General features: G+C 42.6%; 1 protein-coding gene across 4 annotated transcripts; it reads right to left on the bottom strand.

The window, feature by feature from the left end:
* Nucleotides 1–55742: 55742 nt before the first annotated feature.
* Nucleotides 55743–87460, bottom strand: LOC147462121 (uncharacterized). Of its 4 annotated transcripts, none has more exons than XM_086509548.1 (4): nt 86047–87460; nt 85905–85966; nt 56989–57029; nt 55743–56948 (listed from the first exon to the last, which is right to left on the bottom strand). In XM_086509548.1, the coding sequence occupies exons 1-4, from the start codon at nt 86944–86946 to the stop codon at nt 55909–55911; spliced, it is 2043 nt and encodes a 680-aa protein (XP_086365674.1). In that variant the 5' UTR covers nt 86947–87460; the 3' UTR covers nt 55743–55908. The 4 variants fall into 4 exon arrangements, with proteins under 4 accessions (XP_086365674.1, XP_086365676.1, XP_086365675.1 ...); XM_086509550.1 differs by having other exon boundaries at nt 55743–56921; nt 86047–87459; XM_086509549.1 differs by having other exon boundaries at nt 85905–85954; nt 86047–87459.
* Nucleotides 87461–144179: the final 56719 nt, after the last annotated feature.

Below are 144179 nucleotides of genomic sequence, written 5' to 3'. Positions count from 1 at the left end.
TCATAATGCCACCCCAATGTGCAATACAAATTTCCCACCAACTAAGCCATGAATCCATGTATGGAATGTTACGGTCTATGCAATGACCGTTACACCACCATTGGCGTATCAGACGAGCCTCTGCTGTTGTAGCCTCTTTTGTTGGTGCTTGCCTCCACTTCTCACACATTTCTTTGTGTGTGTGTTGAGAAGATTGCACCACATACTTCATTGTGTGTTGATTCAAGCTTTGCTTCCAATGGAAAAGACAAGAACGCTCTCGGCCGCTCATTGTATTGGTCTTGTCACCACCATTGAAAACAATTTGAACTGCATTCCAATTTGCTTGAGCTTCATCAGCCATGTAGCCAAAGAAATTTGCTTTGTCACACCCACATGATATCATTACATCATTAAGGCACTCCCAAAACAAACATTGCGTTGCCATGTCTTCTTGTTTTATTTCACAAGTTGCAATAGTCAAAAGGTCCTGCATGCTGCAAACAAATTGTTTTAGAGAGAGTAAATGGAAAGCCACAAAGCTCTTAAGATAGGCCATGTACCTTGGATCATAGACATGACAGGCCATAGTCACCCAATCGTTAACACGTCTGGTGTGATCAAATTGGATCCACGCACGTCGAAGATCACCATCCCGGTCTTGTCTCATTCGGTTGACTAGGTCCACACCGGATGCCAGACCAATTGTGGACATTTTGAAGACATAACATTTCTCCCCCTCCATACCTTGACCAGGAAACCGGCTTCCATGGAAAAAGTCATATGTGCAGTCTCGCTTCAGTTTTAGGAGTGCATCAATGCCAAAAGATTCTTTGTCAACCCCTCTACGTAAAATAGATACTGACCTCCGAAACTTGCCAATGTTAAAAGTGTTGAGATTAAAAATTAATTTAGCATAGAGTTTTGCATCGAAAGAAGAATCTACGAAATGCTCATACCAGTTATCTTGCACCAACGTGCCCAACTCCTCAGCGATTGCAAATAGCTGTTGCTCGCCTAAAATACCTTCATTGGTGTTGTTGCGAAGAAGTGTTGTACTTATAATTTCTTTTGCCAAACACATTTGAACCTTCCTGGCTTCTGCGTGTGGGTCAACAGTCAAAATCCTTTGCACCATCAGCTTGGTGTTGTCCGTTAGTTTTTTGGATGTGCCGCTGCGCACATCGTGTCGATGTGTGCCGCGATGAATCATGACTCTAGTGGCAGTCTCATCGGATGGCATGACATAGTATACTACACAATCACATGTTGCAATACAAAAACCAATTGCCTTACAAAAATGGCATGTAAGGCTCTTATCTCCAATCTTACAATATTCGCCAGGTCCAGTTGCTTTTTGTATGTACTGGTTGAAATGACTTGTATTGGGAATATGGTAATTAACCAAGCGGACACATTGTTCATTCATGCACTTGAGAGATCCTATGCAATGACTAAGACGCACTACACCTGCAAATACAATATTGGATGTAGTAGGCTTCGACCACAAATGAGGATCATACTTATGCTCCATCGCATCCACATGGTGCAACTTTCCCATGGTAGGTGGAAATTCTAGAACGAGATCGCCATTGTAAGACCTTGGAATCTCTGTAACTTGTTCCACTACTTTGATTATCGCTTTGTAGTGACTAAGGGGGACCACCCTCGCGGCCTAAGTATTCCTCAATGACCAATAGCGTACCACAAGTACCGTGAGGGAAAGGTGAAAAGACCCCGCCGTATGCCGGGAGTGCAATAGAAAACCTGAAATCCGATGCAAACTATCAGTCGGAAGAGCAAAGCGTTGAAAACAAAAGCAAAGCCACTAATGTTTAATGGAACGCATACGCGAAGCTAAGAAAGCGCTGTAGCCAGGCAAAGCCACTAATGTTTGCCTTGAGCGAACCCTTGAGCGAAGCTTCGCGTTGTCGGCTCTTGCTTGACGCACTTTCCACTTTAACGGCGTACCTTTTGCATAATGGGTCAGCGAGTAAATGGGAACAGCGGCTTAAGCCATTAGGTGTAGGCGTAATGAGGTTGAATCTTCGACGTTGTTTCTATTTGACCCAATTCGATTAGTTTTACTTCAGGGTCTCCCGGGTTAGACTTTGCCACCTTTTTAACATACTCTGCTTCATTGCGCGGAAGACAAAGTTGAGCCTTGGCTGCGTTGTCGAACCTCCCAAACCCCTTGAGATACCGTTGCCGGTTTCAGATAATTATGGTGAGGTTCAGAAAATACCACAACATTGAGTTTATCATGCTCGACCTCTAAATAATATGGGTAAAAATAATCTAGTGTTCCATATGTATAGATCGTGTCATAATTTAATTTGTTTTTTCTTTTCCGCTCAATTATAGAGAACAAAAAACAAGCAAAAGTCTTTGATGGCAACTAATAGGAAGATTCTAAGGAGAATTAAAATCCAATTTCATATGACTTCGTGGTGAACATGATCTGCCAAGGTCTCTTCCATTCCCGTGTGAATATACCAAAATAACAAAAAATTCAATGAAATCATAATAAAAACATTGGTTATGAGAAAGAGAAAAACTAAAGAGGCTGCAGTACTTCTTTAGGTAAGCCAATAATGAAATGATTTTTCACTTGCCCCATCATATTTCACTTCCTGTCTACCATCGTTATTGGCCTTAACGCCATCATTATGAACCTCGTAACCATTGTTTGTGGCCTTGACACCATCGTTGTTGACAACGTACCTTGTTAGGATATCGTATAGAAAAGATGCTAGCGAACTTTTCGTGGTTGGTCTTTTGTTTAGTTTTTTTTCTTTTAGCTCTCGATACGCCGGTGCTTTATTATATGTTAGTAAATCAAAGAGTTCTTTCTCTCTTTTAGCCCTATGTTCACGCTCAATTTGTAGTTCTTTAAAGGGTGCCTCGTCGGTAATCGATGATACGTCAAAGACGGACAGATCGCGGGTTCGGGGTCTTTTTGCCATGCATAGCTTGTACTTTATCTAAGAATAGTCGATGCTAACGTATGCTACGAAGATTAGTTAACCAAGCAAGTTCGAATCCTGCTGTATGATACTAAGAAATTCAATAAAGAGAAAGATTCAAAGTGCAAGGCAAGCGAAGCGCAAGGCTTCCCCCTGTGAAAGGGAAGCCTGAGCATAGCGATCATCTTTATAGCGTTGTAAAAAGAAGAGTGGGAGAGGTACACTGTAGCAATAAGCCATGATTCGGCTTTGAAGTTGATACTTGTTTTCACGTACGAAGCCATGAAAAGACGTTGTTTCAACGGTTTGTTTTCATAACCCTACATAAGTAGTGACCCAGCTTGAGCTAAAGACTAAGGAAAAAACAAAGTGCAAGGCACATTTCAAAAGAAACTTAGTTTCAACTAATAAATCTAAGAACTAAAGTGTTTTTGGTTTTATCTTTTCTTTTTGGTTTTCTTTGGTTTCCTCGCTTTCGGATTCAGAGAAGCCTGAGCGTAGCAATCGCTACTTATTACCTTAGGTTTTTGTTCTTTTTCATGGAAAAAAGGCAAGGAAAGGAAAGGAAAAAAGCAAGCAAAGGGCAGGGAAGCCTGAGCGATCGCTACCCATTGAAGGAAGCCGCTAGTGCTGCGGAGCTAAGAATCTTGCGAGTGCCAGAGGAAGCGCCGCTTGAAGAAAGAGTAGAGGCTATACTCAAAATTTAAACGTTTGCAGAAACGTCGCCAAGAAGACGCTGAGGACCCGCAGCTCCTTCCTGCCTTCTTTCTTCGACATTATTTGCAAAAAATCTCGCAAAGCAAAACTCCTCTCATTTAACCTACCTATACGAGCTTCTTTTTGAAAATATCCCCAACCAATCACAACTACCAGAAGTTTTTGGGCAACAAACACAGGCAGAAGCACTGGAATGCTGTCACTAAAACAAACCAAACAAATAAAAGTAATCTATACATGGTCATTCCAGGCCCACGCGTGTTAAGGATAATGGTTTTAAAATTAATGAAGCCTAAAATAGAGAAAACACCTAATAGGTAGGGACTGAAAATGGCTAAATCAACAGCTCCTCCAGAATAACTGGTTATACTACTCAAAGGGGGATAGCACATGTGTTAAATAGCCTCATCAGCGTTATGTTCACTCAATACTATACGCCATATGTTTCCGTATGGATTAGACTGTACCTTATTCTATTGGAACTGAGAAAAAGGCCTGGGTAAAGAGAAAGCCCAAGCTAAACCAAAAAGTTTAGCAAGACTTACAGGTAACGACTGCCCCGCTGTCTCCAACATGGACTCAGTGAAATTGAATTCTCTGTGAAGATGCGGAGTACTAACGGCTAGACGCAAAGCATACGCGTACAAAATCAGCGACCACTCCGGCCTCAAAGCGTACAAAATCAGGTAAAATATCTTATTTGTTCCATCCTTTGCCTTGCAGGGAATCGGTGGTTCACGTTGTAATGGATGGTAAAACTTCGATTTATCGTGGTTCGGTCTTGGATTTGACCCGTTAGAGTCTGTCTTCGGTTTGCTACTTTAGTTTCGCAACGCGCCATCTTTCATTTGTCGATGCCTCTGGCTAACCTTGCTAGAGGCACAAAAGACTTAAGCTGGAAATGCAATCATCACACGAGGCGCAGTCGTTACCTGTAAGTCTTGCTAAACTTTAGTTTGATGCCTAAGCTCTATAGCTTGAAGCCTTTTATTAAGCTAAAAAGAAAAAAAGCCTTACCTTACCTTACCTTACCTTACTTGGCAACTAAACTATAACTATTAGGTACATTAGCAAACCCGGTCTCAGAATCTATTGCGATCATATAAGAATCCCTAAGATCTTAGGGGGCATGGGAATTGCAATTTTATCAACGTCTTATGGACTCATTACAGATCGGGAAGCTAGGCGAAGAAAAACTGGGGGGGGGGAAATTCTACGCCATATTTGGTAATTGAAAGGGAGAAACAAGGACAAAAGTTACTTATTTTCACCAGTTACGTCTTCAATGAAAAGAATTTTTTTGGAGAAACCTGTAATGTAAATAGGAGGTTTACTTATTCCAAATGATGAAGAAACAGAATCTCATTGACATGGAAGGTACAGTTACAGAATCTTTACCCAATGCCACGTTTTGAGCGTGTTCGGATAATGGATGTCAAGTTTTGACTCATATATCGGGGAGGATGCGACGCAGTTATATAAGAATACTACCAGGAGATAGGGTAAGAGCTGAAATGAGTCCCTATGATCTTACCAAGGGACGCATCATATACCGCCTTAGAAGTAGGCATACAAACAATAGTCAGTAGATTTCGGTATCAGTTTAGATTTTCGGCAGTTAACCAAACCACTTCTCTTGCCAAATTTCCTATACCACTCCGGCCTCAAAGCGTACAAAATCAGGTAAAATATCTTATTTGTTCCATCCTTTGCCTTGCAGGGAATCGGTGGTTCACGTTGTAATGGATGGTAAAACTTCGATTTATCGTGGTTCGGTCTTGGATTTGACCCGTTAGAGTCTGTCTTCGGTTTGCTACTTTAGTTTCGCAACGCGCCATCTTTCATTTGTCGATGCCTCTGGCCATCTTCCTCCTTCCGTTGAGTGTAAATCCGCTACGCCTCCTTTTTTCCCCAGTTCTCGTTATTCGTTTCGCAACGATTCGAAGGCTGGCGTAAGGCTAACAAATCGGGTGTAGAGCGTACTTTTTGAATAAAAATAAGGTTTTTAGGTTTCGCCCCCTGAAGACAATACTTAATCCTCAGACCATTTTGTCCCTGATATATTTATTATCTGATGGTTAAATCGTTAATTTTAATGGCCTTTAATAGTTCACTATTAAAGTAAAGTCGTATAAGCCCTGGTCCATCTTGGCGGTCCAGCTTACGGTTGTTAGCCTAGGCTAATGACTTACCAAGAGATCCAAAAAATTGATTCACATTGCCATGAATATCGGCCGGGTAGCAAAAGCTAGGCAATTGTTTGGTTACTTTGGCGGCAAAAGAAAAAGAGCAGGCAACATTATTTCCAAACCTTAGGTGTGAATCAACACGTTAAGGTAACGCTACTACACTGCGTTTCCGCAGCACTAGCGGCTTTCCTTTCATTCTCACTTGCCTTTGCATTAACAGCTTTGTCAATGTGCCCTTCTTCTCGGCCTGTAAGAGCTTTTGTCTTGTACTCCTTTTGAAGCTGTTTAAGGGCAAAACTCGAGGAGGGGTACACAGATCTATTAACTCCTTCGGACTGAATTGCATCTTTGACGGACAATCAACAATGGAAATAGGATTCATGCTAGGTGAGCCGGCATACTGTGTTTGATGAGATACGTTGACTTTGTATTTACGTGAAAGCTGCTCATCCAATACATAGATGAATTCACCCAAATTGTTGAGAGTCCTCTCAAGAGGCAAATTCATTTCAATATCACCTACTTCGATAACAGCATCTAAAGTTGTAAATTGCATTGGAGAAATTAATTCTAAAAGAAATGATTCAGATATTATGAATTTACCATTGTAAAAAGGATAAGAAAACTCTTTACCCAAGAAATATAAAGAGCAAGCCATAATAATATGCTAAACAAATAATTAAGCACAAGATCACATTGTATAAGCTAAAACAAATTGATTATATACTCACGTCTAATAAGTATCCGTTATAAATTTAAATTTAATATTATTTTATTAAATTAAAATATTAATAGTAAAAAATGAAAATTTAAAAAAAATTACAAAATATTTGTTTGTGACTGTGTGTGTGATCACAGGCTGGAGCGTTTTGCGTGGACGAAAGCAAGGCACTAACGCAAGATGGTCCTTTTGTTGTTGCATTCGCCTAGAAAGAGGCAGGCGTAGAAGAGAAGGGTTCGTAATTCCACCAAAATCAGTAGAGTTACAACCCACCTAAAAAAGTTTGTTGAAGTCATGTTAACCGTTGCTAATGTGAATGTCCTCTTGATTCAGTACACAGTGTAAGCTTTGTTTTATCTCTACGAAATTTGAGAAAATGATTCTCTATAGTAGGTGTCCCCAATTTTAATTAGGTATGCTAGACAAAGTTAGGCAGCTTTATTTATGAAATCCATCTACTAGTTGGAAAACTTGAGGGGGCGGGATGAGACGGGGGCGGACGGAGGCCGTAGGTTGGGTTTGGCGGGGGGGGGGGGGCGTGGGCGCAGGAGCGGAGGCGGGCGGGGGTCGCAGGTTGGGTTTGGGGGGGGGGGGGGGGAGCCGTGGGCGCAGGAGCGGAGACGGGGGCGGGGCCGCAGGTTGGGTTTGGGGGGGGGGGGGGGGGGGGGGGGGGGGGGGCGTGGACGCAGGAGCGGAGGCGGGGGCAGGATGAGGGGGGGAGGGGGAGGAGCGGACTCGCCCATGGTCAGCGCGTTGGCCATGGGCGCGTGGGCGCCGATGGGCGCCTCTGCCTCTGGCCACGCGTTGGCCAGAGGCAAAGGCGCCCGCAGGCCCACGCGCGTCCACGTGGACACGCAACGCAAGTGGCCGTTGCATGTCCACGTGGTCTGGACACGTGTACCGTCGCCAACCGACGGTACATGTGGCTCACCATGTGGTCACGTGCCCTGCCACGGAGGCAATAACGTGGCCACATGTACTGCCATGTGGCCACGTTACTGCCTCCGTGGCAGTGCGGGTGACCACGTGGCGAGCCACGTGTACCGTCGGTTGGCGACGGTACACGTGGCCAGACCACGTGGACACGCAACGGCCACCTGTGTTGCGTGTCCACGTGGCTAGCCACGTGTGTGTGTCCACACACACACACCAACTTAAATGCGCGCACACACACGCTGGCGTGCGTGTGTGCACCACACACACACGCCTCAGTGCAACGTGTGTGTGTGTGGCACACACACATGTGCGCCTGCGTGCAACGTGTGTGTGTGTGCGCACACACACGTACACACGCATGTGCACGCGCACACACACACACACTGCATATACACACTGTACACACACACACACGCACACACACACACGCACGCACACACACACACACACACGCGCACGCGCACGCGCACACACGCTGCACATACACATACACATACACACACACACACACACACACGCTGCACGTACACACAAAAGCACACGCGCGGACATGGCAAAACACACACACAGAGACACATTCCTTTTCTCACACACACAGTCATAATTTTTTTTTAATTAAAATTAAAAGCTTTATAAAGTGACCTTCTCTTCTTCATTTTTCTTCTTCTCTATTCTCTTGTGCTACACAGATCTCTCTCTCTCTCTCTCTCAAGTTCACATCTCAAACTTCCAACTTACAAATTCTCATAAATCATCCTATATCTATTTCTTATACATTATCCTTCTTTCTTGCAACCATGAGAACAAGAAACCAAACAAAAAATACTGGTGCAATTGATGAGGTGGATGTTACTACCTCACAAGAAGTCCCTCCGTTAGGCACACAGGATACCCAACAATCTCAGGCATTCGGTTCTTTGGATCGTATTGTATCCATTGTAACTGGAGTGGCTGGGACATCACAATCAAGGGCCGAACCCACTCATCTTGTGGAAACAGGTACCTCTATTGAGAATGTCAAAGACGAAGTGTTTGGAAATGTTGTCGACAAATACATTTCTTTGGGTTGGGTGGATTCTCAGAGAGTACCATACGATGGGAAACTTCCACGATTGCCTCTTTGTCGACTTCTCTCAAACCCTGCCATCCGCACGCATGATGACCATGTGACCGATTTGCAAATGTCTATTGTAAACAAAAGCTACCAACCAACGATGGCAAGATTTATTGTTAGTGAACGAATTCTTGGGGAGGATCACAAACAATTTACTCGCCGTGGTCACGCTGCGAGGGATCTTGTAATGTCATATGATTTGGACGAAGAGCTTCGCCAAATCCCGGAGCTTAGTCACATGGTCGAGAGGTACTTTGTGGTTTGGAATGGTAATCACCGATTGGAGGCATGGATGCGGTGGATGAACGAGAATGACATTCCAATTGAGAAAGCGCCAAAGGTGGAGTGCGTTCTAGTTGACTTTCAGCCACATGAGGCAGCGGAGTTTCTATTGGTTTTGGGTATGATCAATAGGTGAGCCCTTTGTTTTTTTGCTAATTTAAATGCATCTTACTTGTAAACTATATAAATTACAATCTATTGTTAAACAGGGCCACGAGGGTTTCAGTGCCTCATACGACTGCTCATGATATTTTCATGATGAGAAAGCTAGGGTTGGCGGACCCTACATCACTTTTGCAAAAATTCCCCGAAAGAGCGCGTTTGGCAGCCGAAAGGGCTTTGAATTTTAGAGGTCCAAATAAGTCTAAGTGGCTAAAATTGCCAATGGCTGTCCTTGCGCAACTACTTTGGAAGGTATACTTCAAACCAATTGTATATGAGAATATGTTTTGATTGCGAAATTTTATTAATTGTATTTTGATTGAATCTTTTAAAAATAATAGGAAGAGTTCGATCATATGTTTAGTAGTAAAACGGAAGGGCTGCCATCAAAAGGGAGTTTTGACTATGAGTTGGCACCTGACGCTTACGAGGAAAGCATCAATCTAGCGCTTTCTCAAACGGAGCAATACTTTACGCGCAAAGGGCTAGAGATAGCCACCATTGCAAATCCAGAAAATGGCAGCGATTTCTTCCAAAAATGTATTTCATTTACTGGTTGGGGCGAGAAGACCACAAAAATGACACCCTCGAGAGTGGCAGAGGTAGCGCCCGCACGCATTAGCCCAACAGAGTAAGTAATAGTCGTTTAAATCATTGGATATATTTCTTTTTTTATTATGTAACAATAAAAAATAAGTCTCGCGTTTCCTTTGATAGGAAGTGCCGATTGCTTGATTTGCTCCAAGCCGGTGATGCATCCTTGAAGGAGAAGGGCATCGGTTTGACGGAGAAGGCCTGGATCCAGTGGCTTCGATATCACGTGTACTGGTGGCAGTTGGAAAGGTTAGATTTCTCAAACATTTGCACCAACTAGCAGTTTGTTATGTAACTTGTGACTTATTATTTGTTGCTGCAGGAGAGTGCTTGAGATGGCCGAGAAAATGGAAGCTGAGAATCATGATGTTGCTATCCAACATGAGAAGGCTGAAGGTAGGCATGGTTGCACGCTTGCCCACACATTATTGACATACAGACGCAAGCACTTTGAGAAGGCCTTCAAGAAGTGGAGTGCTCGGATCAAATCCACACATGAACCCGAAGAGCAACCCCATTTTGCTTGTACGGCACGACGCTTGTTGTACATGTTCGACATCTTTAATTGACAAATTAAGACTGTAGTAGGATACACTAATCTTGTTCTATGCAAATGAAAACTTTTTGGTCTGTCTTGTAGATGGTGGAGAGATTCTCTTGTCTTTCCCATTCCCGAGCACCCTAGTGATGCATGGTGCAGGTCGGAGAGAGAGGAGACGGGCTTATATCTTGACGAGTGGATAGATGACTTGTGGCCAAAGGGAGCGTGGCTCAAGTGTCCTTGGTGGCTGGACTACCCGGACAAGGAGTACCCACCCGAAGAGGAAGAGCTATACATAGGTATGCCTCTATGTAGTTTTTACCTTTGCCATGAAGCAATAGAATATGGGCTCAATAACTCTTCTTCTTTTAATTAATAGTGGAGCATAGTGTGTCACGAAAGAAAGCAGTTGTGATAGAGGATGCTCTATCTCCAAACACATCAAAGAAACCAGAGAGGAAGAAACAGACCTCAAGGAAAGACTCGCAAGCACAACAAGATGACGAGCAACGTGGGAAGAGAAAGAAGAGGGTTGTAGTTTCTAGCGACAGTGAGAGCGAGCAAGTGGTTGTGGAGTATTCTGTAGAAGTCAGCGATAGTGCTCATAGCCTTGGTGCTATGAGTCACAACGTACCAACACTATCCTTCACTCCCAGACAAGTGGGGGGAATCCAGGAGTCCCCTCCATGTTCACCATCACATGGTAGGGCTGCAGAGGACTTATCAGACATGGCCAGAGTTGTGGGAGATAACCATCCAGGTACGTGAAAATGCTTAATGTTGTGTTGTTCTCTTTAGCATTGCTTGAAAGATATATTTGATCTTATGTTGCTATATACAGATATGCATGTAGAGCCACGCCACCTTGCAGTGCATGCTCGTGCCAAAGAGTTGGCAAAAGCTATTCCAGATGTGTTGTGCAATGACAGGTAAGCCACGCTTATTTACAATCATAGTTATGTGCACACTTATAGTGCTAACAAAAACTGCATGCAGTTCTATGCAGTCACTACGTAGATTCTTGGGCTCTCTATCAGGCACAGGGCAGATGAACCCCAGCTTGAGATTGGGTGGTGTACGTTTGGTGTACATGGCCTTTCCCTTACACACTAGGCCACATGCAGCTAGCACGGGTGGGGTTCCTATATGGAACCAATGGGATAGTGACCTTGTGGATGCTGCATTCCTTCTGGCATCCGAGTTTCTTTTGGTGGATGGCATGATTGTGGCCACATGTCGTGCAGAACATCTTTCCATCGTCACTTCGAAGGCAGAGGGAGTTGGTTTCCAGCTGTTGAGGATATTGTACTTACGGCTACCGGGGGCTAGTTGTACGACTGTTCAGGACTATTTAGAGGGGGTATGTTGTTTTTTTGTTTTGATAATGAATAGTAACTTCGATGTTTGTGGGTCAAAAAATAATGTTTTGCTTGCTCCCCGCAGGTTGGTACTTTGTTGCTAGCCATGTTTTCACCCCCTAGAACTGGTGGGTGTCGGCTTCCGAGGTACGATCGAGCGGATGGAGAGATTGCAGCAAATGTACGTGGCTTCTCTGCAGATAACGACATGTTGTGGGAGAAGCTACCAGGATCAGATTCCACACAGTGGACGCTTGATCGTAGGGGCCGGCCTTTTTGTAGAGGTGTTGAGAGGAGTCCAGCGTTTGCTAGGTGGTAGAACTTTTTTGTTAGCTGTTTTTATTGTTCCTATAAAATTATAGGTATAATAAATCTTAAGGTAACTTTTTTTGTGTAGATGGCTACTAGGTACCTTCACAGACATGGAAGATGTTGTGTTGGATTGTTTTGCAGGAGTCGGGACATTGGCAACACAATGTTTACTACTACGTAGACATTGCATCAGTTGTGAGAAGGATTGGGCAGTTTTCAGTGCATGTTTGGAGCCAGCTCAGCGCCTACCTTCCGATTTAGGCTCGACATTGATGTTTCATAGGAGTGTCAGAGCTCAGGTAACTGAGCAACCACAGCAGGTGTCCGAGCAGCTTCATCCGCTTGACCCACCGTTCCCGACACCACTCGGCAGTCAGGGCAGGGCAGTAGCAGCACCATATCCCACTTTCACAGCCCCATTTTTGGCATGGCGTGCAACTGGACCGTCTCCCAGTGCATTCATTGCCTCCACATCTGAGGCCCCACCTGGGGTTGATCCATTGCCTCTTTCACTACCTGCAGCCCCCCCCACATATAGTTCACACCCTTTGCCATTTGGAGTAGTTCCCCCACCATTTGGTGCACTGCCCCCGTTGGCACGACCTTTGTTTCCTCCCAGAGGATATGGCCCCCCACCGCCCTTCTTTCCTCCACGTCACCCATGATGTATCAACCCCCATATGTATTTACTTTGGATGCAATGGAACTCATAGATTTGGGGTTTTCTATTTGAAATAGACTGTAATTGTGTGTAAGGAACTTTCTCTTATTAATAGTGTATTGAATGATTCCAAGGTGTTTTTTGTTTGAATGTAAGTTGGTCGTGAAATGACAATCAAATTTTAGTTGGAGAGAGAGAGAGAGAGAGAGAGAGAGAGAGAGAGAGAGGAAACAAAAGAGAGAGAGAGAGAGAGAGAGAGAGAGAGAGAGAGAGAGAGAGAGAGAGAGAGAGAGAGAGAGAGAGAGAGAGAGATGGGTAGATTGTCCCTTCTTTTGGGAATCCGCTCGCCCGATTCTTAAAAAGCACTTGCCAGAAATTGCTCGCCCAGAAATCGCGTCCTTTAACCCATAATTGGCATTTGAAAGAATTTAATGAGGTGCGATATAATCTGCACTTTTCAAACACTTTCTGTAAACATGATAGATGTTCTTTCCAAGAAGAATAAACACAAAGGTCATCTAAGAAGGCTTCGTAAAACTCCTTCAAATATTCCCTAAAAGTAGTGTTTATCAATCTTTGGAAGGTACAGGGGCTCCAAAAGCCATAACACGAAATGCGAACACTCCAAATTTGGTTATAAAAGCAATTTTAGCTTGGTCCTCTAGTGTAGTTGTGATGTGATTGTATTTAGAGTACCCATCTAAACAGCTATAAGCTTCCTTCCCTGCAACTCTTTCAAGAACATGTTCCGAATATGGCAAGGGGTAATGGTATCTCAAGGTGGCGGCATTGACCTTCTTGAGATCCGTGCACACTCTGAGTTTCCCATTCTTTTTTGGCACAATAACTATTAGAGACACCCATTCTAAGTGCTCAATAGGGTATATGAATCCACATTTGACAAGCTTTTCAATCTCTTCTTGAACAATCTTTGCATACTTAGGACTCATTGGGTAGGGTCGTTGCTCATTTGGTTTAGCCATGCTATTCATGGGAATTGTGTGTTGCACCATGAAAGGTGGAACACCTTTCATATCATGATATGTCAAAGAAAATATATCCTTAAATTCCTTGAGAAGCTTTTTAACTACATATCCTCAGTCTCTGTTAGATCTTGGGCAATGAAAACAGGTTTGCACTCCTCACTTGGGTCTGCTAACTCTATTTCCTTAACTATCGTTGGACCATCATAGACTGCATTACTTCCCTCAATAGGTATTCTCTAGGCCTTTGTATACACAATCTTATGCTCCTCTGTGGTGTAGGATTTAAAATGCTCAGGTGCAGGATGTAAATATGTGGGGTTTTGTTGTTCCGTGGACTGTGATTTCTCTTCCGCTTCCTCTTGTTGTTGAGCTAGCTCTTGATTTTGTCATCTCCTTATAGTACAGCTCAGCTTTGGCTTCTCTGTAGCTTCTAGTTGTGCGATGTCGATGGGTTGTGGACTACACCACATGACGCTTTGAAGGTATTCACCCAATTATCTACCAACTTTCAATGAGCATCACATGCCCCATATAATTAAGCCATTCTGCGATAGATTTCTTTTCATTTATCAATATCATCACCTCTTATATCTCTTACTCCTCTTATTTAATTTTTTATTACGACCTTCCTCTAGTGAAGAGTCACTAGATGAATTGCTACTTGTGTCTTCTCCACTTTCGGATAGATTGTCAATTAGGGCACTATTGGGCTCCGTATGGTTCATTTTCATATTTGCATCAAGATTTAACTCAAATTTTTTGTCCTCACAGTCAATTTTAATTGATGATTTTGACTCCAAATCGTGTGAACTATAGTCTTTTGAAATGCTACTGGTTCCAATGTCAACCAAGCCTTCTTATGGTAGGTTATCAGAAGCTATATGCATTGCTCCTATCATATTAAAGGTACAAGTTGTGGCATTTCATCCCCCTTAGGTGTTACCCAAGTCATCCCCTTATTTTGCCAAGTTTCTATGGTTGTTGCTAGGTGGACGCAATCCACATTGTCAGACTCAGTCATTCCATGTAGAACATCCATATAAGGGGGAATCTTTCCCAACATTAGTGTCCTTTTTACACGTGTAACAATACTGCAATGGGGCCGAGTGAATTGTGGTGTCAGATCTATGATCAATTATAAATATGTTTCCTAGAGGATGTGCTTGACCAGTTACAAGATCAACTTGAATGACAGAGTCTTGGAACTGCAAGTAGAATGGTTTAGTCATGCACCATTTTTGCTTCCCTCATGAAAGGACTTCCTAAGATCATCTTAGATGACATAATGTGCTTGGAAAAATCCATAACAATGAAGGTATGCCTTACTTTGTGTCCAAAGGCCTTAATCTTGAGATCTTCTAGCATTCCAATAGGTTTAACAATAGTCCCATTGGCCATCTTTACCACTATGTTTGTAGTCCCAAGGTGAGGTCTTCCCATAGATTGCCATCAATTTTTTGTAACAATGCTAACCCTAGTGCCACCATCAAGGATTCTCTTCACAGTTAATCCCTTGGTAGTAATTGGTATGGTCGCATTGGATTGATCGCCTTCAAAGTATTATCCCAACTTGTTAACATGTAAACATCAGAGTTCTCATTAGATTGGGTTGTGGATCTAAATGTTCCTCCCAATAGGTTTAACAGTAGTCCCATTGGCCATCTTTACCACTATGTTTGTAGTCCCAAGCTGAGGTCTTCCCATAGATTCCCATCAATTTTTTGTAACAATGCTAACCCTAGTGCCGCCATCAAGGATTCTCTTCATAGTTAATCCCTTGGTAGTAATTGGTATGGTTGCATTGGATTCATTGCCTTCCCAACTTGTTAACATGTATTTCAACAACAGAGTTCTCATCTAGGTTGGGTTGTGGATCTAAATGTTCCTCCTCTATTGGAACCTCCCTAGCTCCATCCATCTGTGAAAATTGTGGTAGCCCGACTTCCATTTCTCCATTGAGGAAAGCTCAAAGAGCTAAGAATAGCTCGGGTCTCCATATAGTTTAGACATGATGGTGGTTCTAACTTCTGAAGCCATGAAATCCATCAATTTGGCAATATTTAACGACACTTTTTGGGCTTCAGTCCCTTGACATGGAGAAGATGGGATCTCCATTTCTTTGATAAGATCATGTAATCCCTCTGTAGACATTCTCTCCAACAAGAAGGGAGTCACCCACTTCCCAATGACTTAAAGTCACTTTCTTCTTGGATGACACTAGGTATGGCTAGTGGTCTATGGTATTTGTGAGGTTGATTTCATATAGGGAACACTGTGTCTATAATATGGATCTGCCTAGGTGATGGCTCTAGATCCCTTTGGGTCTCTTCTACCAAACTCATTAATTGCTCGACTTGCTCGATCTCCTCTGTAGGGTTAGGGTAAGTTCCTATCTTCTTCTTGGGTCTTGGCCATTGTGGCTCATGACAATCTTCCTTGTTTGTTTCTTTCCTAGTGGTTGTTTTAGTCTCCATGGTCTCACCTGAATAAGAATCCTCTTCATCGTCATTCATATACATGGGGTCGTCACCAGTCCCTAAGATGGTCTTTGAACTTGGGTCTAGTTCGTTGCTTTTTGCGCTCTCTTCCTTCGTGTTTCCTTCTTTTTTTGAGATTGGGCAATTGATGCTGTGTCTCTTCCTTCAAAAATATAATTTTGGTTTTGGAGCATCAATCGTGTGAGTAAATTTACTAGTACCACAAGTGTACTTAGTGATGGCTCCTCAATAACCTCAATTAAGTTCAATAGCATGATCTTTGGCGCATTTGGATTATAAGGACATTGGGCAATCAAATGATCTATGCCACATCGACTACACATGAGTGTTGGCATTGTAGTTGTACTCTGTTGATTGGTTTGCATTAGTGTGGCATTCTTTTGTAGTCGAATAGGACACTCGGAAACACAATGTGGACCCCCACACTCATAGCATTGAAGAGGTGGTCTCTTGGCAGTGAAATTGATATTTTGGTCACTTGCCACAAGAGCAACTACTTGATAGATAGGTGTGACTTGTCCCCAATAGTCATCCATGTAGTATTGTGGACTTTCTTTGAGTGCATCAATCCCATAGGCAGTATTAGGGTCTAGCTCATCCTCGAAATCTACACAAGCAATAGATGACTCACAACCCACTTGATTCATAAAAGTGATTCTTGGATGTGGGGGTTGCGGTCGTAACACAGGAGGTGGTAATGGTGTGTTGTTTGAACAACATATTGGGCCCTAGGGACATGTGTTGTGATGACTGTTCAAGAGGTGGGGCCGGCATCAATGCAGGCAATCAAGGTATGTCCCTCCATGCTAAGTTTTGTCTATTGGACATTCCGCATTTAAATACTATGCAATCCTTGCCTTGATGACCATACCTCCCACATGCATTCCAATTCCCATTAAATTTTACTCTAAATGTAGGGCATTAACTGGTACTATGTGAACCAAAGCAAATTGAGCACCATTGTTGCTCCGTTCTTAGATATATATGATTGTTTTGTGGAGCACGATTGTCTCTAAGACTTTCTTGAATGGCTTTGGTGAGATCGGATCACGTCATCTCAGATATCTTTGGCTCTTTATCAATAGGCTTTATGGTCATTGGCTCATGCCCCGATGCTTGTGAGCTGGTAGATTTAGGCTCAACAGACACTCTTTCTCCTTGAATCATTAAATTGTCCTCCAATTGGATGGCATTGGTGGTAACTGCTTCCCAAGTGGTGCTAATACCTCTAATGACTAGGCCATTGTAGATATCCTGATGTCGTAGTCCCCTAATGAATCTATCAAGCAATTGGTTATTATTGAAGTGCTCATGTGGATTACAACGAGAATTCAAATGCTTCAAGCGACTAATAAAGTCTCTCACGGACTCTCCTTCCTCTCGTTAGGCTTTTTGGAGCTGAGAAGCTACGTCCCAAAGCCCTCCCTCTCGTATGTACTCTTTCAAGGACAGTCTCCTAAGAGTAGGGTGAATTGTTTTCTCTTCCACCCTTAGGATTCTATACCAATCCCCAAACTTCCCATTCAAGGTCAGGCTTAAAGCATTACTCTTATGCAGGTCATTGTGTTCTCCTAGGGAATCACATAATTGTTCAAATACTCTGGGAAGGAGTTTTTGCAGTAACTAGACACAGAATCTTGTAATGAAGATGAGATGGTGAGTTATGGTTGAGGATTTTCTACACCAAATGAGGATGATGTAAGAGAGTGATGCTATGCTGGTTGATTTGACCTTGGATACACGTCTCCCCTAAATTTTTGTGTGAGCTTCGCTATTTGTGTTGCCTTACTTCTAGGATCTCTATCAGGTGTGTTACACATATTTTTAGCAATAGATCGACCAATAGCTTGAGCAAATGTTTCCAAGTCACCCAAGTGGGCAGGTATAATGGGGACATGCGCTCTCGATACTGCATGTGGAATAGGAGTTGGCATTGGGTTTGGCATATAGGCAGCCCTTGGGTTCCAAGTTTGGTATGGTGTTGCACCTTGCAGCAACCCAACCTTCATATGTGTGTCCCTAGGCATATCAGACGTGGGATGTGACATGCCAATGCTAGCCGGTATGGTCTCATTGAAATAAGGGCTTGGATATTGTGGTCGTGGAGCATAAGAAGTTGAAACAATGGGAGGGGTAGGAGCTACATGAGCACGAAGGCCTATAGGTGCAAATAATAGATACACACTTGTAGGTACTGTTGTAAGCATTGGGCCACCATGTAGCGGTGCTTTACTAATAAATGAGGTCCATGGCGTGTTTTTTGTCATGCCCATCATTGGGGTAGGCATGGTAGCCGTGGTGTCTTCAAGAGAAAGACGAGCTAAACTTGGAAAGGTAAAGCTATCGCTCGCGGGATCAGATTGTACTGAGACCTCTAGGGAAACAACATACGAAGGATCCATCGGGCTTAGCAAGGGACTCTCCATTTGTGATAAAGTTGGTTTCGTGGCCTTCCCTATATCCAAGAATCTCATGAGACCCATTGAAGGCATATATGGAGCCCCTTGTTCTGCCTCTCTAGCCAATAACCCTATGGATGACATCACAAACTCTTTGTTGTTGCTCCTCTATGCTAGTAGCACCCGATGTGGATTGTAGGACATCTAACCAACACACATGATAGGTGTGACCTGTGTATAGGTCGGTTAAAGTCTCCATTTGTAGTTCATGCTCCCAGTTTTAATTTAGAAATGCTCCATATCGGATTGACGTGCTAGGGGTGTCCTTTGAACTAGATGCAATGTGGCTCTCTATGGGTTGGCCCTTAGTGGTTGCTAATTCAGGAGCACTCGATTGCTCGTCTAGCATGGATGTTGACATAGAGGCCTTTGCCTTTAGCTCTCTCCATTGCTCTACCTTGCGTTCTCTAGTTGCAATGATATATCACTCAACCTCTTGCACTTCGGCAAGGTTTCTACCATCAAGTAATATAACCTCGGAGGGGAATAGCTTTGAAGAGTCAGGGAGTGCAGTGAATGGAGTATTCACATGCACACTCTTGGGGAGCATGGGGTCTACATTGAGCATGAATTGTGAGTTTACTTCTCCATCCCTTCATTTACATTGCTAGCTCCATGTTCGGAGCGAGTGGCTCTACTAAAAGTCTCTTTGAAGTGGTTAAACACACTAGGCCCGGACCGTGGGCCCATGATATGCATTTCTTGGATTTAACTATCGGGATTGGATGTCGGGTAACCCTCCATGATGTCGTAGTGAGATGAAGAGTCACTAGATGCAATATGTGGGTCATGAGTGGTACTATCTTGGGTTCCCGTTGAGGGCCTAGAGCCTAATGTGGAGGAATAATGGGTGCTCTTGTAAACAGAGATACTCTCTATGTGATCATTCTCTAGCACACAACCAGAGCGTAGGTGCATGTGACCTCAACACCCTAGAAGTGTTGGTAAGTACGCTGAATGTCGCTCCCCTAGTTCTTTGGGTGTTTTGCAACCCAAATTTACTCTCAATTTTTTGTTTTTTTAAATCATTTTTCTAACCAATCTATGGAATATGGCGTGTGATAGCTCAAAACGAGCATCTTAAGTAGAGGAACGTGCTGATGGGGGCTTTTCACAAGCCAAGCTCCCATACCCCTCTTCTCTCATCCCCACCCCATGAAAACCCCCTCTTATGGAGGGAGTGATAAAAGGCATTGGAAAAAGTAAGAAAAAAATAAAGTATGATTATGTAAATATATAAGAAAGGTAAAATAGGCCACCTCATGTCTACGGGGTAGCCCATCCCCACCTTGCCTCCTTTTTCTTCACTGTTGCCCCGCCGGGTGTCCCTTTTCCTCTCCTCCACTCAAAAGGTCAACCCCCTCTCTCTTCCCCTTGTCCTTTCTCCTTTCTCTCTCCCCTCAAGCTACCCCACCTCTCACCAATAATGCGTTATAACTCACCAATAATGCACCCTAACTCACATGCAACTTACCCTATCTTCCAAAATAGTATACCCCACCCCCTCTTTCTCTCTCCTATCATATCCCATGACCCAAATACCCCCCTCTCTCTCTAAAGGGCGCCATGTCTCTTGTCTTTTAGCTAAATAACCTCCCCCACACTCACACACACTCAGTTTCACTGAAAAAGGTGCCCACAGACCCATCCCCACCCGGTGGTTACCTGATTTTTATTGTGTTCACACACATCTGCACACAGATTCACCTCTGAACACACTCCCCTCTCTCCCCTCTTGTAATTACTTTATTCTCCATGTCACCTCTCACTTTTTTTCATCAACCCATCTCTCTCTCTTAGTCTCTCTCTCATGAGACTGTTGTTCTGGCACATATACACACAGCCAGACAAGTGGGGCCCACAGCCACATGGCCTATGTAGATAATGATTTCTTCATTTCTAAATTCTAGAATTCCTCCCCCCTCCTCCCCTATATAAAGAGGGGTCACCATCACACTAAATACACACACAACATCACCAAAGAACACACTATGCACTGTGTGTGCCTAGTGCACACACACACACACCCACACCATCACCATCACCGCAATCACCATGCTTGTCTTGAGCATGACCTCTACACCCTTGGCTATGGAAGATGAAGGGCAACTAAATGAAGGATGATGGCCATAACCCTCGTGCGAGTCTTCGCCATCAACTCCCACCTATCCGCCATGTGCTCTACCACTCTCTCCCTTCTCATTCCCCTACCCTATGCTCCCCATTTCATTGCCTTCTTCTCTAAATAAAGCTTGAGGTTTTGTGAGTATGTTTTCTTGCAATGTTTGGCCCATGTGAGGTGTGCGGAATCGCCACCTAGTTTTGTGTTTGGAGTGAGCTTGTGTATGTGTGAAGGGTGTGCGGATTCGCCATCCTTTTGTGGTGCCTAAGTACTAAGCCGCTATACCCCCTCCCTCACTCTCTCTCTCTCTCTCTCTCTCTCTCTCTCTTGATCTCATTCCCTTTCCTCTTCATCATTACTCCCAAGCATCCATCTCTCTTGGATGAAAACTTTGTTATGGTGGTGTGTTGTTTGCGTCCTAGCCGCTGAAGCTAGGTGGTGCCCCTGTTTGCTTTACCATGACAGGCTCGAGGCGCGCCATTCGGTCCCCGGTGTTTTAGAGGTCGTCAGGGTTCGGGGTTCGCTTTGCTCCCGTCATTTGGTGCCCCCACGGAGGATCTTTTCATGAAACCCTTCAGTTTACAAGACTGAAACCCCTAAACTATTGTGAATGGATGAATGGCTAGCAGGATTTGCTAATTGGACGACAGAAGAAGAAGAGCTCCAAGCACAACTAGACGAACTCCGCATCTCCATCGAAGCTCGAGTGCCAGGCGTAACGGTAATCGATTTGTAGTGGGAGAGTCAACCAACACGCCAAACCCAGTGGATATACATAGGCCAAGTGCCAAGAAGAAGAAGGAGAAGGTCGAAACCATGTCCGCAACCTACAACCAACCCACAACAACAAAATGGAAGGAGCTCTACACAATAGAGAATCAACACTATTCTACTTTGAGAATCGGGTAACTGAAGTCACCGAGGTAATTATCACAATCAGTTTTCAAGTCGCACTTGATGCTGCAGCACAGATAACGGAATCATTGGCTCACACTCTCACTAGAGAAACTAGGGATCTACTGAGTTTGTTTCAGGAAAGAACACCACCCCCTCCCACAAGCTTGGACAGTGACTAAGCACCTCTAAGCTTCACATGAATCAGTACAACCTACCTCAAGACAGATCACACATACCAACACGTGTACGCTCAATCAAGGTAATACTGGATTTGAAGGCTCACTACTAGCACGTCATTGACACCATGCTGGGTGGGGAGCGATTTTTTGAGGTTCTGGCATCAGATTAACCATTTGTCTTACCTTTGGTACAAGGCAATGTACCGTTTGAAGTTTTAATCTATGTCCTAGTATAAGAGGGTATACACGCCTCCTTGTAAAGAAGAAAAAAACTTTTGCAAGTTAAGCAGTGTGTCTTTCTAGCTCTCTCTTAGTAATCATGGCAAGTGTAGCATTTCCAACATTTAAAGGAAAGAAGGGGGAGGATTTGGTAACAGACTTCCTAGATGACTTTGAAGTAGCATGTGTAGTGAGCAACAAAGATACGGATGAATCTCGGGTAAGAATCTTTAAGCATCTCATGAAGCTAGAAGCTAGATCATGGTACAATGCACTTCCACAAGCAACCAAGGATGACTAGGACCCTTAAAAACCGCTTTTAAGAGGCGCTTTGGGGGAGGTACCACTTCAGAAAAGTTGTGGGACAAGTTGAGAGAATTGAAGCAGGAGGGTCTTTTAGAATATGCCACCTATGAGTCCAAATTTTTGGATTTGTGGGAACGGTGGGTTGAGTCACTGGCAAGGGGGGAAGCTGCACCCGATTTCCTAAAAAAAGATGGGTTCACGCATGGCTTATGGCCGCTTCTCAAGGAGAAGGTGAAAGGTAGATTCCCGGCTACGTACGAGTTAGCCATTGAGATTACTCGCCTTAAGGACAAGAAGCTGCGAATGAAAGCCAAAGAAACCGAGTCAACAGAAGCAGGAACATCGCGTCGACCAGCAACTACGACAACCACCATACCACCACCACCGGCTCTTGGGGTAAGAGATGACCAACAAGATATGTTGGCCCATATTACTGACCAACTGCACAATTTGTCTGTCCACTTAATACAGCAAGGGAGGAGTCAAGAAAGAGATCAAGACCCTGGAAGAGCACGACGACAAAATAAGGAGTATCATTGCTACAACTACGGAGAAGACGGTCACGGTATGTACTACTGTCCCAAACCACGACAAAACTATAATAGAGGAGGTAGGAGGAACCAATTGTCACCCCCTAGAGAAAGAACACCCCCACCCCGAGCACCACCCCCACGACCACAAATTCTACGTCCACCCCAGACACCACTACAAGCATCCATTCCACCTCTTCCACCAGCCCCACCACCTGATCGCCCTGCAAACATCATAAGGCTAAAAGAGAAAGGAAAAGCCGTAGTAGTGGATCCACCCAGAGCAAAGGAGAGGGACAAGGGTAAGGAGAAGGTAACCTTTTTAGAACCACTTGAAGCCATGACTGTGAAAAGAGCTGGGAGGGAGAAAGCTACACAATCAGATGATGAGAGAAGCATGAGAGGAGAAACTAGCAAGAGGCCATCCAGGCCACGACGGAAATTGGGCATCACTGACTTCCAGCTAGGGGAAATTTCAAAGCCCTATGATCTAACATTGGATGTGGCAGAGCAAGGACCGAAGATTACATGGCCACAGCTGCTACATCTTGTACCTAAAGTAAGGCGACAATGGTCTAAAATGGTAAGTACGAGACTCTCCAAAACAAAGGTAGCCAGAGCAATTTCGGGATGCAACATGGATGACATCCTTCCAATTGTCGACGTAAACATAAAAGGAAAGAGGGTTGGAAACACCTACATTGATGGAGGTGCACAAATCTGTGTAATGAGCGAAGCTATGATGCTTCGATTAGGGCTCGAGGTTGACAAGCCTTCTCCATGCAAGGCAAAGATGGCAAACAACGCAAAAGTAAAGTGTGTGGGTGTGGTAAGTGCCGTGAAAATCAAAGCTTTCAACACTGAGGTAGAGGTAGATGTTTTTGTAATGCCTACTAAGGGGGAGGGCTATCCACTAATTTTGGGAAGGCCATGGTTGATGGCCATGAAGGAAAAACAAGACTGGGGTACTGGCCTTCTACGCATGACCAGTAAGAAAGGGGAGACAATCTACTACGACATGAGGATTGGCAAGCAGAAGCAAATAAATCTGGAAACATCGGCAAATGAAACCACTAGCGAATCTTCCAGTTCTGAGGAGGAGACCACATCCACCGATGAAAGTGACAGTTCCATTGATGTGATGGGTATCATTATGAAGGATCCACAAAGGGTAAGCACAAATGGTGATCCATCACCAAAAGGGCAACCCAATGAAGAGGAGAGCAAATCACCTGGCCTAGGAGGAAGTAGGTTGAAGGGTATGTTGTTTATGGAATTAACACCTGAGGAGAAAGATAGTTTTTGGCAAATGTTGATGGGATTTCCTAACCTGTTCATTGACAACTATGAAAGAATCACAGGCATTACAGTGGTGGAACATCATATTAAGCTGAGGGAAGGTGTAAAACCAGTTGTGTAAAAGCTACGACGACTGGGGGTCATACAAGAAAAGGCACTCTTGGCCGAGGTAAGGAAACTGCTGGAGGCGGGATTCATCTATCCTGTAGAAAACTCAGAATGGGTGTCACCCGTAGTGGTGACACCTAAAAAGAATGGTAAGTGGAGGGTTTGTGTTGACTACAAACCACTAAATGCAGCTACAAAGAGAGACCACTTTCCTCTCCCTTTCTTGGATGAAATTCTGAATGAAGTAGCGGGTTTTGAATGCTATACCGTATGTGATGGTTATTCAGGATACTTTCAAATACGCATAGCCTTGGAAGATCAGCTAAAAACGACTTTTATCATGCCATGGGGTTGTTTTGCATACAGGGTTATGCCATTTGGTCTCACAAATGCACCTGCCACATTCCAAAGATATGTCACATATGTTTTTCAACCGTTCTTTGGAACATCCATAAGAGTGTTCATTGATGATTTTTGTATATATAGCTCCCGTATTTCACATTTAGAAAAGGTAACTGAAGGTTTGGCTAGGTTGCAGAGCCTAGGTGGGCAATTAAATGTGGATAAATGTCACATTGGGGAGAGTAAAGTCATTCTACTAGGCCATGAAATTTCAGCAAGAGGTATCAACGCCGACCCAAGTAAGGTGTCCGCACTCATAGCCCTACCTTTACCAACGACCGCACGTCAACTGGTCTCTTTTCTACAGAAGGTGAGGTATTTAAGTAGATTCATACATCTACTATCACAACTTGTTCTACCACTGCAACAACTCACTCAAAGATCAACTTTCACTTGGGACGAGGAAAGCGAACATCACTACAACAAGGTAAAGGAGGTCTTAGCCACTCTGCCATCTATCTCACCACCTAAGTGGGATGAAAAATTCTATGTCACCTCAAGTGTTGGTGATGACTCATTGGGGGCTGTGCTACTCCAAAAGGATACGACGACATCTTTCATGAGGCCAATCTACTTCTCTAGTCGAATGATGACAGCAGGAGAGAAAGGTTTCACCCATGTGGAACACTTAGTCCTAGCTCTTAGATTTGCAACTACAAAGTTTAGGTCATATTTGCTGCCTAAGCAATTTGTGATTCTAACCACGGATGAAATATTTCCCTATGTTGTACAACACATGGATGTGTCTGCTAGAATTACTAAATGGCTAGTTCGTCTGCAAGAGTTTGACTACACGGTACAGGTAGAAAGCACGACAAGGGCAAGTTTGGGGGGACTCATGACCTACCAAGTCTTTGAAGGGAAGGAGAAGCAATCTAAGGAAGGAGAAGTCCGATTACCTCCAGTACCACCGATGGTAGAAGGAGCATACTCTCTCTACTTTGATGGAGCCTACAAGCGAGCGTCCGACAAAGCAGCTGCAGGCATAGTGGTCTTTGATGACAAAGGGACAAAGGTATTTTCGTTGGGCCAATTGTTAGATTCACATTCTAACAATGAAGCTGAGTATGCAGCACTAACCAAGGGTCTACAATGGTGCGTCTCACAAGGTGTACAACGTCTTAATGTATTTGGGGATGCTCTACTTCTGGTAAGGCAAGTAAATGGAGCATGGACATGCAAGAATCCTAGTTTAAGGACTCACTTAAGTGGTGTAAAAACCTTGTTGGGTAAGTTTGAAGAAGTTCAAATACACCATATCCCAAGGGCTCAAAACCAAGAAGCAGATGCCCTAGCAAGTGAAAGACTACAAGAAGTGGTGGTTGGAGCAATAAAACTAAAGCTCCCTCTATTTCAAGGCAGTGATGCCTTGCCTGACATCATGCATTTTTTGGAAACAGGGGAATGCCCATCAGATTTAACAAAGGGACAGAAGCAATGGCTGAAGCAGAAGGCCACAAGGTATCGACTCATCAATGATGGTTTGTATTGTAAGGGTAAGGACCAAATACTCAGGAAGGTCCCTCTCTCTCACGAAATCACGGGATTAATTGCTAGCTGTCACGACGGGGATTGTGGTGGTCACTTTGCCCTAGATATAACAAGTAGGAAAATCTTGCAGGCAGGCTTCATATGGCCTAGCCTCAACCGTGATGTACACCATTGGTGCAAAACGTGTAAGTTGTGTCAAAAGGCCGGCACTAGGTCACTTATGCCTGAACCACAGACACCTATTCTCTCATATGGCCCATTTGAAAAATGGGGTATCGATGCCATTGGGCCATTACCTAGGGCCAACTCAGGAAAATTCTACATTATCATGGGGGTCGACTACATGACTAGATGGGCAGAGGCTACATCCACCACTAGAATCACAGCGGTAGAGGTAGCTAAATTTATCTATGAGCACATATGCTGTAGGTTTGGCACACCTTTAGAGATCATCTCTGATAGAGGGCCAGGTTTCAGAGCAGACTTGGTAGGAGAATTAATGCAGAAACTGGGCATTACAAGGAGGCACTCTTCACCATATTACCCTCAATGTAATGGCCTAGTTGAAAAGGTAAATGGAATGGTTTCTAAAATTATTACCAAGCGGGTAAAAAATCATCCCGGAGACTGGGATAAGTATCTACTACCAGCTTTTTGGGCCTACAGAACTTCATTTCGTACATCCTTGGGATTCACACCGTATCATCTAACATGCATTTGAGAGATCACATCATCAACTTGGAAAGACTGCAGCTGGACAGAGAAGAAGCAATAAATTATTATGCAGCACAAGCAGAGCATAGACGGCTTAGCTTTAACCAGCATCTCCGGAAAAAAGAATTGAAGAAAGGAATGTTGGTGCTCCGCTACGACAATCGCTTCGACACGCGCAAGGATAAGAAACTCCTGCTCCGATGGGAAGGCCCTTTCATCATCAGGAAAAAGTATGCCAATGGAAGCTACCAGCTTATGGAGGCTGATGGAAAGCTTCATGAAACCAGGGTAAATGGTTGGTGACTTAAACCTTATTTTTTTCCGATTTGACCAGGCTCCACCAATTGACATTCCAGATGAGGACACACCATCAGCCGCCACCTCCGACGATAATGATCAAACAGATGAGCTAGAGACATGAATGCCTCTAGCCAAAAGGGGAGGGCTAATGATGGGGGCTTTTCACAAGCCAAGCTCCCATACCCCTCTTCTCTCGTCCCCACCCCATGAAAACCCCGTCTTATGGAGGGAGTGATAAAAGGCATTGGAAAAAGTAAGAAAAAAATAAAGTATGATTATGTAAATATATAAGAAAGGTAAAATAGGCCACCTCATGCTTGCGGGGTAGCCCATCCCCACCTTGCCTCCTTTTTCTTCACTGTTGCCCCGCCGGGTGTCCCTTTTCCTCTCCTCCACTCAAAAGGTCAACCCCCTCTCTCTTCCCCTTGTCCTTTCTCCTTTCTCTCTCCCCTCAAGCTACCCCACCTCTCACCAATAATGCATTATAACTCACCAATAATGCACCCTAACTCACATGCAACTTACCCTATCTTCCAAAATAGTATACCCCACCCCCTCTTTCTCTCTCCTATCATATCCCATGACCCAAATACCCCCCTCTCTCTCTAAAGGGCGCCATGTCTCTTGTCTTGTAGCTAAATAACCACCCCCACACTCACACACAGTCAGTTTCACTGAAAAAGGTGCCCACAGACCCATCCCCACCCGGTGGTTACCTGATTTTTCTTGTGTTCACACACATCTGCACACAGATTCACCTCTGAACACACTCCCCTCTCTCCCCTCTTGTAATTACTTTATTCTCCATGTCACCTCTCACTTTTTTTCATCAACCCATCTCTCTCTCTTAGTCTCTCTCTCATGAGACTGTTGTTCTGGCACATATACACACAGCCAGACAAGTGGGGCCCACAGCCACATGGCCTATGTAGATAATGATTTCTTCATTTCTAAATTCTAGAATTCCTCCCCCCTCCTCCCCTATATAAAGAGGGGTCACCATCACACTAAATACACACACAACATCACCAAAGAACACACTATGCACTGTATGTGCCTAGTGCACACACACACACCCACACCATCACCATCACCGCAATCACCATGCTTGTCTTGAGCATGACCTCTACACCCTTGGCTATGGAAGATGAAGGGCAACTAAATGAAGGATGATGGCCATAACCCTCGTGCGAGTCTTCGCCATCAACTCCCACCTATCCGCCATGTGCTCTACCACTCTCTCCCTTCTCATTCCCCTACCCTATGCTCCCCATTTCATCGCCTTATTCTCTAAATAAAGCTTGAGGTTTTGTGAGTATATTTTCTTGCAATGTTTTGCCCATGTGAGGTGTGTGGAATCGCCACCTAGTCTTGTGTTTGGAGTGAGCTTGTGTATGTGTGAAGGGTGTGCGGATTCGCCATCCTTTTGTGGTGCCTAAGTACTAAGCCGCTATACCCCCTCCCTCACTCTCTCTCTCTCTCTCTCTCTCTCTCTCTCTATCTCTCTCTCTCTCTCTCTCTCACTTGATCTCATTCCCTTTCCTCTTCATCATTACTCCCAAGCATCCATCTCTCTTGGATGAAAACTTTGTTATGGTGGTGTGTTGTTTGCGTCCTAGCCGCTGAAGCTAGGTGGTGCCCCTATTTGCTTTACCATGACAGGCTCGAGGCGCGCCATTCGGTCCCCGGTGTTTTAGAGGCCGTCGGGGCTTGCTTTGCTCCCGTCAGTGCCATAATTTACAGCCCCCGATTCGGTTAGTTAAAGCCCTCAGAATCCTTAAAACATTCTTTTTCTGGTTGGAAAGAAGTCTAAAATTAGTAAGTTCAAGGGTGTAAGTGTGAAGGGAAGGGTGGAGGATTTGAAGTACTTGTCCCACATACCCTCCCTTTACCTTGAGGGGGTAGTCTTTATATATAGAGTAGTGTCTATACTATATCATAGGACTGAGGCTTGGGCCTGGGCTTGGGCTTGGGGAATGATCCTGATCCCTTCCTTTAAATATAAGAAAATTTTTCGTGCATCTTTTTTGTAATTAAAATTTTAATAAATTTTTATAACTTTTTTGTGGATACGGTTGTGCTGCGTGGGCGTCAAGCTCATCTGCACAGAGCCTGTCTAAAATGCCCACTTGCAGTACAACACACTTCAACTACAATACACTAACTAACACTAACTCAACACACATACTAACTAACGAATCACATTGCACACTGACAGAATTAACAACCTGCTCACTGTCTACTGCACATTATAGAACTACAATAACTAAGAGACCTGCTAAAACCTACACATTGAAAAGCTTAACAATATTCTAATCCAAACTCATAAAAAACCAAAAATAGATGAAAAGAATGGCTTCAAGAGGCAGCACAGAGTGCTCCTCAAGCTTAGTGCAAGGCATTCCCCAACAGCGGCGCCAAAAATGTACGCTTTTACCGCACGTGTCAGAGGTTAGGAACTTGCTGAACACTGTGTGCGAGCCATGAATGCTGCAAGCAAACAATTAGACTATCCTAGTAATCTCAAAGGGGCAACGGTGTGTCACTCACCGCTCAATGCTTTGCCTTTGTGAAGGATTCCGTGCCGCAAAGAAGAGGGAGCCGCCGCCGCTGCGCTCAATCGCCTCACTGCCGCCGATGCCGTCGCAATGCTCGATCACATACACATGCACGTACTCTCTCTCTCTCTCTCTCTCTCTATCAAGCGCATGCACACGGGCACACTCACACTCGTTAGCACACAATGGAGAAGAAGGTAGAGGTAGAGCAAGAGCACTTCTTTAGCATGCATTTCAAGAATGAGGATTTTAGGTCAAAATATGAATCTGACCCATTCACATGTGGACGCCCTCAATGGCCGATCATAGCAAAAATACTCTAAAAATAAGATAAGTGGTGTGCCTCTCATCGACGATCACCTATGCACCTATAGGACTGACAAGACTGATCCATGACTCAAATAAAGTGATAAGGCATCCGTCAAAGGTGATAGGGTGTCCGTAAGTGTAGGGTGTCCATAAGTGGTTGATAAGTGAACATCTTTTGATGTGGAGAAAAGAGAAACCTAGAATAAAGAAATCTCACATACTTTAAAGTCAATGTCGGTTGTAAAGATTCAATTTTCTAGCACCCATTTAAGCCAAATTGAGATTATACATGTGAAGAAAGAAACCAAAGGGACAATAATGCCTTAATACAAGAGCAAGCCTTACTGTACTCAACCCATTCATGCTTCATTATGTGGAATCTTCATAGATTTGGAATAAAGCTTCTCTAATGGCACACGGACCAATCAAAAGTTCCATGTTAGCAAGTCAGAGTTGAAATCTAGTGCTCATGAAACATAGCCAAGTTGTCTATGCTAACCACATAACTATGACAAGCTGGTTGATGGTAGTGTTATGCCTTCGCTATAAAAAAATTAGATTCCCGTCCTCCCCAACCACTCCCACCTATGAATCACCGTGGCTCTGCCTCAAGGCTTGTTGTCGATGATGATGTTGCTGCCACCTACTGCCTGCATGCACTCGACAACTATGAGGCTTGCATCTTCTGTGTCTCTAGCCAACCGGACCTACCACTTGCCCCTCGTCCCCTCTCCTTCATTTCCTTTGCATTTTTCTCAATCCTACTCTTGGGATCTTGCTAGATTCTTATTGAAAATGTGAGTTCCAAATTTAGTACTACATATTAGGCTCAAAGTCATTCTTAATACCTCTTTTAACTTTATGTCCACCTTCAAATTTGTTATATAGCTATCACCATTTTGAAATCTAAAGTTAGCAAGGAACAAATTAAGGATGACAAAGCTAAAAGTGAAAGGATCCAAATTTTCAAGAACAAGTTGTTTGGATGTTTCCTACCATCAAAAGGGTCAAAGTTGCCATAGTGAAGTTGTTCATGAGAGTCAAGATGTAGGTATTCCAAAGACAACAAGTGCTATGATGTTAGATCCAAGGCTTTTGGTTATATCTACTCTGTGTAAATAGTCTGTGTGTATATAGTGTCCTCTAAACGTTTTACCTTTTAGCGCATTTTTAGTTGAAGCTACAGAGTTGAACATGGTATGCCATGTTGCTCATGCTAGACTTTACTTTGCATAAGAGTCAAGATGTATGTATTTCAAAGCCAAGAAGTGCTTTGATGTTCATCTAATGCTTTTGGTTATATCTTCTTTGCGATATCTCCTCTATGTAAATAGTCTGTGTGCACGTAGTGTTTGCTTTATCGATTTTAAGACTTCGGTGTTTTTAGCTCAATCTTGAGAGTTGAGCATAGTATGTCAAGTTTCTTGTGCTAGATGAGATGAACATAAGATTCTAATTGTCAATCTAGAAATTGAACAAAGATGATGGATTACTCTCATGTAGGTGTGTAATGCAATAAAGAGTGGAGAGATTTCTACAAAATTGACCCTCTAGCGGCTTTGGCAACTCTTATGCTGCTTAAGTGTGATACAAGTACTAAAAATATTCTTAGGGAACCAATTATCGTACCTATTTCTGGCACATCATATACTATTCTCATTAAGTATCTCCTAGTTATAATAGGGTGTCTTACTAGGCCTCATTTGATAGATTAGTTCAAGTTGTCGTATGAGCACCATGTGTGTGTTGGTTCCCATACAATTTGAAGGGTTGTCTATGTGTCTTACTTAGAGCTCATCAAATTGACACATTGTTGTGTTGGTGAAGTTTGGTAGATTAGATCAAGTTTGATTGTGAGGACCATGTGTCTTTGTATGTATCCCTAGGCACATTGTCATGGTTCCTTTTGTATCCTAGACAAGTAGAGATTGCCAAATTGATATATTATTGTGTTGGTAAACATGTGTGTTGCTATTTTAAAATAATACTTATACAAAAAAGAACACATTGCTCAAAAGACAACTGGCTTTAGACACTTTGGAAGATGATTTTCACAAACACTATTATTCTTTGGATAATTTTTGTACAATATAGTTAGAATGGAAAATCATTCCACTTATCAAGGCATAAGAACCAAGCTCTAGATGCAGAAAACCGTCATGTTCAAGGTCGATTAATTGCAATACACCTAATCACCTTTATGCATCCATATGGACAAGACAACAGATTTTTTTAGACATGGCTACGTATAGCAAGTGTCAAAGAGAATCAGCTGTTATTCATGTCATACTTAAAAATTATTAGACTATCTACAATCCTATACGTGCAAAATTATTTAAAGAAAAAAAGTGATCCCATTCTTAAGCTTAAAAAACCATGCTTTCCTTTGAAGCTTACTACACAATCTGAAAATATTGGAAGTTTAATTGATGTTCTCCAAAGAAGCTTGGAACTTCTCTATGTAACTTTCATTCATCATATAATCCAAGTAACTAAGACAATTACAAGAAGTAATCCAAGCTACTTAGCAATGTGGTTCTTAGCTTGTTGATTCATTAGTAGGTTATCAAATTTTAATCCTTTTATTAGCAAAGGCAAGGAAAACTCATGTTAGGTAGTGCAAAAAACACAAGAGTTATAAAAATCCATCTTGCCATAAAGTGAGCATCGGGTTTGAATTCAAGTAACTAGGAACATCCCTTGCCAAAAGACATCCAAGGAGCAAATAAGATCAATTAAGAGCTAAAACTTGAAAGGACAATGCAATTATCAAAAACAGGTATTACTTGTCTAAGTCTCATCCCAAAATTTTGAAAAAACTTAGTGTCAGGTCATTCCAAAAAAGCCTCATCAAAGCAGTGCGAGTAGAATTATTTTTTTGAGCCTGCTTAACAACACCCAAAAAGGTTAGAAACCTCAATATAGTAATGGTGTTCCAAGCCAAGAACAAAACCCCAACATAATTCTTGTTTGCAACATAGTCTCAAGGCTTCTCCATATACCTTTTAAGCCTAATATTCTTCCATGTACATGACAAAAACCTTCTAGATATGGCAAGAGAGCCCGCAATAGACCACTCTCTTTTTACAATTATCCACAAGTCAAAATTTAGATACAATAGAGTAAAAGGAGAAGCCATGTTCAACATAATAGATTTTTTTTTAGATGTACACTATTAGTACAAGCAAAAAAAAATTATATCGAGCCTTTAAACTAGTACCCAGCCAGATAGTCCTTAAAAAATTAGAGATCCTCATTAGAGTATTAGTGTTCCAATCCAAGAGCATAAACACAAAACACTTCAAGTATTGCACACCTCTAGACATTACCAATTCCACCAACAAACCAAGATGGTGCCATATCATCAGATGCTTCTATAAAGAGCTATACCATATGATCAATAACCAATTAGTCAAAAGAATGAACATAGTTATTTGACTTGTATGAGGCTATAAATATCAGTCATGTCAAAGCAATGGACTAGGAGAAACCAAGAGCCAACATTACTAGAAACTATACTTCATCCAAGGTGTTTTAGAAGCAACAATAGTAATCATCAACCAAAAGGTGTGGATGATCATTAGAAGGAAAGAGCAAGATAATGAAACAAAAAAAAACATGTCATTTAGAACCTTCATCAATAATTCTAGACATAGAGGAACTCGGTAGAGTTATGGTTCTCTCAGTCCAGAACAAAGACTCAACCCGGTCCAAATATTGCAGATACTTAGAAAAAAACAGTACTTACAAAAAGTCTAGAACAAGAAAAATAACCTAGGGTAGCATCCCATTAGTGATGTTCCAAGATTCACTAGTTAAGGCCAAGTAAAGAGTCCAGAAGAGTGATGAAAAGAGAGCTCCTGTTACGCCATCAACAGTTCCAAGAACAACATTAAGTGATTTCCCAAGCTTCCCAACATTTGGAAAATAGAACCCCTTTAAGGCACAAGAATGAGTAAGCTATTGGATAAAGCCAACATGTGTAAATTGTTAAGTATGGAGCCTGATTTACCCTTGTAATTTTCTGTGGTAAAGCCAATTTACACATGTTGGATAAAGCCAACATGTGTAAATTGTTAAGTATGGAGCCTGATTTACCCTTGTAATTTTCTGTGGTAAAAGCGCACATTTGTAAGGCCCCCATTATGAGGAGAAGCCATCATGCGTGAAGGAAAATCACTCACCGGAAACCAAAATTCTCACAGACAAGAATCAGGGGCAACTTTAGAGTTGTGAGTTGTGAGTGATTTTCCTTCACGCAGTGGGAGTTGTGAGTAGGTTCATGGACAACCCAGGTAAAGAGCATTGGCAAGCTGTGAAGTGGATACTTAGGTATCTAAAAGGGACAACAACAAATGCTTTATATTTTGGAGGAACTGATATTTTTCTAGAAGGGTATGCTGATGCAGATATGGCAAGTGACAAAGATACTAGAAGGAGCACTACTGGCTATGTGTTCATGGTTGGAGGCACAACAGTAAGCTGGGCTTCAAAGCTGCAGAAAGTGGTTTCACTTTCTACCACGGAAGCAGAGTATGTAGCAATGACGGAGGCAAGCAAAGAAATTCTGTGGCTTCACAGATTCTTAGAAGAGCTTGGATTCAAACAAGACAATTGTGTCTTGTACAGTGATAGCCAAAGCGCTATCCATCTTGCGAAGAACTCAGCCTTTCATTCAAGGACAAAGCACATTGAGGTGAGATATCACTTCATACGCACTCTTTTGGAAGAGGGACAGCTAAAGCTAGGAAAGGTGCATACAAGTGAAAATCCTGCAGACATGTTTACAAAGGTGGTCAACAAGGAGAAGTTGAGCTTTTGCTCATCTTCAATCAGCATTCAAAGATAAGAAGCCAGAATGGAAAGCAGTCACAGGTTTGGTTTGGAGATCAGTCTCCGAGTGGGAGATTGTTAAGTATGGAGCCTGATTTACCCTTGTAACTTTCTGTGGTAAAAGCGCACATTTGTAAGGCCCCCATTATGAGGAGAAGCCATCGTGCGTGAAGGAAAATCACTCACCGGAAACCAAAATTTTCACGGACAACAATTAGGGGCAACTTTAGAGGCCTCGGGGACGGAGGCCCTTGAGACTTTTTTTTTCGCCGGAATATTCCTTTTCGTCGGAATATTATGGCCGGACGGCGGCCGGAAAGTGGTCCGAAAACAACCGATCGATTGGCCGGTGGCCGGTAGTCAATGGCCGATGGCCGGTGGCCGAATTCAAAAGCGGACTTGTCTTCTCAAGGGCGACCGCACATGGGCGGATTGGAGGGTCCGATTTGGACTTATTCGCACAAGGACGGCTACACATGTCTGTCTCTCATAAGAGAGGACAACCCTTTTGGCCTATAAAAGGAGGCCATTTCTACACACATTTCATAGTGTGAAGTTGATGCAACAAGGTGAGTGTGAGTTGGTGAGAGTGAAGCAAGGCGGGAGCTCTATCAAGGGTTTAATCCCTTTGTAAACTACTTCTTCTTTTGAAGTGCTAAAGCCATCGAGTGGCTGCTTTCCTGTGGACGTAGCCCACATTGGGTGAACCACGTATATCGTGTGTACTCTCTCTCTCTCTCTCTCTCTACTCTATAATCTCTTGTGTGTGAAATCTCTCTCTCTCCATTAAGTAATTTACTAAAAAATCTATTTAGCTACGTCTTATTTTCTAACAACTAGTATCAGAGCAAGGTTTGCTCATAGCTAAATTATCTCAAGGAAAGGATTCCTTGAATTGAGTGGGAGTTATGGCGGAGGAAGGGAAGCTCAAGATTGAGAAGTTCAACGGAAAAAACTACCAACATTGGAAGATGCAGATTGAAGACTATCTCTACCAGAAGGACCTCTATTTGCCACTAGGCGGTCTTGCGAAGAAGCCCGCAACAATGGCAGATGAAGCATGGATTGTCCTTGATCGAAAGGCACTGGGAACAATCCGGTTAAGCTTGGCATCAACGGTGGCCTTCAATGTTTCGGAGATGAAGACCACGGAGGACTTGATGAAGTCACTTGACGACTTCTACGAGAAACCATCAGCATCCAATAAGGTATTTCTTATGAAGGGCTTGTTCAATCTAAAGATGGCAGAGAATGGTTCAATTGAAGAACACCTAAATGACTTTAACACAAACATAAGTCAACTTCGATCGGTGAAAATCAATTTCGATGACGAAGTGCGAGCTCTCCTTATACTATCATCTCTACCGGATAGTTGGGATAGCCTTGTGATGGCTGTAAGTAATTCTATCTCTGGTACAAATACTTTTAAGTTTGATGATGTTCTGGGTGTTCTCCTAAGCGAGGAAATACGAAGGAGAAGCACAGGAGAATCATCAAGTGCTGCATTGTCAGTGGAAACAAGAGGAAGGCCTAAGGAGAGGTTCAAAAACCAAAAGGGTCGTGATCGCTCAAGGCGGAGCAAGTCACGCACAAAGTCAGTTCTTGAATGTTGGAACTGCGGCAAGAAGGGCCACGCCAAGAAGGATTGCTGGTCCAAGAAGAAGAAGGAGACAGAGTCTCAAGACAACAAGCCAACATCGGAGGCCAATGTGGCAGGTAAAGTAGATCAAGATGCTCTAATTCTCTCATTAGACAATGTGTCTAATTCCTGGATAGTAGATTCCGGGGCTTCATTCCATGCGCCACCACACAAGCAACATTTCCAAGACTACACCAAAGGTAATTTTGGGTATGTATACTTGGGAGATGATGAAGCTTGTGAGATTGTCGGCAAAGGTATAGTTTCTGTCAAAACTGCTAACGAAAATGAATGGAAGCTTAAAGATGTTAGGCGCGTTCCTTCTCTTCGCAAAAATTTAATCTCTACAGGACAATTGGACGATGAAGGTCACAACATTGCATTCGGAAACAAACGGTGGAAGATCTCAAAGGGATCTTTGGTGGTTGCCAAGGGAGAAAAAGTCGGTACACTTTACTTGTGTACTGTTAGCACGCAACCTTCAGCTTGTGCAGCAACTATAGAAGTTGACAGTGCGGTGTGGCACTACCGACTTGGGCATATGAGTGCCAAAGGAATGCAAATCCTTCAAACAAAGAAGCTTCTACCAGGTTTGAAAGAAGTGGACTTAGAGTTCTGTGAAGATTGTGTTTACGGTAAACAAAAGAGGGTAAAATTTCAAAAATCAGGAAATAAAAGAAAAAATAAAAAACTTGAGTTGGTTCATTCTGATGTTTGGGGTCCTGCAAGTACACCATCACTTGGTGGCTCATTGTACTATGTAACATTCATAGACGATGCGACTAGAAAAACATGGGTTTATGTCATGAAGAATAAATCCGATGTATTTTCCATATTTCAAAGGTGGAAAGCCTTTGTGGAGAATGAAACAGGTACCAAGGTTAAATGCCTCAGATCCGACAATGGAGGCGAATATTGCAGCCAAGCTTTTGAAAGCTTTTGTGCTAGCAATGGCATTCGGAGGCAAAGGACAACCCCAAGGACACCTCAACAAAATGGGATTTTGGAAAGGATGAACAGGACAATCATGGAACGAGCACGAAGCATGCGGCTATATGCAGGCCTACCGCTTGAGCTTTGGGCGGAAGCTGTAAGTACGTCTGTGTACTTAATCAATCGGTCACCCTCAACGGCATTGGATGGGGGAGTTCCAGAAGAGGCATGGACATGTAAACCGGTGAATTATGCATTTCTCAAAGTGTTTGGGTGTGAGGCTTTCGTGCACATAAATAGAAGCCTAAGATCAAAGCTAGATGCAAAGTCCAAAAAGTGTTTCTTCATTGGCTATGGAGAAGGAGACTTTGGGTATCGCCTATGGAATCCTGAAGATGGTAAAATCTTAAGGAGTAGGGATGTAATTTTTAACAAACAAAATATGTACAAAGATTACTTGGAAAGAAAACAAACAAAAGAAACAGGTGATGAGTACATGGAGCTTGAGGACGGTGAAGACTCAAGGACTGCAAACGGTGACAATGTGCAACAACGTCAACCAAATGAGGAGCCTCAACCTATTCCCGGAAGATCTACAAGAGCAAGTAGACCTCCAGAAAGGTTTGTTCCTTCCTTCAACCATCTCTTGATCTCAGATTCTGGAGAGCCGGAATCATACGAAGAAGCTATGCAACATGAATCCAAAGAAGAATGGACGAAGAGCATGCAAGTGGAGATGGACTCACTACATCGCAACCAAACATGGGAGTTGGTTGAGTTGCCTAAAGGTAAGCGGGTACTTCAAAACAAATGGGTGTACAAGTTGAAGGAAGAAGAAGGTGGGAAGAAAAGGTACAAGTCTAGGCTTGTGGTAAAAGGTTTTTCTCAAAAGAAAGGTATTGACTTCAATGAAATATTTTCTCCTGTTGTAAAAATGAACTCAATTAGGCTTGTCTTAAGCCTTGTGGTTGCTCATGATTTAAATCGCGAGCAAATGGATGTAAATACGGCATTCCCTCACGGTGACTTAGAGGAGGAAATCTACATGCTTCAACCAAAGGGATATGAAGTAAAAGGTAAGGAGAAAATGGTTTGCAGATTAAAGAAGAGCTTGTATGGTTTAAAGCAAGCATCAAGACAATGGTACTTGAACTTTGATCGATGGATGTTGGATCATGGATTCACAAGATGCAACTCGGATCACTACGTCTACACGAAGAATTTGGGAGATGGGAAATTCATCATCCTAATGTCGTATGTTGATGACATGTTGATTGCAAGTGCTAACATGCAGGACATCAAAGACCTAAAAGAGGAGCTGTCTAAATCTTTTTCAATGAAAGATTTAGGTGCTACAAAAAGGATACTTGGTATGAAAATATCAAGGGACAGGACGAAGAAGACAGTAAAGCTATCTCAAGAAGATTACATCAAGAAGGTACTAGAAAGGTTTGCAATGCAAAATGCAAAACCAGTTTCTACACCTTTGGCTGGTCATTTTAAACTAACGAAGGATATGTGTCCAAAGACACAAGAGGAGCTAGCCTATATGTCTAAAGTTCCATATGTTGTAGCGGTAGGTTCTCTAATGTATGCTATGGTCTGGACAAGGCCAGACATTGCACATGCAGTGGGAGTTGTGAGTAGGTTCATGGAAAACCGAGGTAAAGAGCATTGGCAAGCTGTGAAGTGGATACTTAGGTATCTAAAAGGGACAACAACAAATGCTTTGTATTTTGGAGGAACTGATATTTTTCTAGAAGGGTATGCTGATGCAGATATGGAAGGTGACAAAGATACTCGAAGGAGCACTACTGGCTATGTGTTCATGGTTGGAGGCACAACAGTAAGCTGGGCTTCAAAGCTATAGACAGTGGTTTCACTTTCTACCACGGAAGCAGAGTATGTAGCAATGACGGAGGCAAGCAAAGAAATTCTGTGGCTTCACAGATTCTTAGAAGAGCTTGGATTCAAACAAGACAATTGTGTCTTGTACAGTGATAGCCAAAGCGCTATCCATCTTGCGAAGAACTCAGCCTTTCATTCAAGGACAAAGCACATTGAGGTGAGATATCACTTCATACGCACTCTTTTGGAAGAGGGACAGCTAAAGCTAGGAAAGGTGCATACAAGTGAAAATCCTGCAGACATGTTTACAAAGGTGGTCAACAAGGAGAAGTTGAGCTTTTGCTCATCTTCAATCAGCATTCAAAGATAAGAAGCCAGAATGGAAAGAAGTCACAGGTTTGGTTTGGAAATCAGTCTCCGAGTGGGAGATTGTTAAGTATGGAGCCTGATTTACCCTTGTAATTTTCTGTGGTAAAAGCGCACATTTGTAAGGCCCCCATTATGAGGAGAAGCCATTGTGCGTGAAGGAAAATCACTCACCGGAAACCAAAATTTTCACGGACAACAATTAGGGGCAACTTTAGAGGCCTCGGGGGCGGAGGCCCTTGAGACTTTTTTTTTTGCCGGAATATTCCTTTTCGTCGGAATATTATGGCCGGACGACGGCCGGAAAGTGGTCGAAAAACAACCGGTCGGTTGGCCGGTGGCCGGTAGTCAATGGCCGATGGACGGTGGTCGGAAGTCAATGGCCGGTGGCCGAATTCAAAAGCGGACTTGTCTTCTCAAGGGCGGCCACACATGGGCGGAATGGAGGGTACGATTTGGACTTATTCGTACAAGGGCGGCTACACATGGTTGTCTCTCATAAGAGAGGGCAACCCTTTTGGCCTATAAAAGGAGGCCATTTCTACACACATTTCATAGTGTGAAGTTGATGCAACAAGGTGAGTGTGAGGTGGTGAGAGTGAAGCAAGGCGGGAGCTCTATCAAGGGTTTAATCCCTTTGTAAACTACTTCTTCTTTTGAAGTGCTAAAGCCATTGAGTGGCTGCTTTCCCGTGGACGTAGCCCACATTGGGTAAACCACGTATATCGTGTGTACTCTCTCTCTCTCTCTCTCTCTCTCTCTCTCTCTCTCTACTCTATAATCTCTTATGTGTAAAATCTCTCTCTCTCCATTAAGTAATCTACTCAAAAATCTATTTAGCTACGTCTTATTTCCTAACATAAATTCATGAACCCTTGATTTTAATTCAGACCATCCCAACTGAGAACTACCTTAGGCAAACCATATCAAAGTAAATACTCAAGCAATGCAAGAGTAAGAACCAACAGAAAGAATAAGTTTATGTCAAGAAAAATTCATTAAGAGGCACAACATCATAAAATTTTAAAATCAATAAAGAAAATCAGAGCCAAGTGAAAAAATATTTTCCCACCAAGTGAAAAAATATTTTCAGTAGGGGATTCCTACTTCATCTAGAAATGTAGCCATAAAGATCAGCCAGATTAGTCACTAATAGATCAGTATTTAATAGAAATAACAATAAAACCAAAGGTGCAATCACGTTTATGCTCATAATTCTAAGTTCAAAACTAGGTACCACATCCATTCCAAGAGCAATTGCTAAGCAATGCTAGAGTAAGCAACCAACACAATGTAGCAAAAATTAGTGCTAGCACAATGTCAATTAGAAAGCACAACATTGTAAGCTTTTAAAGATCAATACAAGTGGACCACGATATGTCAACAAGATAAAAAAGGTCATAATCCCAACTAGTGATAGAATATATTAAGCAAAGCATTTCCTCTTTATTTAGGAATAGTAGCCAAAGAGATTAGCCATATTAGTAGCCAATAAGGAATTATAAATCTGAGGTATCAAGAATGTATGAAAACTCTATTCATCATTTTGTTATCCATAGATCCCTAAAATCATCACATTCAAAGATATTTTAACCCAATGTGTAACATTTAATGGTCTAGTAACTTGTGTGTAGAGGAAAATAACATAGACATAGTGAGCATTTTATTAAGACTAGATTCCTAATGAGCATAGCAAGAGTGCTTGGATGGAGAGAGCAACAAAAGCATAACACCTAGTTAGATAGGCATGAACAATACTTCAAAAAGAGAGAGAAATTAAGCTATTGACAATAGTTGAGGACCAGATTTACATGGAGCCAGTCCCCCCTCCAAAAGGCTTTGAATTATACGTTTCCCCCATCAAGGGAGACATTTTATAATACAATACTTTGTGTTCCTTCAATAACTTTCTGGTGCAATGAAGATGGAAGCTTCAAGCACCAAGCTTACACTTGAAAACACAACATCAATTCCCTCACGGTCTCAGACCTCAGACACCTTTGAAGATGGTGAGATCTAGTGGGGTATGAGAGTAGATCGAGAGAAAGAAGGAGTATTCTTACGAGAAAGAAATATGTCTCCTCACATAATCACTCTTAATAGCTTAGTAATTAGCATGGTAGAGGAGATGAGCATGCATTTGAGCTTGGCTCTTGGTTGGATTTGCATCACAAAGCCAAGAGTTGTTGGTGTAGGCCTTCCTTCTCACAAGCTTGGAGTAGATGATGAGCTTTCCATTAAAGCTTGAGAAGGAGATAGTATTCTTTACTTCACACATGAGATTGTGTGAGTGTGTGTGTGATAATCCTTGCAAAAATCACCCCCCCCCCCCTCTCTCGGTCGACCCCTCTTGCTATTTGCTCATGCTGGCATCCTATTGGCCTCTGCAAAGCTTAGCCAATGACAATTAAGAAGCATAAGTGATAGCCTTGTGACATGTGTCCCCCTTTCTCCTTTTGTGAGAGCTTTAAATGTTTAAATAATGCAATTAAACTCTCATTGGACCTCTTAGTCTTTTGGCCAATAGGAATCGGACAAGCCATTGGGCTGCTGAATGCTCATTGATCCCTTGGGAGACTGTTCAATAGTCTTCTAGAGAGCTTAATTTCTATTGGTTCTTTTATCAAGTGTTTTTGAATGATTAAACTAAATTTACTTTGGCCTAATTCTCATTGGTCCACCTCTATGGCCATCCAATAGGATTTGAATGCACCTTAGGGGCAACTGGGCTAGGAAGCTGACATGTGTCCACTATGCCCTTTGTGTAAAGGGAGCTTGGAAGAGTGTGTGTGTGTGTTTCTCTCTCATCCCCTACTAATACGGCTCACCCCCTTCTAGATCGGGATGTGGCAAGACTTTTGAGTCTTCCCACAAGTATCCAATTTTTCCCTAAGGCTTGACCATTGAGTATTTGATTTAATTTTGGAACCTTAGCATTTTGGAAGTCTTAATGGGCTGAACCTTAGGGTCTTTGAAGCCCATTGATGCACATTGATCTTTTGCAGATGGCCCCCCCTTTAGATCCCTATTGTGATCGATCTGCCAGCCTAACCAATATTCTAGCTTTTTCTCCCTTGGTACTTCCCCATATTAAATGATCAATTTAACATGAGAAAATCATTTAGGAGAATTAGATATTAGTTATTATGACATTACCTCTCTCTTGAAATCATGGTCATCCTCGACTATGAGGTAGACAAGATAAAACCTAGTTATTAGTCCTTTTTCTAGCGGGTAGAGGATCCTTATTTTACCCTACGACATCGGTAAAGAATGGATGACTAATCCATTTGGCGCTTGAAAGCCTAAGCTACTGCAAGCATGTCCGCACATTAGTCCTATCAATCTTCCATAGTAGAGTGACAAGATCTACTTGGTGTTTGGAAGACGTCGTCTCTGCAAACTTGATCCTAAGCATGCACATTTCTTAACATTTGTGCACAATAAAGAAAAAGAGAGTCTTATAAGACAAAAACTTTGTTCATTCTAAACATTTTTACATTGGCTTACTCTAGGGAAGCATTGTAAGCATTGACAAGGTTTAGGTTATCCTTTAATTGTATGCCTTGCATCCATCTAGCATCTTCAAAGAGATAGTTCTTAAACTTAATAAAATACCATCAGATAATTTTACTGCCTCTCAATACCTTGTCTTGATCGGAGAATGGACTCGGGCTGCAGCACCTCTTCTTGGTTCTCGATCTCCGGTGGGTCTTCAATAGTTGGTTCTTGAGGTGGCCCTCCTTGGTAAGGCTTTAGTAGGCTCACATGGAAAGCATTGTGTATGAGCCTATGACTGTATAACTTGAGTTGATAGGCCATCTCATTGATTGGTTTAAGAATCTGGAAGGGACCATAGTACCTTCTTGCTAATTTATAGTACTTTTGGTGTCCCGTAGGATTCTTGCCTGTTGTGTGCCTTAATCGAGCATTGGAAAATTTAAGTAAGACCCAATCATTTTGTTTAAAGGCTTGAGCTCTTTTGTGCTTATCAGCAAAAACCTTTTGCCTTTGTTGTGAGATAGAGATAGCATCCTTAATCTTTTGAAAAGATTTTTGTAGGTTTTGGCTATACTCATCTGCAGCGAAGATCTTTCCGTGTGCCTTAAGTAGCAGGGGACTTTTAGATCTTCCCTCAATTACCTTAAAAGGTGCTTTTACAGTGGAGGTATGTATAATGTTATTATAGACATACTCCAATAACGTAAGTACTTCTCCCATTGGGACCTTTGATTTACTTTCGTTACATAGGCTTTTAGTAAATCAAGAATTGTTAGGATAGCTATTTCACTTTGGCCATCCGTTTGAGGGTGATAGGCCGAAGAGAATTTTAGCCTTGTCCCTAAATTCTCAAAGAGACCCTTCCAAAAATTACTGGTCATTCTAAGATCTCTACCCGACACTATGGACATTGGCAAGCCATGGTACTTGAAGATTTGTGATATGAAGAGGGCTGCCATTTGATGGGCTTTGATAGTCTTTTTGACAGGTATAAAATGAGCTTGTTTGCTGAACCTGTCTACTATCGTCCATATTCCCATATTCCCATATTCCCATGGATATACTTAGCCAATCCAAAGATAGAATCCATGGATATGCTCTCCCATGGTGAATTAGGGATTGGCAAAGGTTGAATCAATCCAGGTTGCTTCCCTCTATCAAACTTCATCTTTTGGCATGCCAAACATTTAGAAACATACTCTTGTATGTTTGCTTTCATGGTAGGCCAATAGAAATATGTTTCTATCCCTTTTAGAGTAGATTGAATCCCTCTATGCCCCGCATAAGAAGGAGCATGAGATTCATACATTACTTTCTCACGTAGTGAGTTAGTAACGCATAGTCTATTGCCATAGAGAAGTTCACCATCTTGTAAGGTAAATGGTTCTTCTTTCTTCCCTAGTGCAAGGGCTAAAATCACATCTCTAAAATAGGGATCAATAGCGTACTTATCTATCATAGAAGATAGATCATTGTGAGTTGCTATGGAAACCGCATTCACTCTCAACCGTCTTGAGAGTGCATCAGCTACTTGATTAGGTTTGCCAACAATGTGAGCAATATGAAAATGAGATTGCGAAAGGAATTTTACCCAACTCATTTGTTTTTCGGAGAGCTTGGTCTGTGTCATGAAGTACTTAAGGCTTTGGTGATGCGTCCACAGAATGAAAGGAGTCCCCAATAAATAGTGCTTCCACGAGTCTAAGGCATGTAGAACTGTGAGGAGTTCCTTTTCATATATGCCTAGAGCTTGCTCAACAGGGTCAAGCCTTCGACTTTCATAGGCTATGGTGTGCCCTTCTTGGAGCAAAACAGGTCCAAGGCAATCACCACAAGCATCACACTGGACCTCAAATGGCTTATTTTTTCATAAGACTTGAAATATTACGTGGAGATGTTGCTTGTGTTCGTCTAGTGAATTAGAGTAGATGATTATATCATCAAAGAACACTCTAGTGAAGGTTCGATGAGGCATGAATAGCTTCTCCATCAAGCGGTTACATGTGGCTGGTGCATTGGTCAAACCAAAAGGCATGACAATGTATTCGTAAAGACCAAATGTAATGAGAAATGCGGTCTTTACAATGTCTTGATCAACTATCCTTATCTGATGGTAGCCACTTTTTAGGTCAATCCTACTGAAGTAGGTCGACCCTTGTAGCTTATCAAATAGGTCTTCTACCTATGGAAGAGGAAACCTATTCTTGATAGTGATCCTATTTAGTGCTCTATAGTCGACACACATACAATATGTGCCATCTTTCTTTTGCACTAACTTAACACGGGTGAACAAAATGGAGATGAACTAGGCTTAACCATGCCCTTCTCAACTAACTCATGCACTTGCCGCATAATCTCCTCTTGTTGAGCTTGAGAAACTCTATAAAGAAGTTTATTAGGCGGTGAACTTCCTGAAAGAAGTTCAATTGCATGGTCATCATTGCCTCATTAGGAGGTAGTTCACAAGGGATGTCGTCAATAAAAACATATTGAAATCCCTTGAGAAAATCGGATAACTCTAATTCATTGTGATTGTTTATCTTTTCTTTTGCTAAAGCATTAGGTTCATTTTGAGATGTATTCGTAAAGACCAAACGTAGTGCGAAATGCGGTCTTTACAATGTCTTGATCAACTATCTTTATTTGATGGTAGCCACTTTTTAGGTCAATCCTACTGAAGTAGGTCGAACCTTGTAGCTTATCAAATAGGTCTTCTACCCGTGGAAGAGGAAACCTATTCTTGATAGTGATCCTATTTAGTGCTCTATAGTCGACACACATACAATATATGTCGTCTTTCTTTTGCACTAATAACACGGGTGAACAAAATGGAGATAAACTAGGCCTAACCATGCCCTTCTCAACTTTCTGGAAGAAGTTCAATTGCATGGTCATCATTGCCTCGTTTAGGAGGTAGTTCACAAGGGATGTCGTCAATAAAAACATATTGAAATGGGATAACTCTAATTCTTTGTGATTGTTTATATTTTCTTTTGCTGAAGCATTAGGTTCATTTTGAGAATCTTTAACAAAATCAAGTACATGGAAATAGAGCTCTTTATTGACTTATTGAAAGCTTGCGTATTACCCAACTCCTTAGCATCTATGTAAATATCTTTTTCCCTGAACCTAAAGTAAATTTTCCTTTCAGAAAATTTAACATTGGCAGCCATGCAATCAAACCATGGTGGCCCTAGGATTACATCCTCGTGCTTGAGAGCAGAGATAAAGAAGTCCTCCTTGTCCACATAGCTTTGGACATGGAGCCTCAATTTCCCAATTAAGGGAGTGATTGAGGCTTCTTGCCCCTTGAAAACACCATTGACGGGTAGAACATCTCCCATCTCATAGGCTTGGATGCCTAGCTTGGTGGCCAACTCTGTGGATATGAAATTGTGAGTAGAACCAGGGTCAAAGAGAATAAAAGAATCATGTTCTCTTAGCTTTCTCCAAGCATTGCATAGAGGAGATCCTTGTGGTGAGCATTCTCTTCTTGGTATTCGACCAAGGTAGCTCTAGGAGGCTCATTTCACGTATTCTTGTGGGGACAAGCACAATAGGCATGCCCTTGCTCCCCGCACTTGAAACAGCGGTTATCTTTACGATAACGCTCAAGCTCTTCAAGAGAGAGTTTATTTTTGCCTTTATAAACTCCCTTCTCCTTAGCTTTGTTGTTGGTGTTGCCTTTAGAAGACTTTTGGAAATTGTCCTTCCCCTTGGGCTCCTTATTACAGTCTTTGTTTTCCGTGGGCTTAAGTTTGTTGGAAATGGATTCATGAAGCCACCATATGGTGTATGACTGCAGATATGGTGTGTGGCCTTTAGGAGTTGACATACTCCGCCATATCTTCAGTGAGACTCGCACAAAATTTTTGTTTTTGCTCTCCAAAATCCAATTTTTTGAAGACAGTGTCCTTCAAATGTAAGTCCCAAAACTTGTCTATATATTTGTGAATAGATTCGAGGGAGAGAGCTTATAGCTTCGCCATTCGGTGAGTACTTTGTCTTTGGCATCGGTAGCCAAAAACTACTTCATGATGGAAGCTCTTAAAGCTTTCCATGTTCGTGGAGCTTCACCGTTTGACCGTAGGCTAGACCACCATTGCCTGGTGGACTTTTGAAAATGCATAGCTGCATGGCGTAGCTTAGAGGACTCTGTGAAGCCCTCATCTCCAAACCCCACATCGAATTGTTGGATGAAGGCTAAGACTTTGTCCGTAGCACCAAAGGTGCCATCGTAGGTAAGGAAAGAGATGTTCTTTCCTCCCTCTTTGTACTTTTTGAGCTTGGATGACTTCTTCCACGTGGCATAGGATTTCCTATGGCCTCTTCTTTTTGGTGGTTCGAAAGGTGCACCATCACTTTCTTCAGAAGCGGAAGAATTTGAAGAGGATGGAGAAGAGGGTGACCTCTTTCTCGCCTTTTTCTTCCCTTGTTCCTCCTTGTCTGCACCGTCACTTTCTTCATAAAAGGAAGAGAATGAAGAAGATGGACAAGAGGGTGACCTCTTTCTCGCCTTTTTCTTCTCTTGTTTTCTGTCATCCCTCTTTGAATTATGGTGTAGAAGTGTGCGATGGTCTTCTCCGTTTAGGGGGTGTTGGAGAGCGTTTTGCCCGCTGTCTTCGTGGAGCCATGTCCGCCAAGGTGGCAGGAGACTCACTTCTTTCTCGTTCTTTCGGTGGGGGCTCTATCATTGAAACTTGAGTTCTCCTTTGGGAAGGAGATGCGTCATCAAGTAGTAGATTTTTGAACCCTTCGTACGAATCCTCTTCTTCTTCCCTTATCGGAGAGAGTCCTCTTTTGGAAGTCTCATAAGGAGGCTTCCTATGTACTCTCTCTTCTTGGTGGGGAGTTTGGAGAATCCCATGAGCACGTAGCTGCCGTTGCACTTCACTTTGGAGGGATGGATTGCCCATGGATTATTGAAGCCTAGAAACAAGGTAAGTAACAAGCATAGGGGCATCATTAGTAGCATGTTCATTAACAAAATCAAAGCCATCAACATTAATTTCACTCTCTTTACTATCGTCAGCCATTCTAACAATTGTTTGGTTTAAAATTTTTAAGTGTCCTTTGGCACTTCAAGCCCTAGTTGCTACTCCTCTTAACCCCTTTAGAAAAGCACTCAAGCTCCTGTACGCGTGGCTCGAATATCATTAATTGCAAGGAATAGAAGAGAGGGTCTTTCACCACCAAAATAGTATTGGCTCATGTCAAGCTTCTAATAGCTCAATAGTGGTTAAGCTGTAGGCAAGCCCCATAGGACTTTACTATTAAGAGCATAGCTCTCGACGGTGATGCCCGGTTATCTGCACAAAGCAGACGCACTGCAAGGCTGAAAAATCCCTATTTTACTTACGCAATTGCAATTAATAATACCAACCATTCATAGTCAGCTTGAGGACCTCTCTTCTTGAGCAAGAAAAGAAAAACCTTGTGCTATGATACCAATGTAACATTTAATGGTCTAGTAACTTGTGTGTAGCGGAAAATAACATAGACATAGTGAGTATTTCATTAAGACTAGATTCCTAATGAGCATAACAAGGGTGCTTGGATGATGGAGAGAGCAACAAAAGCATAACACCTAGCTAGATAGGCATGAACAATACTTCAAAAAGAGAGAGAAATTAAGCTATTGACAACAGTTGAGGACCGGATTTACATGGAGCCGGTCCCCCCCCCCAAAAGGCTTTGTATTATAAGTTTCCCCCATCAAGGGAGACATTTTACAATACAATACTTGTGTTCCTTCAATAACTTGCTAGTGCAATGAGGATGGAAGCTTCAAGCACCAAGCTTACACTTGAAAACATAACATCAATTCCCTCACGGTCTCAGACCCAAGAGCTCAAACACCTTTGAAGATGGTGAGAGCTAGCGGGGTATGATAGTAGATCGAGAAGAAGGAGTATTCTTACGAGAAAGAAGTATGTCTCCTCACTTAATCACTCTTAATAGCTTAGCATAGCTTAGTAATTAGCATGCTAGAGGCGATGAGCACACAATGGAGCTTGGCTCTTGGTTGGATTTGCATCACAAAGCCAAGAGTTGTTGGTGCAAGCCTCCCTTCTCACAAGCTTGGAGTAGATGATGAGCTTTCCATTAAAGCTTGAGAAGGAGATAGTCTTCTTTACTTCACACATGAGATTATGTGAGTGTGTGTGTGTGTGTGTGTGATAATCCTTGCAAAAATCAGCCCCCTCTCTCTCTCGGTCGACCCCTCTTGCTATTTGCTCATGTTGGCATCCTATTGGCCCCTGCAAAGCTTAGCCAATGACAATTAAGAAGCATAAGCGATAATCCTGTGACATGTGTCCCCCTTTCTCCTTTTGTGAGAGATTTAGGTATTTAAATAATGCAATTAAACTCTCATTGGACCTCTTAGTCTTCTGGCCAATAGGAATCAGGCAAGCCTTTGGGCTGTTGAATGCTCATTGGATCCCTTGGGAGACTGTCCAATAGTCTTCTAGAGAGCTTAATTTCTATTGGTTCTTTTATCACGTGTTTTTAAATGAATTAAACTGAATTTACTTTGGCCTAATTCTCATCGGTCCACCTCTATGGCCAGCCTATAGGATTTGAATGCACCTTGGGGGCAACTGGGCTAGGAAGCTGACATGTGTCCACTATGCCCTTTGTGTAAAGGGAGCTTGGAAGAGTGTGTCTCTCATCCCCTACTAATATGGCTCACCCCCTTCTAGATAGGGATGTGGCAAGACTTTTGAGCCTTCCCACAAGCATCCAATTTTTTCCTAAGGCTTGACCATTGAGTATTTGATTTAATTTTGGAACCTTAGCATTTTGGAAGTCTTAATGGGCTGAACCTTAGGGTCTTCGAAGCCCATTGATGCACATTGCTCTTTTGCAGATGGCCCCCCATTTGGATCCCTACTGTGACCGGTCTGGTCTGCCAGCCTAACCAATATCTCCCCTGATACTTCCCCATATTAAATGATCAATTTAACATGAGAAATCATTTAGGAGAATTAGATATTAGTTATTATGACACAATGTGATGTAAGCTAATGTTAAGATCTCGTTAAGATCCAACCAGGTTTGATAAAATCCCATGCTTAAGAACCTAATCTAAGTGATTTACTCTCATATGTACCACCAAACTAGAGACTCACATTGACTATGTTGCTAATGGCCAATCATTAACCATGAGTTTAATTAATACTTTCAAATAAAATAGTCATGTTGAGAAATACTTCCCGAAAATATATAAGTATTAATTGTTTTAGAGCTATGCCAGAGTTATGAACCAAGGAACATATATTTTTGAAGCCTGAATCAAGTTTTAGAAAGAAACCTATGAAAAATTAACATCCTCAACCAAATCCAAGTTGAATATAGAGTGGTAAAGTCAATCACAATCCCTCACCTTTATAGCAGCTTGAGGTATCCATGTGCACGAAATCTCATGTGTGAAGGTATCCACATCATCATCCATCCGAAGCTCAACAAAAAATCACCAATCCTTCAAATGTGTTGAGGCATTTCAAAACCAAGAGAGATGATACTGATCATCCTTATGCATCTCCAACAGTCAGAGGAACTTCATGAATGCAAAACTACATGATCAAAGTGCTTTGGATGTCATCCACATGCAGTGTTAAGAGATTTGACTTTCCCAATTTTCAATCTCAACAATCAGCACCTCGACTTGACCAAGGGAGCTTTCAATTGCTACCGTGAGCAAGAACACCATCTTGACCCAACCTCTCATCATTTGGTTGAGCTTGACAATCGAGCTTCTCTGCCATAGCCAGAATCAAAAGGTGGTTGCTCAAATCTCAATCAAGGGCAAGCCTATCTATTCAAAGAAGAGTCCATTGATTGCATTTGAAGGTAGAGTGATTGGTTGTAGTGGCTTGTAGAGAAAGAAGAAATCATTGTACTGCAAAAAAAATTCAATTTCTTCTTACGAGGCTCAATTCTCAAAGGTCTAAGGTTTCAAAGGTCCAATTTAATTCTATAAAGGTTGTATCCATTGAGTATCCATTCTTTGTAAAGTTTCATGCAAAAGGTCCCTAGCCCTTATTTTGTATACTCGGTTCAAGAGGGAGAGTGCCCTCTTATTCATAAACCATCTAAGTCTCCCAAGCCCTAAAATTTTGTACGAGAACTAGACACTGCCTATCTTGATAAGAGGAGGTAAGAGCTTTCCCTCACAAAATTACTTACATTTGCACCATGGCAAGAAAGAACACTAGCAAATTTTCGAGCACTAGATTTCACACTTGGAAATCCAAGGTGAAATGCCATCTTGTAATGGAGGACCTATGGGATGCTGTAAATCCCCTAGAAAAGCACGAGATAGATAGAAAGAATGATAGACAAGCCTATGGCATCATTGTCACCTCTCTCGACGATGACTACCGCCATCCCTTGGAGGAGCAAACTACGACATCCTTGAACAAGAAATTTGGAGCTAAAAACATCTACATTAACAAAAAAAAAAGACATTTCCTACAACAAAACAAGAGGACGAGATAACATGATTGTTACACAACAAGATGATAAATCAGGAATAGCATTTTGAATGTACTCTAGCTTTGAACCTTGTTAATGCCATACATGTTTTGGCACATGCATGTCATATGCGATTACATGATTGGGCCAAGTTGGCTACGGTTGACAGATTCTCTCTCTTGTGGGAGCTTTATGCGTTGTTTTATGTGTGGTTAGCACTTGTGGTGCTACGGTGCTCTATTGAGAGCAATTTTTCACTCCTTGCAGAGAGAGGTATCAGTTTAGACTTGCTTGCACTTCTTTTGGCGTTTGTGCACAGATCCTGCAGCTTTCATGCAACTCCTCGTAAGGAGTGGTTCTCCACATATACTGCTACACATGGTACAATGAAACTGGGTAATTCTTATGAGCTTAATATATGCGGTATTGGGGGCATAAAACTTTGTATGCGTAATGACAGTTTATATTGCAGAGTGTGAGACATGTATCCAAATTGACAAAGAGTTTGATGTCTGCCAAACAATCAGACGACTTGGGTTACACTACTATTTTTGCACATGATTCTTGGATAATCAAGAAAGGAAACCTGGTCATGCTTAAAGGTCAAAAGTTTGGCTCATTGTATTCACTCTATGTCTCCTCAGTGAAAGAGAATTCTATTTGTGTAGCCGAGCTACCGTCTACAGAGTTGTGGCATTGTCGACTGGGACATATGAGTCAAAAGAATGTACTACAGTGTTTTAGACAGTTTGATGTCTACCAAACAACGTTTTATGTGAGCACTGCCTTTATGGAAAACAGACTAGGTTGAACTCAGCGCCTTTAGACAAGGAGTTAGGAAGCCCTCTAGATCTTGTTCATAGCGACTTATGCGGATCTATGCCTATTAAGTCTCTAGGAAGGGCACTATACATCCTAATATTCATAGATGACTCTAGCTAGAAAGAAAGATGTGGGTCTATCTCTTGAAGCAGAAGAGCAAAATTCTCACATGTGCCAAAAGAGCTTAAGCAGAAGCTGGATCCCAAATCAGACAAGTGCATCTTCATTGGATACGGTGTGGACGGAAAGATGGAATATCGTCTCTAGCACCAGGAATCTAAGAAGGTTATCCGTAGCTCACACGTGATATTCAACGAGTCTAAGATACATAGACAGCAAGTGAAAGAGATTGAATATAGCAAAGTAAGGTTTAAGGATGTTGCCTCACCACCAGTTACGTAGAATGTTGCACGTACTAGTGATGCACCTTCCACTACTACACAAACAAATGTTGCTCCAGAGAGAGCAGAATCCAACAGTCAGGCACTTAGAAGATCTACTTGTGTATCTTGTGCACCTGAGCGGTTTCAGCCAAGATCGGACTTTTTGTTACTCACTGACTGCGGTGAGTCTACTTGTTATCAAGAAACTATTCAGATAGAAAATGGCGTGAAGTGGGAGCATGCTATACAATCCGAGTATAACTTGATCTTAGCCAATGAGATTTGAGAATTGACAGAGTTACCAAAGGGTAAATAATTATTGCCTTACAAATGGGTATACAAGAAGTACACAGCAGAAGATCCTAAGCCTAAGTATCAAGATAGATTGGTTGCTAAAGGATTCAAGTAGAAAAAATGCATAGATTTCAATGAGATCTTTTCCCCAATCGTCAAAATGACTACACTACGTCTCGTGCTTGGTTTAGTGGCGATAGAGGACATGGAATTGGTCCAAATGGATGTGAAGACAACATTTCTTCATGGGGATCTCCAAGAAGATGTCTACACGATGCAGCCAAAAGGTTTGAGATAAAGCATGAGAAGCCAACACAAGGGCAGAACTGATGTGTAGACTCAAGAAAGCTTTGTATGGACTAAAGCAAGGCTCAAGGAAGTGGTACATCAAGCTTGATAAGTACATTCAATCCCAAAGTTATGTACAGAGCCAAGAGGATCACTGCTTGTACACAAGGAAGTTGAACGATGGTTTCCTCATCATTCTAATCTTGTACGTATGCTTATAGCCGGAAAGTCAAAAGATGAGGTGGTGGGACACTTCTTAAGGATGACTTAAGCAGTTTTCCATGAAAGATTTAGGCGATGCACATCACTTTCTTGGTATGCATATCAAGAGAGATCGTAAGCGTGGAATACTTGAACTATCACTAGAAGAGTATATTCACAAGGTCTTGCAACATTTCAACATGCAAGGGGGGAAGCATTAAGTACTCAAATGGCTGCATATGTAAAACTTAGCAAGAATGATTGCCCCAAATCGGATGTTGAAAAGGTAGAGATGAAAAATGTTCATATTCTTCGGTAGTTGGCAGTCACATGTTCGCCATGGTTAGCATGTGACCAAACATTGCATTTGCAGTGGGAGTTCTTAATAGGTATATTGCAAACCCGTGCAGAAAGCAGTGAAGTATATCGTAAGATCCATCAAAGATTCAGCCAGCAAGTGCTTACAGTTTGAGAATAGTGATGCATCCATAGTTGGATACACTGATTTTAATTATGCGGATTGTGTAGAGATTAGGAGATCCACATCTGGCTACATTTGCTTATTTGCTGGAGCGACAGTCTCTTGGAGATCGTGCCCCTTAAATTGCACTTCGTCTTCAACCATTGAGACTGAGTATGTTGCAATTTCCAGTGCCAACGAGGAAGCAATGTGGTTATCTTGCCTAATAGGAGACCTTGATATACTCCAGACTCCAGTGTTACATTGTGACAGCCAGAGTGCGATTGCATTAGCAAAAAACCCCGTGTTTCATTCCAAACCGAAACACATCAAAGATCTATCATGTGATACGAGATATTTGGCTAGCAAACGCATTGAGTTAGCCAAAGTCCACATGGATAAGAACCCAACAGATGCTCAGAGTCTATCTTCAGAGCAGTTTGTACATTGTATAGAGATGATAGGCGTAAGATGAAGCTATGGTCATCTTCACGTTTGTATAGTTGTACATACTAACCCTTACACTTATAGCCACTTGGGGCCACATTGGCCTTCAAGTGGGGGATTGTTAGGGTTCAGGCCAACTAACCGACCGCCCACCCATCACTAACAACACTAACTTATTCTTTGGATATCGTCGATGTCCTTGAGCCCTATGACACGGATATGAAGAGGTCTCGTTTTCCTCTTTTGATGGTGGATGAGACATTCTATCTTTTCCTTTCTTTGTGACCGATCCACTTCTCTGCTTCGTCAGTCTTTGTATGTGTTTTGAAGAAGATATCCGCCCATGAGGAGGCTTTCCCTGATATCTAATGCTCCTCTTCTTGGAGTGTCTTCATTTGCTTCTTAATGTTACTCAGCTCCTCTATCAGGGAGGGCTGAGTTTCCCCATCCTTCTCCGACTTGCTTTTAAATTCTACAAGTTGACCTTTGAGACCTTCAATCACAACATCCTTTCAGTGATCAAATTTTCCAATTTGGAATGCCATGCTTCAAAACTGGCAGCTACTGGTTTTGCAATAGCGTCTCACTAGCCATCACCTCGGCTTTCATACCATTTCGCATTTCCTCTTTGATCCTATAGGCTTGCATGGCAGCATATACTTCTCTTTCAAAGTCACTCCTCATAAGGTTCAGCTCAGCCCTAATCATCACCTTTAACCTTCTCATATATATACTCATTTGGTCTTGCATGCCTTCACTGCACTCAGCGAGCTCGGTGATAGGAAGCTTTCCCTCAGCCTCTGTCATCGGAAAGTCTGCTTTGCCTTCGGGGGAGTCTGGAAAAGGCCGCCGCCTTTGTGCTCTATTGATTCATTTATTCAGAAAGAAGCTTCGCCCCAGCTTGAGAAGCTGTCCCCCTGCTTAAGGCTGCCCATCTGCTTCTAACACAAAAGCTTTGGGTTATGATTTAATAAAAGTGTGTGCTGGTCTTGCCTGCTCAGCTGCTCGACATGCTGGATTAAATTAGTCACACTGAGCATTCACGCCTGTGCTGCATGCCCCAAACCTATGCCATTGCGTTGAATGCGAGCAACGCAGTTTAAAGTTCTGGGCGTAGAGCGATGTCGCCCTACTTCGCAAGCTGATGATGAGAGCTTTTGCTGCACCTCTTGGAGAGAGAGAGAGAGAGAGAGAGAGAGAGAGAGAGAGAGAGAGAGAGAGATTATGCATCAGGTAACAGAGCACAACCTAAATTTTCAAAAAATTAAGTGCAGGTGAAACATGCTTACCATGAAGAGCCAAAGAACCCTTACTAAGTTGCATGCATGTACAGTGCTCTGTAACCAAGGTAACCATGGACAGTTTATATCCATATTTCAACATTGAAATGACAAAATAAGGAGAGACAGTTATGTTGTGGGAGGAACAATGCTTATTATCATGGGCATATTATGAACTGCTCTTCAAATTACATTTTCTTTTTGGAAAAAAAATAAAAACAGGAAGCTAATGAGACTTTTTGCTCAACTTCAAAGACTCATTGCATACAGCCTCCAAGTCATCCAGATTGACCTCCTTGTTCCTGCGTCTGTTGTAGCCAATCCTTCTCTTTCGAAGATGGTATTGGCAATAATAAGCACCATTTATGCATTCCCGTACACACCGCCAACTTTTCCCATCTGACCTGTGACAACGTGTATCCTTAGCATCCCCTTCGTCATCCAGTGGTAAAGTGCCCCTCATCTTCTTCCTGTGAGGCTCAGTAGGTTGAGGTGCCGCCTCAGCCTCTGATGAGTCTGTGGCCATCGGTGAATTGCGCTCGATAACCTGCCCAATATTCGACATGATTTTTTGTGATTCCCTCTTATTTGGTGAGCCTCTCTCATCAATAGTTTTGGGCATTGATCGCAAAATTTGTCTGGAGCCTTTATTTTCAATAGGAAAATTGCTAAGTGTTTTGCAGTTGCTTGTTACAACCTGCTCTGCATCAGGTTGCACGGTGTTTTCAGAGTTCTTTGGCCCCAGAAAAATATTGCTGTGGTCAATACCCCCCGATCGTTCTGAGGGGCTCTCCCCATCCTTGCCACAGCATCCATCACTTGTGAGAAACAGCTGCTTTTTTGTGCCTGCAGGCATTGTGTCCAGCCCAGGATGCCAGCAATGTTTATTAGAAGCAGACCGTTTTCTTGTCTGCTGCCATTGATGAGGACTGGTTCTTTGGCACTTTCCATCATGCTTCTCTTGCTGATTGGAAGGTTTTGCTACAGGCTTATCTTCATTGCCATCCAGCGATGGACTTGAACTTGCAACCTGTGGCTCAGAGGAGGCCAAGCTCAGTGTCAGCTCACAGCAGTCACTCTCCCCTACAGAAGTTACTGATTGAAGCTTTCTATCTTCAGCTAGAACTTGACATTTCTTCGGCAACACGGAGGGACAGATTGACCCCTCCGCTACAAAGGACAAAGATATAGGAGGCGACATTTCCAAGTAACCCTTTCCAGGATGACTCTCTTCTAGCCCTAAAAACAATAAGACACTTATTAGGTCTACTAGGACATAGGACTGAAAATGCTTCAAAATTATTACCTGAGAAGACAGCAGGCGATGCCAGAACACCACTTGTGTTCCTGCAACGAGTGTAATACAGCTAGTCAAACACTCACAACATAATCTTTTAATACTACAATCTCATTTACATTGTAGCATTTCTTTGGATCTAGATTGATCCCTTATGAACACATTCTCTTCTCTTAAGAACCCATCCATGAAAAATCCGAATGGGCTTAACATGAACAGTTGAGGAAGTATATCATGCATGCAAGGCTGCAGCTTCTCCTGGTTGATAATCAATTCGAATTATTTTACACCCATTGCTTGGTGAATAAATTGATTTGTGTGTGGACTTGCCTACTTCTGTGTTGATTATATACACAAAGGTATAAATTTGTGTGATACAATCATGGGTTTCTGTGAGAAAATTATATATGCATGTGGTAAAGGAACCAATAGTGGAACCACCACCTAAAGGTGGATTTTAAAACCCCCAACATAAGCTCCGCTATCACCAAAGCCTCAGCACTCCAGCGCGATATGCGGAAATCCGTACAGCCAGCCTGCCAGCTAGACTTTTAAATCCTAGTGTCCCTAGGGCCAGGTCGGCAGGTGCCCTATAAGTTGAGACCACTTACGAACATGCCACATCATCAATTTGTGACATCATAGTGTCCCTAGGGCCCTGTCGGCAGGTGCCCTATAAGTTGGGACTACTTACAGACAGACATACCCCCCTCTTGAAAAAGTTTTAATCGCCCTCGATTACGCTTGCAAAATAGATAGAGGCCATAAACCAGTTCAGTAGACACTGACTCTAAGTACCGATGCACTAGACAAACACAAATCTAGCACTTGCACAAAGACGACTCAGTCAGTGCACATTCACATCATATCAATCACATAAAAATTGATTCCAGATCTAGGACCATGATTCCTGGCAACGTATTTAGCAATGACATCTAGATCCATCCTCGACCTCACTGATGTCGGATTAGCTAATTCTTATTGCGATCATGTCTATAGATTCTAAAGACCGAAATCCTACAGTCATTTCGTCTTTCAATCCTGCACTCAAACAAAATCACATGAGAGAGTACCTATCAATTAGATTCAAGCTCAAGAATTCCCATTTTCAGTTTTCTTATTCATGGAGTCATACAACAGAATACTGTCAGCACAACGGCATCCCTGAAATCCAAAGGTAAATCATGTTAGAGTTATACTGTCGTTGCTTCACCATTTTGTACGGTTAGTGATTGTCCCGGGTTGGTCACCCATCGCCCATCCGTAAATTGCATGGGCGGACACTTTTAGACGTGTTTGGCCAGTCATTTTCTGAGCCTAGTTGGTGCACACATTTTTAGCCATTTTTTGGGCTTTTACGTTTTTTGCACCAGTTACACATCTTGCCCTATCTCAACCTAACATTCTATAAATACAAAGTGGTTAGGGTCTTGTACTCATTCATTGTGTATTGAGAGCATCACTTGCAGAGCACTTGTGTTTCTAGTGTTTTCTCTCTCTCTCTCTCTCTCTCTCTCTCTCTCTCTCTCTCTCTCTCTCTCTCTCTCTCTCTCTCTCTCTCTCTCTCTCTCTCTCTCTCTTCTCTCTCTCTCTCTCTCTAGCGTTTCCGGCGCACATGGCTCACCCTCTCTGCTGCTCACCCTTACATGGTATCAGTCGCCAGGTTGCGGAGCATCTTCATTGATCTCATCCCCTGAGGCTAGCGCTAGCATCTCTACCAATTTCCATAGCGGAAAACTGCAACAACAACCTAGCATTTTTTGCATCTAAGGCTTGATCTGCATTCCCCTCTGCAGGCGCTACCTCCCTTGCAACACGTTGCACCAATCAGCCCCAGAACAGCCTTGCGTTTTCTGGCAACTTTGCGTTTTTGCATCTGTTAGCGTTTTTTAACCTCGCGTTTTTTGAAGACCTGCTGCATTTTCTACAAAACATTGCCCATACTCACTCGAGGAAGAGGCCTTCACTTGCCTGGAGAGTCTTCTATTGCCAACAACTTGCAGATCTACTGCATCGTCAAGTATCCCCCCGAAATCGGCACCATTTTGGCATTGATTACTTGCTGTTTTTTTTTTTTTTTTTCAGCCCCTCGACGGCTGAGAAGTGCGAGAACCCCCTCCTCTGAACCTCTGCGACGCTCCCGTACCATTCGGTGGCGTACAAGCACGCTGAAATCTCTGTTACGGCAGCGTTTTCAGCACCCTTTGCAGCGTTTTTTTGGACGGACAACAAGCTGATTTTTTGCCCTTTGTGCAGTTGATCCCTCCCTTGCTCGTCACGACACCATTCGGTGGTTGTCTTTGCGGTTATCTTGGACTGCTACAGCATTGGAGACGGTACTTTCGTCGACGACTTGCGATCGTATCGATCTACCTTTGGAACCACTCTTTGAGCACACGACATGTCGACTCCATAGCAGAAGGGACAACAACAACAATCCCAGAAGGGGGCCACCACGTCTTCCGTGACTACGACCACTTCCACTTCTACGACTACGTCGTCATCTGCCAATGCAACATCCAACAATTATGCCCTCACCCAGTTTGATGAGGAGAAGAAGTTGGATTTACACAACTATTCTATGTGGAGAACACGAGTCCTTACGATCATTGCCTACCATCGACTCTGGGAATGGTTGTACGAAGCCTATCCTTACCACCGCCACTCAGGACCAGATCAATGAGTGAGTGGATTCAGAGCGGGAGGTGCTGTTGATGCAAAAGGAGCTTTGATAGCTCAAGGAGGCAACATGAAAGGTAAAGGTAAGAAGAACAAGGACATCGAATGTTACCACTGCCACAAGAAAGGGCACAAAGAATCACAATGCAGAAAGAAGCGAGAAGAGGCCAACAAGTAGAAACAAACGGCCTCGAATGCAATTGTAGCCTCTCACGAGACGGCAAGGACCGCTCTTGTCGCGACGACGAACCATGCTCTTGCTACACCGCAGTCACGTACTTGGGTTGTTTACAGTGGAGCCACCACTCACATGACTCCCCAACAGTCTTAGCTTAGCTCCCTCAAGGAGACTCATGCTCTTGCTACACCGCAGTCACGTACTTGGGTTGTTGACAGTGGAGCCACCACTCACATGACTCCCCAACAGTCTTAGCTTAGCTCCCTCAAGGAGACTCATGGGCAGACCGTCACTATGGGTGACAACCATGAGATTCTAGTGTCTGGCACGGGCTAGATTACCCTCTTCCATTCTACCTTAGACCCAAAGTTCAGTTCAGTGGAGGCGCTTTACGTTCCGGACATGGCCTTCAACCTCCTCTCTGTATCGAGTTTGGACTCTCAGGGAGCTGACATACACTTTGGGAGTGGCACAGTGACCATTTCTGATTCTACGACAGGTACTGTTCCTGCACGCGGTGAGCATGATGGTTCCCTATACCCCCTCACTGCTCTTCTGTCTGGACCATGAAGAATTCTTCTCTATAACATGCACGATTTGGACATCTATGCTTCAGCAACTTCAGCAAGCTGCTAGGACCTCTATGGTGGAGGGTTTACAGCGATACGCTCCTCATCAGGCGTATGTGAGGCTTGTGAGATGGGCAAGCAACACAGGGTTGCCTTTCCGAAGCAGGCATCCAACAGAGCTTCAACACCACTCGCAATTATTCACATTGATCTATGTGGCCCGATGAGCATTCCTTCATTTTTTGGCTCATAGTGTTTTTGCTTGTGATTGTGGATGATTTCAGCATATACATTTGGGTTTCGTTCTTGAAGCTCAAGTTGGAGGCTTTCAATTTCATTCGGAATTGGAAGATGATGGTCGAAAAGGAGGAGGACTTGCATGTCAAATGTATTCGCTCAAACAAAGGGAGTGAGTTCACCTCGAAGGACTTTGCACAGTGGTGCAAGTCACAGGGCATCCAACCCCAGCTGACTACTCCCTACACTCCTTCCGAGAACGGAGTTATTGAGAAGAAGAACCGGATTATCATGGAGATGGCTCGCGCGATGCTCTCACATGCTTCTTTACCTCGGATTTACAAGGCGGAGGCATGTAACACGGCGGTTTATATCCAGAACCATTCTCCTACCCATGCTTTGCAGGACATGACTCCTTATCAGGCTTACTACGGGCGCAAGCCCTCGGTCTCACACTTTCGAGTTTTTGGGTGTCCGGCCTTTGTCCATGTGCCCAAGGAGAAGCGATAGAAGTTAGACTTCAAGTTGAAGAAGCTCATCTTCCTGGGGCTATTCACGAGATTTTGATGGATACCGGCTTTATGATCTTGACGCCAAGACCACCACAGTTAGCCGTGATGTGACTTTCAGGGAGTGGGGAGCTTTTCAGCACATCTGCAGAGGGGGCAACATCCAAGCCTATACCTTCCTTACCTCCACCTCCTTCACTTGATCCTAACCCTATCCCTATCCCTGTACCCTCTACACCGCAGCCAGTTACTTCACCCGATCATGCCATGTCAGATTCCGATTCTGATATTGATGATGGTTCTTCTCCGGTGGAGCGGTCCCACCTCGCAAAGAGAAGTTAGTACCTGGTTGGCTCTACTCTACCGTTTCTTCCTTTGAAGTCACGAAGTTACCAGACTCGCCAAAACCTGGACAGCCTCGATGTTTTGCATGCCTCAAGCAAAGACACGTTTATGACGGCATAGAGTTCGTGAACTTTGCACTCATGTCCCAGATTCAGGCTTCACCAGTTGAACCTTCCTCGGTGGAGGAAGCACTCTAGCAAGATTGCTGGAAGCATGCCATGCAAACAGAGCTGGACGCTATTGAGCAGAATACAACATGGACTTTGGTTCCTAGGCCCAACAAGCGGAAGGTGGTTTCTACGAAATGGATTTTCAAGACAGTACAAGGCCAATGGTTCCCTCGACAAACACAAGGCGAGACTTGTTGCTCGGGGTTTCACACGACCTGGCGTAGACTTTGACGAGACCTTTGCTCCCACCGCTCACATGACTCCTCTTAATAAGTTTCTTCCAACTTTTGGACATTTGCCGAGGGGCCTAAGGACACCTAGGCATTAAAATTAAGTGAAGAACCTACTGACGTGGCTGCTATACTACGGACGGCCACGATTTGCGTTGACTGCTATACGCACGACTGTTGACATGGCAGATCCGTACGGAATTTTCGCTTTTGGCGCTGCTGTTTTTACTGGAAGCTTTTGCAATTAAGTTGCTTTTGAGTTTACATGCTTTTGGGGCTTTTCTTTTGACACCCTTGTAATGTTTATAAGTGATCCAAGGGGCTCACTTCTCAGAGCATCTAGATGCAAAGTCTGAGAGCGAGCACCCGCGGGAGTTGTACTTTGCTCAAAGATTAATATAAAAGAAACACCGAAAGGGGCGCCAAGTCTTTGGGGCCAATCTCTCTTGGCATGGAACTATGCCGGGCCGTGTCGACTCTTGAATTGTGAAGTATTTTAAAGTGAATCTCTTTTGTGTTGCGACGGAATCTAGACTTGGGGTGACCAAGTCTGTTATAGTGTTTGCTCTCGCAGCAAACTTTGGTTGGCCTATCTCCAGATGGATGTCAAAAGTGCTTTCTGAATGGAGATTTGAATAAAGAAGTTTATGTGGAGCAGCCTCCTGGGTTTCGTATCCCAGGCACGGAGGATTGGGTCTAACAGTTTTGGAAAGCATTGTATGGACTGAAGCAAGCTCGACGCCAGTGATACCTCACACTCAACCAGTTTCTTGTGAAGCTTGGATTACGGCGTACCTCATTAGATTCCAACTGTTATGTTGTCTCTGATGGCTCTCTGGTTGCGATAGTGATTGTCTATGTGGACGATCTCATTTTCACAGGCTCATTGACCGGCAAGATCAATCGATCATGAAAGCTATAAAGACACGTTTCGAGATGACTGATCTTTCTTCATTATTTTCTTTGATTCGAGATCTTTCAGACACTGTACGGCATCTTCTTTTCTCAGCAGGAGTATGCGAAGGCTATCCTAGAGAGATTCCAGATGACACGCTGCAGCCGATTGACACTCCTCTTGAGCCCGGGAAGAACAGATCGCTTCACGATCCTTCCCCACGGATTGACCTGGAGCAATATCGGAATGTTGTTGGCTGACTTATTCCCGATCAGGCATCTGTTACACAGTTTCTGTCCTCAGTTCCTGCAACACCCAACCTCGTCAGGGACATTGGCAGTGTCCCCAGTGTACTTTGCGGTACATCAGCGACACCTTGGACCATGATGTGTTCTATGGTCGCTCCAAGGGTTGCACCTTACTTGGTGCGATTCAGATTGGGTAGGAAATCCAAATACTTGGCGCTCTACTACAGGAGTAGTTTTCACACTCGGCTCGAGACTCATTTTATGGAGCAGTAAGCGGCAACCCACAATTGCGCTATCTTCCACGGAGCAGCTTGCTATGCTGCTTGTGAGGCCATATGGCTAAAGAGATTACTGGCAGAGTTGTGTTTTCCCCAGACTGCTACGACTCGTCTTTTGTGCGACAATCAGAGTTGCATTGCTATTGCCAAGAACCCTATCTTTCACGCTCGGACAAAGCACATTGAGGTGTAGTGCCACTATGTTCGGGAGCGGGTTTTGGCTGGAGATCATCATTTGGAGTATGTCCCTACAACGGACAATGCAACAGATATCTTCACGAAGGTTGTACCTCAACGCACTTTGGCTTCTCACCTTCGACTCACTTGTGTTGTCTCAGCATCCGGTGCTGAGAGGGGGTGTTAGAGTTACACCACCGTTGCTTCGCCATTTTGTACGGCTAGTGATTGTCCCGGGTTGGCCACCCATCGCACATCACGTAGATTGCATAGGCGGACACTTTTAGCACGTGTCTGGCCGGTCATTTTCTGAGCCTAGCTGGGTACACACATTTTTAGCCATTTTTTGGGCTTTTATGTTTTTTGCACCAGTTACACATTTTGCCCTACCTCAACCTAACATTCTATAAATAGAATGGTTAGGGTCTTGTAGTCATTCATTGTGTATTGCAGAGCACTTGTATTTCTAGTGTTCTCTCTCTCTCTCTCTCTCTCTCTCTCTCTCTCTCTCTCTCTCTCTCTCTCTCTCTCTCTCTCTCTCTCTCTCTCTCTCTCTCTCTCTCACTCTCAAATCTATGACTCTATTCCATCCAGGTAATCTGTGACAAAGGAGCGGAGTGCCTCCCCTCTCGTGCAGTCCCATCTGCACTAGATTCAACCTTGCTCATCTGCGAGATCTTTCGGAATAGTTGCAGCTAAGCCAAAAGCCTCAAGGTAAAGTTCCAAAATTTGAGGAGTATCTGCTAGGTCCTCCTCCTCCATCCACTTCGCATCCAATGCCGTATAGTTCTTGAATTTCACTAAGAACCGTCAAATCACTTTACCTTTCACTTTTCTTTCTTTATGGGTCCGTATCTGTTCTAGAACGCATATCTCCTCGCTTTCTTCTACTTGAGGTTGCTCATCATGCTCCCTGTCAACTGGCACCTCACCCTTAAATGGTTTCAAGAGACTCACATGAAAAGCATTGTGAATCTTCGAAGTGTCTGGCAACTTGAGTCTGGAGGATACATCATTTATCTTTTCTTGAATTTGGAAAGGGCCATAATACCGCATGCTAAGCTTTGGAAAAAGTCGCTCCTTTCCCTTTCATTTCCTTCGCCTTGCCTTCTCAAAACGTCATAGCACCCAATCATCTTCCTTCAACTTCAAATCGCGTCTATGTCTATCTGCTGCCTTCTTGTGCCATGCTTGAGAATTCTCTAGAGCCTCGCGAACCTTGGCAAAAGCAGTGTCCAACTCTCTCGTGTACTGATCGGCTTCAAAAATCCTTGGTGCTTAGAAAGGGAGGGACCTTCTTAGCACCTTCAATTATCTCAAATGACGCCTTCCCCGTCGAAGAGTGAATTGTGTTATTGTAGGCAAATTCCACCAAAGGCGAATATTTTTCCCATTGAGTCTTCTGATCCGAGATGTAAGACTTCAATAAGTCCAAAACCACTGAATTGGCTATCTCAGATTGCTCATCTGTTTGCGAGTGGAATGATGATGAGAACTGCAACCGTGTGCCAATGTTTTCCCAAATTGCCGTCCAAAACAAACTCCTGAATTGGGGATCTTTGTCCAACACTATCGTCTCAGGCATGCCATGTAACCATAAAATCTGAGCAATGAAAAGTCACTAAACGATGAGGTTTGAATGTTTTCTTTACTGAAATGAAGTGAGCTTGCTCGCTAAATCTGTCAATGACAGTCCAAGTGCCATCATGCCCACTTTGAGTCTTGAGGAAATCAAAGATGAAATCCATAACAATGCTTTTCCAAGGGCGGGTGGGAATGGGTAAAGGCTGTAGTAGTCCATGTGCCTTATGCCTGCCAAACTTAACCTTTTGGCATACTAAACAACTGCGAACAAAGTCATCTACATCCTTTTTAAGCCTCGACCAATAGAAGTAACGCTCCGCACCCTTCAAGGTGGTATCTATGCCGCGGTGACCTGTAGAAGGTGGACAATGGCACTTTGTCAAGACTTTTTCCCTCAAAGACTGTATAGCATATAACATCGTTTTCCACACATCAAATAGTCGTCCCGTATAGAATAACCTGAAACTGTTTCCCCATTCTGTATCCGGGTAAAATATCTGCAAAGTCAGGATCAGTGGCATACTCGTCAACCATATCCTCGAAGCTTCTGTAATGAATCGCAGAAATAGACAGAAGCAAGGGCCTCCGAGACAATGCATCTGCCACTAAATTCTTCTGTCCCTGAACATGGACAATCTGGAAGTGAAACTATGACAGGATGTTAGCCCATCACATCTGCTTTTCCGAAAGCTGCTTCTGTGACAACAAGTAGCGTAAACTCTGGTGATCTGTTGTTGCTAATTGGACTATTTTCTTATTTTTAATGATTAATTTCTTTCTCTAGGATATTTTATTGTGTACACTAAGAACTGTTAAAAGATTGTAGCTACAGGAAATGCCATCAAGAACGGACAACTCTGATGTGTCATTTGATGGGTGACGGTAAACATCGCGAAGGAGTTTCCGTAAGTTCAGTGGAAAGGGCCGGGTTACGAATGCCCCTAATGCGTCACATGATGGGTGAAGGGTGCATCAGAAAGGGGGCATTCCGTAGGCTAAGGAGGAAATCCGAACTGAGTAAGAAAATACGCATAAGAATGCAAGCACAAAAATAAAGATGGGTTCATTGAAGCTTTTTACGAAAAGCAAGAATGTTCGCGGGAGGACAAATGCCTTCCCCGCGAGGAGCCTGTGTCTGCATTGCATCTGTGCCGTGAAATGCATCCGGGGACGCCTGGAATGTGTTCGTGTAGCATTGTTTTCACTAACTGAGTGAGTTTTTAAAGTTTAAACAAGTTCACACTTTATTTTATAAAGTGGCTGGTCACTTAAAATCACTTTTAAGTGACCGGCCCTTTTATAATAAAATAAAGCAATGCTCTTCAAAAAAAGTCCTACGTTAAAAACTCTACAAAAAAAAGCTTACGCAAGGCTGTACGACAACAGTGTTCTCTCTCTCTCCTCTCTCTAGCGAAGGCTACTGCTTTTGCTTTGTGCAGCAAGAATAGCCAAACGCCAGGGAGTATAAAGAGAAGCCTAGCGTTCAGTTTTGGAGACATCGCAACAACCAAAAGTGCAAGCGCTGGAGAATCTGGTAGCAAGTGCCGGCGACGGATTTCGCGAGAGTTCGTGTGCCGACGGAGTACGGAGGTCGCTTTTTCGAGCGAGGAGCAGCAGGTATAATTTGTCGATTACGCTTTGCAAGTATTGTTTTGTGTGGTTTGTTTTGCAGGAATCTCCCTTTTACGGGAAGTCCCTCACGGGAAGTACGGCTTCGTGCCTGAGTCCCTTACGGGAAAGTACGGCCTCGTGCCTAAGTCCTTTACGGGAAAGAACGACCTTCGGGTCTAAGATTACAGAACGGAGGGGTTTCCTCGGATTCTTGTGCTTGTATATGAACTCTCCCTGAATAAAGAATACTCTTGACGGGGGGGGGGGGGGGGGGGGGGGACCAGCCCATCTTCTGGTCCCCAATACTGTGTCGATCTTCTCCTTTATCTCACATTTGCAAAGTTATTTAATTTTCAGATTTTCAAGTGCTCGTGTACGCTCCCGTTTTGTGACAGTGGTATCAGAGCTCGGATTCCTTTCTTTCTCTGCAAAGAAGGATGATTCCGGGAAGAACTGGAAGAACCATGTCGAGCCAAGGGAGAAGCGTTGAAGAGGAGCTTCGACAAGTGCGAGCTCAGCTTGCGGATTTGCAACAAGTCTTACTATTGCCAGATGTCCAAAAGCTCTTGGGCGGAATGAAGAGAACGAATGGAACCGATGCCGCCGGGCATCCAGACCACACTGTTGGCGTGAGACCACAGGAGGAAAGAGAAGAAGAACGTGTCGATATGCACAAAGGATCTTCGGATCGAGAACGTGCCGAGGTGCACAAAGGATCTTCGGATCGGAATGAACGGCCTACTCTAAGGAAAGGCCAGGAAAAAGCGCTCTCTTTGCTAGACGAGAGCAAGGACATCTCTATCTCATCTCCATCTTACTCTCCTGATTATACTTCTACTTCTCAATCTTCTCGCCAGAAGAAGGAAGCCGCTACTACTACTACCCTACATCAACCTAAAGATAAGCCTCAATTCAAGAAGCATGGTAGCAAGTCTCATCATCGCATGAGAGTCTTCAAATTGGGCGACAAGGACATCAAGTTCGAAACCTACAATGGACGGAGAGATATCTCCAAAGCACTGTCCTTCATCAGACAGTTTGAAGTCGCCTTTACCAATGGGCACTTCACAGAAAGATCACCAAATTGCGCCATGTGGGGATGCACCTCAAGGAAAAGGCAAGTAATTGATAGTTAGCCAAGATTCTGGAAGGTTCTCAGGCCAGAACTTGGGAGAGATTCAAATCTGAATTTTATGAACAGTTTCTTCCGCCTGACTTCGAGCAGGACATACGGAAGGAATGGGAATGGCTCGCCCAAAAGGAACATGAGAGAGTAACGACCTATGTGGACAAGTATTGGTCAGTTCTTCTGAAGGTCACTCCCTTCATGAAGATTGCCGACGAGGAAAAGAAACGAAAGTTCGAAGCGGGTCTCCAACCGCAGCTTCGAAAGAGTATGAAGGTGTATCCGCATGACACTCTTCAGAGGATGATGGAGTCAGCAATCATTGCTGAGGATTTGCACTCAACTGGGACGCCCAGAAAAATGGAGCATAGCACTTACCGTGCGAGACAAAGAGGGGTCTACGATGACCAAGGGGGCCAAGGAAGGAAACGTCCTCCATCTAGGGACTATGATCATTCTAAGAAGCCAGAGGGCAATGGCAGGCGAACTAAGTATCTCTCTCCTACTCAACTTCAAACTTTCAGAGAGGAAGGAAGATGCTTCTACTATGGCGAGAAAGGACATATGAAACCGGATTGCCCGCTAAAGCAGCAACGGCAAGAACATGCCCCTACGAGGCAAAATAAAGCAAGGAAGGAACCCGCTCCACCAAGCTCGAACTCAATTCCAGATGTTCAAGGAAACACAGAAACGGAGAAAGGGAAGCGTCAGCTTCTGAAGGGCTGGGGGTCTTTGAACAACCCATGAGTACTGATTCTTTATGATCCAGGATCCACGGATAACTTCGTCTCCCTGGATACTGCGGAACGTTTGTGCCTCACACCGGCTCAGCTTGGCACACCGGTTACATCAGGATCCGCATTCGAGGGGTTGACAACCAATGCAACTCCCATGCAAGGACAACTCAATCTTCGGATTCGCGAGTACAAGGACCGCGAATCATTTTTGATGGCACCCATCGAGGGATGTGATATCATCTTGGGTATGCCATGGCATTTCCACATGACACCTGTCCTCGATTATGTGGAAAAGACCCTCACCTTTGATCATGGGGGTAAGAAAATAAAGATTCATGCTGATGTAGGAGATAGGCAATTCCCAATTGTAAGTCATATCTCCATTAAGAAAGAAATGAAGAAGTGGTTTCTGCTTACTTGATTTTTGCACGTGAGAAGGATAAAACTAGTGGGGATTCACTCTCTAGTCTTGAAATTAAGCGTTTTCAATTTATTGAAAAGTACAAAGATTGTTTCACGGAAACACTCCCTGATGAACTACCTCTGGTACGCCCGGAAGATCACCGCATAGATCTCATACCGGGTAGCTCGCCTCCCAATCAACCCCCTTATCGGGTGAGTCTTGCTCAGCAAGAGGAAATTTTGAAGCAAGTCAACGAGCTTCTAGAGAAAGGGTTAGTACGGCCAAGGGCTTCACCCTACTGCTCTCCAGTTCTACTGGTGCAGAAGAAAGATGGCACGTTTCGAATGTGCATAGACTATAGGTCTTTAAACAAAATCACGGTCAAGAATCGCTTTCTGATCCCTCGGATTGATGATATACTTGATAAGTTGCAGGGTGCAAGTGTCTTTAGTCGCATAGACTTAAAGAGTGGGTATCATTAGATACGGATCGCCCCTGAGGATGTCCATAAGACTGCTTTCCGCACAACCTTTGGACTATATGAATTTTTGGTAATGCCTTTCGGCTTGACCAATGCTCCTGCGACGTTCAATCGCATGATGGACCGCATTTTCAGCCCGTATCGAGCTTTTACGGGAGTATTCTTTGACGACATACTCATCTTCTCTAAGTCAGAAGAGGAACATCGGAAGCACTTGGACCTAGTGTTTCAAGAATTGCGAAAGCATGAGTTGCATGTGAATGCAAAGAAGAGCGAGTTCTTTCTCTCAGAGATACACTATCTCGGCCATATAGTCTCTCACAATCAAGTGAGTATGGATCCTGCCAAGATCCGAGTGGTAGAAGATTGGCCTATTCCCACTACGGTACATGATGTACGTAGCTTCCTGGGATTATGTTCGTATTATCGAAGGTTTGTCCGAGGATTTGCCCATGTAGCAGGGCCACTTCATGATTTGACAAAGAAGAAGATCCCTTTCAGATGGGGATCGAGACAACAAGGAGCTTTTGATCGGCTCAAGTACTTGCTAAGACATGGACCTATTTTGATAGTGCCTGACTTAAGGAAACCATTTGAGGTTCACTGCGATGCTTCAGGCGATTGCATCGGAGCAGTGTTAAACCAAGAAGGCCATGCAGTGGCCTATGAAAGGAGACGGCTTAAGGATGCAAAGTTGCATGCATCAATCTACGAAAAGGAACTTACGGCTGTGATTCATGCCTTATCCAACTGGAAGCACTACCTTCTAGGAGCGAATTTTGTGATCAAGACTGATCACCAGAGTTTGCGGTATTTTCTTACGCAAAGGAAACTATCTGAGAAGCAGATGAGATGGGCAAACTTTTTGTCTATGTTTCACTTCCAGATCCTTCACACGGCTGGGAGTAAGAATGTGGTCGCGGACGCATTGTCTAGGCGGCCAAGGGTGAACGCTATCACTTTGGTGTATCACCAAGAATTAGAAGCACTACCGGATTTGTATCCGAATGATCCAGACTTCTCCACCGTTTGGGGAAAGCTACATCGTGGAGAGAATGAGCTTCCCTATTCCATTCGGGACGGTTATCTCTACCACCATCAGGCCATATGTGTGGCAGAACCATTAAGAAAGAAGATCATGGATGAAGCACACGCTTCGCCTTATGCGGGTCATCGGGGTATTCTCCCTACAACCTTAGCAATGGAAAGATATTTCTTTTGGCCTAGCCTTAAAGCAGACATTGATAAGTATGTCAGGAAATGCTTGGTTTGCCAAAAAGTGAAGTATGATCGGCATAAGACGCCTGGGTTGCTACAACCATTGCCTGTGCCTAATGAACCTTGGGAAAGTATTGCCATGGACTTCATCATGGACCTCCCTAGAACTCAAGCTGGAAATGACGCGATATGGACCATTGTGGACAGGTTTAGCAAGCAAGCACACCTTATACCAGTCAAGAAAACGATCAAAGCAGATCATATGGCTAGGGTCTTTCTAGCACAGATCTTTAAGCATCGTGGAATGCCTAAGTCTATTGTGAGTGATCGAGATCCTCACATGACAGGAAATTTTTGACATGCCTTGATGGATAATCTTGGTACGAAGTTGAATTTTTCATCTGCCTACCATCCTCAAACGGACGGGCAAAGTGAGATAGCCAATTCCACAGTATTGGATATGTTAAACGCTTATGTGTCAGACCGGCAATCTGACTGGGAGAAATATTTGCCCCTTGTCGAGTATGCGTATAACAATACCATACACTCATCGGCGGGGAAAGCACCTTTTGAGATTCTCTATGGTAAGCCTTTGCTTCCACCGATCCTTTTAACTAAGGATAAGATCTTTGCAACAGATGAATTTGTCCGGGATTTGGACACAGCCTACGGGCAAGTTAGGAGAGCTATTCTACGCTCTCAGGAAAAGCATAAGAAAGCTGTAGACAAGCACAGGAGGAATCTAGACTTAACAGTCGGACAGTTAGTCTTACTCAAGTTTGAGAAGGCAAGACTTAAGAAACAAGCGTCTCATAAGGGGAAGGTGGTAAAACTTTCTACCCGTTATTATGGGCCGTTTAAGATCACTAAGCAAGTGAATGATGTCACATTCCGATTAGAGCTACCGCCTAATTGGAGGATCCATAATGCTTTCCATGTCAATTTACTCCGGCCGTATGTGGGACCGCCTCCGAGTCAGCCTAGTGTTGAGGAACCTCCTGAGGTTGAGGAAACAGAAGAAATACTCCAACCGGAGCAGATAGTAAGTCATCAGGAGCGGCCCCTCAAGTCCGGAAAAATAACACGGAAGTATTTGGTTAAGTTTAAGAACTATTCGAATCTAGATGCTCAGTGGATGACGCAGGAGGAATTAGTAGCTTATCCCGAGATATTGAAGGTATGTCCAAGCACTACAGTTGAGGTCAACTGTTTAGAAGCCAGAGGGTTGTTGCTAATTGGACTATTTTCTTATTTTTAATGATTAATTTCTTTCTCTAGGATATTTTATTGTGTACACTAAGAACTGTTAAAAGATTGTAGCTACAAGAAATGCCATCAAGAACGGACAACTCTGATGTGTCATTTGATGGGTGACGGTAAACATCGCGAAGGAGTTTCCGTAAGTTCGGTGGAAAGGGCTGGGTTACGAATGCCCCTGATGCGTCACATGATGGGTGACGGGTGCATCAGAAAGGGGGCATTCCGTAGGCTAAGGAGGAAATCCGAACTGAGTAAGAAAATACGCATAAGAATGCAAGCACAAAAATAAAGATGGGTTCAATGAAGCTTTTTACGAAAAGCAAGAATGTTCGCGGGAGGACAGATGCCTTCCCCGCGAGGAGTCTGTGTCTGCATTGCATCTGTGCCATGAAATGCATCCGGGGATGCCTGTGTGTTCGTGTAGCATTGTTTTCACTAACTGAGTGAGTTTTTAAAGTTTAAACAAGTTCACACTTTATTTTATAAAGTGGCCGGTCACTTAAAATCACTTTTAAGTGACCGGCCCTTTTATAATAAAATAAAGCAATGCTCTTCAAAAAAAGTCCTACATTAAATACTCTACAAAAAAAAACTTACGCGAGGCTGTACGACAGCAGTGTTCTGTCTCTCTCCTCTCTCTAGCGAAGGCTACTGCTTTTGCTTTGTGCAGCAAGAATAGCCAAACGCCAGGGAGTATAAAGAGAAGCCTAGCGTTCAGTTTTGGAGACATCGCAACAAGCCAAGAGTGCAAGCGCTGGAGAATCTCGTAGCAAGTGCCGGCGACGGATTTCGCGAGAGTCCGTGTGCCGACGGAGTACGGAGGTCGCTTTTTCGAGCGAGGAGCAACAGGTATAATTTGTCGATTACGCTTTGCGAGTATTGTTTTGTGTGGTTTGTTTTGCAGGAATCTCCCTTTTACGGGAAGTACGGCTACGTGCCTAAGTCCCTTACGGGAAAGTACGGCCTCGTGCCTAAGTTCTTTACGGGAAAGAACGACCTTCGGGTCTAAGATTACAGAACGGAGGGGTTTCCTCGGATTCTTGTACTTGTATATGAACTCTCCCTGAATAAAGAATACTCGTGACGGGGGGGGGACCAGCCCATCTTCTGGTCCCCAATACTGTGTCGATCTTCTCCTTTATCTCACATTTGCAAAGTTATTTATTTTTCAGATTTTCAAGTGCTCGTGTACACTCCCGTTTTGTGACATCTGTAAAGACTATGAAATCAGCTCCTAGTAAATAATGCCGCCAGTGTGTAAGAGCATGGATTACTGCCAATAGCTCTTTCTCATAAATCTGCGCTACCAACTCTGAACATCCTGCTTTTGTAAGCAATGACATGGCCTTCTTGCATCAAAACTGCTCTGAAACTACGACCACAAGCATCACAATAAACTTCAATGGATTTTGCAAGTCCGGCAAAGCCAACACTGGTTCGGTAGTCTTTTTTTTTTTGAGCGTCTGAAAAGCGGTCACCTTTGTCGATCCCACGTGAAAGGGACTCCTTTTTGAGTCAGTAAATGCAAAGGTGTAGCTATCTCTACAAACTTCTGAATGAACCGCCGATAGTAAAAGCACAAGCCCAAAAAGCTTCGAACTTCGTGAACATTCTTTCGTTCACGCCAATCGTGGATAGTTCCAATTTTGATCGGGTCCGTCTGCACTCCTGTTAAGACGATGTGCCCCAAGAAATGTATCTCCGATAAAAAAAACTCACTCTTTTTGGCATTGGTAACCAATCTATGCTTCCCCAATGTTTGAAAGACTTGTAGCAGATGATGTCTGTGCTCTGCTTCATTCTTGGAGAAAACTATAACGCCGTCAAAGAAAGTGCCCACAAAAGATCGATACTCTCGAAAAATCCTATCCATCATTCGCTTAAATGTTGCTGGAGCATTCGTGAGTCCAAAAGGCATCACCAAATATTCATATAAACCAAAAGTTGTCCGAAAGGCAGTCTTGTAGACATCTCTCGGAACGATTCGGATCTAATGATATCCACTTTTCAAATCAATTCTCTTGAAGCAAGAGGATCCCTGAAGTCAGTCGAGAATATCATCGATCCTCGGAATAGGGAATCGGTTCTTGATGGTGATTTTATTGAGAGCTCTATAATCAATGCACATTCTCCAAGATCCGTCTTTCTTTAGTACTAGCAAAACTGGAGAATAGTAAGGTGATGTGCTAGGTTGGATGAGACCCTTTTCTAGAAGTTCTTTTACTTGGATCATGATTTATTCATTCTAGGCTTGGCTACAGCGATAAGGTGGCCGATTCAGTGGTGTACTTCCAGGAATCAATCAACCATATGGTCCTCAAGACGAGGTGGAGGTAACTTACCTGGTAGGCCTTCAAAGAAGCATCCAGCTTGTGTGTGCAAAAATATTTGTCGTTCTTCATCCAATTCAAACATATTGGTTCTTTGTTCATCATTCAATTCTTTCGAGTAGATCGAGTAAACGAAAAGACTGGATTTCATTAATTTTGAAATGGCCAACGCCGATACAATAGAGACAGACTTGCCCTTCAATTTTACATCAATCACAATTTGCATGCCCTTCTCATTCGTCAAAGTCTCTTTCTTAGCCCGATAGTCAACCACTGCTGTAACAAACTGCTGACGTGTCAAGCTTAAAGAATGGAGCCAACTTGCAGATGCTGGCCGAGGGGCCTAAACCCTAAGAAGAACAAGTAACAAAAGAAGAAGTCCTACCAACTTATGAGGACCCCGTTCGATGGGGCCCCAAGTGACATAAAGAATTAAAATAAAGCAGGATCCGCACACACTCAAAAACTGATGACGTGGCAGATTTTCGAAAATTGCGCTGGCATGATGACGTGGCAGGTTGTACGGATTTCCGCGTTTGCGTTGGCTGATGACGTGGCAGGTTGTACGGATTTTCGTAAATTGTGCTGGCAGCTTTTTGGCTTTGCTTTTGAGTTTGAAGGCTTTTCACTGTAATTGCTTTTCAGGCCAAGGGCCTTTAAATATGAGGTTAGGGCTCATTCTCTAGCATGCTTCTTGGAGAAAGTGTAGAGTCTGAAGTACCGGCTTGTACAGTGTTGATGCAATATAAAGAAATACCGAAAGGGGCGCCAAGGTTTGGAGCCAATACTCTCTGGGGTGGAATTCCACCACTGTGTCACATGTCGTCTCTCTTTCAATTCAGTTGTTATTGAAGTGCTAAAAGTTTGTTCAGTCTGTTCTTTTCTATTGGCACGTGGTGCCGCCCGTCTTGTGACAACGGCGTTATTCTTGTGGTACCAAGGGATTCCTAGGAGGGTGTCAAACCCTTCCAAAGGCATGATGTAATAGTCCTCGTGTCCTAAATACCCCTGACAATGCAAACGAAGTTTGCCAATGATAGGTGAAATGGCTACGTCCCGTCCGGGTGCCGCTAGAATTGCCTCTGCCTATGGCCCCGCTCAGTCGGGCGTAATTCAAAGTCGAGCGGGTGAAATGAAGTTGGCCTTGGCTCCTCCGTCAAAGAAGATGAGGGCTTCTTGATCTCGTACTTTACCCAATGCACGACAAAGTTCTGTGCTTTCGTCCATCTGATTCGGGTCGGTCCCCATACAATCTAGTACCAGTCATGCTTTTATCTTTCCTTTTCTGCCACGTTCTTCCGCTGCTCTGGAGCTCTTTGGATTACCTTTCGATTGTCCTAGCTGTGCCTTTTTGGGACACCCTGCAGAGATGTGTCCTTGTTCTCCATAGTCAAAACCTTTCCCTCCTTGAGATAGTATGTTCTCTATACCTCGGTCAATTGGGGTTGTGCATCTTTCTTTTTCTGAAATTTCTTTCTTCTATTATCATTTGTTGAATTCTGTTCAGTCCTTCGTGTCAAAACTTGATCAATGGGGTAAGTCAGGTTACCCAAATGCATAGAAAACCCCTGCTTAGCATGTCCCATCAATTGTTGTATGGACTCGGACTTCTACTCAAGGCAGTAATCTCAAATCTCTTCGGGACGTCCACAGCAAAACCACTCGATTTGCTGCTTAAAAGTGAGCCTCTTGAAAGAAGAGGCCAGTAGAAAAGCATCCCAAAATCTCTCACAATAAGCATCCAAAGTGTCAACCTTGATCATCCGAAGATGGTTTCAAGCATAGTTACATGGGACGGCGGGTCGGGGTCGGGGTCGGGGTCGGGAACGGGGACGAGGACGGGGACGGCAAAAGTCAGGAAACGGGGACGGGGGTCGGAACGGCAAAAAAAAAACCAGAGTTTTTTTGGCATTTTTTGACCTACACACATGCCATACACATAGAGCATCACTTTGAATATAAATTTACACTAAATAGACCAAAGAGCGCGAGTCATATAGGCGCAAATGTGCGAATAAAACATCGATGGATACAAAATGAAAAGTGCATGCCACAAGGGCTCAAAAAGGACTTAGGACAAGCCTCAAGGATAACAAAAAGTACAAAGGGCTAGGTAGTAGGTAGACTCTAGACTCGAGAGTGATCAATGGTCATCGAACTCAAGAAGTGCTCGCCTGCTGAATCTCCATATCGTCGTCGTAGTCGAGGTCGTCAGCGACATATGAGGCCTCGCGAGGCTCGCATTGAGGCTCGAAGTCCTCCTCTTAGCTCCTCCAAAAGTGTATCGGCCATAGATGGATTCTCTTGTGCCATCTCCCACTCAATGAAGGGATCTGCCTTGTGTGTGACGCTCTTGGCAAGCATGCGCAAGTTAGCGCTCACAAACACCAAATCATTGGCCCTCTGGACCCCAAGGCGATTCCTCTTCTTAGAGGCAATTTGGCTGTACACACTCCATAGTTGCTCCAAGCAACTAGTGGTACATGCTTGGCTAAGGACACGAACAACCAAGCGCTGCAAATGTGGGCCATCTCCTCCATAGTCCTCCCACCACAAAATTGAGCCAATCTTGTTGCGATCAACCTGTGCATCTACACATCCATAGGAGCCCTTCTTTTGCCTGTAGTTGAGTAGCTTGTCTCTAATCTTGCACCTAGTGTCACTACTAGGTTCAAGGCACTCCAATGCAAGCCGCCATCCTTTGCTCACCTCCTTGTCGGTCTCTTGACGCCTTCCCTGAAACTCAGGGTCAAGCACATAAGCTGCCGCACGAAGTGGAGAGTAGCATCCATTCCACCTCGACTCACACGAGCCATGAATCTCCGCATACTGAACAGGGTCAGGCACAAGCTTCTCAAGTGTCTCTATCATCCAATCCATGGCTTCGTAGACTTTGCCGATGCATGGCTGCAAGCCATGCCACAACTCGAAGTAGGTGTAGAATAGGCTTGACCATGGCATCAAGAGTCTTCACCTCCTCCCACCAAGCGGCGTCGTCGGCCTATTCCCAAAAGTCGTCTTGAAAGCTGTCTTGTAGACATCTCCAGGACCAATTCAGATCTGATGATAACCACTCTTCATATCAATTTGGCAAGTAGAACCCTAAAATCTGTCGAGTATATCATTCATCCTCGTAATGTGGAATTTTGTTCTGGTTCATTGTTTCTTTATTTTGGCCTTGGCTAACTCTGTAAGGTGGCCAATTTGGTGGTGTACTACCAAGAATCAATCATGTGGTCTTCAGGACGCAACTCGCCTGGTACGCCCTCAGAGAAACAGTCAGCCTCTATTGCATAATATCCGAGGTCAAACATATTCAACCTTCCAGTTTTTTTTCCATCAAGTACAATCTCTTTGCCCTTCTCATTCGTCAAAGTCACTTTCTTAGCCCAACAGTCAACCATGACATTGTTCTTGTGGTACCAAGAGATTCCTGGGAGGACATCACACCCTTCAAAAGGCATGATATAAAAGTCCTCGTGCCCTAAATACACCTGACAATGCAAACAAAGTTTGCCAACGACGGGTGTAATGGCAACATACCGTCCGGGCGACACTAGAACTGCCTCCACCTGTGGCCTTAGCCTATCGAGCGTAATTTCAAGTCGAGCCACCAATGAAGTTGGCCTTGGATCCTCCATCAAAGAAAATGAGGGCTTCCTGATCTTTCACTTTGCTCCATGGACGACAAAGTTTTGTGTGTTCGTTCATCTGATTGGGTCGATCCCCACGCAATGTGGTATCAGTCCTGCTTTCAAATTTCCTTTTCTGCGCTCAGCTGTTCTCTGTAATTTTCGGGCTTATCTTCAAGTAATCCTCTGGTTCGTCTTTTGTTCAAGAGTTCAGTTCAGCTCTTCTTGCGAGCACAGGTTCCGCTTTTCTGCACTCGTCTGTCCTTTCAACTTTCCTCCCAACCTGAGAGGAGAAGCAATGGCCTCACGCCATCTCAAGTAAATCTCATCAATCGGGTAATTCTTGAGGTGTTTCGCAAGTCTCGGGTCTCTGGAGTACTCGATCAATCTTTTCACACATATGTCAACCTGCATCTGACGTTTATACTCCGCTCTGGCAAAATTTTCCACGAAGAATCTGTCCATATCTTCATTCTTTTCTTCAGTTCTTGCATCGGAGTTCAACTTTTCTTTTGTTAGATTCTTCGAGAGAACCCATAAGTAAACTGAAATTCTTTATGGCTTATGCCTTGTAAGACACAACGAGGAAGACGGTAGCGTGCCGATGCGCGATGTACGAAGGGTGGGGGTGGCTAATAAGTCTAGGGTTAGGCCACAAAGATTTTTTCAAAAAACTTGCCTTTGCTGCAAAAAGGATCGGATCCTCATAGAAGAAGAATCTTTCTCGACTCTGATATCACTGTAACGGCTTGGACACTCCAAGCGAGAAATCAATAGCAACACACAAACAAAAACTTCATAATCACTGAACTTTAATAGAGAGGAGAGACGGCCCAACGTAGTTCTGTGCCTAGAGAAATTGGGCCAGAGAATGGTGTCCCTTTCGGTATTTCTTTTTCATTACTCATTGCAAAGTACAACTCCCGCGGGTCCTTAACTCTCAGACTCTGCATCCAAATGCTCTGAAGAGTGACGCCCCAAGGGCTCCTCATAAACATTACAAGGGATGCCAAAAGCAGAGCCCCAAAAGCTGGTAACTCAAAAGTATTCGACCCAAAAATCATCTGCTCTCTCTCAAAAGCTTAGCGCTAGAAACTGCCAAAAGCAACCAGCAGATTTTACAAAAATCCATACAGCCTGCCACGTGGCACCAGTAGCGCAAATCACGAAAAAATCCGTACCATCTGCCACGTCATCATGTCAGTGTAATTTACGGAAATTGGCTGAGGATTTGGGTCTTGGGTTTCGTAGGGTTTTAGGCCCCTCGACCGGGGTACCATAAGTTGGTACAACTTATAATCTTTAAAATGTTCAGTTATAGGCCTCCCAGATAGGCTCTATAAGTTGGTAAAACTTTATGTCCTTTGCCTAGGAGTTGGCTCTCCTTCTGTTCCGGTGTGTCCAGGTGGTCATGCCATGTCATCACTTTGACACAAAGGGAGCCCAGGGGACTTATTTGAAGGCCCTTGGCCTTGGGGAAAAGCAGGACATGAAAAGCTTCTAAACTCAAAAGCACTTGGCTCCCAAAAGCAGCCAACGCAAAAAGGTGGAATTCCGTACGGCCTACCACATCAACACAATAGTGCGTTTTGCGAAAAATCCGTACAGCCAACCACGTCAGCAGTCCAGCCGTTATGCAAAAATTTTCGTACAGCCAGACTTTTAAATCCTAGTGTCACTAGAGCACTGTGGGCAAGTGCCCTATAAGTTGGGACCACTTATAAACATGCCACATCATCAATTTGTGACATCCTAGTGTCCCTAGGGCCCTGTCGACAGGTGCCCTATAAGTTGGGACCACTTATGGACATGCCACATCATCAGTTTGTGACACTTCACCCCTACGTGCTTTACAAAAGAAAGAGGTCACTTTCAAATGGACTCAAAAAGAGTTTTCGACTTTTAATCTCTCGAAGGAAAAGATACTTCGGATCCACTAATTGTTTTACTAGAACCCAGGAAGTCATTTGTGGTCCAGCGTGATGCCTGTGACAATAGTATTGGTGCAGTCCTAATGCAAGATGATTGGGTAGTAGCCTATGAAAGCAGAATCTTGCAAGGGCCAAAAAAGACCATGCAAGTTTATGAGAAAGAGCTACTGGGTGTGATTCATGCACTTTCAAGTTGGAAACACTACATGCTAGGGGGTCGACTTTGTTGTCCAAACAGATCATCGGACCTTGTGATACTTCTTGGCAGAGTCAAAGTTATTTAAAAAGCATATGCGATGGGCAAACATTTTATCTATGTTCCACTTTCAAATTGTGTATGTGGAAGGCAAAAAGAATGTTGTGGCTGATGCATTTTCAAGAAAACCACAATTCAGTCGTGTCAATTCCTTATCACCATGAGCTTGATGATACAAAGGAACAATATGCTAATGATGAAGATTTTGCAAGGATCAGTTGTTCGATGGACAATGCCATGAAAGATTATCTCCTCAAGGATGGTTTTATGATGATGCATGGCAGATTACGTGTCACTAGGCCATTGCGACATAAGGTTATGGTAGAAAGTCACGTCCCACCGTACGCATGGCATCGTGGAATAGATGCAACAGTGAAAGCGGTCGAGACATTCTGTTATTGGCCTACTTTTAGGAGAGATGTGGATGCCTTTGTACGAGCATGCATACTTTGCCAAAAGGTGAAGTTTGACAGGCAAAAGGCACCGGCGTTGTTATAACCATTGCCTATTCCAGATAAGCCATGAGAAGTATTGCTATGGATTTTATCTTTGACCTTTCGAGAATGCACACAAGGAATGATGGTATATGGACCATTATTTGCAGATTTAGCAAACAGGCCCATTTTATTCATGTCAAGAAGAAGATGAAATATGATCATATGGTACAATTGTTCATGAACAATGTATTTAAGTACCATGGTATGCCACAGTCAATTGTCAGTGATCGTGATCCTCGGATAACAAGTTTGTTTTGGAGAGGCTTGTTTGAAAACATGGGCATAACGCTTCAGTTTTCATCCTCATTTCATCCACAAACTAATGGACAGTCAGAAGAGGCCAATTCTATTGTCTTAGACATGCTCAAATGCTATGTGTCAAACAATAAGGGCAAGTGGAAATAGTATTTACCTTTGCTTGAGTATGCATACAACAATATATTGCATATATCAACAGGCAAGGGATCCTTTGAGATTGTTGAGGGTGGCAAAAAGGTTCCTCCCATTTTGCACACAAAAGATAAGATTTTTGAAGCAAATCGATAAGTAGAAAGTATGGATGAAATATATAAGAATATTAAGCTTTCTTGGAGAAGACTCAAGCAAAGCAGAAAAGAGTTGTTGATCGTCACCGATATGAACTCTTGTTCTCACCTAGTAATTGGGTTCTATTTTGATTTGGAAAGGCAAGATTAAAGAAGATGAAGGGCAAGGAAAGTTCAAGCTCAGCATGCGCTTCTATGGGCCTTTTCAAGTAATTGACAAGATTAGTGATGTTACATACAGGCTGAAATTGCCAGACAATTGGAAGATTCATAATGCGTTTCATGAGAGTCTTCTAGGACCTTTTGTGGGAAATGTGCCGGAAGGTATGCCACATAAAGATCAACCTGAAGGTGAGGAACTTGATGCGATCTTGGTGCCTGAGCAGATTTTGGCGCATAAAGACTAAAAAGTTAAGGGAAAAATTGCAAGATGTTATTTGGTGAAGTTCAAGAGCTAACCACCTATGGATGATGTCACAAATTGATGACATGGCAGTGCCCGGACACACAGTACGGATTTCCGCGTTTAGCACTGACAGCTGCTGACGAGGCAGGCTATATGGAAAGCCCGCGTTTTACGCTGACAGGCTGATGTGGCAAAACTGTATGGACTCTCCGCTACCCAAGTTGCTTTTGGAGTTAATAGCTTTTGAGTTTAATGTTTTTGAGGCTCTGCTTTTAGCAACCCCTGTAGCCTTTAAATTGAACCCAAGGGGGCTCACTCTGCAGATCATCTGGACGTAGAGTCGGAGAGCGAGCACATGCGGGCAGTTGTACTTTGCTCAAAGTTTAATATAAAAAGAAATACCGAAAGGGGCGCCAGTCTTTGGGGCCAATACCTCTGGGCACGGAACTCCGCCGGGTCGTGTAGACTATCTCTCTCTCTCTCTCTCTCTCTCTCTCTCTCTCTCTCTCTCTCTCTCTCTCTCTCTCTCTCTCTCTCTCTCTCTCTCTCTCTCTCTCTCTCTCTCTCTCTCTCTCTCTCTCTCTCTCTCTCTCTCTCTCTCTCTCTCTCTCCATTAGAGTTCAGTGATTGTGAAGTTTCTGTTCGTGTGTTGCTATTGATTTCTCGCTTGGAGGTGCCCAAGTCGGTTATAGTGGTATCAGAGCAGCAGGCGTGTGCTTCTCTCAAAGCATACAGGTACTCCATCTCGGAGAAAGGAGCAAGGAGGCTTCGGCCTACGCTCCAGGATTCCGAAATGGAATCCGAGACAGTTTGCAAAGCTTATATGCTCTGAGAACAAACCGGAAGGTATTTGAATTGAGAGCGTTCCTCTCAGGTTCCCAAACAGGAAGGAAACGACCATCGAGACTGAGATCTAGAACAGAAGAGTTTACTCAAGTTCTTGTGCTTGTAAAAAGATTCTTCCTGTAATAAAGATTCTCTTTAAGGAGGGGACAAGCCCATCTTCTGGTCCCCAACACTTGCGATCTTCTCCGTCCTCTCTATCAGGTTCTATTTATTTTCACCTTATTAATTGCTCGTGTGAGTTCCTGTTTGTGCCACTCACAAGGAAGCGATGTGAGGCAAGTGGCCTTACCCATCAAGTTTAGGTGTTGGCCCTTGGGGAGGTCAAAGGCTCAAAGCCCCGCACTTTTAAATTGAGAACGTGGGCAGACTTCAAATGCTATTCACTTGGACTCATGGAGTGTTGATTCTGGGCGGCCTTGCTTTCACTCAGTGTTATAGAGAACGGGTGGAACGCAGCCCAAACGTTCCGAAACTGCATTCCAGACGAGTCCCATTCCCAAAACGGAGTTGGGAGGAGCGGGGTGTAACGGGAACGGTGTTCCGGAACGGGGGGAACGGGATGGGGTAGACATTTGGGGCTGTTTGGGGGACATAGTTGGGGCAGTTTGAGGGTAGGTTTGGGGCAGTTTTGGGGTTGTTCAGGAGTTGATTTGGGACTAAGCTGAATGGAGGTAATTCAAGACTTACTTTAGTCGACCGTTCCAGTTCCACAACCCCCCCCCTCGTTCTCGTTCTCGTTCTCGTTCCCGTTCCCGTTCCCGTTAATTATGCTTTCACATCATGCCGACACATGTTTTTTGACTTCGAGCAAGCGGCCCCTCTCTAGCCATGGTCACACTCGAACTTCCTAGACCTTGTGTAACCGGGACGACACCACGCGCCAATAGAAAAGATCAGACTGATCAGACTTTTAGCACTTCAATAACAACTAAACTGAAAGAAAGAGAGAGCACGCGATGACACGGAGTAAAATTCCACCCTAAAGAGTATTGGCCTCAAACCGTGGCGCTCCTTTCGGTATTTCTTTAAATTGCTTAAACAAGGTACACTGTGGTTCTTGCTCTGCATCTCCCGCTGGCAGACTACCAGCGTGAGAGCCCACAGTTCATATTTAAAGGCCCTTGGTTGAACCCAAAAAGTTGTCAGTGCAAATTACGAAAATCCGTAAATCTGCCACGTGAGCAGCGCGATTCACAGAAATCCGTACTGGCTGTCAACACCTAAATTTGCTTTTTGTGTGTGTGTGTGTGTGTTGGTCCCACTTTAATCTCTAAGTCCTTTAAGCCCCATCGAACGGAGTCCCATAAGTTGGTAGGACTTCTTGTTAGGATTTAGGCCCCTTGGTCTGCCAGTCTGCTCCGCTCTTCAATGGCTTGACACGTAAGCAATTTGTGACATCACCCCTTCTTGAAAGAAAGTAATCGTCCACCATTACGGCATATCTGCAAAACAACTCAAGTTAGCTCAAAATAAAATAAAATCCGAGGGTCATTCTGAGGGACAATCAATTTTCTCTTCCAAATCAGAGCTCTTGATTTCCTAGGTTGTTGGCTTCCCATAAGAATCTCATCCAATAAGGAGTCTCATTCCACATTGGAGCTCTTGATTGCTTGGGTCGTTGGCTTCCCAGAAGAATCTCATCCAATAAGGAATATTCAATGGTTGGCACATCACAATGCAACACAAATGCTCACATATACATGTTACAAGACATAGAAACATAAAGTCGCCGATGAACACTCCCCTTGCAAATAACCATCCAAGTCCGGGCCATGAGCTGTTCAACGACTCCCTCATCACTCCTCCCGCATAACCTAAAAGGTCCAAACCAGGAGATATAGAGGCCTTTTACAGTCAAACGTCCCTCAAACCACAGCCTGCATGGTTTGGAGGTGCTGAGAGTAACCACTGCTCAAACTTCTTAATACTCCTCTCGTAAATAACCAACCAGGTCCGGGCCATGAGTAACAACAGTACTCCCCTCGTAAAACAACCACAAGGGTTTGGGCCATGAGTATGTGCAAGCATTCTCAAATATCATTTCTTACTACTCCACCCGGGAGTGAATCACCAACCATTGAAATCAGTATTGAAACTAGAGTCAAACAATCCAAATAGGCACCAAGACAGGTTTAAACCAGATACCATCCATTTCAAGCAAATTTCAAACAATACCTCCTCAAACAAAGTTCAACAGTATCTAACTACAAAACAACTAGAAAAGTCATTTAGGTTTTGTTCAAACAACCAAACTTTGAGGACGACTCGCTTGTCTTTTTGCATCAGGATAATGGTTCGGTTCCGGATGTGAAAAGTCGTATCATTCTTGCCATGCCAAGGCATGCCCAAGAGAACGTTACACTTGGCTAAAACTTAAAACAAGTACTCAACTTTAAACAAAAAAGGAGAAGACATCTTAAAAACTTAATCCTAGAAATCGAACTTCAACAACTTCTAAAGGAAGAAATTTTTTAAGTCCTAATGTAAGCTAAATACGAAATCGAAAAATGAATACTACTACAAACCTACGAAGAAGAGGCTGCAAATAACCAAAGAAATACAAAGATCCAAACTTGACAATATGTGACCTCAACTTCGCTGCTTGTCTAAACACCAAGAATAAGATTATCACATTTATCATGCATATCTTGGACAACAACTATGACATCCCTACTCACGTCGTGAGTGACAAAGAGTAGGTGCAGGTTTGTATAAGGGTCATGCATGCTTTGAACGTACTCAATAAAACCAACGAGCTGAGTTCTTATCACCCTCCGGAGGTGATGGGAATACTCAACCATGATAAAGGCTAGAGTAAAAATACTAAAAGCGCTAGAGATCAAAATAACAAAATAGTGTGTTACTAAGTCAAACAATAAGTGCTCCCCACTTTTATGAATCTACTACTGATTATCTTGAACATTCCAAAGAAAGAAACATTAAAAATAAACTTACTACGATGCAAAATGAATGAACATTTTTCATGATTCTTTTGAATGAGTATCCTTTCTCAACGAGTAAAGAAGTAAGATGGCATGATTGAATAACAAAAGCAAATTTACTAGAACAAAGATGAGAAAATACAAATAGTTGAGAGCAAATGACACCGTACTTAACTAAAAGAGAAATGTGAGGCATACGGATGATATTTAGATTGGCATATTTTGGTTCAAGGCGCTTATCATAAATATCTACTTCTAATCCCAAGGGAGTCTGAAAAATCTGAAAAAATCTGAAGGTCTAAAAAAGGCACAACAATCACTACTTGTGTACAGTTAAGTTCACAAAACTCCTTAGGATAAATTCCTCCACCTACAAAGCGTCTTACATTGCATAACTTGTGCAAATGCAAGTGTTAGCAAGGACAAGACGCTCCATTAAATCAAATTCAGAAGACAGGTTCATTGACATTTTCATGTAGTTGGTCAGGCCCCTTCTTTTCACTACCAATACAAAGCGCTTAACAGATATAAAAGAGCACATTTCTTCAATATGAAAAATATCACTTGTCTGTAGGAAAAAACAGGTTAGTCTTGGCATCACTGACCTTCGAACATTCTGCAAAGACAACCTCCTATTTTCCATCATCAGCTTGAGCTGCAAGTCAGGCTTACAAAATATAAAACAGACGCTAGCAGATCACAGACTGTGAAACAAAACAAGAAGTCTTCTTGAGAGGACTGACTAACCTCTGGCTCAGATGACTGATCATTTTTCAGTTGTGATTTCTGCGCTAGTAAAGCAAATTTCTCAACATGCTCAAGTCTGATCAATCCTTTTTTTCCTGCTGACTGACACAAATCCAGACAACTATTCCACTCCTTTTGCTCTTCAAAAGACTTAAACGTGGGTGCTTGTGCCTCCACCTCTTCAGGCTCTCTTTTTACAGATTGTATACTATGCAAGCCTACTTTGTCCTCCAAGTGTACTTCACTTGGTACCTGGGCTGCAAGTTGTGAATTACTATTTACATCTACTTTGGATCCTGGAGCAGAGAAACCTTCGATAGTCATGGATTTCTTTCCCATATGCAATACTGTATTTTCTTGGAAAAATAACTGTTCCTCAAAAGAGCTAGTGATTTGTGATTGGATCATCGGCTTCTCATCAACATATAGCAGAGGTTGTTCTGACACATTCCAATTGAAATTGGGTTGCACAGATTGTAAAGGCTTCTCATCTGATGCACATACTTCTAAATATGGAACACTTGAGTCATGAGATTCCTGACTACAATCATGTCTTAACTGCAACTCCTCAGGTTCTGTCAGAAGCTCTTCAACTCCCTTCAATGACCACTCTTGGCATAACTCAGAATTCAAGCTGTGATGATGCTCTTCCACATCTGCATTTTCTTGCTTGACCTCACTGATACTGAAGGATCTCTGATGAGTCCCCGCACATCTCGAAAAACTGAATTTCTCCTGATTCATCTCCTGAAGGATTCCCATAACCAGAGGAAAATTGTCTGGTCTCTGCAGCACTAGAGGCAAACCCTCTGTGCATGCTTGAAGAGAAGGAATTTGTAGACACAATGTGGGCAGGGGAACACATTGAGAATGATTCATCCTGCTGTTCATTTCTGCCATTGTCTCTGTTAGATTATGTAGAGTGGTTTGCCACCATATTGGCAACCCAAGGTCTGAAGGTTGCAACTTCTAATTACAGGAGAAACTTCTTGGCTATAAATGGCACCAACTAATTAAAAATGACCATGACAAATGTGCTCTATCTCTGCAGTGGGGTGATGCAAGGACACCCCGATGGAGCAACAAGAGATCAAACCTGAGAAAAAACATCTGCTGCTTCCTGTATGTTCAGCTCTCCTATAATTCTCAAACTTTCAATGCAGGCCATCCAACAAATCAAGTGTACAGATGGTTGCAATTCCATGAACATATCTGTTGTGCGTGCAGCGAATTTCTAGGCAGGAGGAGTCGCACTAGAGGAAGCTGTACAGTTAGCGATAAGGACGACCGTACAAGATGCAAGCTGCGATGCCTCGCCACCAAAGTGACGATACCTGCTTTTCATGATTGTTGCGCCGTGAAGACGTTGCTAAAAGAGATGTATCATGTCACAAACAGCCAGCCGGTTAACTAGGACATAGTTTTCGCTGGCTGTTTGTGACGTGTTTACCTTGAAATTCTCTAATAAGGAACCATGCTACTTGGGACATAAACATTGGCCATTCAAAAATAAATGAGTAACATTACCTTATAAAAACAAGAGGCACTTCCCACTAATTTTTACATTGTGCATGGCGATGATCTTCTGCAACTCTATACCAAAGAAAAAAGATCCACCCAGTCTGCAACTCTTCTTGGAGTGCTACAAGGTGATTCGGGAGCAGGGGTCGCCTATGGGAGCAGATGTTGCCTATGGGAACGGGTAGGAATAACTACCCCCACAAGGTGCATCAGGAGCAGGTGTCGCCTCTGGGAACGGGTAGGCAGCAACTAGAGGCTTTGCCGCACCAGGTTAACACTCTGTTGGAGGTGAGTTAATGTAGCTTGCACACGCTTCTTGGACGAAGGAAGAAGAGGAGACTACTTGTGATATTCACAAGACCTGGCACGTGGCTAGTGGGCAGAGGAAAAAGAGGAAAGAACCTGTATTATTTTTTGTAGTGTGTCGCTTGCATGTTCGCCATGCTCGACGGTGGTGATAGAGGTGATTGGGCCGAGTGTGCCACTTGGTTGATTGGTTGTGTTGCCATGAAAGCAGTCGGGGAGCTTGTTGAGAGAGTATGGGTGGAAAGGGGACATGGCATGAGGAGGAAGGGGAGTTATAGACACTCGACAGAGGAGGTGATGGGCTCTTTTAGGCAACCAATAAAGAGAAGGGTTCACCAAAGAGATGGCAAGCAGCTCATAGCATCAAGGGTCCTTGGATGTGAGGAATGACCCACATTATGATGCTGACAGATCTTGACTCTTGTATCAAGACAAAGGTGCTAGAGAGGAGCTTGAAATTATCAACTCAATGAGGATGAATTAGCCTTCTTAAGAGGGCAAACGAGGTACTCCATGATGTGTCACCATTGAAAATCGTAAGAAATCCAGATTCCATTCCAAAGGATCTGAATCGTCCTTGGGAAGAGCCTACGCCAGAATAGCAACATCTTGCTCAAGAACTCTACATGGTGTAGGACTCTCTGCATGTGATATACCGAAGTGGAAGAAGAATGCATTTGGTAAGGCACTCACACTTGGCCAGCCAATCGAAGCTATCAATATAGGAGGCAGAGACAAAGTTTTCTCATTTATAAGTTGACAATGATCTTGTTTGAGAATGGTTTTATTTGCGATACGATAAACTAGTTTAGGGAAAACAACACAAGTTACACAATACATAGCAGAAGCAAGGTACACAACAAAAGCAAAGATTGGATGCACACAACCACAAAGAGTCGCGTCTATCTTTATAGCCAAGGATGGTGTTGAAGAATTTGGTTGTTAGCTTGGTGAAGAGGTTGGTTGCACAATCAGGTTTCAGGATTGCATGGGTCATTTAGATAGTAATCAAGAATTTGGTTGCAGGCTCGGTGAAGAGGTTGGTTATGTAATTAGGTTCAAGGATTGCACATGGTCTGGGATAGTAATTTAGTAAATGACAAATGGAATGCTTGTGAGAGAAGTGCTTTTGGATAGCTAATTCTCGTTGTATTGTGTTATTATGCTTGATGAAGCACATGAAAAAAAACTCAATGATGTCCTCTTTGGCCAGATGACGAACCTAGTAAGGTGGTGAAAAGGTTTGCATATCATAGTCACCTCATCTACACTTGATGCTGAGAAGGCTTTTGGGTACTTTTTTACTATAACAATTTCACTATTCCAAGGAAATTTCATGTTGAGATTCTATGTAGAAAGCAATTCGAGAGTGACTATCTAGAGGTTGCACTTATTACTAGTATGGAGATACATTTCACTGAGCCAGAAGTTGATAGCCTTCTCTTTTAAGCAGGACAAAAATAAATTGATACAGCGTGTCAGATCTTGCATGAAAGAGAGGGTTGGATCCCAATGTTTCAGAGCTGATTATACTCCCAATTTATAGTGGACATTCCAGTGAAATGCAGATAAGAAATTTTGACCCAGCACCACTAGGAACAATGAAAGTGGTGCTTGCAACCAACATCGCAAGGACATCTTTAGCCATTGATTCTACATCTGGCTCCAAAAGAGTGGGCCCGAGTTAGAATTTGTTGTAAGGTTTTCTATTACTTTCACCTTTAGAGTTATGCTTAAGCACGAAATCATCCAATTCATGTTAGACACCAACTTAAGCTTTTGGAGCTCCAGGTGTACCAAGGCCAATTGTCACAAAAATATGCATGTTCTTTCACCTATTGTTGTGGTGACACTGTAGCTAGTTGATGTTTGTTAATGGTATAGACCATATATGAGTGTGCTTGTGCATGCACTCTCTACTCATAAAATCAACTTCTGGACAACAATAATGATGCCTAATAGGGAAAGTACAATATGGGTCATGATGTCCTCAATTGTTTCAACAAAATGCAGTTAGAGGTCCATTTGAAAGATTCAATGGCTATTTAACACATTTAGTCATTTAGCCTTTTTGAGAGTGGGTCTATGCATTGTTCTAATTTGAGGACAAAGTATGGTGTGGAACCAAGATTGAAAGATTATTCTTTCATGGTTCATCTTAGGGCTTTAGAGTATTAAGTGGTGATCTATCTATCACGTTCTTTATGGGAAAAACCATTCTTGTTTTCTTGAGCTTGTATTTCACTAAAGATTTTTGAAAGTAGATGGCGGACTAACTAATTTCCCGTTGTTTGTTGTTCATGCGTCCTCAATAAGATTTAATTCAAGAAAAACAAGAACATGGATCGTGAGTTGATTGCCACCACAAAAAGGCGTGGTTGACGATAGCATTGACTTGAACAAAGACGAGGAGGCAAAGGAGACAAAAAAAGGAAAGGCCCTTTCCATTATACCTTCGCAGTGCAGTAACTCCACCTAGAGGGTTGCAAATATCTTGGAGAAGGGACCCTACAAAGCCTTAAGCGCAAGTTATGACCAATACAAAAGGTACACATATACTCTATTATACCTTCGCAGTGCAATAACTCCACCTGGAGGGTTGCAAATATCTTGGAGAAGGGACCCTACAAAGCCTTAAGCGCAAGTTATGACCAATACAAAAGGTACACATATACTCCATGTGTGAGGTCCCCACCCCGTCGCCTCAAACAACGGATCTAATGGTAAACCTGGTGGCCACTAGATCTACAGCGGAAGCAAACAAAGTGGTTTATGGTTCATCTAGCGGACGATCTCTCATCACAAAGTGAGTCGAGTTCGAGCCTACTAGCATCGAGATCTAGTTCCACCACGCAAGGGAAGCGTGATTAACTTATCTAGCGATCCTAAGACCCACCTTCCAAGAGGAGAGAAGTCCCGAGTGCCTTTTTCCCCATGTTTCAGAGGCACGTACACTTGAAACTTTTTCGCTCTAGGGGCAATGAGTAATACTAGCGTCAACTTATAGAACTATGGGGACGGAGAGTTCCCGACCAATCGGGACCACCCTTTTCATAGGCATTGGCAACCTGAGCCAAGCCCCCACTTTTCACCCCCACACTCACACTTCTTTGTGTGTTCTAATTACTACCACAATGGTTGTTCAACATATAAGTTCCGTGATTAGGTTCCGATTCACAAGTTCTTTAATACAGCCCTTCAACTAGTATTGCAAAGCGGCACCAAGACAATAATTCTAGTAAAAATTCACTCAAAAACTTGTTCATTTAAAGTTCCAATGTTCTGGAGGTACAACATCCCCCCTCCAGTGAGAGTTTACTCCTCCCGTTGTCGCCTAGCTGCCCATACAACTAGGTATGTCCACCGCATAGAAAGCACGACATGGACATTCTCACCGCATAGAAAGCAAGACGTGGGTTCCCACCACTTAACCAACAGACGTGGATTCAAGAACCCTTAACAAGGAACTCTGCCCCTTGTGATCAGGAGGGGGTTCGGACTAGTATCAACATTGGAAATAGAAATGAACAGGCCGAGCTAAATTTTCCCTAACAGACATTCTTTCCTATTTCAAACAGTATATCCATCAACCATTCTTTCCTACTTAGAATTTAATATACAATTGAATTCAAATGCCGAGGTTTCCATCGAATTTCTCCAACATGTTTAGGGATATGTTCTTTTCTAACTTATCGTATGCAATGTTAAATTAAACAACTTGAATTAAAAAGTGACCTACCTCCTCCATTTCCTCGTCATTGGCCCGTGATATGGCCGGTACTTGGTTGTCCATGGGAGCTTTTCCTTTCCCATTCACGTTGCTCGTTCCCGCCTCGCGGTCGTGGGCACCACCGAAGCGAGTTCTTTTTACCGGGGCCATTTTATACTCACTACTTAATTGACAACTTGGAGAAAAGAACTAATGTCTGAGAGTACCATAACAATCAAGATGACCGATTAGAATCACTGAACAATTCATTCTATACGAGATGGTTAGGTTTCCTTCAAGACATAGTATTTTATGGATAGTACCTTCCATGTTCTATGGGAACTGACTCTAAAATTTAAATACTTGGCCTAGGTAATTAAGAATTTCAGAATTTTACTAGTCAAATTACTAGAGAGATGAATTAGACAAGGTCAATCACCTTCCTAATGCAAGTAGAAAGATGCAAAATTACCATATGCATAGGTGAGAGAAAATTCTCTTCTTAGTGGCTTAATGAAGGATTAATTTCCCTTAATTACATCCTAATCTATGAATAAATATCTAACTTAGTTACACCAATATTGTGTGGTAATAGAATGAATTTAGCCAAATCCACATCATTATCAGCTTGACAATTAATTGTTATGCTGACTAGCGAGAGATTTCTCTTACTAATCATGCATTAATCTATAATTATGAGAGATTAATGGTTGCGTAATTAACTATTGGATGATGATTATGTAATAGAATAATGATATGGAGAATCAGAGAGCACCTATTGAGAAATATAGCTAGGATTAAACATAATAGATGAGGAATTAAGAGAATGATGAAGAGATTTGCAGAAAAGCATCAATTAAATCGATATTACCGTGATTAGGGCGCTGAAATCCACTCGAATTTATGATCCAATGGAGTTCTCAAGACGAGAGTCGGGCATCACATCCCTCCTTTGCTTCTTCTCCAAAGACTATGTGTGCCGACAACACCTCCCCAAGGTGTGTGTGTGTAAGTGTGTGTGTGTGTGTACTGAGTGGGTGTGTGAGCATATATGTGTGCTTGTGTGTGTGTGAGCATATCTCTTAAATAGGCCCCTCCATGCTAAAAATCGACCTTGCTTGCTATTTGCATCTGAGAGCTACTCCACTTAAGCATGGCAAGTCCAGTTACATACCTACCAAGTGTCTAGTTAGCTAGTGTAACTGACTCTCACACACTCTCTCAAGCATGGAAACTCCCCCACAACTCCCAAAAGAAGAGAGGGTGCCCCCTAGCTGCTAAAGCAAGCTTTGAGTGGCTTGGGACCTGTTCCCACACAGCCTCGAGCCCCGGTGCCTCCCCGCACAACCTTATGAAATTTTGGTTTTAGGTTAAAACGGTCATACGATTCAGGATTTAATGCCGTAAATTGCTATACTAAGCTCTAACTAAGGTGTATCTGTCCGAGTGCCTGCCATATTTAGCAGCCCCTAGGGTCCGAAAATGCATTTTTTTCAAATTCGGGGTACGGAGGCAGTTTTTCGAGATGGTCAAAACTAGACGAGTCGGGTGACCAAAAACTTATTGTTTTTGGAAACTTTTCACATAAATTATTTTAATTCACTTTCGTGGCACTGACAGAATTTATAAAACTGCTAAAAATAGTAACTTTTTCCATTATGTTCATTCCATGGTACAATGGTGCTCTTTTTGGTTGGGGTCAGAGACCTTACTGTTGGAATTAGGGTTGCAGAGAAACACACACAGCTTGGAGAAGACGAAGGAAGCTCAAGGCACACAATAGAGAGTGTGTTACTTAGTGTGCAATGGAAAGATAGATAGCCCTAGAGTGATGGGCGTATATACAATGCACGGGGGAAAAAACCTCCTAAAGAGGGAAAAAATGCCCCGGCGGTCCTAGTGTGTTCACACACATCACTACCACATGTATATGGTAACAAATCCCCCCTGGAGTGATGCGGTGAACGAGAGCTGGCACATGAGTAAAGGGAAGTGCCATGCCCTGAGGACAGGATCAGTCCACAAAGGGGAGTAAGCCCAAAGCTTTGCGGAAAGCTTCAAGCTTCTCACGAGACAATGCCTTTGTGAAAAGATCTGCAAGGTTGTCCTGTGTTGGCACATAAGCCAAGCTGATCTCTCCTGCTGAGAGCCTCTCCCTGACATAGTGGTAATGCACCTCAATGTGCTTTGTGCGAGCATGAAAAACTGGGTTCCTCGCAACTGCGAATGCGCTCTGACTGTCAGTGTAGATAGTGTTGGCAGTGTCCTGTCCAACACCCAAGTCAGCCATAAGGCGTCTGAGCCATACACACTCAACCGTAGCTGTGAAGACTGCCCTGTACTCAGCCTCACAACTCGAAGTGGCCACAGTAGGTTGCTTCTTGCTTAACCATGATATACATGAACTGCCAAGCATGAAACAAAAACCACTTGTGGACACTCGCGTGTCAAAACAACCAGCCCAATCTGAGTCCGAAAAAGCATGTAAGTCTGGCGGCAATGATCCCCCCTTGGGATAAAACAAGCCAAGATGTAAAGTGCCACTAAGGTAGCGGAAAATCCTCTTGACAGCCTGCCAATGCTTAGACCCTGGGCTATGCATAAATCTGCTGACCTGCGAGACTGCAAACTGAATATCTGGCCTCGTGTTGCATACATAAATGAGGCAGCCAACAGCAGTTTGGTAAAGAGTGACATCAGCAGGATCGCCAGCATCATGTAGACTCAACTTCAAACCTGTTTCCATGGGAGTGGCAATAGGTTTGCAATCCTCAAGTCCAAACTTACATAGCAATGTCTCTATGTAACTTTTCTGACACAAGGCAATACCACCATCACACTGCTTAAACTGTATACCCAAGTAATGATGCAACAGCCCCAAATCTTTCATCTTGAAAGTAGCATTCAAATCAGCCTTAAATTCAGCAATATGTCTCTCATTTGGTCCAGTGATCAGCAAATCATCAACATAAAGAACCACAATGAGAAATACATCATCCTCACGCTTTACATACAATGTGCTTTCTGTTGGACTGTTACGAAAGCCTCGTTTAACCAAATGAGTGTCAGCTTTCTCATACCAAGCACGAGGAGATTGCTTCAACCCATACAAAGCCTTCTTACATTTGCACACTTTGTCCTCTTGTCCTTTTATGACAAAACCGCGAGGCTGCGTTACATAAACTTCCTCAAATATGTCACCATTCAAGAAAGCAGTAACAATGTCTGATTGATGTACATCCCAACCAAAATGAGCTGCGAATGCACATAGAAAACGCACAGTAGTCATACGACAAGTGGGAGAAAAAGTCTCTTCATAATCTATGCCTTTTTGTTGTGCATAACCCTTTGCAACAAGTCGAGCCTTATGGCGATCGATCTCACCATCCGGCTTGCGTTTCAACTTGTAAACCCACTTCGTACCAATGGCCTTTTTGCCAGGAGGCAAATCACATAAAGTCCATGTGTCATTCTCTATAAGTGCATCATATTCTGATTTCATGGCAGCAATCCAATTTTCTGAATTCTGTGCTTCATCAAAAGACAGAGGCTCCTCAACATCATGTAAACTAGACACAGCCAAAGCATAACAATCTGATGCATAAGATGCATGGCGAGAGCCTGAACGAGTACGACTAGATAAAGGTGCATCCAATTTACTGTCACGCAAAGTGTGCACCAGCCATTTTGGCATACCTCTAGCCTGCTCATTTTCAGCCCTTTCCTCATCAAGTACATCATGTACATCTGCATCAGTAATAGGCTGTTCTAAAACATTTTCAGAAACCCCCATAGGCTGTACATTTGCCTCATTGGAACTTACATTCGTATTTCCACCACTAAAAAGAGGCAACAAAGTGTCATAAATGTCCTGTGAGCTTACATTACTGTCTCTAGTACATGACAGCAAGGGTTGAACAGAATCTTCCACAAACACTACATCCCGTGAAACCAAAATACGTTTTGTTTGCGGATGATACAACCTGTAACCTTTGCTTTCAGCACTATAACCAACAAAAATACATTTGACAGCCTTATCATCCAATTTTCTGCGCTGCACTTGTGGCACCAAAGCATATGCCGAACAGCCGAAAATGCGCATGTGCTCAATAGAAGGTTTTCTATCATGCCATGCTTCATATGGAGTAATAGACTGCAAAGCTTTCGTAGGACACCTGTTAAGTACATAAGTGGCACACATGATGGCCTCAAGCCAAAAAGAATGCGGCAAAGCTTGACTTTTGACCATACATCGTGCCATTTCCGTTAGTGACCTGTTTTTCCTCTCAACAACACCATTTTGCTGAGGTGTATAAGGCACTGTACATTGGTGTTTTATCCCACGACTAGCCAGAAATGCATTAAATTCATGAGACATATACTCCCCCCCTCGATCGGAACGGAGGGTGCCCATAGTACATTTTGAGACATTTTCAGCCATAGCCAAAAATTGTTTGAAGCACATAAAAACTTCGGACTTTGCTTTAAGCGGAAATACCCACGCATGCCTGGAGTAATCATCAATGAAAGTCACGAAGTACAGGTAATTGCCCAAGGACGGAGTTTGCATGGGCCCACAAACGTCACTATGCACAAGCTGCAACCTGCATGTGGCCCTAACTGAACCATCCTTTGGAAACTTAGAACGCTGCATTTTACCCAGAATACAGCCTTCACAAACATGTTTGATAGGTGCTTCAAGAGGCGGCAAAGAAGCAACCATATCAGATTTCTGCAAACGCAGCAAACTGGCAAAATTCAGATGACCAAAACGTGCATGCCAAAGTTTTGCATCTGAAATAGCCCTTGAATCTGCAACAGCATTTGCAAAATTTTGTCCACACTTGTCATACAAAGTGAGCTTATACAGCCCACGGCACAAAAGCCCAGATGCAACAATTTCATCACCAAAACTGAGATCATGAACTGTACATCTGTCATCCACAAATTTGACTACAAGTCCAAGTCTAGCAAGTGCGGATACAGACAAGAGATTCTTCTTGATCCCAGGTACATAAAGTGCATCAACAAGTGTGAAAGGAACTGCCATTAGCAGCAGTGAGCACAATCTTTCCAACTCCCTGAACTGGATAAGAGGCGTTGTTGGCACAAGTGACTGAATTCCCATGAGGGACAGACTCGAGAGAGGTAAACAATTCACGATGTGAGGTAATGTGCTTTGTAGCACCACTGTCGAAATACCACACATGTGAATCTGCAGCAACTGACAAGCATGCATCATGGACAGCAGGATTGTAAGTGCACTCTGCGCTAAAAGCCCATTCTGCATCAACATCAGCATCACAATCTCCTTTCACAGAAGACTCAACAATGGCTGCATTTGTAGTGGAACCAGCATTTGCAGTGGAACCACCCTCTTTCTTCTTAGCCTCTTTGGCCTTCAACTTAGGACACGACTTGATCAAGTGATCATTGGCTTTACAATAATGGCAACGCATCTTCTTTTTGCCCTTATCACCAGAATTGCCAGACGAAGTGCTGCCAGCAGAAGCATTAGGAACAAAATTTTTGCCACTCGCAGCAGAACCATAAGAAGTGGCTGCATTACTGTTACCACCCTTTCTTTGAGAAGCAATAAAAGCCTGTTCAACTGCACGCTGCCTAGTCCTGTTTTTTCTAGAAAGTGACTCTTGCAACAGCAATGTGCATAATGCATCAAACTTGACAACTTCAGGATTTCCTTGGGTCATCAGTCTCCAAGTACTAGCAAAAGTCTGGTAGGAATCTGGTAAGGCATCAAGAACAGTCTGCACAAGGGAACTGTCAGAAATGACTTCACCTGCAGAAATGAGTTGCTCATTGATATCCTTGACACTAGCAAGGAAAGTGTCCATATCATCTTCCTCATGCATAATCTTCGACTCTAGCTCTTTACGCAGCAAAGCAATTTTAGCCTCATTGCGGCTTGCATAAAGACCTGCTAGAATATCCCAAGCCTGTTTTGCAGATTTTGCTGAACGGATGTGAGGAATAATGGTGCGCTTCACAGACAACGCAATCAATGCATGAGCCTGCGCATCCTTAACATCCCAACGAGCTTGTTCTGCTGTAGGCAAAACAACTCTAACAGCTGCAATCCTTGCAGCAAGACCTGCAACATCCTCAATATCGCCTACATCTTCAGAACCAGGACGTACATCAATGCCCTGCACAATGTTCCAGACACCTTTTGACACAAGAACGTGTTGCATCATATAAGCCCACATAGGGTAGTTGTCCCCATCCAACCTGTCCTCAGCAGCAAACATCTTGAACACATCTGTGTTGTTGTTGTCAGCCATGGTAAATGCTGCACCTGATGTGAAAACTGCCCGAAAATAAGAGAAATGGAGCGGGAACAACTTGTGCTATATAGCACAAACCGTAGAAGACAGTAAGGCACCTGTTATGCAGAAAACGGCACTGACAGAAAATCTGCACAAAATGACGAAATAACCTGTGCAATACTGCCCGTAGTGGAAACGGAGGCCGAAATGAGCCCAAATCAAAATTCTGAGCAGACCAAGCTCTTCGAGCTATCCCAAAATATTTGTCGACCTGCGAACGCTTGCCAAAGCTCACTGAAATCGGAGAAAGTGAGCAGGCGTGTGCTGGAGCAGCTGGCGACTAAGCCCGGGAGGACGTGACCTGCTCTGATACCAATTGTTGGAATTAGGGTTGCAGAGAAACACACACAGCTTGGAGAAGACGAAGGAAGCTCAAGGCACACAATAGAGAGTGTGTTACTTAGTGTGCAATGGAAAGATAGATAGCCCTAGAGTGATGGGCGTATATACAATGCACGGGGGAAAAAACCTCCTAAAGAGGGAAAAAATGCCCCGGCGGTCCTAGTGTGTTCACACACATCACTACCACATGTATATGGTAACACTTACAACCTCCCCAACGTGAAAAATTTGAGATGTCCTCATCTCAAGAATACATATGGATAAACTCTATGCTAACTACTTAGGTACATATATCCTTTGTCTAAAGTAAAGAAATCTTTTGATAATAGAATAGTCTTTAGCTTTATGCATCTTATTCTGCTAAACTTTGATGAGATCCTGGTGCTTGAATTATTGCTCACTAGGATTAGCAGTTGCAGCATACAGAGCTACTCTCTCATCAGCTTCGTCACCCACAGTTGGTTGTCTTACTGCGCCATTAGCCAAAGCTCCGCTTCTTTGTCCTATGTTTCCTCTTCTTCGGCCTCCTCTTCCGTTTGGTTGACCTTGCCTGTTGACGTTCAGAGGTACATTATTAGCATCGGGTGTTTGGGAAATCCTTTTTGGACATCGGCTTTTGTAATGTCCGTACTCCTGGCACTCAAAGCATCTTATATTGGGAAACTCGGTAGCTGTTGTAGTAGCTACTACCGGACGATGGTCGTATGCAGGGTTGATTGGTCTTTTACTCCAGTTGTCTATCCTGGCCCTCTTTGACAAATAGTATTGACTATTTAGGGTTGCAGAGAAACGCACACAGCTTGGAGAAGACGAAGGAAGCTCAAGGCACACAATAGAGAGTGTGTTACTTAGTGTGCAATGGAAAGATAGATAGCCCTAGAGTGATGGGCGTATATACAATGCATTGGGGAAAGAACCTCCTAAAGAGGGAAAAAATGCCCCGGCGGTCCTAGTGTGTTCACAGACATCACTACCACATGTATATGGTAACAAATCCCCCCTGGAGTGATGCGGTGAACAAGAGCTGGCACATGAGTAAAGGGAAGTGCCATGCCTTGAGGACAGGATCAGTCCACAAAGGGGAGTAAGCCCAAAGCTTTGCAGAAAGCTTCAAGCTTCTCATGAGACAATGCCTTTGTGAAAAGATCTGCAAGGTTGTCCTGTGTTGGCACATAAGCCAAGCTGATCTCTCCTGCTGAGAGCCTCTCCCTGACATAGTGGTAATGCACCTCAATGTGCTTTGTGCGAGCATGAAAAACTGGGTTCCTCGCAACTGCCAATGCACTCTGACCTTCAGTGTAGATAGTGTTGGCAGTGTCCTGTCCAACACCCAAATCATCCATAAGGCGTCTGAGCCATACACACTCAACCGTAGCTGTGAAGACTGCCTTGTACTCAGCCTCACAACTCGAAGTGGCCATAGTAGGTTTCTTCTTGCTCAACCATGATATACATGAACTGCCAAGCATGAAACAAAAACCACTTGTGGACACTCGCGTGTCAAAACAACTAGCCCAATATGAGTCCGAAAAAGCATGTAAGTTTGGCGGCAAGGATCCCCCCTTGGGATAAAACAAGCCAAGATGTAAAGTGCCACTAAGGTAGCGGAAAATCCTCTTGACAGCCTGCCAATGCTTAGACCCTGGGCTATGGTTAAATCTGCTGACCTCTAAGACTGCAAACTAAATATCCGGCCTTGTGTTGCATACATAAATGAGGCAGCCAACAGCAGTTTGGTAAAGAGTGACATCAGCAGGATCGCCAGCATCATGTAGACTCAACTTCAAACCTGTTTCCATGGGAGTGGCAATAGGTTTGCAATCCTCAAGTCCAAACTTACATAGCAATGTCTCTATGTAACTTTTCTGACACAAGGCAATACCACCATCACACTGCTTAAACTGTATACCCAAGTAATGATGCAACAGCCCCAAATCTTTCATCTTGAAAGTAGCATTCAAATCAGCCTTAAATTCAGCAATATGTCTCTCATTTGGTCCAGTGATCAGCAAATCATCAACATAAAGAACCACAATGAGAAATACATCATCCTCACGCTTTACATACAATGTGCTTTCTGTTGGACTGTTACGAAAGCCTCGTTTAACCAAATGAGTGTCAGCTTTCTCATACCAAGCACGAGGAGATTGCTTCAACCCATACAAAGCCTTCTTACATTTGCACACTTTGTCCTCTTGTCCTTTTATGACAAAACCGCGAGGCTGCGTTACATAAACTTCCTCAAATATGTCACCATTCAAGAAAGCAGTAACAATGTCTGATTGATGTACATCCCAACCAAAATGAGCTGCGAATGCACATAGAAAACGCACAGTAGTCATACGACAAGTGGGAGAAAAAGTCTCTTCATAATCTATGCCTTTTTGTTGGGCATAACCCTTTGCAACAAGTCGAGCCTTATGGCGATCGATCTCACCATCCGGCTTGCGTTTCAACTTGTAAACCCACTTCGTACCAATGGCCTTTTTGCCAGGAGGCAAATCACATAAAGTCCATGTGTCATTCTCTATAAGTGCATCATATTCTGATTTCATGGCAGCAATCCAATTTTCTGAATTCTGTGCTTCATCAAAAGACAGAGGCTCCTCAACATCATGTAAACTAGACACAGCCAAAGCATAACAATCTGATGCATAAGATGCATGGCGAGAGCCTGAACGAGTACGACTAGATAAAGGTGCATCCAATTTACTGTCACGCAAAGTGTGCACCAGCCATTTTGGCATACCTCTAGCCTGCTCATTTTCAGCCCTTTCCTCATCAAGTACATCATGTACATCTGCATCAGTAATAGGCTGTTCTAAAACATTTTCAGAAACCCCCATAGGCTGTACATTTGCCTCATTGGAACTTACATTCGTATTTCCACCACTAAAAAGAGGCAACAAAGTGTCATAAATGTCCTGTGAGCTTACATTACTGTCTCTAGTACATGACAGCAAGGGTTGAACAGAATCTTCCACAAACACTACATCCCGTGAAACCAAAATACGTTTTGTTTGCGGATGATACAACCTGTAACCTTTGCTTTCAGCACTATAACCAACAAAAATACATTTGACAGCCTTATCATCCAATTTTCTGCGCTGCACTTGTGGCACCAAAGCATATGCCGAACAGCCGAAAATGCGCATGTGCTCAATAGAAGGTTTTCTATCATGCCATGCTTCATATGGAGTAATAGACTGCAAAGCTTTCGTAGGACACCTGTTAAGTACATAAGTGGCACACATGATGGCCTCAAGCCAAAAAGAATGCGGCAAAGCTTGACTTTTGACCATACATCGTGCCATTTCCGTTAGTGACCTGTTTTTCCTCTCAACAACACCATTTTGCTGAGGTGTATAAGGCACTGTACATTGGTGTTTTATCCCACGACTAGCCAGAAATGCATTAAATTCATGAGACATATACTCCCCCCCTCGATCGGAACGGAGGGTGCCCATAGTACATTTTGAGACATTTTCAGCCATAGCCAGAAATTGTTTGAAGCACATAAAAACTTCGGACTTCGCCTTAAGCGGAAATACCCATGCATGCCTGGAGTAATCATCAATGAAAGTCACGAAGTACAGGTAATTGCCCAAGGACGGAGTTTGCATGGGCCCACAAACATCACTATGCACAAGCTGCAACCTGCATGTGGCCCGAACTGAACCATCCTTTGGAAATTTAGAACGCTGCATCTTACCCAAAATACAGCCTTCACAAACATGTTTAACAGGTGCTTCAAGAGGTGGCAAAGAAGCAACCATATCAGATTTCTGCAAACGCATCAAACTGGCAAAATTCAGATGACCAAAACGTGCATGCCAAAGTTTTGCATCTGAAATAGCCTTTGAATCTGCAACAACATTTGCAAAATTTTGTCCACACTTGTCATACAAAGTGAGCTTATACAGCCTACGGCACAAAAGCCCAGATGCAACAATTTCATCACCAAAACTGAGATCATGAACTGTACATCTGTCATCCACAAATTTCACTACAAGTCCAGTCTAGCAAGTGCGGATACAGACAAGAGATTCTTCTTGATCCCAGGTACATAAAGTGCATCAACAAGTGTGAAGGAACTGCCATTAGCAGCAGTGAGCACAATTTTTCCAACTCCCTGAACTGGATAAGAGGCGTTGTTGGCACAAGTGGCTGAATTCCCATGAGGGACAGACTCAAGAGAGGTAAACAATTCACGATGTGAGGTAATGTGCTTTGTAGCACCACTGTCGAAATACCACACATGTGAATCTGCAACAACTGACAAGCATGCATCATGGATAGCAAGATTGTAAGTGCACTCTGCGCTAAAAACCCATTCTGCATCAACATCAGCAACACAATCTCCTTTCACAGAAGACTCAACAATGGCTGCATTTGTAGTGGAACCAGCATTTGCAGTGGAACCACCCTCTTTCTTCTTAGCCTCTTTGGCCTTCAACTTAGGACACGACTTGATCAAGTGATCATTGGCTTTACAATAATGACAACGCATCTTCTTTTTGCCCTTATCACCAGAATTTCCAGACGAATTGCTGCCAGCAGAAGCATTAGGAACATAATTTTTGCTACTCGCAGCAGAACCATAAGAAGTGGCTGCATTACTGTTACCACCCTTTCTTTGAGAAGCAATAAAAGCCTGTTCAACTGCACGCTGCCTAGTCCTGTTTTTTCTAGAAAGTGACTCTTGCAACAGCAATGTGCATAATGCATCAAACTTGACAACTTCAGGATTTCCTTGGGTCATCAGTCTCCAAGTACTAGCAAAAGTCTGGTAGGAATCTGGTAAGGCATCAAGAACAGTCTGCACAAGGGAACTGTCTGAAATGACTTCACCTGCAGAAATAAGCTGCTCATTGATATCCTTGACACTAACAAGGAAAGTGTCCATATCATCTTCCTCATGCATAATCTTCGACTCCGGCTCTTTACACAGCAAAGCAATTTTAGCCTCATTGCGGCTTGCTTAAAGACCTGCTAGAATTTCCCAAGCCTGTTTTGCAGATTTTGTTGAACGGATGTGAGGAACAATGGTGCGCTTCACAGACAACGCAATCAATGCATGAGCCTGCGCATCCTTAACATCCCAACGAGCTTGTTCTGCCGTAGGCAAAACAACTCTAACAGCTGCAATCCTTGCAGCAAGACCTGCAACATCCTCAACATAGCCTACATCCTCAGAACCAGGACGTACATCAATGCCCTGCACAATGTTCCAGACACCCTTTGACACAAGAACATGTTGCATCATATAAGCCCACATAGGGTAGTTGTCCCCATCCAACCTGTCCTCAATAGCAAACATCTTGAACACATCTGTGTTGTTGTTGTCAGCCATGGTAAATGCTGCACCTGATGTGAAAACTGCCTGAAAATAGGAGAAATGGAGCGGGAACAACCTGTGCTATATAGCACAAACCGTAGAAGACTATAAGGCACCTGTTATGCAGAAAACGGCATTGACAGAAATTCTGCACAAAATGACGAAATAGCCTGTGCAGTACTGCCTGTAGTGGAAACGGAGGCCGAAATGAGCTCACTGAAATCGGAGAAAGTGAGCAGGCGTGTGCTGGAGCAGCTGGCGACTAAGCCTGGGAGGACGTGACCTGCTCTGATACCAATTGTTGGAATTAGGGTTGCAGAGAAACGCACACAGCTTGGAGAAGACGAAGGAAGCTCAAGGCACACAATAGAGAGTGTGTTACTTAGTGTGCAATGGAAAGATAGGTAGCCCTAGAGTGATGGGCGTATATACAATGCACGGGGGAAAAAACCTCCTAAAGAGGGAAAAAATGCCCCGGCGGTCCTAGTGTGTTCACACACATCACTACCACATTAGTGTGCTCATACACTCCCAGAATGGACCGGAGCATGCAAAGGGTTTGGGGATGGTGGGAATCAATGTCACTGGATGGGCTAGTCCTCTGAATCTCTTTAGCTAACGGTTTGGCCCTTAGCAAGGCATCTTGCAGAGTTGCTGGCCTGAGAGCTTCTAGTCGGTTGTTCAAGGGGTCAATGAGTCCTTGGCAGAACCGTGCTACTTGCTGTTCCAATGTCATCCTAGGAGCATATCTCCGAAGAGTGACGAACTTTGAATAATATTCTTCGATGGATGAAGTCAACTGCCGAAGTGAAAAGAACTCGTTCATCTTCAAGGTTTTATAGGCGGATGGTAAGTATCGCTCCATCACAACAACCTTGATGTCTTCCCATGACTGGGAAGATCCCTTGATATCCAAGTCCCTGCAATGTTGTTTCCACCAGATCTTGGCATCGCCAGACAAGCGGAACATCGCAAGCATGGTTTGGTTCTCGTGTTGAGTTCCTGTAGCTTCGAAATAGTCGTCCATTGCTTCCATCCATACTTCCGCATCTCTCTCCACATTAACCCCTTCTCCTTTAAAGGTTGGAGGCTGAGCCTGCTTAAGGAGAAGCTTTTTCTCATGAACGGCGGTATATAGCGCAGTAGACGGTATAAAACTCATTACTATAACACTCTTCTCAAATGAACCTAGGCTTTTCCATACTTAAGAAGAAATTTAACTATTTGGGCTTAACCAGCCTACTTAATCTGTACAGCTATCACACAGGATTTAACCATTCCACCATTAGTTTAAATTCCATTGAATACATAAAAAATTGTCCGATAAATAATGGTAAAAACTTTACTCGAGAGCTTTGATCCATACTTATAACTTTATGTGCATCAACAGGCTACCTGCCCGCAACACTAGTCGCACCAACAAAAAACATCATGTGGAACCCACTGAATCCCAACAAGCTCAAAGAGTAAAACTCTTTAACATCACTCAGGAGACAATCCACTAGAAAAATCCAATGTCATTATTCTGGGAAACATCATACTCAAGCTTTGAGTACGAGCTATCCTACTATCCCTTATTTTTTAAAATTTCAAACAACATCATTTTCCAGTTCCTAAACCTATAGCTCTGATACCAGGTGTGAGGTCCCCACCCCGTCGTCTCAAACGACGAATCTGATGGTCAACCTGGTGGCCACTAGATCTACAGCGGAAGCAAACAAAGTAGTTTATGGTTCATCTAGCGGATGATCTCTCATCGCAAAGTGAGTCGAGTTCAAGCCTACTAGCATCGAGATCTAGTTCCATCCCGCAGGGGAAGCGTGATTAACTTATCTAGCGATCCTAAGACCCACCTTCCAAGAGGAGAGAAGTCCCGAGTGCATTTTTCCCTATTGTTTCATAGGCACGTACACTTGAAACTTTTCTGCTCTAGGGGCAATGAGTAATACTAGCGTCAACTTATAGAACTATGGGGACGGAGAGTTCCCGACCAATCGAGACCACCCTTCTCATAGACATTGGCAACCTGAGCCAAGCCCCCACTTTTCACCCCCGCACTCACACTTCTTTGTGTGTTCTAATTACTACCACAATGGTTGTTCAACATATAAGTTCCTTGATTAGGTTCCGATTCACAAGTTCTTTAATACAGCCCTTCAACTAGTATTGCAAAGCGGCACAAAGACAATAATTCATAATAATATTAAGCCCCCGTTTTCACGCACGTTTTCGCGCACATACATACATATACATACACACACACACCCGTCTCATGCACGAATACATACACACACAACGTATATACGCACCGCACCACAAATACAAAGGAAAAACGACTACTACATCGACGAATAAAGAAGAAGGACCCAAAGCACGCGCCGCCAACAACAAAAAGAGAAAATACGTCGAAGGCATGACTTCGAAAAGAAGTACGCTCGACATCGACGCACCGGCAGCACACCATTCACCGGCAACACGCAATCACGATGCCATTCGAGTAATTTATAGGTTATTTTCATCATTATCTTCAGTTCTCACCCGAGCCATTGTAAATTTTCAATTTTTGTAAATATCCTCTCTCTAGGTGATGGTCACAAAGGCCCACTTAGAGATTCCCATCTTTTAATAACCTCCGAAAACAAAGCAAGGGTCAACCACACCGGGTCCACCACTTGCTTTGTCTCCCCAATTAAGCTTACCCTAACCACACTGGGATTACCATAATCCAAGCAGCCAATACCTATAAATTGGCACTGAGAGGTCACTATCAGCGGGGGGGGCAATTCATGAAGAGCCAAGCATTTGGTAGAGTGTAGTGGGAAGGATTGACACTATCACCATCACGGGGAGGGGGCTTGTGTGTTGGGATTGCCTTGGGAATTGCACCATGCGAAGGGAACCACATCCATCTCTCGACTCCAATGGTCGATGCGCACACGTATGCACGCTCTTGGTAGTAAGTATTCACAATCATTGAGTCGTCTTAGAGAACGCACCAAGTACAGCATTCCCGTTCAGATTCCTGCAGCATATGCATGTGAATATCTATGTAGATAGGAAAGTCTTCTACCACCAGAAGACTGTACACCTATTCGGTGCGGCGGTACTATGAGAAATCCTCAATTCCCCTAACCCTATCATTCTTCCCATATTAGATTACCATCATTCCTTTAATGTCTCTATTTTCATCCTGTTTTAACCTATCCATCCACCCCTGTAAAAAGCCGCTATGAGCCGCTACTGTTAATGTAAAAAAAAAAGAAAAAGAAAAAAGAAAAAAGGTTTGTAATTTCTTGAGTCACCACCATGGCAAGCGTTTCTTTCCCCACGTTCAGTGGAAAGAAGGGAGAGGATCTCACCACCGACTTTTTGGATGATTTCGACATTGCTTGTGTCATCTCCAACAAAGATGGCGACGTTTCACGACTTAGAATTTTTCCTCTATTCATGAAAGTAGAGGCCAAGTAGAAGGACCGTTTCATTGCTGGTCTATGGTCGCCGCTTAGAGAGAAGGTGAAGGGAAGGTTTCCTGCAACATATGAGTTGGCAGTCGAAGTAGCCTGCCTTAAAGACAAGAAGCTGCGTATGCAAGCAAGAGTAAACGAGTCAGAGGAAACAAGCTCGGCCCGACCAACCCCAGTGACTGCAACAACCAATCATAGAGTCCAACCGCAGGAGGCATCAGAAGAACAGTAGGACCTGCTGAGTCGCATCACCACCCAACTAGAGAGTTTATCCGTGCATCTGGTGCAGCAAGGGCATGCATCTGGCAGAAACCCAGAACAAGGAAGGGGACAACAAAGGCAGAACCCAGAGTACCACTGTTACAACTGCGGGGAAGATGGCCATGGAAGTACTACTGCCCACATCCGAGGAGGCAGAATTTCAATAGAGGAGGGAGACAGAATCATATCTCTCCGCCAAGAGCCAGACCACCACCACCTAGGCAGCCATGACCAATCCCACCGGTCGAAATCCTTCGACCACCTGTACAACAACAACCACCACCCCAACCTCTCATTCCGCCACTACCCCCACCACCTACTGTGAACCAAGCGGTGAGTGTTATTAGCTTGGAGGCTAAAGGGAAGGCGAAGGTAGAAGAGTTAGCTCAAGAGAAGCACAAAGGAAAAGCGAAGGTAGAAGAAGTGGATGCTATGGGAGTGAAGCATGCGAGGCACAAGGAGGCATCTCAAAGAGAAAAGAAGATGAAAGGGAAGGCCGAGTCTAGCAAGCAAGCAGCTAAACAACGGCGGAAGATAGACATCGTGGACTTCTCACTAGGTGAGTATGCAAAACCCTATGACTTAGTTCACGATGTGTTAATGCAGGGCCCGAAGATAACTTGGCCCCAATTACTCCACCTTGCACCCAGAATGAGGAGGCAATGGACGAAAATGGTAAGTACCAGGAAATCAAGACCCAGGATAGCTGGGGCTATCTTTGGGAGGGATCTCGACAACATCATGCCAACCATGGACGCTCACATCAAGGGGCAACAGATTTCAAACGTCTACATAGATGGTGGCGTGCAAATATGCGTCATGAGTGAAAAGATGATGCACCATCTAGGTCTAGAGGTAAGCAGGCCGTCAATGTAAGAGTGAAATGCGTGGGCATTGTAAATGCGGTCAAAGTAAAAGCATTCAATACAGAAGTCGAAGTAAACATCTTTGTCATGCCACACAAAGGGGAGGGCTACCCCATCATTCTTGGAAGGCCTTGGATTATGGCTATGGAAGCTAAAGAAGACTGGAGCACCGGGATGATCCATATGAAGGATGCTAAAGGGAAGTCCATATTCTACGACATGAGGACTGGAAAGCAGCGCAACATGATCTTGGAGGCTTCAGAAGACGAGTCCACCAGCGACTACTCGTCTACCTCAGAAGAAGAGACGACCACCACCGACGGAAGTGACAGTAGCATCGAAGTAATGGGAGTCATTCTTAAAGACCCAAACAGATTAACACAATCTGAAACAACCTAGACAAACCAAGAGGGATCATCAGGTATCCAGTCATTGGAGGATGTAGGTAAGCTACAAAAAATGCTCTCAAATGAGTTAACCAATGAAGAAAGAAAGGAGTACGTCTCCATGCTAGGTATCATAGACTTCACTACTTTGTTCATTGATGTCTATGATAAGATCACAGGAATTACAGTAGTACAACACCACATAAAGCAGTGAGAAGTTTGCTACAAGCAGGTTTCATCTACCCTGTCGAAAAGTCACACAAAAAAAAAACGGTAAGTGGAGGGTCTGTGTGGATTATAAACCTCTCAATGCAGCCACGAAGAGGGACCACTTTCCCCTCCCATTCCAGGATGAAATACTCAATGAAGTGGCAGGTCACGAACGATACACAGTATGCGATGGCAACTCAGGATACTTCCAGATTATCATTGCGGAGGAGGATCAGAAGAAGACAACCTTCATCACACCTTGGGGATGTTTTGCCTACAGAGTGATGCCGTTTGGCCTCACTAACGCCCCGGCCACGTTTCAACGCTATGTGACTTTTGTTTTCCAACCCTACTTTGGAACGTAAATACAGGTTTTCATAGATGATTTTTGCATTTATAGCTCACGAGCCCTTCATTTAAGCAAAGTCTATGATGGCTTAACCAGGCTGCAAACCTTGGGTGGCCAACTCAACGTGGACAAGTGTCACATTGGTGAGAGCAAAATCACTCTCCTTGGTCATGTAATTTCAAAAAAAGGAATCGAGGCTGACCCTAGCAAGATTCAGGCCCTGGTATCTTTATCGTCACCCACCACAGCCAAGCAGCTGGGTTCTTTCCTTCAAAAGGTAAGATACTTAAGCAGGTTCATTCACCTGCTATCTCAAGTGGTCCTTCCCCTACAACAACTCACCTAGAGGGATGTCTTCTCATGGAGTGAAGAGAACGAGCAGCAATTTACTGAGGTGAAGCAAATCCTAGCTAAGCTTCCCACTATTTCACCTCCTAAGTGGGACGAGCCATTTTATGTGAACCCTAGTGTGGGAAGTGATACACTCGGAGCAGTGCTAATGCAAAAGGACCCCAAAACTTCTTTCATGCGCCCTATTTACTTCTCTAGTCGGGTCATGACCCCATCAGAAAAAGGATTTACCGAAGTAGAACACATGGTTCTGGCACTAATGTTTGCTACCACAAAGTTCCACTCCTATCTCTTGCCTAGACCCTTTGTAATCCTGACAATGGAGGAGGTCTTCCCATATGTAATGCGACCCATGGATGTCTCATCTAGGATCTCAAAGTGGTTAATTAGACTACAAGAGTTTGACTACACCATGCAAGTAGAAAACTCCACCAGGGCTAGTTTACCGGGAATTCTCACTCATCGCCATTATGAGAAGAAGCTGAAGGTCAATACGGAAGCAAAGGAAGAAACACCAACGATAGAAAGTCCTAGGCTAGAGAGAGCTCACTCTCTTTTCTTTGACAGAGCATACAAGAGAACAATGGATCAGTCTGCACTAGGCATGGTCATTTTCAATGAACAACAAGAAAGAGTATTCTCCATCGGGCAGTTATTACACTCCCACTCCAACAATGAAGCAGAATATGTAGCCCTAATTCTTGGGTTGGAACAATGTATTTCACAAAGAATTCAGCGCCTAAATGTGTTCGGCGACGCTTTGCTTTTGATAAGGCAGATAAATGGCACCTGGGATTGCAAAAATCAGGTTTTACTTGGTCAACTTTGCCAAGTTAAGGACCTTCTAAAGAGGTTTGAAGTAGTGAAACTCTTCCATGTCCTCAGAGCAGAAAATCAAGAGGCAGATGCACTAGCTAAAGAAAGAATACAAGATGTTCCCGTGGGAGCGATTAAATTAAAACTACCCCTCTTCCAAGGTAGTGATGCTATGCCTGATATCATCAGTTTTCTAGATACAGGAGAATGTCCAACATGACACATCAAAGGCCAAAAACAGTGGCTGGTAAGGAAGGCTACTAGGTACCGCCTTATTGACGACCACTTGTATTGTAAGGGCAAAGATCAAATTCTTAGGCGGGTGCCAACCTCCAGTGAGATCACAGAGGTAATTTCAAGTTGCCATGACGGCGTCTGCAGTGGTCATTTTGCTCTAGATATCACCAGTAGGAAGATTCTACAGGCAGGATACTTTTGGCCTAGTTTGAACAGGGATGTACACCATTGGTGTAAAACATGTAAAGCTTGTCAAGTGGCCAGTGATCACATGTTGACCTACGAGCCACAAACCCCTATCATTTCATATGGTCCTTTTAAGAAATGGGGAATAGATGCAATCGGTCCTTTACCAAGGGCCCAATCAGGTAAACTGTACATCATAGTGGGTGTAGACTACATGACTCGATGGGCAGAAGCTACGGCCACCACACGCATTATAGCCCAAGAGGTGGTAAAGTTCATTTTTGAGCATATCGTTTGCCGTTTTGGCACTCCTCTTGAGATAATATCAAATAGAGGACCAGGATTCAGAGGTGATTTGGTGGGAGAACTGATGAAGAAGTTAGGCATCACACGTCAGCATGCCACACCATACTATCCACAATGCAATGGTCTGGTAGAGAAGGTAAATGGAATGATTTGCAAAATCATCACAAAACAGGTGAACAACCACACATGGTACTGGGATAAACATCTCATGGCAGCTCTTTGGGCCTACAGAACAACATTCCGAACATCACTAGGTTTCACTCCTTTCCATCTAGTTTATGGGAAGGAGGCAATTCTACCCAATGAGGTACAAATAGCCAGCTTACGAGTCTTGGCTAGCCAGACACATCGTCCAATTGTAAACCTCCGAAACCACATCTTGGATCTGGAGAGACTCCAACTGGATAGGGAAGAAGCAATCAATCACTATGCAGCACAGGTAGAACGACGTCGGCTCACTTTCAATCAAGGGCTTAAAGAAAAGGGACTGGAAAAAGGCATGTTAGTACTGCGATACGACAACAGATTTGACACTAGAAAGGATAAGAAATTCCAACCCGAATGGGAAGGGCCATTCATAATCAAGAAACACTATGACAACGGCAGCTATAAGCTGATGGAAGCAGATGGGAGAATTCACAAGACCAGGGTCAATGGATGGAGACTGAAAAGGTATTTTCTTAGGTTTGACCCAGAATTCGTGCTAGACATTCCAGAGGAGGAAGAACCCTCTAACTCTACAGCTGAGGAAGCAGAAGAAAAGCTAGAAGCATGAATGCCTCTAGCCAAAGGGAGAGGGCTAATGATAGCCGACTTTCAAAAATCAAGGAAAAAAAAAAAGAAAAAACTTATCCCCCCCCCCCCCCCCCCCCCCGCCCGACGGGCATTGGATAAAATAACACCCTCTCTCTCTCTCTCTCTCTCTCTCTCTCTCTCTCTCTCTCTCATTTTCCCTACATACCCCTCTCTAATATCCTCTCTCCCTCTCTCCCAATTTTATTGCCCCCCCCCCCCCCCCCTCCCGCTCTCCCGTATTCTTACACTCACCCTTTACATTCCCCCCCCCCTACGTACCCCTCCCACTCTCATTACTCCCTCCCCCTTGGCCCGCTAATATTCTCTCCCCGACCCCTCCCCCTCTTACCCACCCGCTCGCCTCACCCTCCCCTCGGCTCATTCCCTCCCCCTTGGCCAGCGGATATATTCCCTCACTCCCACCCATTGACTTGCTTCCCTCCCCTCGTCCTTAAGCTCCCATGCAAGACAATAGAATATATTCCCTCCCCCTCTCACACACACATCTCCCCTACCCCCCCCCAAACCCCCCCCCCCCCCCCCCCCCCTCATTCACTCTCTTGTCCGGCGGCCCACAAGGCGCGGACCTATCCCTCTCTCTCCCTCACTCTCTCTCTCTCTCTCTCTCACACACACACACACACACACACACACACACACACACACACACACACACACACACACACACCACACAAGCCTGTGAAGGCGCAAGAAAAGGCCATCTCTCGCTCTGTGTCGACCCCAAGGGGCAGGCCCGAGCCTCTCACCCCATCCCTCTCTCTCTCTCATGCGCGTTCTGCGCAGAGCCTCAGCCTCTCTCTCCCTCTCACTCTCACTCTTCTCTGGGCGAAGACGTAGCGGAAAAACCGGGGTGCTCGCCCTCTTATCCACACACACACACACACACCCACCTAATCCTCTCCCTCCCTCACATTCTCTCTCTCCCCACTCATCTCCCTCTCTCTCTGCGCTCTGCACACAAGTTCGACAATAGCCCGAAAACTCTCTCTCTCTCTCTCTCTCTCTCTCTCTCTCTCTCTCTCTCTCCTCCGTCCCAGCTTGAAGGCGTAGGCACAGAATAAAACCACCCTCTCTCTCTACACACACACACACACACACACACACACACACACACACACACACACACACACACACCCCACTCTTACACCCACACACACACATACCGTCTCCCCCCCCACCTCGCGTAGCACGTCGCCAGTCGACAGAAACAGGAAATATATATATATATATATATGTATATATATATATATATATAAAATATGTATTATATACATAATAATATTAAGCCCCCGTTCCCACGCACGTTTTCGCACACACACATACATATACATACACACACCCGTCCTCATGCACGAATACATACACACACAACACGTATACGCACCGCACCACAAATACAAATGAAAAACGACTACGACATCGACGAATAAAGAAGAAGGACCCAAAGCACGCGCCACCAACAACAAAAAGAGAAAATGCGTCGAAGGCATGCCCCGGCCAACTCCGAAAAGAAGTACGCTCGATATCGACGCATCGGCAACACACCATTCGTCGGCAACACGCAACCACGACGCCATTCCGGTAATTTATAGGTTATTTTCATCATTATCTTCAATTTTCACTCGAGCCATTGTAAATTTCCAATTTTTGTAAATATCCTCTCTCTAGGTGATGGTCACAAAGGCCCACTTAGACATTCCCATCTTTTAATAAACTCCCAAAACAAAGCAAGGATCAACCACACCGGGCCCACCACTTGCTTTGTCTCCCCGATTAAGCTTATCCTAACCACACTCGGATTACCATAATCTAAGCAGCCAACACCTATAAATTGGCACTGAGAGGTCACTATCAGGGGGGGGGGGGCAATTCATGAGGAGCCAAGCATTTGGTAGAGTGTAGTGGGAAGGATTGACACTATCACCATCACGGGAAGGGGGCTTGTGTGTTGAGATTGCCTTGGGAATTGCACCATGTGAAGGGAACCACATCCATCTCTTGATTCCAATGGTCGATGCGCACACGTATGCACGCTCTTGGTAGTAAGTATTCACAATCATTGAGTCGTCTTAGAGAACACACCAAGTAGGTTGTACCACCTCCTCTCCCTACCTCTCTACCACCATGGCATGCCATTTTGTAAATATTGCAGAAATAATTCACCTTCACGTCCCCGAGGGTTTTCATCATTTGCAAATCTCTCTCTCTCTCTCTCTCTCTCTCTCTCTCTCTCTGTGTGTGTGTGTGTGTGTGTGTGTGTGTGTGTGTGTGTAAGTTTGCGGTGTTCATATGATCGTGGTTTGCGTCCTAAAGGCTTAAAGCTAGGTGGTGCCCCCTGTTCACTTTGCCGTGGCAGGTTCAAGGCGTGCCATTCGGCCCCCGACGTTTTAGAGGCCGTCAGGGTTCGGGGTCCGCTTTGCGTCCGTCACTGTCAATAGAGGTAATCAACTCTACCCTCCAGGGTGTAAAATTTACGTTTATTCTATAGATTTTGTGCCTAGCCCACAGTTCTTTGACATGTGGGAAAGAAGTTCTCTAAGCTCAACCCTTTTGACCTTCAGGGGCTTACCTCTTATGGAATTCCAATGTTTGACTGGGGGGAATAATGACAATGCTTCTCATCTTCGGGCTTATGTGGTAGCCTACCTTCCCCGACTAGCTAGGAGAAACTACATTCTCTTGTGAATGAAGGGACTCCCGCAACCTACTAACATGAAACATTGCAGATGCACTTGATGGATCCCCACCAACTCCGCTTTGTTAGCTATGTCAACAATCTTCTTAAGGATTTTGAAAGGTCCACTTTAGCACACTTTATTATTTTCATGCCCCTAATTGCATAAGAAACCTTACGAAAACAAACCCACCTTCTGCAAAGGTGACACGTATATGCCTTTTGTTAGTATACATCTTTGCGTAGCTATCTACACTATGGATGCTTTCTTTTTCTACCTTCACTGTGTCATTCATGAGGGTGGCTAGAGAAGACATTTTTGGAGAATAGAAATCGTATGAATAATTTTCTTATTATCCACAACAAAGAACCATCTTTTGTCTTTGAGAGAAGAATGATATCTTTACTTTCCTTTTTCTTCAACAAGTCAAATATAAATTTTCTTGGTCTATCTACTTTATTAGCCCAACACTCCTTGGACTAGGTAGGGTAGTCTTGGAATTGAGGAGATCCTCCTTCCTGAGCTACTCTTTTAGCTCAATTGAGTAAATCAGTGCTAGAGTAAACTACACTACTAGAGGCCTCCTCAAGTTGGCAGGTTTTATCCATGATCATTGTTCTTCTTTTACTGCCCTCTAAAAAGTGGGCATCGCCTTTTGGGTGCCCTTGACAATGCACTTTAAATCTTTATGGGGGGGGGAGAGGTATTATGAGAAGAATCTTTGTCAAAAATATCTTCCAGCTCGCTGCCCCTATTTTTTAATCTTTGGCCCTCACTTTGGAAACTTAAGCTCATCCCCGTCAGTAGGTCATGAAACTCCCACCCACAAATCAAGACCCTTCAACTATTTCCCACTGCAAAAATTGAAAATTGCATGTAGCTCAAGGCCTTGGACCAACTGCTCTCTCCATGCCTTGTCGATACGCGAGAGAAGAACCTCTCTATAAGAGACCCATATGGCCAGCTAGCAGGTAACTTTAGAGTTGTTTCAAGTTCTTGCAAGCCTTGGGACACTTCAATTTCCTTACAACTAGTGTCCATGTGAATTCCTTGTGCTTTGAGAGAGAGAGAGAGAGAGAGAGAGAGAGAGAGAGAGAGAGAGAGAGAGAGAATAATGTGCCTTTTTGGCATGTGTAGAGCTTGGTGAGGTAAGGTGGTAAGCCCTAAACATACCAAAAAGGCACATTATACTCTCTCTCTATCTCTCTCTCTCTCTCTCTCTCTCTCTCTCACACACACACACACACACACACAGTGTATGATAACTCCTACTCTTATATCGAATTTTAAAAATGCTAAAACAAGAGGACACAAGCATACACGATACCTAGACTACTCATAAATAAGTCAGAAATGTTTTGACGCCTCCGTTTAGGGTAAGAACTTACCTAGCAAAGATAAGGGGATCGCTTAAAGCCATTGCAAAATTGTCTGTAAAGCCCGTCAAACGAACAATTATTGTTTAGAGAGGAGCTATACTCCTTTTTGGATTTCTACATTAAAGTAGTTTTTTGAAAATTGGGAATTTTTTGTACCCTTACCCTCAAAACCGGCTTGTTTCAGTTTATGATACATTACCTTCCCTAGCATAGTTGAATGTGCGAAGGTGGGAACTTCTACATAAATTTATTTTTTCGGGTTTTATAAAAAAAATCAAAAAAATGCTTAATGGTTGCACCTCGCTGTACCTCTAGACGACGCCTTTACAAGCCAGGTAGTCGGAAGCACTGGCTGCTGAAAATATATATCTCCCTCGTGATATGTCTCCCTCTAGACAACACCTTTACAAGCCGGTGGCCGGAAGCTCTGGATACTGAAAACACAAACACACACACACACTCACACTAACATACAAATATAGTTGTATACACTGGGCACACAGGTTTTTTTTTTATATATAAAAGCGAATATTTTTCATGCTTGACAGAGCCTCTATGCGGAATATCTACGTAACATGCACCATAGCCACAAAGAAATAGTACAAACACACACACACACACACACACACACACACACACACACACACACACACACACACAATTACACTCACTCGATCCTCTTGCAAGGTAATCTAGACAGAGGGCACATGTAAAAAAAAAAGAATTTGATCCACGCTCAAAAAAGCCTGACGGGTTCCTGCAATAAAAAACGGCCAGCTGCAGCAAATAATTGGAACGGGTTTTGGCATGACACTTTCCAGAGCGGGCTCCCTCTTGCTCAAATACACAAACACACATAAACGTGAAGTTTATTTAAACACAACTAGTGGGAGAAGAACTCCACCGTGTGGCCCTTATACAACAACATTACATTGTGTAGTTCACCTTAGCTTCTCAAACATCAGAAGCATAGGCATTCATATTTTATGGTAGCACACGCAAGATAACTCTTATCCCCGTATATCTCTATTGGCACATTTGCATTAGAACCTTCTTTCACAATCTCGCTTACACAAAGACTGTGATCTTCGAAAGAGGAAGAAATCATATAGGACCAGTAAGCGGGTGTGCATACAATTGCAATGCCAATGCGATACAATGCATCTACTAAGTACCACACTCTTGGTAGATAAATGAATGGATACTGATTCCGTGGTCGCATCTTCCTCCTCTCAGGTGTTTTATGTTCTCTATATAGCATAATTTTTTCTTTTATTAATGGGCTCATACTGGTGGCAGAACAAACAAACTCTATATACTTTCCAAGCACATAGAAATAAATAAATTTCTTTGCAGATACTCATGTTTATTTGAGAAAGCAAATACGCAAATTTGTTAAGCCCCTATGCTAATTGATTATCTATACTTAGCTGTAGAAAGTATAGCCTGTTAAATTTAATAGGTATGTAAAAAATTGTCCTCAGATCGCATTATTATGACATAGCTTAAGGTATTCTTTAATTCCTTACTACCATATATTATCCTAGATAATAATAGTAGCAAGTCACTACTATCTATCATGAGAAATGCAGTATACTGATAAAATGACTCAGACACCAAATAAGACTCGAAAGAGGTAAATAGATCTCATTTAATCACAGATATTCATAGAAGAATATTTGCATACTTATACATTTGAAAAAATAATTTGCTAGTTTTAAATCTTTTTGTGGCCCTAATAGATTACTAAAAGCTTTACTTGGTTTTTTTTCCATAAGAGCTTAAAACTTGTTTAGGCTCTTGCACTAGTTAAGAGGCTAGTTATCGCTAGCTCGGTTCTTTACTAAGCTTGCACTTACTTACAATTTTGAACTAAATCTTAAGTGACTACTCTTTGATACACGCCTATGAACTTCATTTGAATGCAAGGATAAAAGGGACATGGATGACAACTGTCGGATTTGCCCTATACCTGCATTCCATGTTTAAACAAAATAACTGACGATTTTTTTGTTTGCATGATGGCTGCAGGTAAGGATTCTTGCTTCTTTTATTGTTAAATTCAAGTGCTGTTCGTACAATATTGCTGGTAGAGATGATTCTTCTACTGCTGCATCTTCACTTTTACTTTTTAGATGTAATTAAACATCATAACTCAGTTCAAATATACATAAACAAATATTTCCAATTTTTTTTCTGTATATAATCACTTTTATTGAGCTTTGTCATGTCTCTTTTTGAATATATTGTTCAAATTGTGAATAAAGTATATAGTTTAATACTCCAACACACACACACACACACACACACAGACACACACACACACACACACACAAATAGGTGTTAAATCCGTGTCATCATATACAAGCATTTAGGCAAACTTGTGCTAGCATTCATGGCTTCAATTTAATAGTACTCAGTTTTGACAATGTTTACTTGGATTATGCACATGCAAGCATGATATTGATGGGGCATGTGATCAAAATAGAGAGATGAAGCGTCCAATATATTCAAATGCGTGACACTCCTTAGGCTTCCACACGATAGCTTTCAATAATGAGCTCTGTTGTTCAACTCTCATTTTCTAATATGTTATTAATCAACTCCTATTTCTTAGTAGGATGTTTATTATGAAGGCTTTGTAAAACCCTATGTTCAACAACGATTTGGACATTTGCAAAACATTTTGTGGCACAAACACAAAGGTTTTGGATAGATATTCCCATCTATTTCCATCTACAATATGATAGGTATGCTTTTTGAATTCTTGGGATTATGTATTATAATGTCTCATACTTTAAGAACCTAGCCTTACGGTAAGTACTATGATCAAGTTAGTAGTATGTCGAGGTAAGTCTTCTAACCTCACAATGAAGAACACCTAAACCTCACATATGGTTGTAAAGGATGTGGAGGGATAATTACCAACTTTGTCTCCCGCCTCGCAATCACACGACATCTCTCTCACCACCATTATTTTTTTAATGCCTTCCTTCCACCATGCGACATCTGCCAAGCAATTTCCTTTCCTTTTCTCTTTTAGCTTCATTCCCAACAGAGCATCTCCTTTTATTCCCTTTAATTCAACCAAAAAAAAAAACGTTTGTGAGACCTATTCACTTATTGGTGTATCATGGGCTCATTCTGGTTGATATATCAATTTTTTGCTAGGCATTGCATGCCTATGGGGAAGCATAATTCCAATTTTCAATACACAATAGTATTCTCAAAAGGAACCAATCAACCTCTATGGTGTGGTCCCTACTAAGAATAGCGAGTCCTCTCCAATCAAGGGGTGTGCTCGGGGTGTGGTACCGCCTTATCACTCAACCACCCAACCAAAGATTAAGCACTGATTCAGGGAGCATTGATCCTTTGGAAACAGCTCGCCTACTACCTAGATTCACTATTGAGAGCAACACACCTTAATGCACACACACATAATATAAATTCTCATATGATAAGCAAGAGGCTATTTGTGCATACAAAACCCTATACACACACGTCCACAATTGATCTCAAACTCATCGCCAAGGTTGCCCTCAAGTTTTGTTAGCCAAAAGACACACACACACACACACACACACACACACACACACACACACACTCTCATTTAGATGAGACAACACACATCTACATCCTATTTTGGTCAATCACATGCATAATATTAAAGGCACGTTGGTCGTAACATACCTTGAGTATCATAACCTCATGTAACACTATCTTTGTCTCATCACTCACATTTACTCAGAAGGATGTGCTCTCTCTTTAATGGTGTTAATTGAGTCCCACTGCTTGGCTATGATCTACCTTGGTCGGCTCTGATCTACCTTATGCATTGCTGGCAATAACTATCTTACATAGATTTATTTTTGTGTATGATTAATGTGGTCGAGCATAATTACACCCACCCACACAAATATCTTATGCTGGGACTTTTGCGTATATACACCTACCCAAATATATATCTGCACGCTCGCATTTTTTGAGTTGCTCCTTGCTTGCCATATATTGGCTCCACACATGTCTCTAAGGCTATCCCCCATGTTTACCAATAGGTATGGTCTCCCGAAACACAACTTGCAATGTCCCCATCTCGCTCTATTGTAGCATACGGATGTGTAGGAAGTCATGCACACACTCTCTCTTATCAGTCCCCATACACCCATCCAGTGTGAAGATTGGGTGGTCCATACAAATTGCTTGGGAAACCTTGGTCAACCTCAACCTAACATGATTCCCTCATACATATGCAGCAAAGCTTGGGTCAACATCAGATTGTAATGCCTTTTTCTAGCCTTCAGCAACCTCACGACTTAAAAATCCTTTGGTGACCCTAGATGCTTGCTTAAGAAAATTTCTCGCCCATGCTACAACATTGGTACTCTATAAGAAAAACCTATGAGACTCTGCCTAACTTGTGAAGATTAAACCCTGGTTGTATATGGTTAGATGCCAGAGGGACATGTGTTTTTGTTTTTTGCCTTGGATTGGTATCGATCTTACTTTGTATTGTTGATATTTTCCTGGTGGAGTGCATACCCTTGGGGCTTGATGATATATCAATGACATATTTGCTGTAACTAGCTGGTTACAAGTGTTGGTATTTCTTTAATGATATCTTTGCTACTTCCCTATGGGAGTTGATCATGGCATTTGGGGTTAGCAATCATACAAATGGTTCTGCTTGGACTATGGCTCTACTATGTGATTGGCACAATGTTTTGCCTTACCTTTATGGGAAAATTTGATTAATCGTTCTGGATCTGGCTCCATTTTTGGAATTCCCTTACTTTGTTCTTTTGCAAGATTTAGGCTTCTTATACAACTCATAAGGCTTTGATTATCCTAATTACAATACAATAGTATCTATATGACTTACTTGGAAATTTAGTACCGTTGTAACTTCGGTAACATTAAAAGAACTAAAATATAGCTATAGTAGCTATAGCCTTATCTAGCTATAAGGCTTTGATTATGCTAGTTACAATACAATAGTATCTGTATGACTTACTTGGCAAGTTAGTACCGTTGTAACTTAGGTAGCGTAAAAAATCTAAAATCTAGCTATTGTACTTATGTCATCATACCATTAGTACTTACAAACTTGATGAACTATTTTGCAAGAACTTGTTTTTGGTGAAGGTAAGTATACATTGGTGAATTCAAAACTGTAAACTGATTTTGATGCTATCCTTTTTTGGTGAATAAATGGATAGTTCTTGAAATAAGTGTTAGTATTTTACTTTGAAATCATTCCAGAGTTTCTTTAAAGAGCCTTAAATCCTCATGTGAGGTTCTCGAATGAAATGGCGTTTGACTGGACTTTTGAAAATTGATCCAAATTACAAAGTAGATGCTATTCGATTTTTCAGGATTAAAAAGATGCAAACATTGTAGTAAATAAATGACTCAATCTCCAAACATAATACTTGATCTATGCTAGGTTGTTAATTTTTGTTGTAATTTTTGACACCGATAACAAGGGGAGGAGGGGTAGACACCTTTGTTCCCAATTAATGCCAGTATTGATGGTGGTAGGTAATAGACACTTTCCTTGGAATTACAAATGGAACTTCAACTATAGCAGTGGATCTACATACTGGACCGGTTTTAAACACAAAGACATGTTTTGATGTTATAACGTTATTATATAGAAAAATTGTTATAGTGTTAGCAGATCAAATAATTTTAATAGAAGATACATATGTTCTATTTCTTTACCATGTGTAATATAGCTTTAATTTCATTAATGATACATTATTATACATCTATAAAGTCTAGTCTAGTCCATTATATGGTTCAATAGTTTGTATAGTTCAAACAATTGTTAGAAAATCAATTCAAACACACACACATTCTAATTTTTAGCTAAAGATAGGGTATAACTCTTAAGCAAGCTCAAAACATCTAAATGAACGGGTTCAACTTCTTTGTGCAAGATCTTGGATGATTTCCATATAACTCTTAAGCAAGCTCAAAACATCTAAATGAACGGGTTCAACTTCTTTGTGCAAGATCTTGGATGATTTCCATATACGCTTGTACCATGTATTGGGTAACTATCATGGATTATACAAGATAAGAAGCTAAATAGAGAATTTTTCTGTAAGCCCTATGGGCACCGGTTTACCAAATGGTACCCTTTTGAAAACTTACCTTTTTTTAATAGTTCAAATTTCTCATTTGATTGAATTTGGATGATTACTGGACAACAAAAGACTATATAGTCATGTTGAGTATTAAAATTTTCTTTGCTTCGAAAGTGTCTATTTTTGGTAAACTCTCTATCTTCAATCCTAGTCTCTCCCTTATGTGGTGTTTTTTAACAAAAGAATTTATAAGGTGAGTTTGACACATTATGTTTCCTACTCAAGTATTAAACTATGAATATTAATTTAAAAGTCATCTTGCTATGGTTCATGTTGTTTGCCATACTTTCAAAATTTTCAAGATGTGCTCCACTGCTTCCTAGTGTTTTCTACCAGGATTTTCCATAAATTTGCTAACCATTCCCATTGCAAAAGCAATGTTCAGTCTCGTGGCTACCATGGTATACATAAGACTACCAACTGCTGAAGAATATGGCACCTTGGCCATTTCTACTTTCTTAGCATCAGACTTGAAAGCATCATTTTTGCTAAGTTTTTCATATGCCTGCATTGGGGTACTCAATGTAGTTTCCCCCCCTACATATTAAAATGTTGCAAGACCTCGTGGATATACATTTCTTGAGATAATCTAGTATTCTATGTTTTCTATCCCTCTTGATAAGTATACCAGGAACGTGACTTACATCTTCCAAATCCTTCATAGAAAACCACGTGCGAAGTGACTTCCTCAAGATGGAAATCTTGCCTTTAGACTTCTTGACAATAAGCATATCATCAACATAAAGTATCAAGATGATAAGTGAATCATTGTTCAACAACTTTATATACAAGTAGTGATCTTCCTAGATCCTTCATACTTTTTGGATTGCATGTACTTGTCAAACGTCATGTACCACTCCCTTGAGCCTTGTTTTAGGCCATACAATGCCGTACATACTCTACACACAAGTTTTTCCCTCGTAGGCTTCTCAAGTTTGACCTCAAAACCCTCTGGATATTTCATGTAGACATCCTCATCAAGATCACCATTTAGGAAATCCGTCTTCACGTCCATCTAGAAAAGTTCCATGTCCTCAGTGGATACTAGTCCAAGCATGAGATGAAATGTAGTCATTATGTCCATTGGAGAAAATTTGATCAAAGCCCATGCATTTCTTTTGCTTGAAACCCTTATCAACCAATCTAGACTTGTACTTAGCATTGGGATCCTTTGCCATGTAATTCATCTTCTACACACATTTGCAAGACAAGTCTTGTTTTGCCTCTAGCAACTTTGTCAGTTTCCATATCTCATTTGTCATAACAAGTTATACTCAGATTGCATTTCTTGCTCCCACTTCATGCTATCTTCCATCTCAATGCCTCTTAGTAGCATGTAGGCTCTCCGTAGTCAGTGACCAATAGATAGTCTAACCTTGGTTGAAACCACTAATGGACACGAGATATGCATGCAAATCTCTTGATTGCCCGACTTCTAGACTTTGCTCTCTCTGCAGTAGGTACATTGCTAGTAGACTGAGTTGTTTGCGTAATTGGACTTGAGGCTACGCGTGCAAATCTCCTCATTGCCTGACTTCTAGACTTTGCTCTCTCTGCAATGGGTACATTGCTAGTAGACTGAGTTGTTTGCGTAATTGGACTTGAGGCTACGTCCTCAAATCTTACTCTTGGATACTCAACCTCTTTCATAAAGTGTCTATGCATCTTTGATTCATTAAAAGTCAAATGTGAGTTGCAAATAACTCTTTGAGATTTTGGATTCCATAAACAATAACCCATTTTCTGCATGATAGCCAATGAAGATGCATTTGTGTGACTTGGGGCTTAGTTTTTCTCTAATCTCTTTAGGCACATGTAAGAATGCTCACACCCAAAAAACATGTAATCTGTCATAATTAGGCTTTTTGCCTATCCACATCTGCTAGGGAATTTTGTAGTGCAATAGTGTACTAGGAAACCTATTGATTATATGTACCACTATCATAATAGCCTCTCCCTATGTACCACTATCTTAATAGCCTCTCCCCAAAACTCTTCAAGTTGAGGTAAATTTTCCATAAGTCGCATGGAAGTGACTCTCTCTTGCATAGTCCTATTCATGCGCTCAACAATGCCATTTTGAGTAGGTGTGTAGGGTGTAGTAAACTATCTTCTAATGCCTTGTTTGCTACAAAAGTCCTTAAATTTAGTGGAGTATACTTTTGCCCGTTGTCAATGTGCAAACCCTTAAACTTCTTGCTTGAGTGGTTCTTGACCACAGCTAGGAACTTCTAGAAGACTCTAAAGACTTTGTATTTCCTCTTCAAGAGGTGGACCCACACCTTTTGAGTAGAGTCATCCATGAAAATCATGAAATATAATGCCCCCCCCCCCCCCCCCCCCCCCCCCCCCCCCCCCCCCCCCCCCTCCCCCCCCCTCCCCTAATAGACCACAGGTAATTGCCTTAGCACTAGGTTGGGAACCTAACAGGACATAAAAGTGTCCTTTTAGGGTTTTGAAAAAAACTTCCAAAACCATAGTAGATCCAATCATTTTGGAAAATCCTTTCATAAGCTTATAGTTCAAGGACTACTAGATATGGAAAAATTAAAAAACTTGTAAAATTTCTTATGTCTTGGTCACAACAAGCCTCCAAAGTTGATAGACTAGTCGATTTTTCCCAAAACAGCCATTTCTTACGGGTGATTGCATATAAATGAGACTAGGTATTTTAATAGTACATGAGATAAAATCCCCCATTGACTTCAATGGGTTGATGATCAAAGAATATGGTTGCTTTAGCCTCACTATTTTTGTTTTTGGCAAAAAAAGAGTACAAAAAGTTTGCATTTTTTGCATTTTGTGCACCTATCATCAAAGTGTCTATAGTCATGCTCAATACAGATACTATATACATGTCTTCTTAGTTCCCTTTAGGACTTTGGATTCAAACAAATCCATGGAGCATGTCAAAAGAATAATAGATCTCTAATTAACCAAATTGAACCTTGTGAACAACGATGAAGTGCTAAATACAGCAAACGTAAAAAACTGGGTTTGGCATTTTGACCTATAGAATCCCATAGAAACTAGTCAAAATCTAGCCAAATTTGAATTTTATGAACTAGATATGGTTGCTACCTACAAAATGCACACAATTGGCCTAAGAAACTAGTAATAGTGAGAAAGCTATTCTTGCTACACTAGAATGTCTTGTATTCTTCTGCAATTGAAAAACTCAACCATTGTTGTATACTATGCTATATAGCATATAAGGTGCTTCAATACTCAAGGAAGATTAGTTTTATGTTACGCATGCCACTTTCACAATAGAAATTGCATTTGGATATCAAGAAAGCCACCAAAAAAATTTCTAAAAGTGCTAAATTTGGCCAAAAAACAGGATTATGCAATTCTTGTAAAATGGTCATAACTTTCAACTTTAACACTTAAACCTTCCTAGAAGCATGAGAATATGTTGAGAACTACTACGGATAATTTGCTAGCAATCTAAAACTCAAAAACATGAAGTTTAGAGTGGTATAGTTGCAAAACTTTGAAAAAAAGCCAAAAACAAGACTTGTTTTTTCCACACATTTTAGGTTCAAAAATGTTAAACAAGAGTAAGGTTAATGGTGAGATCAATATTCCAAAAAAAAGTCAATTTTTTCAGCTCATAAGGAAACTTTATGGATATATAACTAGAAATTTAGTCTCAAACTCTTTAAATAATTCAAGCAAAATGGTCACTTAATAGGACATAAAAGTGTCTCAGGACATAAAAGTGTCCCATTACCAACCTAGTGCTAAGGATGGAGTTTCCATGGGCCCACAAACATCACTACACAAAAGTTGCAACTTGCATGTATCCCTCACTGAAGCATCCTTTGGAATATTTGAAGCATCTTATTCAAAATATAGCGTTCACAAACATGCTTCACAGGTGTTTCAAGAGGTGGCAAAGAAGTAGCAAACTAGCAAAATTCAGATGCCCAAAACATGCATGCCAAAGTTTTTCATCTGAAATAGCCTTTGAATCCACAATTGCATTTGCAAAATTCTACCCATACTTGTCATATAAAGTGAGCTTATACAGCCCATGACAGAAAATGCCAGATGCAACAATTTCATCACCAAAATTGAGATCATGAATTTGTACATCTGTCTTCCACAAATTTCACAACAAGAGCAAGTCTAGCAAGTGTAGATATAGACAAAAGGTTCTTTTTGATCCCAGGTATATAAAGTGCATCAACAAGTATGAAAGAACTACCATTCGTAGCAATCAGCACAATCTTTCCAACTCTCTTGACCAAATAAGAGACGTTGTTGGCACAAGTGATTGTATTCCCATGAGGGACATCCTTGAGAGAGGTAAACAAGTCACGATGAGAGGTAATGTGCTTTGTAGCACCAATATCAAAGTACCACACATGAGAATTTGCAGCAATTGAAATACGTGCGTCATGGACAAAAGGATCATATGTGCACTCTGCATTAAAATCCCATTCTACATCTACATTAGCATCACAATCCCCTTTCACGTAGGACTCTACAATAGTAGCACTTACACTGGAACTAGCCTCTTTCTTCTTGGTCTCTTTTGCCTTCAATTTTAGACCATGCTTGATCAAGTGATCATCAGCTTTATAATAATGGCAATGCATCTTCTTTTTTCCCTTTTCACTAGAATTCCCAAATGAGGTGTTGCCATTAGAAGCATTGGAAACATGTGTTTTTCCACTCGCAGAAGAACAATGAGAAGTGACCACATTGCTATTACCACTTTTTCTTTGAGCAACAACAAAAGCCTGTTCAACTACATGCTGTTTAGCCCTCTTCTTTCTTGAAAGTGACTCTTGAAACAACAATGTGCATAATGCATCAAACTTGACAACATTATGATTTCCTTGGGTCATAAGTCTCCAAGTACTAGTAAAAGTCAAGTAAAAATTGGCAAAGCATCAAGAACAATCTACACAAGGGAACTACAAAAAATGACTTTGCTTGCAAAAATGAGTTGCTCATTAACGTCCTTGATACCAGCAAGGAAAGTGTCCATGTCATCTTTCTCATGCATAATCTTTGATTCCAACTCTTTACACAGTAATGAAATTTTATCCTCATTGCGGATTACATAAAGACCAAGAAGAATATCCCAAGCCTGGTTTATAGATTTAGTTGAATGAATGTGAGGATTAATAGTGCACTTCACAGATAATGCAATCAATGCATGATCTTGTGCATCTATAACATCCTAAAAACACTGCTCAGCCATAGGGTAAAACAACTCTAGCAGTAGCAATCCTGCCACAGAAAACTACAACACTCTCAACATCGCCTATATCCACAGAACCAGGACATACATGAATGCCCTGCAAAACATTCCAAATGCCCTTTGACATAAGAACATGTTGCATCATGTAAGCCCACATTGTGTAATTATCCCATCCAATTTATCCTCAACGACGAACATCTTGAACACATATGTGTTGTTGCTAGCCATGGCAAGTGCCTACACCTAATGTGAAAATTGTCCCAAAAGAGGAGAAACAAAGCGAGACCAACACATGCTTTGTAGCACAACCCGTAGAAGACTGCAATGGGTCTTTCATGCAAAAACGGCATTGACAAAAAAATTTCATAAAAGGATAAAATTTTTCAAAGATACTTGAAAATCTGCTGTGTCAAGAGAACCTATGACTACCCTTGCACGTGTAAATTTTTATTTGAGAGTTGTCTCTAAGAAGCCATCAAGGGCTATGCATAGGCAATACCATAGAAACCATACATCACAACCAAATGCATTTGCAATTCAAAAAAGAAATTGCTCTCACAAAACACATGAGATTGCTGCTAATGACATTCTGTAACCTGTTTCCCACTGTCGGCAAATTGTCGCTTTATGTTGCTCTCCACAATGCCAGAGAGCATGTGAAAATTTGTAGTCGATGTCGTCGAAGTCGATGCCAATGCCAGGTGTCACTCCTTTATGGAAGAGGCACCTCATTCTTACACGTTGATCTTGGAGGAGAAGTCGATGCCACAAACCAAGAAAACAGGTTGTCGATGTCGAGAAAGATGGGTGTCGATTATGATTTCCACCGTCGGATGCAAACACCTCGTCGATGTCAAAACACCGATGTGGAGATGTGCTCTCTCTCATCCTCTATACCAAAGCTGTCCAGCTTGAAGATTCTTTGCTGATGCCGCAATCTAAAGAGATGATACCACTGCTCTGATGCTGAAGAGATGTATGTGTGTGTGTGTGTTTTGAAAAGCACAATGTCGATGTGTATGTATGTGTGTGTGTGCCTAGAGGATACTGATGTCGTACACATTTTTTAAAAAAATGTTATCAAAATTAGGTCAAATGGATACCACCATTGCATATGAACGTGAAAAAACCCCCAAAATGATTTTGGGGTATGTAGATTTGAGTTTGTATGAGGAAATTATGGCCAAAAATGTATTTTTTGGGCCAAAATGCACCTGCAAAAACATGTTTCTACCAATTTGCAACACTATCAGTTGATACCCACAACATAATGGTCCAAAATCTCAAAAAAATCATCTCCTTAATGAGCTAAATAGAAGCTAAAGATCTTAGCTCCACAATCCCATACATGGAAACAATTTTCCTACTCCAAATCTAATGGTAAGCACACACTAATGCACTCCAATGCGTGTGCAATCAAAGAACATCACTATGGCTGAATACTCTACTCCATCAGCACTCAAGCATATTTGTAAATTGGCTCCATATAAGGCACAAAGCACTCACAACAATGAAGCTCTCTCGTTTGCAACCAATCAACTCTGATACCACTTGTGAAGAGTGCGTGTACAAATGCAAGAATGCTCAACGTGCTATGCAAGGAACGAGAATGCACAAAGGTTTGGATGGAGCTCTTAGTGAGGATTGAAAATCCTCACTACTCCTTATTGATGTATATTACCAATGAATATAGATAAGGTTAGTATGGTCAGTAAGATGGGTGTCTGGATAGTTGACCTAAACCCTAGTAGACAAAACCATGCATAGGAGCATAACTAAAGAACCATTCCCTATGGGGAGTAGCATGGAAACTGGTTAGCACTAGAATGGTAACCTAACAGGACATAAAAGTGTCCTTTCAGGGTTTTGGGAAAAAATTCCAAAACCATAGTAGATCCACTCATTTTGAAAAATCCTTTCATGAGCTTATAGTTCAATAACTACTACATATGGAAAAAATGAGAAACTTGTAATTTTTCTCATCCCTTGGTTACTACAAGCCTCCAAAGTTGATGGACCAGTGCATTTTGCCCAAAACAACAATTTCTTACGGTTGATTGCATATAAATAAGAGTGGAGATTTTTGTAGGACATGAGATAAAATGTGCCGTTAACGTCAATGGGTTGGTGACCAAAACATATGGTTCCTTTACCTCACTCATTTTTTTTTGGGCAAAAAAAATAGGTACAAAAAAGTTACATTTTTTCCATTCTGCGGACCTATCATCAAAGTTTCTACAGTCACGCTCAATACAGATACTATATACATGTTTTCTTAGTTTCCTTTGGGCCTCTGGATTCAAAAGGAGCCATGGAGCATGTCAAAAGGATAATGGATCTCTTACAATTGGAACCTTGGGGGCAATGATAAAGTGCTAAATACAGCAAACATGAAAAAACTGGGTTTAGCATTATGACCTCTAGAAACCCATAGAAACTACTCAATATCTAGCCAAGTTTGTAGTCTATGATTAGATATGGTTACTACCTACAAAATACACACAATTGGCCTAATAAACTAGCAATATTGAGAAAGTTATACTTGCTACTCTAAAATGTATCGTATTCTTCAGCAATCAAAAAAATCAACCATCATCATATACTATGCTATATAGAATATTAGGTCCCCCCAAAAATCAAGGAAGATTAGCTTTATGTTATACATTACACTTACACAATCAAAATTGAATTTGGATATCAAGAAAGCCACCAAAAAAATCATAAAAGTGCTAATTTTGGCCAAAAAACAGGATTATGCAATTCTTGTAAATTGGTCATAACTTTCAATTTTAACACTTAGCTCTCCCTACAAGCATCAAAACATGTTGAGAACTATGAAGGCCTAACCTCTAGCCATCTAAACCTCAGAAACATGAAGTTTAGAGTGGTATAGTTGCCAAAAATTGAAAAAAAGCCAAAAACATGACCCGTTTTTTCACACAGTTTAGGTTCAAAAATGTTGTGCAAGAGTAAGGTTAATGCTGAGATCGATACTAAAAAAAAAATGCTAAGTTTTTTTCAGCTCATAAGGCAACTTTGTGGATATATAGCACCTAGAAATTCATTTTCATACTCTTCAAATAATTCAAGCAAAATGGTCACTTAACAGGACACAAAAGTGTCCAAGGACATAAAAGTGTCATGTTACTATTCTAGTGCTAAGTCAATGATCCAATTTTATGCATAACACTCATCAAGAGGCAATAATGCATCTGGACTCAAATCAACAGTGAATATCAACACATACAATGGCTTCGACACGTCAACAACAACCTCATTTCTTGGAGACTCAACTACATTGAGCTTCTCAATCTTCACACTGCTCTCAAGGAAGTCATTCTTGACAATGGTTTTCTCCTTTTTATATTCCAAAATGTCATAATATGTCTTCAAATGACCTTTCTTGTGGAAATCATAACATTCACATTGCATAGGTCATGTTTGAGCATTCTTACGATCTTGTGATCAATCGCGACTATGACAGCGACCTTTTTGCTTGGGATGACCATCACCAACCATATGTGCATCACCATGCCCACTAATGTCAAGAGACCGACGCCTAATCTCTTCTATGGGTAGAGCACTAGTCACATCCTTGAAAACAAGCTTACCCTTTGGGGCGGAGTTACTAATGGTAGTATTAAACGTGTCCCACAATGTTGACAAAGTACATAGAAATAAATTAACTTTCATTTCATTATCAAAATTGAGTCCCTTAGATGTATGATGTGAAAAAGTAGTTGTCCTCTTCCATACTCAAACACATGAGCTTTTTCATAAGAAAAACTTTTTTTGAAGCATTCCTGCCATCCCAAGATGAGCATAACAACTCCCATAATTTCCTATGCAGTGGTCTTGTTCGTAATTGTGAAGAAAATAGGCACACCCAGGGGTAGGTACATGGTCGCCATAGCACGAGCATCAAGATCCATCCATTGATCATCAGTGTAAACATACTATATTTATGATTTTTCAATGGCACTACAAGGACTTTATTGACCAAAACATCAAGCATATGTTCTTAAACTTCTAGATATAATACTCTTCTTTCTCAAAAGGTCCAACCATAACCGACAAGAGCAAATGCAACAGAGTGGACTATTAATTCATGGCAAAATTATTGTGGAAATTTTGGCAGAGTCCCCTTTGTAGAGATCAAAATCTCAAGAAAAACTCAGCAAAACAATGCATAACCTATAAAAGACTACCGATACGACAACTTTTGGTGTCAAAGCACCTATACCCTTCTATACATATCCTATGGTGAGGCTTACATCAACATGTGTTGCATATGTGGGGGTCCTAACTTTGAGTTCTTTTGGACTTTCCACTTGTTGTGCCGGCTCTTGTGTAGCTTCATCTAGCAATGTATCTACGTGTATCTCCATCTTGCCTTCTTCTTGTTTTGCTTCCACAAGGCCTAATGTTGTTGCGAAATCCGATCTATCTTCTCCTCTTATTTTGGTTGTTCTTGAGGGGTCTCTTTAGGGTTACTTTCTACTGTGTGAGGTGGAGAGGGTACCTCTATAGTGATACGAGAATGAGGTTGATTGGAAAGCTTAGTCTATTGTAGATCAGATGTTTCAACTTCTTCTTCCTTTTCCCTTTCCAAGTCTCTTCTCGGTAGATCTTTTCTAGTTTTACAAGGGAATTTATTCCATAGAGTGGGTTCTTTGTTATGAGCTTCATTTGAGGGTTTGGTTGCCAAAAATCCTCAAAGTCCCCTTGCAGACCCCTTTCTCTTTCAAATGCCTCCTTTTCTCGCTCTAGTCTTGTCGCCCTTTGAGATTGTTGTTCAATGATGACCAAGGTTGGCTTGCGAGCTCTCTTTGGCAGTCTCTTTTCAACCTTTTTCTTTCCCTTTAGCCATTATTTTCTTCTCTTCTTCTAACGTTGGATCAACTTCAATTTCTTTAGAGGCCTTGTCTTCTAGTTCCTCCATCGGGCCTTCATCGCATTTGACTAGAGCTGACTGAGCTAGTTTCCTCTTTGATCTTCTAAGCAACGGTAGCATCTCATCTTCATCTTCTTCTATCTTCATTTTCTTCATCATTCAATCCAACTTCCAACCAAAGATTATGATCTGGTGCTGGTGGTAAATTATCTCCCATCCTTACTGCACGGTAGGCAATGCGGGTGAGAAACCTCTAGTGCCCTAGGTACTTGATTCCCTTAGTCTTCTTGGAGCTCTTCAAGGTGTTTAGCATGTAAGATGCATGGTCAATTGGCATTAACAGTCTGGTCCTTAGCGTGGTGGTAAAATCCAAAGACACTGCATAATGTTGACGTGTATATCTTGGTGGCCGCTTGCCTGAGAAATGGAAGTGTTGGTGGAATAATCTGGTGGTCTCCTTCGTGGCTTGTGGATCATGTCCTAGAATGGAGTTGTGGTGATGTTTCTGGTGAAGATGCATGTTCTTTTCTTTTCCTTTGACCTCATTGACTCTCCTTCAATTGGTAGCGTGAGAGCCTCGGCCATTATCTCTTTGGAGATGTTCACTTTTGTGGGTTGGCTTGAAATCCGATATCTGTGTCGTTCCATCTTCTTGTATTGTATAGTTCATATGCCCATTGTAAATCCACTCTGTAGGGCTCCATCTAGTAGAAGAACTGGAGTTCGATCTTTCTGTGGGCTTCTTAGTGCTCCGGTGCCTGAACCACATCATATATTTCTTTTGGTATCATTTTGTTTTAAACTGACCTTGGAAGATTGCCACATATTCTTGTCGAGGAGATCCCCCGCAAAATTCCTCATGGCCTCCATGATAGACTCCTCTTCCAGATTGTATTCTAGAAGGTCGAGAAGTGTTTGCATTTGAGTCTTGTTTTTTGAGGTGGATGGCCGGTTATGCATTGACCCTAGAGTAGGCACACCATTCATAGGCATTAGGTGCATTTTAGAGAAAATAAATTGCTTGTTAAGCCAAAATTGAGATTTTGCAGATCAAATTCACAATTAAATCCAAATGATTACTATTTTGACCCATAAAAACAAAGTGCAAGCATCAAAAAGCAAACGTGGTAAAAACATTTGCATTAGAGATAATAAGCCCGCTTATTATCTACACCATGATTTTGGCATCAAAAGTGGATTTTGGTTGTGCACAGGGGTTATAGGCATTGAAAATATGTAGGATTTGACATTTGGGAAAAATTTGGATGCATGAATGTCTGGTTTGGATCACTTTTTGACTAGAAGGCCGTGAAAATGACTAAGCGTTGGTGTAAGATTTTGAGGCGTCCAAATTATCCCAAAATTGATATGCAGGCGGGGCATGATAAAGCTAATGGGAACAAAAATTTGCAAGTTTGGACTCAATTGGCAACAAGAGATAATAAGCGTGCTTATTATCTACTTTCATCCTTTTTGCATTTTCTTGGCTTTGATAGGTTGTACATGATGTTCCCCTCCTCTGAATATGTTTTCACACTTTTTGGGTTTGGAAGTGGTTCCCTTGGGCTAAATTTTGGAATTTGGAAGCTCATGTGCATTTTTTTAATGGTGTGATCATGATATAAGTGATTTTTGACATGTGGGGGTTCGAGGCCTTGATGCATCATGATGATACGGTTCATGAGAACAAAATACCAAGTTGGACCATTTTGGGATTAGCAGATAGTAAGCGCACTTATTATCTATACTTGCAAAATCTTAGCTTTTTCAACATCTAATGATACACACTTGTCCTATAGATCTAGTGAGTAATCTTTAGCCCTGATTTGAATTGATTTTGGTCTCCTTGAGTTTGTTTTGCACGTGGTCCTCTTACTTTGGCGGTTTTGCTCCTAACACTTGATATAGGTCACTTTCTTCCAACCAGAATGGGGTCGTGTCCCACATACCTTGAGGAGTGGCCCTATCAAATTTAGTCCAGTTTGGGGTGATTTTGAGGCCCTAGCTAAAAAATGATGCTTTGTGGTAGTCCAATCCAATTTCTTGTGTTCGAGGTGTCAATTGTGCTTTCCATTTAGTTCCACCTAGGTACATTGGTTAAGACACCTATGGGGAAGCCTTCTATGAAGTCAGATCATGATTCTGGCTCCGGGAAGAATTTAAGCTTATTATCTATAGATCCTCCTAGCCTCAAGTCAAATGGTCATATGAGTCATTGTTAGCGGGTGCGCCGCGACGGACGATGGAGCACAGCGAGAACACAGACCAACAAATTGTCAATCCGAGGACGTAGCTGACCCGACTAGGGCATGGAGGCAATCTCTGGGTTGTCAACCCTGAGCTAGACACGAACAACACTCTACAGTCACTAATCCTACCACAACACTACCATGAAGCAAAGAAACAGACAGTCCATCCTACGAAACACTACAAGCTCGAAACAGTCTCAAATCATATCGGAATGACTCGAAATCAGAGGGCAAGACTCACAAGGACATATCCTATATGGCCAAACACCTAAACCCTGAAAACTATAACTGTAAGACCTCTAATCGCTATCGCGATAGACTCAAAACATCAATTTCCAAAGTGTCCGAAACTGATCTACAAAGACATCAACACGAAGAGCTTCTCGCCCTGATTCTAACGACTACTTGATCATTCAGATCGGATGTCGTTTGAGGTACTTACGACCAAATATAGCTCGTAGCAGGCGGGCTCGCGATGTGGTCCTCGGCTTGCATTGCTTGCGTCGACGTGGAGAGCTCCTCGATGCTAACACGCTCCTATTCTCATATCTGCAATGTGATTAGTGTGCGCGACAGTGTATGTGCGTGAAGCTCACTACCGTGTGCTGCAGAACCCACGACTGTATGTTAATTGAGATAACGTAATGTGTTTTCTACAAAGCCTTAGGTTTTAGCTTATATACAAAGCCTTCAAACCTAATGTCCGGCTAGATGACCTGAATTGTCCTTAGGCTTCTACAGAGCTTAATTACAAGAAACTGAGTTGGCTTTACTCATTATACAAGCATGTGCGGCCAAAATACAAGTGCCGATTTAAAATATGAGGTTCCCGTAAACATTACAAAAGTGGCCGTAATGGCTCAAAATAATAATAATGGGATATTCAATGACATCCATGAACTCGTATCTTCATGTTGCAACATCCATCTTCATCTTCATTACTTCATGACCATCTTCATGTGGAATCTTTACAGAATCTTTGAGTAATCTTTAATGTCTTTATGGAAATGTTGTTGAAAGGGCATCCTTTCAACACTCTCCCCCTCCGAATTCTTGTCGTCCTCGACAAGACCCTATGTCTTTGCTGGCCTTAACGAGTTCTTGATGTCTTGGTGTTGGTTGAAGTTGTTGTGGCAGCCTCTTGTGTAGTTGGTTGCTTTTTGTGATGTTAAAGCTACCTTGAAGTTGTATCTGTAGTGTATCTGAAGCCTGGAACTCTCCCCCTCCGATTGGTTGTTGTATCTTGAATTGCATGGGGTTGTATCGACTTGTTGGTGCAGCAGCTCGTTGTCATTGTAGCTCTGGTATGCTTTTCCTGTGGTTGTTATCTGGAAGTCGTACCTGTAAGTTGACTTGAAGCTTTGTCAAACTATTTTTTGGCCTCTCCCTTTTGATTTGTCAGTAGATTTGTAATTATTAGTGTGGGGATATCGTGGTTCTTCTTGTTTTTGTTGTTATAAAAAATAAAAGAGTAAAAGTAAAATATAGCGTATATACAAAATGAAGGTCTTGGATACCTGGATAAGACTAAAGGGAAAAACCTAGTGGGAAAAAATGTCTTTAGTCATAATTAAATGCGAGGCTATATGTACTTAGGTTCTGATGTTATAGAGTTCTGCTGAGTTAAAGTACATATGGCTATATGGCTACTAGTATGGGCTTGATATACATGGATAAGTGTTAGTAGCTTGAAGTCAGAGTCGTTTTTGTTGAGCAAAGGCTCATAAAACCTGTTTCCGCTTGGTCATTGTCATTTGTTTGTGTAAGTGCATGGGTGGAATAAAAAAGAGTGCCTAATGCATATGCCCAATGATGGGACATCTATATGCTTGCACAAAGTTATGCATGTTAAACAAGATGCGGTGCGAGAGAAGAGTATTGATGGGTTCTTCATGGAGTTAGTGTAGCAAGCAAAACATATAGCATGAGTGCTTCAAAAGCTTTCACTACTCACAAGAAGGGTTTTCGTTGTCGAGGTTTTTCACTCTTCCTCACTGTGTCAAGTGCGTGAGTGTTTTGTTTTGACTACTCCGCCTTCTCCACCTTATATATTATATGGACTTTGACTCTTATGCTCACCTCTTCCAGCATGAGCGACATGACTTTATGTATGCTCAACTCTCCAGCTTGAGCTTATACCTATTAGCTAGACTCATAGACCACAGAAAAATATTAACTTGAAGCTTGGGTCTGACACTTTGGTCTTTAGTGGCTTAGCTGCCCAACTCTTATGCCATGTAAGTTTAATGGCGACTTGGACTTACCTGATCGCGGCCTGAAATCCAATTCCATATGCTTTTGATGTTTAGGCCTTTCTCGTTAGTTTCTGTTTGAGATGCCACGTTCTCCAATACATTGGCATATATCTGCTCTTCATTCCTTGATAGCAAATTGTGGTCGCTTGATGAGACAGGTATTGATGTTGAAGCAATGGTTGATGAAGTCTTCTTCTTCCAGATAGTGTTCTTCAAAACTGTGACCTCCGCATTTACTGTTGCTTTCTTTTTGTTGTTAAGAGGCTGTAAAGGAGTTGTGTATCTTTCTTGTTGTTGAGCCTCAATCGCAGATTTTGGAACCCACATTGTTCTTTTGCCTGGTGTGATCTCCTTTGCCACTTGCCTTGTTTCTTCTTTGACTTGATGGTACCTTGTCTTTAATTTCCAAATATGGCTGTTACTTTTGTAAAAGCTGTGCTCTTGTAGTAATTGACGAGGGATCCATCTATAGGTTGTAGTACTCTTGGGTGTAGCGGGTGGCTGCTCTTGATTTCTTAATGTTTCTTGCTTTTCCTGGGTGATTCCTTGATAAGCTACTACCTTAGGTAACCAGATTTGAAAGTTACCCTCATAGAATCCTTGTGCTTCGAGTAACTCGACTGGAATGAATCTTTGGACTTGCTTGGAGGTGATCTTCACTTGACTTTGTTCGATAGTCTGGTAGAATTTTGATTTCATTACCCAGACTTGTCGTATGGTTTGTCTAGTGGAAGACCTTCTCTTTTGCTATTTGTACTTGTCCTTTCTCTTGGTTGAGTTATGTGATTGACGTTGACGGCTTTGTTGATTCCTGACTGAGTGGTTGTCATAGGATGGATATCGCCAGGCTGTTATCTTGGGCTTGTTGGCCCAAACATCTGAATTCCTTTCTTGTAGCCTTGTGCAATAATTGACTCGCTTGATGTGATCCATCCCGTTATCTTTGCTTGTTGAGGTTGTTCCTGTGATTGTATCCAAATTGGATCATTAACTTTAATCTGTGCCTTGGATACTAGCACTTGGTTGACCTGTTTTGACTTCCTTTGGAGACTTTTGGGCGATGGAAACTTCAATTGATAGACTTTTTGCTTGGGTTTCCATTGTTTTGTTGATGGTTTGGCTTTTGATGTAGAGGCTTTGTCTTGCACTTGCATTGGTTGGGCTAGAGACTGTGGGCTTACTTTAGCTTTGCCTTTTTCAATAGCCAACAATCTTTGAACTGTTGTAGGCTTGACCTCTGTTGCCACTTGATAGCTTGTCGTGATGACCATTGTTGAAGATCCAGGCTTGTCTTCAAAGACTTGTGCCCATGGGTTGGACAAAATCAAGTGTGTTCCCATTTTTCGAGAATCTCCACCAAGAATTTTTCTTTGACATTCTGTGAGTGTAGTTGGAGAGTAGCTTCTGCAATCCCCATACTTATAACATCTACTTCAGGTGAGAGATTTACCTTTATCTGAGTATCATAAAGCTTTGGCTTACCTAGAAGTAACCACATGCCGTATGACATGACATTAGTCGTGGAATTTGTATCAATTTCTGCCATAAAATTCATCTTGACTCCGTCTTGTGCACTTAGCTAAAAGTTGATCTTCTTTGGTACTAGATTGCCTGTGTTCTCTTGAGTGACTTGAGTTATCTTTGGCCTGGACTCATTGTCGTCTTCTTCTTCATTGTTCACACTTCTGAGTTCATCTGTGTGTTCTAGCTCGTGCTTGACCACCATTCCCTCTGATATGTCTTTTGGAGAGACAAAATCAACATTTGGTTCCTGTAGAGTTATAGGCTCTTCTTCCTCGACTTCAGCTGTTGAAATGTCACCAATAGTGTCTGAACTTCCTGTCACTTGCTACACCTCTTCTTTGATTGATTCCAAGTCTTCATATTGCTCGTTTGTAGGTGCTGGACTTGAAGCATCTTCTTTGGATCTTAGACCTTCTTCCTGCAACTTTGCTTTGTTGACTTGCGGCTCCTCCTTTGTACTATGTATTCGAGTGGACAATTTGTAATCAAGTGTGTTATCGCACACTGATCGCAAAGAGCACCTATTTCTATATGACCAGTATTCGGGCTAGGTATCTGGTTTTGTGCTATCCCCATAGTTAATAACCCTATTTCGAACTCATACTCAGATTCGTCATCTGTCTCACCCAGAACCCTTAGCATGTAGTAGGGGACTATGTCATACCCATTCTCATCGAAAAATTTTGTTGGTGTGGTCTCATTAACACAGACATCCAAAGTAGCCAATATCTGAGTCCACTCTAGCAGTTCTAATGCCTCTTCCGGAAAAGGTTCTCTTATGTAAGCATCATCTTCTAAGACCCTCTCTAAGGAATTCTCATTTCTCCCAAAGTCACTACACTCCGATGCTCCGCACATCCAGATTTCTTTCTTTTTGCCCATCCACGGATGGTCTGTTGATCCACTTTGTGTTGCAGAATCAAAATCTTCCACGGGCGTTCTAGTTACATCTTGGTAACTATGATTTCTCATATTTACACGTGTTGTGGTTTCAGCATGTCTCAAGTATAGATAATCATAACCCCAATCTTGTACCATCTTGAGTTGCCTCCTGAATGGTCTTCCAAGGATGATTTCATAGTTATTTTTCTTGCCAAAGTCAACTATGGCAAAAGTATGCGCATACTCTATACCACAAGAAGACACCACTATCGCTTCTAGCAATCCCATGGGTCTTTCCACATGCCCATCAGCTAACTGTAATTTTATTCTGGTTGTTCTAAAGGCGGGCCTACCCCATTTCTCCCATATTCTCTTTGTTGCTATGGCAATTCCTGCTCCGCTGTCAAGTATAGCTTTCATTTCAATCCCATTGTACTCGATAGGCAAAGTGGCATTACCATCTTCTCCTTCACAGTACTCTCCTACTTTGTTTAGAGGTACCGGTCTTACATTTGATCTAGGCTTCTCGATCTCATCTAGTTCTTTTTCCAGGAACCTGAACGGGCTTTTGATCCCAAGTTTTTCCAAGCATTTTCCTATATCCGTCCACATACTTGGCCTGATTTTCAAAAGTTTTGCCAACGTAATTGTGCACTTCACTGGCGTGGATAGCAAGTCAGTCAAAATTTTTGTGTCCAATTCTTTTGTCCCCCCTAGCCTCTGTGATGGAACTCTCACAATCTCAGACTTTGCCTCAAAATCTCCCATGTACTCTGGCAAAGTTCTTAATGATGCAGGTCTACTGTCTTCGGAGGCTATCGATCCTACATCACCATAATATGACCTCACATCAACACTCATTTGTGGTCTATCTAATGTGATTTTAGGAAATGGTGCTGGTCCAGCATCCTCTTCTCTTTTTTGGGCATCTCGGACAGCCTTCCATAACTCCTCTGGCCACTGCTCCTCAACTATAGGAACATAGGGTGGGAAATCCCTCTTTGATTCATCTGTTGTATTCTGGACTACCCTCGAGTCTTGCGACCTTGGCAGCGGTTCTTCCCTATGATCTACCTCTTCTCTAGGCAATTTGTCTACTTTAATGCTCTCGTCTTTGTGCACTGGGGTGACTATCCTATCCTTCACTTCTGGTGGAGGTGGTTCTAGCAATGCTTGAGCAGTTTTAATGAGCTGCTTACACATTTCTAGCCTCTGCTTCTCTAGTTCAAGATAAGGATAAGTCATCCATCTTTGTTCTAAGGTCTGTGTATTTGCCAATCTAGCCTCATAAGCCTGTAAAATCGCATCTAAAGGCTCATTCACTTTGTCCACTAGGACAGATCCTCCTGAACTAGCACTCTTGGGTGCTTTAGCTGGTTTAAGGGTTTCAGCTTCCCTTTGCCGTGTCTTTTGCTCTTGAGTTGTTTCCAACTCAGCTGTAACAACCTTTTCTTCTCCTTTCTCCCTTTCTAGTCTCGCTTTCATTCTAGTCCTTCTTGGTCGTTTAGAGTTTCTACGGCTTTTGGAACTCTTACTAGTCTCTCCATCTGTAGGCTTCTGCTCTTGCACTTTTGCTTGTGCTCTTGTGACAACGTTTACTGGAGCAACTTGCTTACTTTCATCTTCTTATTGTTTAAGCACCTGTTCTTTTGCAATTGTTTCTTGCTCTGTTGTTGTTGTCGTCTCTCCTTTTGTTGCGGCTCGTTCTTTCTCTGATTTGCTGGTAGAAGGAAAGGTCACATGTGGTTGCATTTTACCTTTCTTTCTTAGATTCTTAGGACGATCCAGAATCATATGTGTGATTGCACACTCATTACAATATACATTTATCATGATATCATGGTGTGGACAATCCTTAATCAAGTGATCACTACTACCACATCTGTCACATGGATGTATTGGTTGTTGTGGCAATACTTGATATTGACCTTGAAGTGGCCTCTGATCTACCACATTTCTTTCTATTTGAAGCTCATGACTCACATATGCATTTCTAGCAGCTATGGGTCTTTCACTTAAGAACACTTGTTCTGCTACAGGATGATATCTAGGCGGTTGAGACATAACATGCTCAAAACTTGGTGGAGTCTTAGGTCTATAGTCAGGACAATGTTGCATCGGTTGGTCCCCTCCACATGTCATGCACCTACGTCGTTGAGGAACTCTATAGGCTGGTACTCTGTCAGAGTGGTTGATGCGTTGCATCACATTCTCTATGATTTGCTCCTCAACATTTACTTGGTTTTGTCCTAGATTCCCTCTTTGATCCTCAAGATCATCGGTTTTCTTTTTCTCACTCGCATCATTCATCTTCTTCTGACCATCTTCATAGAATTCGAAATTGTCAACTAGGTCAACTGCCGCTTTGGTCACTTCTTCTAAGGTTTGGTATCTTTTCATGTATAGGTCCTTTTGGAGATTCTCATTCCTAAGACCTCTGATGAAGCATAGGATCTGACGTTCTGGCGTGGGTAACTCTTGGATAAGACATCTAGCAACATATTGCTTGAAATGCAGTATTGCATGTCGCAATGTTTCTGTTTCGCCTTGTTTAAATTCCTGAATCTTAGGAAGGGTGTTATGTTTTATGCCTCTCTTGGTGAATTCTTGAACAAATTCATCCAACATTTTCTCAATGGTTGTGAACTCTCTCCGGTTTAATAGTTCAAACCATGCTTGTGCATTGTCCTCCAATGTAAGTCCAAAACCCTCATATTGCGTGTGGAAGTCCTCTACTCGTTCTGCTCGTAGGACTTGCTTGAAAGCCGAGACATGGGCGTATGGGTCTCCTATGCCATTGTACTTTCTATTTACCCATTTTCTTAGCTGAGATGGTCTTATACTTTGGGGTGCAAAGTATGGAACCATACTCCTCTCTGGTAACGTTTCATCTCTCGTTATCGCTCTAGGAGGAAATCCAGGTGGTGGTCCCCTCTTTGGAATTTTCTTAGAGGTTCCTGTGTTTGGTGGATGTATTTGAGGTCCTTCATTGACCAAATATCCACTCATCTCTAATTTGGTTCGCGGACTTGTGCTTTCTATAGCTCTATATTCTCGTCCATACTTGTCAACAAATAAAGATGTCCATTGTCGATCGACCTCGTATGTATAGACATATAAGAGCTTGTATTCTGTCAGCTCATCTGGGTAAGGCTCTAAGAAACTGTAAAGGTTGAATTGATTTCCATTAATATACCTATATAATCCTTCACTTTCATGGTTATACGTCCAAACTCTCTCCACAAAATTGGTCTTTATGTACTGTAGGTTTGGAAGATCTATTCTGGGCGGGTGCTCATCTATCCCTGCAATCCATGTGCTTGTATAAGCCGAGTCTGAGTCTGATGTAGACATGACTTCTAAGCTTAACAGCTCTACCTTGCTGTAGTAATACCTCTCTCAGTGTGTTCAAGTGTTTTGGTAAGGGAAAACCCAAAACTATGTCCAAAACCGTGAGTGTTTTCTCACAATTCTCTCAAATTGTCGGTTTTAGACACCCTTGACTTTCGGATGCATTTTGAGGCCTTAAACATCATTTTTTTCAAAATTGACCAAAATGTATGGCGTTGGCAACCATTTTGGTCATTTTACTCTAAGATCTATAGTGCTACTCTCAAGCTACATTTTGATAAAAAAAGTTTTGGACTCGGAGTCCGTATGTGAAAGTTATGACCAAAACAGTGAGATGTAATTTGGAACGTTGCTCTATCTGATATTTTTGCAAGTGACAAGTTTGAGCCCAAAATTGGTGTGTGCACTCCTTAGACAATGATAAACCTAGTGGTATACTTGGTTTCTTCTCAAAATTTTTTCCTCAGTTGTCTATCGCAATAGACTCACCAAGTACCCCTTGCAGATGTCCAAATGCACTCAAACTTAATGTACAGGGTATAATGGGCCTTTTGAACCCAAATATGAAGTCAGATTTGAATTTTGATTTTTCTACAGTGAATTTCTGAGTCTATCGCGATAGACTCACCAGAGTGTTAATGGGATAAAGTTTTTCAACTGCTTTTACAGATTTGAGTTCCCCCTTCTCTTGAGATACTAGTCACCAAGTTTCAACCAATTTGGAATACTTTTCCTTTGTAACTTGCATCAAACAACAGTCTCTTTTCTGATCTTATGAAGTAATCCTCTCAGATGCACTTACAATACTCCAAATTTACTCAAATTTTAACCATAGGCTCACAACAATATGTAGAACAAGGCCCTAAGGTCAGTTTTCAAAATTTTCAATTTTTGTGAAAAAACCCTAGTCTATCGCGATAGACTCAGCAGATTCTTCCGTTTTGAAAATTTTCCAGATTTCTCTTCACCATTGTGTTCCCTATGCTCTGTACACCTTGCTCACCAATTGTCACTTGTTTTGGACTTTTTCTTAGGTCTCTAACTCCAACTCTAGAATTCTGAGTCTATCTGATCACTAGAAAATAGACATAGGATGACTTCCCAATGTCCAAAATCCACCAAATTTTTTGTGTAACCTCCTGAGAGGCTAAACAAGCTATGCTCCAGAGGGTTTTGAAAATTTCAATTTCTTTGGCCCTGCTTTGAGTCTATCGCGATAGACTGAGCAAGTACCCCTTTTATAGGTCAAACTTGAACTTTGACTATACCACTGTGTTCCAACACCTCTCCTTAGTCCTCCTACCAATTTCCAAGTGGTTTGGACTTTTACTTTGTCAGTTAGACCAGATCTGGTGTTTTCTACAAGAAGCTGAATCCTCTCAAATGGTCTTAGACCCACTTTCTGATGTCCAAATGACTTCAAAATTTTTATGTGTCCTTGATAGCACCTTTCCAAGCTATTCCACAGAGGTTTTTGAAAAATTCAGTTTCTATCACTAGGTTCTTAGTCTATCGCGATAGACTCACCAAGTATGCTAAAATGACACTTTTTTCAAATTTTCTCTTCACAGATGTGTTCCCTACCCTCTGTAGATCATGTATACCAAGTTTCATAAGGTTTGGAAATTTGGTCAAGTCCCTTTACCCAATTTTTCTCTGAAGTCTCACTCAAAACACCAGACTTGAGGTTTAGTGGTCAAGCAGGTGTCCAAGTACACTCAATTTTTGGGAGCAGCCTTGTAT

This window comes from Adiantum capillus-veneris, chromosome 3, assembly GCF_014529385.1.
Source record: "Adiantum capillus-veneris isolate H3 chromosome 3, ASM1452938v2, whole genome shotgun sequence".
In the NCBI taxonomy this organism is placed as follows: domain Eukaryota; kingdom Viridiplantae; phylum Streptophyta; class Polypodiopsida; order Polypodiales; family Pteridaceae; genus Adiantum; species Adiantum capillus-veneris.
This window is presented reverse-complemented; position numbering and strand designations above follow the sequence as displayed.

Excerpts from the sequence above, each read along its gene's own strand:
- LOC147462121 (XM_086509548.1), bottom strand. The coding sequence starts at position 86,946 with ATGGCAGAAATGAACAGCAGGATGAATCATTCTCAATGTGTTCCCCTG. Across the intron at positions 85,967-86,046 it reads ATCAGTCATCTGAGCCAGAG|CCTGACTTGCAGCTCAAGCT; the intron begins GTTAGTCAGTCC and ends ATATTTTGTAAG. Across the intron at positions 57,030-85,904 it reads TCTTTGCAGAATGTTCGAAG|GAACACAAGTGGTGTTCTGG; the intron begins GTCAGTGATGCC and ends CACTCGTTGCAG.